The following is a 130,210-nucleotide window of genomic DNA, read 5'->3' as shown; positions in this document are numbered from 1 at the left end:
TTAATTCCATGAAGTTACTCCTACATCACACTGTTAGCTTTTAAAGAACTTTGCTGAATCTTAGCAGCAAGAACAAGTGGTTGAATAGGTGATTACTATCACTTAGAAAACTGAAGCAATCACTATGTTATTACTAACTCTTTGTGTCCAACAAAGTTTGGGTATGAACTTTGAAAATGTGTTCACCAAATATTTTTTAGCAATAATTCTTCAAATTGCATGTTTGCGTGCACGTTTTTTCAGCGCTGGAAATAACTTCTGTGACCTGCAAAAATATTTCCCAAGATATCTTATAAATGTCAATTGACAACATCAGCCAACTTGTGGTTTGAGAGCTTAACCCGATAGGAAAAGGATAGTCAAAAATATTGAAAAAGCTTGTGCTCAAGAGAGGGCACCTCAGCAGTACTGGGTGCCTAATTTTCATTAGGGATTTAGCCTTTATATGGTTTACATGGCAAAATTAGCTGGAAAATTATCCTTGGTGGCTAATTATAAAATGGAGATGGTTTAGTGGACCCATAAAGAAAGTGAGTAGAGCACCAGGTCTGTGGCCAGAGTGACATGCTGGCAGAGCTTGGCTTTGGGTCCTCTGCTGTGCAGTAACTACAAAGATAAATTGTGAAAATGAAATCAGCTTTGAAAGACAGGTGTCAAAGTGGAATTTTCTGTGCTTTCCTTTACTTCTCCCTTTAGTGAAGCCTGCTGAGTTATATAGAAAATGATACTTGGAAGACTCTTTCATACATTTAGATACCCTGTTTTTTTTCTGTGCACTCTCTCACACGTGTAATAGAAGCCATTAACTTTCACATTCACCCTTCCAGTGCTTTCATTGCAGTCATTACTAATGACTGCACTTTCTGGACATGATGGTGTTTGTATCCCTATTCTTTAATGTTTTATTACTTCTGTTTTGCGCTTCCCATATGTTTCCAGGGAGAATTCCCTTCTTTCTTTTACTTGTCTTGTTTCTGCTTGCTCTTTCTGTGTATGCCAATTAATAATGAAGGCTCTGCCTGTGTTTCCCCTCCCTATGGCTCAACGTGGTTTTCTCCAGCTCTCACTTTTTGTGAAAAGTAGGCCATCTACTGTTGCTTTCTAGTATGGATTACAGATTCCCCAGCAAATGGCCATGCCATGCATATAGCTCCAAACTGGACTATCTTCCTGTTTATTGGAACTTCTTATTTTGCAGGCAGATTGTGATGTAATACTTTCAATAGCAAACTGAAATCTTATTTCTTTTTTTCTTTCTTTTGAATAGTAACCAATATAATTGGTTCATGTTCATCTGCCATAAACCAAGTTTTTTATTTTGTAATCTAGATAGTATTCAGTGTTCTGGTTTGCTAATCTAAGACTTTTCCTCAAATGAACATTTTTCAGTTATACATCAAGCACCTTTCCTCTTTTCCATCTCCACTGAAGTTAGAGGGCAAGAGATAATCACCTATTGAATTAGGCAGCTATTAGTGACAGTTTTTGACAGTTTAGCACATCTTTGTTGTGGGAATTTTTTTTGTTTTCTTTTAGTTTGGGGTTTTTTTCTTTCTTTTTTTTTTTTTTTTTTTTTTTTTTTTTTTTTTTATTTCAGTGTGGTTTTGAACAGAAAAGTGACTTTAAAAATTGAATCTTGGTAGTACACATTCTCCATATGTCTTCTGAGTCATATCTGGATCTTACACTAATGAAAACAAACTCCAGTGCTGTCAGCACTGTAAAACACAAAGAGCCTTGAAAAGGGAGCTGGCCCATCATCTGCCTGTTGTACCACCAGGTCTGCATTTTGGTTCTGTATCTGATTCCTCTGCTATTTTTGGAGATACTACAAAAACTGAGCATTGACAGTGCTCAACTTTTTATCAAAGGTGAACTTGGTGTGGGGGCAATTGTCTGGACTTCATTTTGATGGGGATATTTTTGCTTGATTAGAATCACATGCAGCCAAATACTTTGGCCAAAGCCAAATACAGCTTTTCTGGTCTGTACTTTTAGTCAAAGTTGAGTATTTATTCCTTTCCTTTCTTCCTGTGAAAACTGACTGAGGGGCTTATCATACAACATCAATTTTGTAAAAAAACTTTCCTTTATTTAGTGACCTGTTAGTCTTAGTTCTGCAATAAAATATTTACTGCTTCGTTTATTAAGAATAAAGCATGAGTATAATAATTTTATCATGGTCAGTTAAATTTTTGTTCACTTGCAATTACATATTATTTCTCAGTGCCTTGTCTCTCTTTTCACATTAAACTGTCAATAATTTTTTTATTTCAGTTTTTGGTAAATTGCATTTCTCAGGGATGTTCCCTTTTCTCAATTAGAAATATAAGGGATTGCAGTTCCTCTGGGGAGTGATTTTTTTTTTAAATCGACCTACTTCACATAAGCAAAATTACAGAACCATTTCATCTTCTTGAGTATCTGACTCTTTAAACCGGTCAGAGAGGCAGCCTTCCACTGGGTGCAATTGCTGTGCAAAAGAAAAGGAAAAGTAAAGTTGGTAAAGGCACCTTTAGTAGCTCTGAGAATGATAAATTTAGATAGATCCTCAGTGCTTTGTGGGGAGAAATATAAGACAAGTGAAGACAGCTCACTATTCTGTAACAAGGCATTTAGAGAACCAGCTCAATTGCTGAGGGGTTCATATGAATAAATAAAGCATCTGTCCTTACTAATCTGTCACTTGTCAGATGTTGTTTTAATTTGATGAAGGGGCCAATATCTGCTTATGGCCCCTCTATCTGCTCAAATATAACTGGAGAGCAGGACTCAGCTCTTGCGGTGAGGCACTAGAAGTCAACAATGGCAACACACCAGCTAAGTGCCACCATGGAGCTGTGACAAATGACATTTTGACAGACACGTAGGAGCTATCTGGTTACACTGGAAGGGCCATTAAATTTAACCTCAGATGCCCTAAATCTCAGTGTGGTAAGCTAACACACAGGCACAAATTCTCTCCTCCCAGGAGCCAGTGCCTTCTAGAGGTTGAGAATGAAGTTGAAGGCATTTACTCTGGGATTGAGGAAATCTAAGTCCAGAGGAGTTTGGACAGAACTGAGAAACATTTTTAATATTTCCAATATAAATGGTTAAGTATTCAATGGCAATGCCTAAATGGTCCATCTCTAGTTTTCAGACTTAGTCAAATGAATGTCATGAGCTTATCAAAGGAGATGCTTCTTCAGACTACTTTGAACAGGGGCATAAATCCCATACCAGTTCATGCTGTTCAAATTAAACACATTTCACTGAAGCAAATATGTATTAAACCTATTTTTACTCTATCAGAGGTTGCTTTGGTGTCAAATCATGTGATTTTTTTTAACCTCAGATACCTCTTTGCAAGAAATACAGGCAATGTTGCTGTTTCTGTTAAATACACAGTTTCAGGTACACCTGATAATAACAGACTTCAGCATTTTCTGTAGAAAAGCACTCACATGATTTTGCTGAAACATACTGTTTTTTCTCCTCACATAAATTCTCATCTAAATGTTTCAGAAACAGCTGGGCATTGTCAACATGGTCTGTACAGCCTCTATCTTCTGTAAGTAGGTAGGGCAATATATAGAGTTTCTTCCAGTGTCAGTCACTGGGATGGCAAGGGCTTCTCTGTGAAGTCTGTTTTATTTAGCTGACAGAACAGGAGCTGATCTGTAGTAACTGTGCCAAGGAAGGATCATCTTGTCTGCACATTTCTTCTAGTCTCTGCCTTTGCTTCAGGACATTGAGGGCTGGTGATAATGCACTAGAAATTATATCTTGCCAAAAAAGCTTTGAAACCTTGCCCTATAAACCCTGGCCTTTTTTTTTTCTTTTCTTTTTTTTTTTTTTTTTTCTTTTCCAGTAATAGTTCCTCTGGAATTCCCCAGTAAGAAAACATACTCTTAACCTTCCTAGTGACATTTTAGTTGTACTTGACAATCACACAGTTCATAAGTGTTTTGGCTAATATTCTAGCCCAGCTGGCTATTTCTCTCCCTCTAGCGCACAAAGATTGATATCCACCCTGCTAGTCTCCCTCAGACAAAGCTGGCATTATCAGAAAATCATCTATTTTTTTTTACTGCCTTACTAAAGTGTCAGAATTCCGAGATTCTCATGCTTTTTTTACATGCTGTAGGCCACTCTAGAAATAGTGAGGTTTTCAGCAGTTTCCAAAGGCCTCAGGGCCATCCTGTCTTCTATTTTCAGCTTCCTCTCCAGGTTTTAGGGATTACCCTAAACCTACAAAAATATGCGGGTTTTTGGTTGTAGCTAGCAATTCACTACTGTTTGAAAAGGCAGTCATGACTATTTACTCTCTAAGGTACTGGTCAGGCAAATGTAATTCTGTTGGTTTTGACTTTCTGAAAGTTCCATGGCCTGTAGAATTCCCCGATCCTCTTGTGTCTGTGCTTTCTTCCACACCATAAATATGTTAACATTTTTGTTTCTGTAACTGAATGACAGGTTGGGATATTCACAGTTATCAAATATTTCTCCAGAATAGCTTTGGAGTAATTTACCCCAATGGAGTATTAATAGAATTTTTTGTTTAAGGAACAAGTCACAAAAGCTTCACATGATTTCAGGAAGGAAAGAAAGAAAAAAAAAGAAAGAGAAGATGACTATTTTATTTTTGCATGGATAAGACCAATACCATTCTTTGTGTTACAAGAAACATTTTCAGGCAATTTGCTACACTACACAATTTTTAAAATGGGTGCTGGAAAGGCCCCATCATTCTGTATTCCTTTCCTTTCTGATACAGATGAGCTGACTGTGCAGAATGACCTCAGGGTTACTGTAGTCAGCAGTGAAACTCACAAAAGATTCATTTGTAGAATAAGTGACTTCCACTGGTCTCATATCACACAACAGCACAAAGCCCACCAGCTACTTCCCTTTGCAGGAGGAAAATGCTCTCCACTTGCAGTTATCTTCTCCATGTTGAGAAATGAGATATGATCACTGCACCACTGCCGCATCACTCTCCAGTTTTTCATCCTTCTTGACACTTTCAGGAGATCCAGATTCTTCAGATGTTCCCTTTACTTTTGTATCAGCTGCATTGCTATGACACTACAGCTTAACAGACTGCAAACCTCTCTCTGTCCTGGTCTCAACCAACAGCCCCAGTGTGTTGTCTCCTCTGTAAACTACCCCCTCCCTTCCAGCTTTCCTGCTGAGCTTCTGAGGGCAACGCTGGCTCATTTTAGCTTGGGTTGGCAATGAAGACAATTGTATACTGGCTGTGACAGTAGAAATACCAAGCCTGTTTTAAAGCTCCTGTGCTTGCCATGAAGTAGGAAACTTGCTTTCCAGGGTTCCTCACACTTAGAGACACAATAATAGAGCCTGAGAAGAATGGCTCTGCATGCTCCTCCTGGGTGCGTTTTGTCAGCACACATCTTAAAAATTACCCTTCCTCTGTAATTTCCTACATTTTGCATTTCTAGCACATCTGTGATCAAGATAATTCTTTAAATACTGCCTGTTGTTTTGATCACGTGTGCTTGCTACACTTTTCTGCTTCCTTTCAGTAGCTGCAGACACTTTTGTAGTGTCTGTCTCAAATACCTTGTTAAATGGCCAGCTTCCTATTTCTCAGGATCATCTCAGTGGTGTTCCTTGAGTGCCAGTGGCATGTGACTAGAAAGCCATCCACCAATGCTTTTCAGAAATAACAATTATGAGGTTAGTCTAAAATTTAATTACTTTCACAGATACATCTTAGCAAGCACTTTGCACTTTCCTTTTTTTTTGTATTACCATCTCATAAAGCTTTATTTAGGTATCAAATCAAGCTATAGCTAAGTTTCTTGGTACTTTCAAGGCCTTCATATTTTCTTTTATTTTTTCCCCCTCCTTGATTAGGAAAGCTATGATTGGCAAACCAATATTCTCTTCCTACATTATTGCAAACTGATGGATCTTTCCTCTATATCTAACTCTCAGTATAAAAATTTGGTAGCTGCCTGTGAGAACTCCTTGTATTTTGACTATTCTGTAACTTCATCAGCATTTTAGTACTTCAGAGTACTAAGGCCAGACTCAGATTTTCATCTTTAGCAAAGTTAAGGTTGTTCATCTTGAAATCACACTGGAAAGCAAGTGAAAACAGGGTGAAATGTGGCAAAAAGCCTATTCTTTTTGTTCAGCCTGACTCATATTAATTTATCTCTAATTATCCATTTGGGATAAAATTTATATGAATGACACATTTCAACTATTTGTACTTCATCAGTTTAACTGAAAATGTTGTTTTTAAACTATATAGTTTTTCATACAGACAAACCTCACTTCTGATACACAAATAATACTATTGACTTTCATTTAAATTTCCTAGCTACATACACTTATTGATGCACTGAGTTAGTAAAACCTACAATCTGAAGCTCTTGGAAAAGTTACTAGGTAATTTTTAGAGATAATACATGGCTGACCTCAGGGTTTATTGATTAGCTGCTTCATTGCTGTATTGAGGTTTGGGCACACAAAGAACAGGTTTTGGCAAGCTCTCTTAGACTGGCAAAGATGGAAGGTGAGGGTAAGAAATCAGTGAGAGGAAGTAAAAGTGTAAAGTAGTGTAAGGTACAGGTTGTTAGATATTGATAGAAAAAGATGTGTACAAATATAAGTAAATTCATCAATTTAGACAGAATTCAGACTTGCTAAGATGCAGCACTGAATCTGGCTTTTGAACAGGCTCCTTGCATGTCATACTCCTGCTCCTGGAATATGAGTCAAAAGGATTTTTCTGTTCATGCACAAGAGAAAAGGACAAAGTCCAGAACACAACACATGAAGGTCAGTCCCAGACGTAATGACTGCAAGAGCAATGGCCAACAGAAATTCACACAGCTACAACTTCCTCAGGTGCTCAGGTGTAACCTTGTGGCTGCTGGGCTCACTTGCCAGAGCTTCAGAGAAAAGGACTGCATGCTGCAATTGATGTGCTGCATGGTCCAAAGCATATAATCTAAAGCAGGTCCAGCTTAAGGACTCTTACAAGGGTTAATAACACCTCTATTCTTTAGAGGACATTGCAAAAGTTAATAATTTGAAGTTCATAACAGTGACTGAAATGATTGTGATGTAAATCAAATGAAAAGTTACTGAAGCAAAAGAACTCTGAGTGATATCCCTCTTTTAAAACTGTTTTTTCTGCTCCACTACTTTTTTTCTTTTTTTTTTTTCCACTCAGTGGAAGTCAACAGAGACATTAATTTTTCTTATATTTACGGATTTTTATTACACAGTATTTGGGCAATTTTCTAAAAGGAAAGCAGTATTTATGTCTTTTTTTTAAGGTCTTCCACATCTCTGGCCTGCTACAGTTCAGTCTGGGCTCTTCTGTCAGATGCTAAGGTCTGTTTCATTCTGGAGCACAATGCAACGTGAAGGGTAATGGTACCACTGTCACCCATACAAGTGAGACCTGATTAAATGTGCTGGGGCTTCTTCTTTCATCTGGATCATTCCAAACTATTTTTTTCCTTTTAAAGCCTAATCACCACAAATGCCTGAACTATTTGTGAGAAAAACTTCCTTGTTGATTTTTAATATTCTAATCTTTCTGTTGAGGCTTGAGAGATTTCAAAACACGGGGAGGACCTCTAACAAGGGCACATCTGATATATAAAAACAGCAAAGAAAACAAAGCAAACAGAAATTTGCATGAAAATAATGTTCTTTTGAAGCAGCAGAGACAAACATGCAGTGCCATAGTTGTCTCCTACTCTTACAAAACATCAGAGCCTCCGTTAGAAATGATAATGGCAATATTAATGTGGCTCCTTATCTGAGACCTGCTGAAGTCAGTTGAAGGCCTTCCATTGATTGCAGGGAATATTAGATCAGGCCCTTTCAGGACATATTTTGGTCAACTCTTGTCCAACCGTTATTTCACATAGGAGAAACGGGGTTTATCTCTCTTCTGCACTCTGGGCTTCTATCAGCAGAGTGACATCCAAGTGAGGGATCCAAGCACCAGAAAAGTCCAGGCTGTCCCAGTGGTGAAGTACACAGGGTGTGGAAGTTTTTAAAGTCTCAGCATGATGGCACATAAGAGAGAAAGGGAGAGTGAAAATAAATCATAGAGCAAGACTGGAAGGTAAAGATGTAGAAAAATATAAAAGCAGTTTTTTCTTCAGTTTTTCTACCAAAAATAGTCCAGTCGTGTTAAGACGTGAACAGGTGGGAAAGTACAGCTTTGCAGCTTTAAAATTGTACATTGTTTTTCATCTGTAACACAAAAGGGAGTTTGAAAAAAGTGAAAAACGTTCCAGCAGGTTTTGGAGCAGGAAGGAAATCATGCCAAATTATTGCTGATGTTCAGTCCTTACAGGTGTGCTTTCTTCTTCACCTTGATGGGAAATCCCCTCTTTTAATCTCATACAATGTAGCAGAATGTCTGTAAGCAACTTCCTACCTGGTGTCCTTTTCTTCTGCTTTTCAAACCACAGTGAGGCAACAGGAATTGAGACCCTGCAGGTTATGGCAGATGGATGAAATCGTATCAGCTTGCACAGCATCTCTGGCAGTGGGGCTCTGCAGGGATGCTTGCAGCCCTGTGCAAGCAAACATTGGGCAGAGCAGGGGCCAGCTTCAGCTGTTTGCTCTGATTTGGTCTTCTTGCTCCCACATTTTCCAACAAAATTTGCTGTCCTCTTACAGGATGTTGCATTTCAGTAGGGAAGTGTTGGCTGTAGGTGTGATGAGCATTTATTTTATATTATTTCAAAATAAAGATGATGAATGGGGAAAAAGACCTTTGAAACCGAATCCTATCATATCTTGTCACCATTGTGCAAACAGAACTAGGTACTAATACCACTGTTGCACATTTTATTGTTCAAAAACCAAAATGACCAAAAACAAAAGGAAAGGACAAGGATGACCCAAATGTATAATTTCCTTAAGATCTTCATATTCTTTTAAAATGTTAAAAAATCAGAAGACACTGTTAAAATAAAAATATTTCACAAGATTTTATTTAATTTTTAAATAGTTTCAATCTTATGACCATTATCTGCTTCCATGTGTTATTTTTCTCATGATATTTAATTTAATTTAATTTTTATTGTTTAATTTAATTTTTTAAATTTAATTTTTGTTTTATTTAATTTTAAGTTTTTTTAAAACTTCTACATTGATGCTACTATGATGTCTGTATTCTGTTAAACATTAGAGAGAAAAATAACACTTTTTGCTTCTGACATCATGCAGCAGAACCATTTCAATGTATAGTCTTTTGATACAGTTGCTTTGATGTTTTTCCAGAAACCTTTTGGAAGTTTGGTTGATTTTGTTTGGTTTTTTTTTATGAAACATGTTGCAATATTTTGACACTTTGCCCTAAATTTGGAAATGCAGTTTCTTCTTACCTGGCACTAAGCTGATCATCAGCACCATTCTCTTCTCAGTTTTCATGGAGTGCATATGAAATCAGATATTCTTGTCCATGCTCATTCCCACCCTGACTGTAGAGCCATAAAACCAGCACTAATTCTCTTCCCTGTGCACTCATCCACTCACCTGGGACTACAGCTGAAACATTTTTCCCTTCCTGTAGCAGCACAGACTCTGGGACCCTGATAAATCTAGAGAGCTGGGAAAAATAAGGGGCCACATCTTATTCCACATTTCTTTTAGTAAGATACTGTCTTTTTTCTTTTTTTTTTCTTTTTGTGATTTATTAGTACAAAGGACAAGGACAGAATGGGAAATGAATACATCTCGTATTAATTTTGCAAACATACCACAAGAAAATGCATACCTCAGAATATTTGATAACAATTCACATGTACATTGTTACTTCTGTATGTGCAGTGAAAACATAAAGAATGGCACTGTAATTTAGAAAATGTGAATTGTTGAAGAGATTATTATAAATAGAGAGAAATATTCCATCAATTTCATTTGTAATCATTATTGGTTTTCACTCTTTTTTGCACTCAATAAAGTGTTATAAATTAAATATTTGACTAGAGCAAATTAAGCAACAAGTTAGAACAAGCCTTGAGAAAAGAAGCTTATTCATGACTTTTGATCAATTTCCATATCTTTAGATTTTTAGTGTGATGAGAGATATAATTAAACAATTTTCAGCAAAGGCCTCATCCAAAACTTCTGAAAGGTAATAGGTACCAGCACAATTTCATTAAAACTAATTGGCAAGTCTCCTTCATTAGAAGGAGCAAGACTTTGAGCATGGTAACTTGCCTGAGTTTTGAAAATTCAAGCTTTATGTTTTGAGATTAAAATTCCTGTTCATACAAGTACAGCCTGTAAAAAGTAATGAACAGAAAGTAGAATGGAAATCTTGAAGTGCTTTTTCAATCAAACAAGGAAAAAATAATGTGAATTACTGATTTTTGTAATACCTTGGCAAGAAATTGCAAAAATGGTTGATAATTTAATCTTCACATTCTGTATATTGATATACTAAACCGATGTTCAGATTAATTATTATAAAAATAATTTTTCACTGAAAGAGTGGTCAGGCCCAGGGAGATGGTGGAGTCACTATCTCTGCAAATGTTCAAGAGGCGTCTGGATGTGGCACTTGGGGATGTGGTGTTGGGGTGATTATTGTGGTACTGTGTTGATGGTTGAACTAGATGATCTTGAATGTCTCTTCCAACCTTGAGCATACAGTGACTCTGTAAACTGGCAGGGCATTCTGTACTTACTATTGCAGCTTTTTCTATAACAGTGTTAGCCAAAACCTTAAGGCCTAAAATAAGTCTTGTCACATACTGAAAGCAAAGTATATTTCAGAATATAATAGAATATTTCATTTTGAAAAAAAAAATCAAGTATTTACCTTGTTCTGCTGATCTGTGATGAAACAAAGTGTTGCTATCTCAGAGCTGCCCAGGGAGTGACACTGAGTTGCACACTGGTGGCTGCTTTCTGCAGTCACTTGCATGGCTCGCCAGTCCTTTGTCTCAAAGTTAGTAGAAATTTTGCCATTGACTAAATAGACTTTTATTTTCTTTGGGATAAATATCTTTCCCAGCATTTCTCTTCACCTCAACACCACCTTTTTCCTCTTGCATCCCCACAGCTATCTCTTATTTTATATGGCTGCAGCCATTTCATCTCTGACAGACCACTGTGGGCTCAGTCCAGCTGGTTATGTGCCACATGGACTTCTTGTGATCAAAGTGTCTCCATTTCAGGGAGAGCTGTCTAACTGCAATGCCTCTCACAGCCCCATCTCTCTGTGATCAAAATCATTGTGATTTCAAGCTGATTGTGACCAGCCAGGAGGAAGGAGAAAAGAGGAAGGACGTCGGTGCGGTTATGGTGTTAGCCAGAGCCTCTGGGGATGAAGGTGTATTTCCCTGTTCTGCCACAAATGGCTGTCGTGGCTTCAGGCAAATGACTTGAACTACTATACAGGTCCCTAAAATGTTGCTTAGGCAGCAGAATAATGCTTTAAAAGGTACAGTCCTGAAACCACAGATGGTCATGGCCTAAGCTTCTGCATCTCTCTGCCTGCGTGAGAAGTGCCTCAGTGAGAACACAACTGAACATTTCAGGGCCTGGCTCGTGTCTGAGCTTGCCTGGCCAAAGAGCTTTGGTGCTTCTCCACCGGCTCCTGCTGCTGGGACAGGGCCTGGCTGGTGGGTGTCCCTGCTCCCATCCCACCCGAGCGTGCCCCGGGCGAGGGCACACGCGGGGCTTTCACTGCACCTCACAGTCACACCTTCCAAGGGAATGCCCACCCACCTGCCCACATACCCGGGGAACGCAGAGGCTGGGTGCTCTCTGAGGTGGAAGCAAGATGGGGATGCCTGGCAGGAGCTTTCAGGAGCTGCTCACAAACTGAAACCTCATGTAACATCTGGCAGGAGGACATTGGGCCATCAACATCAACGTGCCATGCAGCACATCCATGCCTGTTGGGCTGCCCTGCTTGCTCATGTAGATGCAAGAGTGGGAATTAAGAGCAGAGATGCTCCATGGCATCCTTTTTGTACCTTACCTCCCAGTGCTCTGCAGCATAGATCTCCCCCCAGAAGGGAGGATTTCACACTCCCTTTAAGTTGGGTCTTATCTTGCTTGAGTAAAAATTTCATTAAAAAATACATAAATAAATTCTCTCTTGGAACAAAAAATATTAGGCCAAATCCTCTTCTTAGTCAAATACATATAATAACCAAAATCCTTGGAAATTTCTTCTCTATCTTTGTAGAAGAGTCAGAGAACCTCTTATTTTGCCCCAATTTCCTTTACTAAAAGGCAGACAAATATTGTCCTCTATTATTTTAACAAAACAGGTTGGGAAGGATGGGAGTTCAACAACCTGTTTTCAGTGTCTTACAGACTTTTACATTTCCCTATTTTTTCTTAAGTGAACTTTTCCCCACACCTACTTTCTCACAGGTGTGAGAAACTGATGTACATTTGACCTTCTTTCTCCCCTCTGTTTGCACTCCACCACTGTCAGGTGATTAGTCTAACTTCTCCAAAACTGTCTTTCTGTCTATCTTGTTAAAATCTTTTATTTTCATATCCTGACTCTCCTGGTGGTAACTTGAAAAAAAAATTAAAATACAGACATTCTTTCATTAAGTAAAAGGATGCATTTCAAGCCATGTTAATTAATCTTTGACAAAATCTTAAGGAAGACAAGACAACTGAAGTTTTTAAGCCCCATTAGCCAGTGAGGAGGAGTGAACAATTTTATGAGCTGGAAACACACACAAAAAAAGGCTAAAATATTCTGAGTTTTGAAATCTTGTGCAATCATTTTGTGAAGGAGATGAAAACTGGAGTAGAAATCTAGAATACTTCAATGGCTGGTATCCAAGGGACAATGACTTTTCAGAAAGTTTGAGAAAATTAAAAAAACTAGGTACAGTTTCAAGGTATTAGTCAAAATAACTACAGTATGTTCCTTGGGCACTCCTTGAGTAGATGAGAAAGATTAAAGATTGGGTTTTTTCCTTGGTTTCAGGATTGTATCATGATGTATTAGATCAGGAATGAAACAGATCAAAACCAACTCAGTTTGTTTTTCCCTTCTTCACTTTAGAGAAGACAAGGTCTGTATATGGAGCACATACCGGGTGCATACAAAAGCAATATATAGTTTCAGTATGAAAACTATCACCTCTGTGCTTCAGAATCCTGTAACACATGCATCACTTAATCTGGTGTATGCTGTGATTGCCACTCTCAGGAGCATGGCAGCACGAGAGTAATGCAAGCTCACTGTGTCCTTCAGTCAGTTTTGGGTTGGGCCCTGGGTTGTCCTTTCTGAATTGAGCACTGGCTCACTCCAAATCCTTGTACAAGCCACTTGGGGAAATCTTTTCTAAAAAGTCCCCCACATTTTGAGTTCTTCTTTTTTTTTTTTAATGTAGCCTAAATTAGACACCTGCTGGTAAGTCTTTAAAGCCAGACAACCGTAAACAGAGGCATGCAAAGTCAGTGAATACTTTTGAGTCCCTTCAGCCTTACCTCTGTATGGCTGAATAGTTTCTGGTGTGATTTGGGAGGCCCAGATGAGTTACATCAGGGCTAAATTGTGAAGTTTATGTTTATGTGTATAAAATTTTTTAAGTTTTTTTGTTGGGGTTTTTGGGGGATTTGTTTGGGTTGCTATTTGGTTTTTTTTTTCCCCAAAAGCTGATCAAGATCTTCATACTGTAAAGACTAATGGTAAGTCCTCAGTCTACTTGTATACCTGTCTATGCAATATGGCCTTCTTGATGAAATGTATCTCTCAACCAAAGATGAAAGCAATGTATATTCCTTAACTTTAGGGACTTAAGACTGAGCTGAACCTCTCACTCCAGTGTTATTGCCAACAAGAAGACATTGCAACTCAGTTCAAAAATGCAAAGGAAGGTATGAGGAGAAAGCACATCTGGTGGTTACCTTTTTACTGCTAAACTTATCTCTGTCACAAGGAATTAAAAGGATAATCAATAAACAAAACATTGAAAACTGAGAAATCCACAGTAAAAAAGAACATTACTCATGAAAGGCATGATCTTACTTTCCCTTATTGGTAAAAATGAATCACAGCTGTATGTGAGAGCTAAGTGAAAAGAAAATCAACTGTAAATACTGCTTTCTTTTTCCTATCTTTTATCCTGTTCTTGTACCTATGAAAAAGGTTGCTATAAAAAAGAAGTTACATTTTCTGAAGCAATATTCACAGAGGCAGAGTCTTCACAACACTCAGCCAGCCAACTTGGAAGTTAACCTAGGTTCACTCATTTTCTTCAGTTGCCCAAGCTTTTGGTCAAAGCGAATGAGACCACTTTTTAAGGTTCAGCTCATCTACCATTGGACTTAAAGCCACAATTTTTGCTTTTTTTGGGAAACTCCTGTACTCAGCTAAGATGGAGAGGTGCTGTTTTGTCTGAGCAGGCTTTTGAATCTTTGATTCTGAAACCTCGTGCTTGAAATTTTAGTTTGCAATGTTTGCATAATTTTTATGTTTGATCAAGCCTTCTTGTGTCTTAGTGCCTGTGAATAAGCTTGGCCTTTTTTATGGGCAGTTTGTGACTGAAAAATAAAGAGAAGAAGTAGGGATGATTTCACTTTGAAGTTAACAAAAAGTATAAGTATGACTCAGTAGATAAAAGAAGTCCTGCCCCTAAACTTGACCTTAGTGGTTATTGGCCTTTGATATAAAATCCTGCATGCATGATATATACCAATGTTCAGTAAAAACAAAAGTAAACCCAATTCTATTGAATGATTTATTTTTTTACAATAAAAGATGCCTTATAAACCAGAAATTTTTATATATATGTTTTTTTAAATTCTTATAATTCTCCCATAATACTCCCAGGTAAAATAGTCACACAACACAGATGGATATATTAATATTTGAACAGGTAGAGCCAGATCCATGATCTCTTATAAATCAGACAAACTTTTCCCAAGTAGTGCTGCAGCCAGTTTTCCCTCACTGAGGATCAGTGCAACTGTAAATGAATGGTGAAAGTGTGGAGCTACTTCCAGAAGACTACTGCCACTAAAGTAAAAACAATTGCAGTTGTGAGATTATCATTCAACCTGATCTTTAAATACTTCAATCATTCTTCTAGGGAAGTGAGTAAAGTCTTCCAGAATCTCTCCAAAAGGCTTTTATCACCCATCTGCATAACCACTACCACTTGTATTATCTGAAGTGGTCTTTGAGTCAGATCCATAGGTACATTTATCAACTTCACAATACCATATGCCTCTTCAAAACTACCCAGCCCAAGCAATATCTTTCCACCTCTGATTTCACAGGAGAACCAGAATGGATCCCAGGCTTAGCAAGAGGGTTTAGAAGTGGAATAAATCTAAAATGCAATATAGATGTGACTAGAATGCTTTTAGGGACCCATAGTGCTGAAGGGGGCCTATAGTGGTGAAGGGGCACAGGTGGTGAAGGCACCATCAGAAATGTCCCCAGCTCGGAATAAATCAGTATTTCCTTTTTTTCCCTAGCCATGTAATATGTCATCTCTCTGCTGCAGTGGGCAATTTCTACTGTACTGTCCTAATCACTATGGAAACATGAAATACAACTGGATTCAGTAAACCCAAGGCAGAATCACATCCACTTGAGATACTGTTTTTGTTTGGTGGGAAGTCACTGATAAGCAGATTTGAAACTAATTCAGCCAACTTATCTACCTGATGGTGACCACATCAAGATTCTGCTTCTCTCCAGGAACACCACACGGACAATGACAAACATTTACTGTGGTAGAGATACAACCTTCTGCTTCTTCCTTCTGTGCTTCTTATGTCTATTACCTGTCAAAGAAATTAATTAGTTTGGTGTGAAGTGAGCTGTGCTTGACACACCCATGTTGCTTTTTTTTTATCACTTTATTATCTTTAAGGCTGTTGACGTGGATTGTTCAGTAATTCATTACAGTACTTTTATAGACTGATTAGTTTATGATGCTTGGCATCTTCACATCTTCCCTTCTCCCTTTGCAAAGACTTCTGCCTTTTCTCATTTAATAGAGCTTTCCTTGTCTTTGTTCCCACATGCAATCACTAATATTTGGAAAAGTATCTTGGTTAGTTCCAAAATCAGCTAGTTTGGCAACATCAAACTTTTTCTCATTTTGTCTAGGGTAAATTTCATCTACCTCTGCAGGCTAAAACATTAATGTAAATTTGTTCTTTAACCTGCTTTTTCTGTATTCTGTCTGGTACATTCTGTCCTTCAAATATATTTTTTCCATGTGTCTGACTGCAATGTATCGTTTATGTTTGTGTGTATGTGAAGCCATGCTTGCTTGTTTGCTACATTACCTAATGGATTTATACATTGTTTTCCTCCTCCTTTTAATATATTAATAGCTACTTTTTTCCTTGCATTTTATGCCTCATGATAATTTAAATATATTTTCCATCTGAGATTTTTCTGATTTTTCCCCATTGATCAAACTTGGAAATAATGCTTATAAAATAATATGCCTTTCAAGAGTGCTTGTTGTAGACGCAGAAATCCTACTGTAAAGGCCAGGAAATTCAAGTTTAAGTTCTTAGCTTTCAAAATAAAGTTCCCAAAGAATGAGAATTAAAGCAACTGGGAAACAGGCAGCAGTTGTTGTACAAAAAGGAAATTACTTCTTCCTTTCACTCAAAGCTTAAAACAAGCAGCTGCATATTATATGACACTATGAACTAACTCAAATATATTGGATAAAATATTTGTAATATCAAGAAAATATGGAAAAACATGACTGATGTTATCGGGAAAATAGTGTCACGATTATATAAATATTCTATTTTTAACATAATAATCAATATAAAAATAATTTTTTTTCCTATAGATTATATTTTATGTTTGACGCACAGGTGCTGTAGCTGTATCATCAGATGTGTTGTGCTTATCATGTCCTAAAATCTTTGAAAAGTGTCATATGGACTTCTCAAATAGCTTCTGTGAATACACATTGCCCCTTGTATAGTCATGTATCTTTCTCTCTTCTGTTTAGAAGCCTAGGCTTTTATAAAGAGTCTGTGTTTTCTTTTAAGAGCTGCTGTGATATGCCTTTGAGCATGTTTCATTTGTTGTTTTGACTGGCTTGACTTTTCACTTCAACAATTCAGCTGAATTACAAGTCTTGCATTAATTTTAATTAATCCTTTTGATAACATTAATAACAAAGAAGTCAGTCTTATCAGGGGTAAGAATCAAGAAGGATTAAGAAGCTGAAGCATGAGGGACAGAATAGAACATGAATCAGGTCTGCCAGATGGAAAATGAAATGATGAAGAGAGAAGAGTAGGGGGTAGCTCATGGAATAGAGAAGAATGAAATTGGTGAGTTGGGAGCTCACAAATTATCAGACTTGCCTTCAGACATCCCAGCCTTTTCTGAGAGGCACAGTGAGTACAGGCACTGCAGTTCGGGTATAGATGACACAGAGAAAGGTGTCTGTCCATGTTCCTGTACTGTGTGAAACTGGGAGCAGGCCACAAGTGGTGGCTGTGGAGAGATCCCATGCCATGAGCCTGTGCTGGGCTGGAATGCCAAGTGTTCAGGGATGCCTACAGTGAAGGGAGAGGAGGTGCATGACCTAGCCCCAAGCCTTTCCCAACCATTCCATGGGGCAGTGGTGCTCCAGATGAAGGAAAAGATGCTTCACCTCCCACCTGTCACCACATCCTCTGCTTGTTCTCTGGAGAAACATGCTGACCTTCTTGCCTTGGCCACATGGAAATTTTTTTAAGTGGCCTGGAAGAAATAAAAGAGTTGGCTGAAGTAGATGGGTATCATACAACTGAGGGCAACGATTAGCTATGAATTTCTGGGTGCTGTTCTGGCCACATTAACTTGAAATAGAGACTGAGTTTTTAGTGTGCTATTATTCATAACAGAATTTTCAAAACACTGCAGGACAGTTTGTGACTAGTTCCCAGTGAACATCAGTGAGGACTAGATGCTCAACGCTCAGCTGCACCTCCCTTCTGCATCACTTACAGGGCTGGCAGAAGGCTAAGTCAGGGAAGAGGTGACTAAGGAGCACTGGGGACGTGAGTAGGAATAAGAAAGGGAGAACAGCAACAGCAGAACATACCCAGGTCTTTGGGTTAAAGCACTATTATATTGACAGGGATTGGCAATCAGCAATGGAAGTATGGATGCAGGAAAACACTTCCTGTGGTTCTGAGAATAGAAGTAATTTTTTAAACAAAATAGTATTTCATCTAATTGCAGGTTTCATGTGTTGAAATCAGTTGTTACTTCATTAGAGTGATTGCAGTGTGGCTGGTCAATTTGCAGATCTATAGGTATATAGCTGTATACATATACACAGGTATATACACTATCTATCTATCTATCTATCTATCTATCTATCTATCTATCTATCTATCTATCTATCTATCTATCTATCTATCTATCTCTCCTTGGGAATCCAAGAAGCTGCTTTTCTCTGACTTCTAGTGTTGTGTTTAAAATAGCATGATGGCTGTTACTATAATACAGCTTTATCATGTGCACTATTTAAGTCTGCCAAAATAAATGAGAATGTAAAGGAAAGAGAGGGATGGCGGCTGACTGAGTAATGTTCAAACTGTCAAATTTCTCATGAACAAATTAGCTGATCCTAATCTAGTTGACATTGGGAAACCATCCAGGATTTTTTTTATTATTTAGGGTTTTTGATATTACTTTTTATTGGAACTGAAACCACTGCTTCCTTGGCTCTGATTACATCCTTCCTCACCACAGAGTGCTCGGTCTCATTCCTGATGCCTGTGCATCAAGACAAAGGAGGAATAGGATAAGAGGAATAGGACAAGAAAAACTCTTTGCTGAAGGCAGCCTAGAGAAGAAAGCCTCTGGTAGGCCGATGCAGATGTGAAGATGCTCAAGCTTTGCAAGAAGCTTAGGCTAGAGCTGGGCCATTCCATCATATAAAAACAGTCACAATTTTGCAATGATCCTGCTGAAACTGGACCTTTCCTTTCTCATCTACTTGGAATAATTATGTATACTCTTATTTTGTCCTTGAACATCTTGGAATCAAAATCCCAAGAACAAATGCAGAGAAGATAAGTTCTGTTGTAAAAGACTTCTGTGAACTGGCACAACTCACCCATTTCTATGTGGGTGAGCTGTGCCAGTTTTAAATTGTCATGGGAAACCTCTGGATGTGCATATGATATGCCTAAATGTGGTGCTTGGGAGAGCTCTTCAGAAGTCTGTTCTTCAAGTTTTGTTCCTGTTCCAGTTCCAGCAGGCTGGTTCACCAGCTCGGCTTTCTGGTTGAAGAATGAACAATTTGTTACTTAAATACCTTTGGGTTACAGATTAAAAGTGAGGTTTGGCTAAGTATCAGTGTGTGGTTGCTGGATGCTGGGGAACTAAAAGACGACAACCAGAGGGAAAAGAAGGCATCTCATGTCTTCTGTTCAGAAACAAAGACAGAGAAAAAATAAAACCCTTAAAAGGGGAAAATTAAGAGTTACAGCAACCACATATTAGAGCTAATTGCCCGGACACTTTAAGAAATTTGATTTCAGTGTGGGGGAACTTAATTTGCTCTTGGCAACAGGGTAGAATGCCTAATTCAACTTAACAAAAATACGTTTTTTGAAAGAGGAAACAAGACTGACAGAATTTTGGCATGTCAACAAAAAGTAAGAATACAAAAAGAAAAGGATTAGTGAAAAGAAGATCAAGAAAGGATCAAAAATATATTGGCTAGAGTCCAGGAAACATTTGTTACATTTTATAAGCAAAGCTATTCTTCCAAAGTGTGTAGAACAGAGGAACTAGCTGATCTTTACCTAAAGCAATATTGGCCACCCTGTGTGCTAATGAGCAGATGTCCCCATAGGAATCAGAAAAACGTTGATCTCCCTACGGTAACTGAAATGGCATAAACTGCCAGGTCTACCTGCATCTTCCTAAATGGAAAATTCAGTAGGAGCTTGGACATTTAGATCTGTGAGTAAACAACACTGCCCATATATTTAATACAATACAAGTAAATTATTTTACCTTTAGTAAAAGATTTCTTGTTTTTTTACTTCTATTTCCTGCAACATAAGGACCTGAGCCACTCCATAAAATGGTCAGCCTAATAGAAGGAGAATATTTTTCCATGTGATGTTCAAGTGTACTGTGGCAAAACCAGTGCTGCAGGACAGCCAGAAAGTCAATATATAGATTAATAGTTAATATAGTTAAATCAACACAGTAGGTATTCATCAGGAGGTTTCAAATTGAGAGATCCCTCATTTGCTAGTGGCCAATGTAGGCCACTAGCAAATACTGAGCTAGATCAGTCTTAGGTCTAACCCAGGAGAAATATTTTTACAGTCTACTCTTGCACTCCTAAAACCTTTGTATTTGCCATTTTTCTAACAAAGTTGGGAAAAATTTACTTTTAGCTGCTATTTCCAGGTGAGGGTTGTTAACTAAATAAATAAGCATTCTGTTATGAAGTCAAACAGATTAGCTCAAGACAGGCTCAGATTGGTTCAGTTAGTAGTTAGCCTCTTCAGTATTACACTGAAAGGGACTAGGAGTGTTCACAGGGTACGCAATAATACAAGCAACAAATAATCCTAAACTTGATGGTTTTTTTCAGGTGGTTGCAATCACTGATGTATGCCTTGAAGTAGAATAAAAATTCAGAGCAGAATTACTGGAAGAATTATCTGACTGTTGGTGCTGCCCACCCAAAATTTTTATGTTACCTGTGCGTAATAAGATACAGGCTGAACAGAGTAAAAAAATTCTTCCTGCGGTATAAACTAGGAAGTGTATAATTTATTTTATTCAAATAATTTCTCTTCAATTCAGATTAGACTTGAATGACTTTCTAAAACTATTTGAAGCTATTTCAAGACTGTATTATGTCAATTTTCAAAAGTGTTGCCTGCAAAATTTGTCTGAATACCTTGATACTGCTAGGATACATTTTTACCTAAATTCAGATCAGCTGGGGAAAAAAACATTTAGGACAGAAGACTGTGGGAGCTGTCAAGAGGACTAGTAATTGTAGGCCAGAGTCTTTCACTGCTAAACTGTGTCCACATGGACACTGCTAAATGCATCAAATTACTTTGATTTAGCTAAACTCAAATGACCCACAACTGTCTCTTTCTGATATGGAAAAAGTTTTTTTTGTTTTCAGTTTGTACTACCTCATTTGGAAAGGGATTCATGCTTGACTGGGAAGAACCTTCTCATACCTGACAGAAAGTTCAAGCTATTTTTATCTGAGCAGCGATAGTGGTGTAAGCGACCGACTCAACCTTCTGTGTAAGTAAGGCAGGAATCACAACTCAAAGGCCATGGAAGTAACCAAGAGTCATAATCTGGTGGCATTCTGGTGATCTGCTAGCATGGGTTCTGTTCCCTTGGTCCAGTTCCTGGGAGATGACCATTACCACCAGAATTCCAAGTAATTTACTTGGATCAAGTAGAGAGTTTGAGATAGAGCAGTCAAGATCAACTCTCTGCACTAGAAATAGTCTTCCAAGATACTAGGAGCAAGTAATGTAAGCAATCTTACCCACTAGAGCCCACTGGTATGGCTGTTTAGAGGCTTAAAAAGAAGAAGAAAACTAAATCACAGGGTTTTGATATGAAAAGTTACTCAAACTATTTATTCACAAGAGAAAAAAAAAAGTTTTTGAAACAATTAGAGATTGTTATGATTGATATCAGAGTTTTTTAAATGGCAGTGAATCATCAGAAGTCACTTGCAGTGACTCACACTGTGGTCAAAACTTTCATATGTCAAACAGGTATTTTTCTCAAAGAATACCTTTTCATGTTTCTTTGTTTATATTCAGTTATTCAGGGTATGTCTTTGTCTTTAGTCTTCCCCATGAGTCCATACTGTGAGCCAGTCTGCCAGACTAGCTAATTGTGCAACAATATGTTCTGCACCTCTTCTGGTTCAGCCATGGTGAGCTCCACTCGCCTTTGGACTACAGTGTGTAGGTACACAAGAGGAGCTCTCTTGCTGATTGCTGTGGGATGGGTTGTGTGGGCTTCTGCCCAAGTGCTGAGAGCAGATTCTCTGCCTCCTGCAATCTGGCCCTACATCCAGTGCCCACTGAAGCCCACTCATGTTAGACTTCACGGAGCTCTGCACCTGGATACCCCTTCAGAATGTAGCAGCCATATTGTCATTTGACAGCGCTCTCAGTAACATCATCAGGATGATTTGAGTTGTCTGGAGTGATGCTAAGACACTTTTAGGTAGAAGGACACAGTTGTGCTCCAGGCTTCCTGCCCTTTCTAATCACCTGTGCAATGGCAGCTCTTAGAGGTTCCACAGCAACTAGGTGGGTAGGATTTCATTTTCATGTAATACACTATTTACCATGCTACCATGCTACCTTCAGGACATACACCTAAAACCACTTCACCCCATTTTCAGTAACACCTGTTAATTATTCAGTACAATTTTTTATTTTGACTCTACTCAGTCTTCGGGGAAGAGTTTTGCTGCTGATTTTAAACATAACTTTCCATTGGGGTTGAGTTTTAGTATTCTTTTCTGTACATGCCTGTCTTTGGAATTTTTCATTATTTTTACTATTAGTGAAGAATTGTACCAAATAAATATGATGTATCAATGTTATTCCTTACAGACACATTTGGAAGATGTGATCATGTATAATGAAAGGACCAGAGTTTCTCTGAATACTTCCTTAGAAATTAAAACCTTTTAAAAAAGCAATTTTTAAAGTTTTTGTATATATTTTTAAAGAAATTCATTACTGGTTAATTTTAATGGTGATCATAATATGGACTCATGGAGAAGACTAAGAACAAAGAAATATCGTGAATAACTGAATATAAACAAAGAAACACCAGAAGGTATTCTTTGAGAAAAATACCTGTTAACGTATGAAAACTCTGACCACAAGTAATAACTTCTTTAGAGGAATTTATTGCTGGTTTGGTGATTTGGGGAGGCATATTCCTTACCAGTACAATACAATCTTTTACATAGGAGACCTGATCCTTTATAAAGGTTCAATTTAAAATCAAAAAAGTTAAAGCTGTAATGCAGTTTTGCTAGGAGTTGCCCTCACATCCCTCCCTCCTGGCATTTTTGGAGAAATCAAGGATTTGCCAGAGGTGGAGTAAGCGTGTCTTGGAAACGGTTCCTGGGGCACCCCAGGGTTCCAGCAGGGCAGAGGAGTCAGGAGCACTCGCTAATCTACAGCAGTGACCAGGCTGACTCCCATGGCCCTTGCTAATGCTGGCTTCATTTACAGCTCTTTGTTCAACTCCCCAAAGCTTGCATAGAGCAGCACTTCAAGGAATGGCTGGACTTGAGGAAGTAGTGAGTGGAATCTTTGAGACTCCTCTTCTGGTATGGTAGGAAAAAAAACTGTGGAGGCCTGTAACAGTGTGGTCTATGGATGTGTTATCTCTGCTCTGGTGTTTGACAGGCTTTTGATGCTGTGATGACTCATAAAAAAAAAGAGTTGGCAGAGAAGCCACGATGGGCCATGTGCCCCACTGGTGATAGCAATGAAAAAACAATGTCTTGGACTAAAAGTTTGTCTCAGCCTTTGTTTCAGAAGATACCTTTTGTTATCACTCTTTGCTTTGAAACATATATTCGTACAATTCATTATGCTCAATTTTGGTCTTGTACTAATATATTAAAATACTTCTGTGACAGTTATTATTTTTTAATTGGTCTTGAGATTTTTGTCAGTAGTCTAGAAAAAATTAATAATGCTAATCAAACTGAAATGAGAATCAAATTTTCTGTGTGCCTGTATTACAAGTGATGTAATTGTACATTGTATTTGTTTATGCAAGTAAACATTTGAATGTTTAGAAATTATGCATATACATATCAACATATTCCTTAGCTATTTTGTACACCTACTTAATTGCATTTAAAGATGCATTTGGGGTATTTATTCATGCATATGCTTATTGAATAGCTTACTGCATGCTGAATATTTCTGATTGCAGGGAGGTTTTGTATGTGTAATTAATAGGTTGTTCCATAAGCAAAGGAATTGATGGCTTCCTACAGATTTGAATCTTTTGTACCTTAGCAATTTCAACCTGTCTCAACAATAATATTTTCATGGCTGACCTGACAGGATTAATGTGCTCTGTGGTCAGCCAGTATGTGTAGGTTCATTGGACAAGGCAAATATTTATTGGAACTGCTGAGTTCTTCTTCCTTTTGCTCTTCTGCAGTATTAATGTATGATGGTATTCCACTAAGGAGTTCAATTCCAAGAAGGACTTAGGATCATAATTATCCTTAAGATACTTGCCACATTTTGAAATATCTAGAAACTGGCTAGTGAAGTCAGAAGGTATGGGGCAGGAGACATGCAAAGGAAGAGATAGACCTCTGGACACAATCAAATGCTTATCACCTTAGGAATTCAAGTTGAAAAGAGTAAAATTCATGACATTTCACTTACAGTATCTACTGTAACTTTTCAGCAGCTCCAGGACAGAGTTTGCCCCAGATCTATGGTTACCCTGGAATCCATGGCCTGAAACTAGGTTCAACTGAAAAAGCAACAACTAAAACAACAAAGTGTTGTATGGTTTTATTGTTGCAAACAAAGCCTTCCAAATAAAGAGCAGTAAATCAAAGATTTTTTTCCTTCTTGGCCCTAGAGACAGCCTGATGTAACATAGCAGGTAAATCTTACAGTCACATGATGACATGGGCTATAAATACATGACTCTCACACAGTCGTTCCTCTGATATAGCCAGAATGACCTGTAACTCTCTTTGTTTGCGTTGTTTTTACCTTAAAAAGTTTTTCAAAATTTCTGGTACTTTTGTATCTCCTTGGCCTAACTTTAGTCTTTTTTTCACTTTTTTCTTGTTTCTAGTATTCATGGTCTCTTAGCACCTGTTGACTGTCTCATTTCCCACAGTTTGTGTTATCATGTGATAACACCAGCTGAAGGGTGCTTCTGAAACAACAACCACAAAGGCAGACTGTGGTTTTGAGAAAGGCACATTTTGCAGAGGGTGACATCCAACACTTATCATGATGCCACCTGCATCTATATTTGAAGTAGTCTCAAAAGTAAAATGAATCATGTCTGACTTTGTGTAAGTGTCAGAAGTCCAGTGTAGAAATTTGAAAAGAAAATTAGCTGCTTTTATAAAGAAGGTGAAGCACTGAAGTCAATTACCTTCACTTGGATAATTTGAGGCCCTAACCATATCATCACATACCATGACTCCTGCTCTTTAGCTCTTTCCTAAATAAAACATCCCCAAACTCAAACACATTCCCATCCTACCTTGTGATCCCAGTAGCAGCTGTACCCACAGAAGGTCTTTTTGCTTGAAGTTGCCCCTTATTCGAGTAGAGTGAACATCTTCTTTCCTAAGACTTCATTCCCTGCCTTCAGAGATATTGAGTGAAGCAGGAAGTGACACCTGCTACCTACCTGAGAAGGAAACTCACCACCCTTAGGGAAGACTTATGATTGGGCAGCAACAGTCAAAACTCCCTCTTTCCTCCCCATACAGCCAGACAAAACTAGGATGGTATCAGTAGGTGTCTTTCAATGTTCAAATACTTCAGCTAGAAGGGCTGGGTCTTTCACATCACTGCTTTTTCCTAGAGGATATGATACCTTTTGAAATAAAGGTACTGCCAGAAAGGCCCCCAAGCCATGAGAAATACTAAAAAACCAAACCCAACCAAAAGATGCATGATGACTATTTAAAAAATACTTTCTATTATCCCCTCGCATTAATGGGAACAATGAATGGCTTCCTCTGCCTACCTGAACCTGTGAAGAAATTCAATGCCATAAAAATTAACACTATACTTGAATCTATACTGAACAGGCACCTACATAGTAGGCTTTGATATGCCACCCTCCCACCTCAGAAACTAGTTCAGAAACAAGTTTGATTCTAAGACAGCTTCAGAAAACAACTGTATAGAGTTGTGACCAGAATAATTCAGATCAGAATAAGTCATTCTCCTGTAAATGCTCAGGATTTTCAATTCTCAAAATGCTGTTTTGTCTCTACAATTACAGTGATCCCATGCTCAATTGCACCAGTTGTGAATGTTTCCTCAAATGTTACTTTCCCTGGGACGGACAACACCTGTCCTTTTCCTCAGCAAGGACACTCAGCCCAGCTAGCTGCTAGCCTGCTTTTAAGGACAGCTACCACACCCCATATTCACTTGGGAGAATAAACAGGAAACAAAATACACGAGAACTGGGATGCAGGTCGAAAACATGAGAATACACATCTTGGAGATCCTGAGGCTGTGGTATATGTGCTATGTTTATTAGATACTCAGTAGTCAAGACAAATAGATGGGAGGAGTGGAGTATGTGGAGAGGGGGTGTTGCACACGTGGCAGAGAAGCAAACTGTAGATGAAGAACCTAAGAGTGTGGCTGCAAGCTTAGATAAAGGTCACAGAGTTTTTCTTACACATGCAAGTCAAACAAGGTCAGAGCTCAAACTCATGCATCTTTCTGCAGCTTCTGGTACTTCTACAGTTTTAGCACACTTTGATCCTTGACAACCAGCCCTACTATCCCAGAAAATGTGTGGGTATCACTAAGTGGACAGCATGTTAAAAAAACCTTTCCCATTAATTCTGGATAAAATAAATCTGGTTGGGATGGGGCGGTAGGGATTTTTGGATCTCGATTCAAGCCATGTCATGTGTTTTCCAGGTCAATGCACAGTTTCCAGTCTGGTTTACCTAAATAAATGTAGTCCAAAAGACCTGCTGTAGAAAGGGAACCAGAACAGAGTGGTCAGGGGCTGTTGGCTGCATGCTTTGACCTCTTTTTCTGTCTTTCAAGCATTTACTCAAGAGATATAGGTAAAACAGTACATCTAAAAGCCATGAATCAATTAAAACAAGAACTTCTTCAGATAGTTTATGTAGGAAGCCAGGTTATGTGGTAACATTAGACATTTCTTGATTTATAATCTTTAAAACTATCTGTATTCCTGGACAAGACAGAAAATAATGTTTGTCAGAAAGGAACAACAAACTCACATAGAAACCAGGTAAATAATTTGTGTGAAGATGAAACCTGTCTCAAGGTTAAAGGTAGTTAGTTCCATTATTACTGAATGCTGGAACTAAGTTGTAAATCAACAGAAACTTGTGTGTGGGTAATAAATGAACATAAAGTATTGTCTTCCAGCTCTCACTGCTGATACCAGGAAAAGCCTTACAGTCTTCTCTGGCTGGTGAAAGAAGCATAATGAAGTGCAGTATTTCTAATTAAACAAATCACATGGTTTTTTTGGTAATTACTTGCTGTCTTTTGCAGACAGGCCAGAGGTTTCATTCACCTTCTTGTATATGTTTTCTTGTCTTTGCAGAGATCAGTGTTTAATTTTGGGATTTTTTAAGGGGAGACATTTTGATTTTTCAGAACCAGGTGGGATTTTGAGAGCAGAGATCGATATACTGAAATGAACTCATTTTTGTTTCTTAGTGGGAGGCCCACAGGAAAGAGAAAAACAAGTTTCCTCAGCCCAGACAAGTTTAGCAAGATAGTGTGAGCTGAGAGCTCAGACACAGACACTGATCATCTGCAGGCCATGTATTTGAAGAGCATAGAGCCCTTATTGTTGATGGCGTACAAATCCCCCCAGGAATTGTCACACTAATATTGCATAACCAACCACTTTGTGCTCAGTAGAAAAAATTTACACTGATGAACAGGGGCACTCTTTGAGAAATATCCTCATGTGAATTCTCATGTCCATGAATCAAACAATGAAGAAAAATTATTGCATATAGCTATAAAAAATACAAAAAGTTTATTTACTGATGGTGGCTTAGCTATAATCCTTTATCAGAAGGGACTGTCCTAAGCCATGATTGCACTGTTAAGGTGATGGTGTTACACAGCTGCCTGCAGATCACCCACATTTGTGTGTGTGTCCCTGACAAACAGATCCCTGAAGGCCACACGTGCTTCTTCCCGTGATCCCATCTGCCTCTCGTGTCACTGAGTCATGTCAACACTGTTCTACCTCCAACCACTTTGCCACTTGAAAGGTTAAGTTTGGGCTTCACTTCTTGCTTTTCCGGGCTAAGTTTAGTTCATGAGAGGCTGCTGAAGTACAAACAGGTACCATGGAACTGGAGCTCACTGCAGTTGTTAAGGGTGAAGCCAAGGTCACTGACAAACAGCAGGAAATCGACAGCTGAAGTCACAAACACCATTAATGGAAGAGCTTTGCAACATATCGGAATGAACCTGTTATACTCACAGAGGATGGATGGATGGATGGATGGATGGATGGATGGATGGATGGATGGATGGATGGATGGATGGATGGATGGATGGATGGACAACATAATCCCCAGAGTAAGCATGGCAGTACAGCTTCCCTTGATGCTCATGCCTTCCCAGCTCACGCCTTCCCCAACTCCTACCATCAGAAAGCCTAATAAAAACTAGTTATAATCTACAATTTGCACACTCTGGCAACTGAGATCTACATTTTTAAGCACAAGCATACTTTTCTTCACTCATCTGCTGACCTGTGGTTATACAAGTCTCTCCATACTTTGTTTTTCATTAGACATTTATCCCTCAAGTAAAGAAGAGAAACAGAGTAAGGAACTATGTCTGTGCTGCATAGAACTGGTAGAAATGATTGATTTTTAAAGTAATGATTTAATCAATTTGTTTTTAAAAGGTTTTTAAAGATTTGGATTCTATATTATTACAATTGCCCCTTTTCCTTGAAGATCTGGTTGTGGAGAAAATGTGTATAGAAGAATCCATTATTCCCTTCTTGCCTGGGGCTGCAATTATAATGCTAGGCCAGATAGTACCTATTACCTGCCTGCTTCCTGTTATTTTTGGAATGATCTTAAACAAGGTGAAAGTGCTTATTCAGGGTGCAGGAATAGGAAGGTTTTATTTCACTTATCCAAATATAAACGCTGTATTTAGTCAGTATTTTACATGACAAGCTAAGGACCAAAATCAATTCATCTTTATGTGAATCTTACAATAATGTCAAATAAATTGGATGAGACCCTGAAATAACAAGAATTACACATCCTGTGGGAATCTGCAGATGTTGCACTGTCGTTCTCAGCTGTACACCATGTGGCAGTTCTTTTTTCACTTTCTAACCCTCACAAAGTATTTACTGTTCACAGTCAAGTGTGTTATGTCTGTATTAGGCTCAGACTATAAATAGTCACACTGCTTATAACTAGAACAGATTGTTTGAGCATACTTGTGAAATAAAACTTTTTACATAAAAGCATTCACCTTTTCACCAGCTAAAACTTTCTCATCAATACTGCTGATGCAGAGGTCATATTTAAACTGTATTGATGGTCTGTCTGTGTTTTGCTTTTTGTTGCTGGTGCAAAGTACAATAAGAGACAAATTTAGCTTCCAGAGACAGGATAGCATAAAGATTAGCAATCTGTTTGGGTAAAACTGAATGTAGACCTAGTTTTACAGATTCTGCCCATACTGAAAGAATTATATGCAATCATTTTGACTTTCCTCAATTATTATTTTCTTTTCTTTGTGTAAATATCTTTATTATGGCTAAATTTTTGTCCTCCATTCTCAATTGATTAATTTCTCCCTTGCTATTTACAATAGGGAAACATCTCAACAAGATTTCAATCGCTCACTTTGTGCCTTGGAAGCTTGGAACCAGTGTGACTAACCATGGGTTCTTTAATTTACATTGGTAAGTAATACAGTTTTCTACTATTTCACACATAGCTTAGGATTCTTTTCAGAATGAGAGCATGACATAAAAGACAGAAAAATCAGTTCCTCTGGGTCTATACCTGAACAGAATTTTTTTAGAAATATATGATAGTTGCATACCGGTTATAAAGTGAAAGTTTTAAATCCTGTAAACTTAATGTGTAATCACATTAAAAGTGTCAGTGGAGTAAAGCAATGATGCTCATTTGTACAACATTAATTTATTTCAGGAGCCTACAGAAGTCATGTAATGTGTACAAATGCAACTCTGCTATAAGACTTACAAAGGGACTTCCAATACCTTGACAGTATTTTGACTGGTCATAAATACATGTGTGTGTGTTTATTTTCATCTTTGAGATACCAATGTTTTACTGCTATTGCTCTGGTGTGTCATTTCTGGAGAAGAATCATGCTGTTTTCAGTAGGGTAAAAATACAGGAAAAAATACAGATAATCATTTTTCCAAACAGCCTACAGCCTGAGACAAACATGTTTTTTCGTTGAATAATGACTTTTCAATAAACAAGTTTTCTTAAAATTTTCAAACCAATTGATTGCAAAATACCTCTTTTTTCCTCTTTGTTTTGAGAAGTGATATGTTTTCTTGATGTGCACTCAAATATATGTCAAGTCTGCTTTAAAATACTGGAAATGGTCATGTCTTTATTGCAAGGTGAAGTGCTCATACAAGCACATAGTAGTTGCTAAGTGCCTGTAATTTTTGTAAACTGGCAGGTTTCCTCACCTACCTAGGAAAAAAACCCAGTACCATGCCCAGGCCTCTTTAATGCCCTTCCCTCAGGAAGAGTACATTAACTGAAATGCAAACCCGACCAAGCAGCAAAACACAAGATATTTCCCCTGACTAAGGCCCCTACAATCAGGAGCCCATGGACCCAGCTGAGTTTCTTGGTCCTTAGCAGAACTCACTTGATGCTTTCTCCTTTGGTCAAATAAAGGCACAGGACTGGCTGGTTCCAGTGCTCCTCTCCCACCTCCTCAGGCTCAAAGGGGCCCTTGGTTATTTGCCTCCTCTTTGCTATATTTCACTTTCTTTTAATCTTGTATTTCCACAGATAACATCCATTGACATTTTCTCACTGCCTGAGAACATAGATAAGAAATTTGCTATACCTATTATTAGTATCTTTTGTTGCTCAGCTCATGGTTTCTCTAGCAGTAATTGGGTATCTAATACAATTTACTCCACTGGAACCCAATGTAAAATTTTGTGCTTTTGTTCAATCAAAATTCCCTTATTTGTATAGTTTGTTGGCCTGGTTAGGGTCAATTTGATTCATGAAAGTAAACCCAATTATCTCTATTGACTTTCTGAAGGTTTGGACCAGGCCCCAAATGAATTTTTATAAAAAGATGACCAGTGTCTTGTAGTTAGGCAGTATTAGTAGCATTCTGCTGTAGCTTTTATTGGGAATGAAATGTGGATTTCCTCAGGACCACAGATGAACTGAAGTAGGAACATTTTTCCGTTACTATTGCAAAGGCTGCCCTTACTCATCGTGATAATAACATTTCCAATCATTCTAAACTTTCCTTTAACAGAATTATGTGATCAATACAGGGGGCTGGCATTGCTTCATAGCTGTAAATTATAACCTCACATTTTTGAAATCCAGCAAATTACTGACGCATCTATCTAATGCTTCACCAGAATAAGGATTCTGAGTGGCAAGCAGACATTTTGTTACTAAATTTATTGTTACAGGATTACAATGTATTCTTGATTACATTTCACTTAGATAGCCTTTGACGATTTCTATTAAATACTTCAGACTGCAGGAATAGTTTATGTCAAATAAAAGAGCTATTCCACAAGCTTTGAAGGGATGAAATGTGGATTCTTTTGCACTGTATCTGTTGTCCCCTAACTAATCTTCACAGCTGTAACCAGAATGGTCTCTATATCTCTGACCCATCACTGGGCCCACACTATGGCTAATGTGAAACTCTGCGTACACACAGAGCATGTAACATTAACTTTTTTACATGTTTTTTCATCTGAGGGAGCACTAATTTGAGTCCCCCTCTTGCATCTTGCCGCTGAATTTATGAGGATTAAATATATGAAAATTATTTTTTCATAAACTTTGCTTTCATAAAGTTTGCAAACCTCTTCCCCCAAAAAAGCCTCCACAAAAATTACTAATGTAGAAGGGAAATTAAGTTTCAACTTTTTTCCATGAGCGCAGGGCAAAGAGAGACTCTGTTGCTGCAGGGATCTCCTCCATTCCAAGATGATGTAGTTGATATTGTAAGAGGTGTTAGCCTCTGGTGTTAGACAGGTATTGTCTGCAGGAATGATTGCTACAAGGTACCAGGATGAAGTATTGTGGGAAAATATTTTATTCATAGCAGAGAGACAGAAAGAACCATTGTGTCCTTGCATGGTTTGGGGAAAAAAAAATTAATGATAACTGAATTTGGCTTACACTGCAATGCTATTGTGTCTTTCAGGGAATTCATTCAGTGGATACAAACATAAAACACATGGGATTCAATACAAAGATGAAGTCCATCATATCTGCAATCAGCAACAAAATAATATCAAACAATTATAATTTTGAGCACACTAAGCAAACATTTATATAGTTAGCCTGTCCTCAGAGCTTAGAAACTGAGACAGTATTCATTTCTGATGAGTTTTTTGGAAGTAGCATGATGTTTAATTAGAACAGCCACCACAGTTCAGCTTTGGACACCACTATTAAAATATTGATTCATAAGATCTAAGCCATGTTTGCTTTTATAAAGCACAGATACGAAAACTGGGGAGATGAGTAAGGTATCTCCAGTTACACTGAAATCATGCTGTCACCCACGAGGTAGCTGCTGCAGCTCCCTAAGACCAAAAGCTTACATACTGCTGATCATAAGATATGGAGTACAAACTTGGAAACTTTGAACTGGTAATTTTATTTTTTAATTGGCACTTCTCCTTTACACTTTATGGCTAATGTTTTCCTATTATCGAGGTCTTGCATATTTTAAGCACCCACCCAATTCTGTGGTATTATGTTTTTTTTTAAGGTCTGAGTGACAAGTACATTGATATAAGTGAATCATCATTTTGCAGGCATAATTTTTTATCAGATCGGTTTTCTCATAGATTTATACATTTAAGACAGGGCATCTGCCATTAAAGATTAGCTCCTGGAAGATAGGACGTTGTCCTAGTAGCAAATGATAGAATTTCATACTTTAAACATGTGAAACAAACTAGATAGTAAATGAGCATCTTGTTAAGTAGTTTCTGGTTATCAGATAAGAAAAAATGGAACTAAAAGGATATTATTGTCCAAGATTTCTGCTAGAGTCACTGCTTTGTGCTGCAGGACTGCATTTGATTCTAGGATACAACAAATATGATGGTAAAGCCAAAAAAAAGCAATAAAAAAATCATCTGAAGTGCATTATATCCTGTGATTGCAAGATAAATTAGCAATACCTTCTATGGGATTCTTCAGTGTGCAGTACATGAGAATCATTTGAGAGATAAAGAGGGACTTGATAATTTCTTGAAGAATCACCCTTTGAAAGTGACATTTTTGGGGGGAGGGGAAACAAAAGACTTTAGTCAAAGACTGACATATAGAATCAGTCTGAATGAAGCCATGTTTCTTATTCATCAAATTATGCTCCCTGACACACTTAATAACACCACATAAATCTCTTCAACCCGAAGCATCCCACTTTTACAGATTCAATAGTGAGTCTCATGTGGAAAGAAATGGGACTCAGAATAACCATGGAGGTAGTGGATTTCTGAGAGAGGCAAGTACAGGGAGTTTCCTTGACTCAGTGGCCCAAAATATACAGCTGGGTTTGTCAAAGGCAAGTCCCAAAAATGTAAAGTGCAGAACACAGAAAACAAAATCAGAGTAATTCCAACGTAATTCTTAGACTTTAACAAGCTGTCTTCCCAACAAGCTAAGTATTACTGTGCCTCCCAGAAGCACACACATGTCAGCATTTGATTTTATTTAAAGTGTATAAGAAGAGATCAGTAGTGAAATGTCCCAGTCAGATTTGCGGCATGAATTACTCTATACAGGAAAGCTATGGATTTCTCAAACTGTATTTACCCTGCTTTGATTTGCAGAATTGTGCAATCTCTCTCAACAGGCATTTTACAGGATCTAAGTTCACTTTGGTGTTTTTTTTCCTACAGATGCAGTAGAAAAAGGTCTCACTGCTGTTACTGAAAGCTTGATTGCGTCTCTATGTCCAGTCATTACAGACAAATTGATGAAGTCACAGTTTATGGTAGTAGCCAGGATCCATGACAAACTTTTTAAAGTGCTTGATAAATTGATGTATATAATTACACACAACAGAATGCTGCCTATATGCACTATAAATATGTGTATGTGTCATTATAAATTGCATTAGTGTGGACACGTGCATCATATACAACCAAGTCATAATGACAGCTTTCTGTTTTGCCTCTTCCTTAGGTCTGCAGTTCCCTTAATTTATCCTGTCACTTGTAACAAGAAAGATGGAATCTCTAACATGAAAATTTTAATACCTCGCAGAATTATATATAGACTTTAAATATTTACTGTGATTGTGTTTAAGTATTCTTGTCATCTACACAAGGATGTAAACTGTTTGAATCTTGCCAATTTTTTTAACCATGATCATTTATCTTGCTCATGAACTTTGTAGTCTATTTCTGTGCTGAATGAAAATTCTCTACTTTTATCAGTTTAAAATTTGCCTTCTTTCAATTTCAAGGAAATTGAGAAAAGCTGTTGCTATGACAAAAAACCCCTGATGGTTTTTTCTGAGCCACTCCTAGTATAAACTTTGGTGATGTTCCATTTTATACATCTTCTCTGTAACACAAACTCTTAATCCTTTTCATCTTTCTTCATGTAAGATATTTCCCATACCCCCAATGATTTTCATCACTTATCTCTCTCTGTACAAACTTCACACAAAATGCCATTCTGTTGTAATAAAATATTTGTTTTATTCAGAAGTAGAACCAATAGATAATAGGCTTTCATTGAGTGCTTCACAGCGGCTTTAGCTACCACGCTCTTGGCAACCATGCTCGAATTTGAGCTCCTTCTGCCCCAGCTGTGTGGTTCAAGGCAGTTCCCCTCCTTGCAGAGACGGAACTTCCTTTTCTGGCCCCGTATTTGGGTCACTGCAGATGTGAAGCAGTCTGAGAGCCAGCAGGGAGGCAGCAGGGTGATAAGGGTATTGGGGATTGAAACCAAAGTGTTACAGAAAGTACAGATTCATCTAAAGCCACTGAAATATTTTATTTGTTACTGTAACAGGAAGTTTACATACTTGTGAGGAACACAAATGTGGTCGACTTGGCAGTGTTAGGTTTATGGTTGGATTGGACTCAATAACTGTAAAGGTCTTTTCAAGTTTTAATGATTCTATGTTAAACGATACAAATAGGTCAGTTTTAAAGACTGAATTGCCAATGCATTACCATTTGCCATCAGCTGCCATCTAACTTAGCTGTTAATAGATCCTGTTGAAACTGTGTAAGGTCTTGACTTAACATAAATCACTCATATGTGAAACTTGTTGTTCTGCACTGATCCATTCCCAAAGAAATAATAAATATATTTAACAAGCTCATTCATACTGTGGAAAATTGGAGACACTTGCTATTTACCATATGTACAAAATGATAATTTATTAATACTCTTTGTTTCTAACTTTTAAATCAGCTTCTGACTACATGGCATCATTTTAGACAAAAACAGACATGTATTTACTGGCTGCAGTTCTTTTGCAGAACTAGTCAGATCATTTAGCAGCTGGAAATGTGTTTACTGACCTCGATAATCTATGTTTTAGAACTTAACAGCCACACCTGGCCACGTGGTATAATATCTGGAATTATGCTCTTTTTTTCTTGGACCAGGCCTTGCTTGACTTTGGTTTAAAAGGTCAATACAATATTGAAATAGACTGAATGTTTTGTAACTAAAACTACTAAACTACTAAAAAGCTTGGCTTCACTTTAAGAAGAAATATGAAAGACTTTCTACTTAGCTAAAATGAAATTAGTAAGCATTTTATTAACTGATTCTTACAGTTACAAAAAAAAAAAAAATTCATAGTGTTGGGGCTGGGAGTGCCCAGCAGATTGCTGAAAAAAAGAGAATTACCAGAAATGCTGCCACCTGGATTGAGACCAGTGATCTTAGTTCACTTCTTAAGGCACACACCTTTAAGTAATATATAATCTCAGTGGGCAGGAAGGAAATGAATGCCAGAAGTGACCTGGTTAGTCATTCCTCAGTCAGAGCTTCTGGAGCCAGACTGACAAGGTTCTCTGATGGTGCTTTAATTGCTGCTGAAGGAATAATGTTTAGTTATAGAAGACTGCTTTGCTATCAGATGAATACTTTTCATGAACCTTGCATTCAGGCACAAGTAGCACTGACTGAGGTATAGCTAGGGCTTGAGAACAAAAGCTTATTATTTCTTGGATATCTTTCCCTAAAACATTTACATATGTCTCAGAATTAAGAAAAGGCAAGGAATAATCACAGTGTATCTATGACTCTTTGAAGATACTATGTATGAAATATGAAATAACATGAAGAAATTGTGCTCCTGTAAGAAATTGTTGGTTTTGGGTTCTTTTTTCCTTCCGTCTTGTATGATATAATCTATTACACTTTAAATTAAGAAAAATAGCAACATTTCAAGTTCACTATTAATGCCATGGAAAGACTACATAGTATATCATCTCCTCCATTTGGCTTACACTTACAGTCACCTTTATATTTTACAACTGTTATTTATTTTCCTGTTTTGAACTAATTTTGAAATCTTGAAAACAATGTTACATTTGACTATCAAGAAAATGAGAAGAGCATCGTATCTGTGGAGGTCACAGATACGATGCTCATTCACTGAAAATCAAGAGAAGTAATGAAAAAATTCAAACATGAAAAAATTATTATTTGATAAGCAGCTGGTGATTTCTGTAAAAAGCATCAAAAAGAAGGATAAAAGAAATATCTTTGCAACACAATGGTCAGGTATGAGAAACGGGAACTGTCTCTACCTGAAAGGAAAAAAAAAAGCTAAATGTACATGATTAATATTTACTGGAGTTTTTAACATTTGAAGAATGAGATTGAAGTAATTTCAGAGGCTGGAAAGTGTGTCTTTTCCAAAGTAAAGCTGTTGGAGGCAGACTGGCAGGATGCTCTATAGTTGTAGTGATATAGTGTCTCAAGTTACTGAAGGCTCAGAAAGCAGATGCTGGAATCAGGTTTTGAATTTAGAAATGTGCTACCCTGGCTGTAGTAATAATGGATGATAGCAAGTCTCCACTTTTGTGTCTTTGACTTGTGTCAAGAGATTAGGACAGATAAGGATTAGCACAACTACTGTGAAACCTCTGCTGCAGAGAACTTGGAACCACTAAAGGTCAACAGGACACCAGTATTAACCAGAAATCTTTGTTTCCAATTCTGTTTTAATCCTAGCACCATACAGAAGTCATTATATAGAGCCTAAACCTGCTCAGCCACATGTGCTTCTCTGTAGAAATTAGTTAGAAATATGCAAATAATATAAGGAAACAATCTGCAACTTTGCATACTATTTGTATATGAACACAAACTTTTGGCTTATGGTTAATACTCCCTGCCCCTGGCAGTGACCAGGAAGGATGTGGAGTGGCAGATAGTGACAATCTTGGCATGTGGGCAAGGACAAGACAATAGTTAGGTGGCAGGTACAGAAGCAGGGCATGTGTATTCGTAGGGATGTGTGGCTGTGTGCTGGGGTGTCAGAGGACACCTGGAGCATGCAGGTGGCTGGAGGGGGACTCGATTTCTGGTATTCTCAAGACTGGGTGAAAAGATGGTAAATAAATTATTGAAGGTCTTAAAGATGAAGACACCTGATTTTAGAAATATTAATGGCGTCATCTGCCTAGCAGCTCCTGAGCCCACAGAAGAATGCAGGTATCTGGGAAACAACTGGGCTGGCAGATACAGATTCTGTCAGAGCTGGAGCTCATGAACTGGGATTTCTATCCCAATTCCCTTTCTCACTAGAGCTTAAGGTTTTGTCTGCTTGTCCTTCCCTGTCTGCCCCAGCAAGAGGAGCAGCTGTAGGGACATTCCTTGGTTATCCAAACCCTTGGCAGTGCAATGCCCTTGCAAGCTGAAACTCGGCATTAGGAGGTGTCACAGCAATGTGCCAGTGTAGTCAGACCCCATCGAGGCTCCATGGGGCCTAACGCTTTGACATTTTGCTTCTTAACACTGCCAACAGCAATGCTAATTATTACAGCTTGCGTTTACCCACAGCAGCTCATTTAAGCCTGGCCACTAGTCAGTGCCTGGATTGTAATGGCTGCTCGTCACCAAAAAGCCAGGTCACCTGGAGCTGTTTCAGATCCAGGACTGAGAAAGGCCTTGTACTTAAAACCTTGCTCCTGTGGGGCTACACAGATCACAGACACTTACTTCAAGTGTGTCTAAACAAGTGAATTTAGGTCTATACAGAAGGCTCTCTTTTCATCAATGATGCATCTGTTTTTGAATAAACTTTAAAACACTTGATACATGAGCGCATGTAAAACTTCCCATTTTTGTCTTGAATCAGACACTGACGGAAAATGGGCCATCTCCTATCTAGATTTTCCTTGTAACTCGCATTACTAAACAGACAGCTACTACAGACAGACTCAATGCTTCTAGACCCTGCAGAATCACAGCAACCTTTATTCAGGCCGGAAGAGGCACCAAACTGGAGCAGTTCTCCCGCAGGGCAGCCCCCCCTCAGCCCCAGCCGTCACTCGCGGCTGCCCCGCCAGGCCCGGCACCCCCCGCTCCCCCGGCAACGCCTCAGCCGGGCCCGCCGCGAGGGCGGGGCGCGAGCGCCTCCGGGAGCCGCCCCCAGGCCCGCGCGGCCCGAGCCAGGCGGGCCGGGCAGTGCGCACGCGCAGCAGCGCACGAGGGCGGAAGCGGCGCCCCGCGCGCCTGCGCAAGAGGGGATTCCGCCAGGCGCCGCCGTACTTCAACATGGCGACCTAGGCCGGCCGCGCCAGCGTCACCGCGGGCGGGCGAGCGAGGCCGCCGCCGCTGTCGCCGTCATGTCCCGGCACAGGAACGTCCGAGGATATAACTACGACGAAGGTAGCGGTTATGGCGAGCAGGTGCTGGTGGCAGAGCTGCGGAGCCCGCCGCAGCTGCCGGTCCTTCCGCGCTCCCCGGCCCGTGCCCCTGCCACGGGCCGGCCGGTGGCCGCGGGCAGGAGGGTGTGGCGGGGCTCGCCCGGCGGTAGGGGAGGGCCCGGGGGGCTGTCAGCGGCGGTGGGAGGGGAAAACCGCCCCCTCACCTCCCCTCGGCGGGGGTTGGACGGGGCTCCGGGCGAGGCTCTCCCCGCCCCGTTCCCGGCCCGTTTCCCGCCCGGGTGGGGAGCGTCGGGCACACGTGGCCGCTCTGCCGGGCAGGACCTCCCGCTGCTGCTGCCCGGGGCTCCCGGGAGCTTCCGCACGGGGAGAGCGTGCCCTTGGAACGGGGTTCAGGCCACAGCTGCACTGCCTTGAGCTGCCCAAATTGACTCCGCTTTTCAGTAGCGGCGCTGACTTGGAAAAAGGCTCCGTATGGTTGAATTCATCCATCTTTAGTCTTGAAAAACTTAAAAATTTGTATTCACGGCCCAACTCTAGCAAAGTGTTGCTGATGTTAATACGTAGGAGTTAACAGCTGTTACTTGAGGAAGAAATGTAATTCTTAACGATGGAGTTGTGCATTTAGGGATTTATCTCTTTCAGGCACCTGTCTCATTTTACTTACACTTCTTGAGTGGAATGAAGGAGTTCTTCCATAAGAACTTGGCTTGTGCCTGCAGTACTGCAGCTTTCTTTGTGCCCTGGGCCTATTAACTTACACAAACCATAAATCAGAGTAATTTTTTTTTTCCTGTTTTTTCCTTCTTTGTTTTTGTTGGCTTGGGTTGTGGAGAAATGGACACACTTCCCATTCATATTAAAGAGCCCTTTTATGAGAGCAGCAATTTTGTTGCTTCACTTTGTCAGATTATTAAAAAAGTGCAAGAAATGCTTCAGCCTGTCCCTGGTCTTCTGTTGAGTGAACAGACTACACGGTTTTTATGCATTATAGTACCACAAATTGGGTCTTGCACTCTGATACTGGAATTTTTTGGAAGTTGTAATTTCATGTGAGCTGTGCTGGCTGTGTGTTCCCACCTTGAAGTTTCTGCTAGTGTAAATTTACCTAATACAGTCAAAATCCAGAACTAGACTGGGAATTTTACTGCTTGATTTTTTTCATCCTCTAGAGACCATTTTTCATCACAGATTGGTTGAAATGTTGATTTCAGCTGAGTCGCTGGCTTTTGAGAAGTTGAGTGTGCACTGCATAGTTAATTTCAGTGTTGATACACTCATCAGACTTCTGTAATGAGTTTGCTGAGATACTCAGTAATTTGCTGTAGCTATTAAGTTCCTTTTTGCCATTGGAAACATGACTGTGAGGTTACGTGTCAGGTCTTTACCCTTGTACCACATGTTCCTTCTGTAGTCACACAGAATCATTTATGGCCCAAATAAAATAGACTTTGTGTCTTCTTCTCTATTAAATGCAGTATGGTTTTTTTAATGCTGCATGTGGTTCTGTAATGCCCAAATATGAGTTGCATTTCTAAGTTAAATATTTAGCTTAGTATTTTTTGGTTTCTTTTCATTGGCAGACTTCTGAGGCTTTAGGTCTTCTGGTCTTTATTTGACCATGCTCCATTTTTCCCCCCCTCTCCTTTCTGAGATATTGTGATCATGACCAAATGTGATATTCCATCTGCAAATGTCTTGACAATACAGCTGGAATGCTTCTAGAGAGTAGCTTCTACTCTGTTGTCTGTAATTTATGTACATTTTAAATTCTAATTTTTATGGTCAGTGCATGCTGTGATCTGCCTTTTACAGCAATAAAGAATAGATGTTACTTGTGAAGCTGCCAAGTGCAGTAGTGTCTTTAGTAATAGCTTGTTACTTTTTTCATGTATTTCATTATTACTTAGTGAAAATTACACTATTTTTTAAGATTGGCATAATACTGGGATTCATTTTTGGAGACAAAGGTGCATAACTTACTCTTTGTATTTCTTGATGCCTTTTTTTTTCTGAGGAAAGAATATTTTTGTCTTTAAGTAACTGTTTAAGATACTTGTGTTTTACCTGGAACAATTTTGCATATTCAAAGGGAATTGTGAATTTTTTTTTTTTTACTTTGCTGAACTTGATTTGAAAGGTGGATGGGTGTGAGCATAAAATAGAGAAGAAAGATGAGAAATGCATAGGAATGGAGTAGAAATGCTGATCTTGAGTTGTTGAAGTAGAAATTGCAATTGAACTGCCTGTCTGGGGTGAAGACTGAGAGGTCAAGCAAAAATATCAAGAGAAGTGCCATGGGCAAAGATTTGTGGAATGTAGGAAGTTGGACTTAGTCTGTGAGGGCCAAGGAGCTGCTGAAGGAGGAGGTGTGAAGTATGGTAGATCTTGGAAATTTTCAGCCTAATGAATAGACTATTAAATGTTAAATTGTATTATGGTCAGAAAATTCTGTTATTGGGACTTGGAAGGTTATTTCTCTCCTAGGTAAGTAAACAGAACCTCACTCAAATACAGGAAATGCATTATTTCTGGAATACAGGAAATGCATCATTTCATAAAACCTTGTGCAAAATGTATGCTTTGAATTGTAGTATTATTTAGAAATTGTGCAGATTAATCTTGCTGTTTTTGCTTCATAGACTTTGAAGATGATGATGTGTATGGCCAATCAGTAGAAGATGATTATTGCATTTCTCCTTCAACAGGTTAGTTCAAATAATTATCAAGTATTGTTCATTGATACCTGTTCTGATATTTATTTCTGAATGAAAACAAAGTTTAAAAGCTAGTGACACTTTTGAAAAGTGCCTAGTGGCCATAATCCTGTTACAGTCAGTTATGTAGTGTTAGGCATTGGAATTTGAAAGTCTCATTAGACAACTGGCCACATCTTGAGTCCTACATATGTGTTATCCTAGATGGTTGTAATGTAATTGTCAATGTAAAAATCTGCTCCGTGGGAGTGTGTTGATCATCTTGAAACATTTGGTGTCTTTTCCTGTGGTTAGTAGGATCTACCTGGGCTTAACATTGTTATTGTGCTCCTGGTAGTTGTGTCTTCTGCACACCTTTGAGTACATGAGGGACAGGGAGTCTCATTGTGGGTTGCAGTGCTGTTCCTCTCATGCAAGAACGCGTGGAGCTAATCAGCCTTCCAGCATTTGCAGTGTTGAGGGTAGGTTTAAATACAGCAACGGCTGTGTGCTCAGGTAAGGCATAATTGGAGTGGCTCAGCCCCGCTGAATTCAGCCTGGCTGTAGAACCATCAAGTTGTGTTCTCCAGTCAAGTCTCTGGCAAGATTATCAGTTCAGGGTTTCCCCAGATTTGGTGGCAGTGCTTCTAGAGCTGAATGGCCCCTGGAAATAGTACAGCTGGTGTTGACATGAAGCTGTGCTACTGCAGGTGACTGGTTTGGGTCTAATCCACCATGACTGTGATGTAGTGTGTGACCTCTGGCCACAGGAACTTGAGATAATTCGGTCTTCTTGAGATGAACTCTGGTCCTCTCCCATGCTGTTGATTTCAGTGATGAAAATGTGCAATGTGTACCTTTTGCTCAAGTAGAGACTGATAAATGGCAGAATCGATTCCTGGCTGTGCACAGTAATTTTCCTAAGAACTCTTTGTGTGGAAGCTTCAATTATAAAATAATCTGATGTAGATTGTACAGCAGTCTTAATAGTTGCTTCAGTTGTGGCAATTGAATATGAAGTGGTATGTATGCATTTGGGAAACAGCTGCTAGAAGTTGCTACTTCTGGATATACACCTGCTTTCTGTGTGGATTTCAGAGCTGGGGAGAATATTACATGGCTTAAGGCAATTTGTTTACATTATGATTTGCACATTTCTGAGAAAATATAATGACTGGTGCTCTTGTTCAGCAAGGCGTTTTAGCTATATATCGCTTAATGTTGCTAAATCAGAGTGAAACCATGCACTTGTTTAAAGTTTTTTGTGAATATGTGTTTTTACTCATGGGCTGTATTTCTAATGAAATTCCAAGAAAGAAAGGATGTGTTCAACTCCATTCAATTCTTATCAGTAATTTAACAGTCACATATTATAGTCACATACTTTAAAAGCCATGCTCATTTCATGCTAACTTTTTAAAATTCCAACTGGAAGTGGTTGAAAATTGAAATTCAAAAATGGTGTAAGGTTCTGAAGACATTAGGCCATAGATTTGTATAGAAAATACTGTTTCTCAAACTTGGAGTATAATCTTTTTTGTAATGCTGAACTTTGCAGAATTACTTCATTCCATTCATACAAGGATATTGCCCAGCCTGTAGTTTCACTGTGATGGCAACTTGTTTATATTCTGGCATGAGCTGTTGTATGCTCTGTGCAGTCCTCAGTTAGTAGTTATTACCCAGTGGTGTCTCACCACCCCCTTGAAACTACTGCAAGTCCAACATCCTAACTTATTTTACCTTTAGTTTTGTTTTGCTTTTAAAGGAGGAAAAAAATTAACTTCTATTTTTATTACTTTGTTTTTTACCTAATGCAGCAGCTCAGTTTATTTACTCCAGACGAGACAAACCAGCCACATTTGCTGAGCCATTAGATGAAGAATATGGCTATGAAGGTACTGATGCTGCTGCTGATGGTTTTACACCCACTCATCAGTTGACTGAAGTTGATAGAGGTAATTATAGAAAACAACTATCAGAATAATCTCTTACAAGAGTTAAAGATTTACTAGAATAGCCTTAAATTAATGTTTCTTACTTGACTGACATTGCTCAAAATTTTGGAATCTTGTTATAAAACAATTCCCTCCAGGGAGCTACCTTCAGTGATCATTCTTCAAGTTCATAACTACCTTTTGTGTACTACTTGTAACTTGGTTGCATACACTGAAATGTGTTCTTAGTTTCTTACTAGAAATAATGAGATTTTATGTGGAGACGTTAGAACAGCTGTACTGACAGCTCAAATCTTCACTCTTGAATATTGTAAACTGAGTATTAATATTAAAATGATTTCTTTTTGCTTTGTATTCCAAATTATAGAGATTAGCAGTATTTAAGGGGTTTTCGAAGTCTTTAATTTCCTTGAAAGAGTAGCCAGTATTCTGTACAATCTTTTCTTACCCTTCCCTTTTGAGTTCGTGAGACTTTTGTTTCCATTCAGTCTTGGAGCCATGAGTTCCATGTTAGAAGCTGAGTTCTGAACTGAGTGGCTGGGTGGCTTTTGTTTTTTAAACTTGCTGCCTAATTGCCTAATTACTTGCTTTATGAAAAAGATTCACAAGTCTCTTTCCTAAGTATTAATAGTTAGTACAGTTTTTAATGTTTTGAAAATAATCAGGATTGTTTTTGAAATGTTGAAAAGATCAGACTAAAAAAAGTTGCAGAAAATTCAGAACAGTGAATTAGAATTTGGATTTCATGTCAAGTAAATTGATAAAAGTTAAGCTAATGCTTAGAGATATGGTTAAATATAATACATTGAGAAATAATATACTTGTTTTTACAGCAGGAAATAAAGCTGTGGAGGGCAGTTTGAAAGGATGAGCCAGTGTAATGGTACATGTGATCTAGACAATGCAGTCCTCTGGCTTTGCAGAATGCTTTTGACAGACTCAGTCAGTTAAGATCTGGTATCGGAGCAGGAAGGAAAGTAACATTTTGGACTAAAAAAAGAGAGAAAAGAAACCTCAAAATATCCACTTCTACTGTGAAAACAGCAGTGGTCTCACTAGACCTATTGTGTTTGATGCAGTATGTAGTGTTGGCCATTAATACAACATTATTGATGTAGCCAGAGTGGCTGCAAAGAGTTTCACAAGGTTGTTCTTGTTGGATATTAGATAGTAGAATGGCAACCAGCACATTGTGCAGGGCTCTACCCACATTTGTTTTGCAGGGCAAATGTCTGGGGAAGATTCACTTGTTATTTGAATTACAGGTAAAGGGTGATAATATAAGTAACCTCATGGAGGTAGGAGTTCTGCAGGGTTGAATTCCCAAACTTTTTTAAACATCTTCCAGGAAGTGTTCAAATAAAAATATGTGGCTGCCTTCCTGTTCTTCAGTTCCTGTTTTCTAAAATCTGAACTGGCAGAAACCAGGATTTCAGGAAGATTTTCTTCTGCTCCTTAGTGTTTGTATGGCTTCCAGTGAGTGGCAGCCTGGTGAATTGTCAGTCTCTTATTGTGCAGCAAGTATCTTAGTAAAGGCTTGTAGTGGTTGCAGAAATATACTCCAAAGAAAATTGATTTTATCAGCCAAAAAATATATTACAGTTTCAGGAAAGGTAAAGATTACAGGTGGTTTGAAACCTGGTGTGTTGATCCAGGTTTTCAGTTGTTAAGGCCTGAGGACCCTGAAAATGCTGTTTTACTTTTGGGTGTTAATTGTAGCATCTGTAAGCACTTAAAATGTGCTGTTCAGTGGGATTATATGTTGGTTTACTGTATTGCTTTGGATGATTTTAAGGTGATTATTTGTATTTCTTCCCTGCAATGAAGATAGTTATTTTACAACATCAACATATTTTAGTACTGAGACTTCCTAGATTAATAAATAGTCAGTAATATAGTATTTATTAAAATATCTGAAGTAGGTCAAATATTCTGCAGGGAGGGTGTGGGAACAAAGTCTGTCAGGGCAGTAAATGAGATTGAAATTAATTTCTAAATATTTTAACCCTTATTGTAATATTTTTCCTTCTGTTTGCTAATCAGAGGTGTGGTGCTAGTGGTTAGGTCATTGAAGACATATTTTTGGGCAGTTTATAACAGTAATGTGTTTCTTTCAGCCCGTCTTAATTCATGCCTTGATCAAATGAGAGAAGTTTTGGCAGAGTCCATACCAGAACAAACAATGGTGCAAGCAGTCCTGGATGCTAAATTTGATGTACAAAAGGCTTTGGATCTTGTGCTTTCACAAGGCAGTAAGCAAAATGTGAAGACCAAGAATAAGGATGCTGTGATTTTAGCAAAGACTACAAAAGGTATACTTATATTTAATTGCTTATATTTGAGGTGATTCATTTCTATCTACAGTTTAATTTGGGCTTTACAAACTGTGAAGACACTTACCATTGCAATAGTAATTTCTTGGAAAATGAAAGAAGACTGATTTACTATATGTGTGTTCTAAAACATTTCAAGGAAAGAGCTTTTCTTGAGCGAGAAGTCAAAATAACACTTCAGTGTCAGTTTAAATTCAAGCTGGGACCATCTGCAGTTCAGGATAGATTTCTCATTTATAATATATGATTTAACTGAATTAATGCATGGCTTTAGATTTAGAAAGCATCTTTAAATTTTTAGTGCTTCTGTTATTTATTCGGTAAACTGACATCTCCCATCCCTAGTATCTCCCTTTTTGGGTAGTGTCTATTAAGTAGCTTTTTTATTCTGATTTGTGCTTAAATATTTGTAGTCTTTACTGACATTCTCTGCTGATTCTTGAAGTTCTTTATGTATTTCAGTAGATAGCTGTGATTTACATGTAGAGCATTCTTTACCTTTGGATGACACTTAGTAATTAAATGCCTTTTCATGTTTCTTGATTTATTTTTTTTTTGTTGCTGCTGTCAACTTTAAAAAAATGGGATATTTCCTTGTGACTGGACTTCCATCTGAAAATTATTGGCTATTGTAAGGTAAGGAGACTTACATTGTTGTCCAGAAATGTGTGTTGATACAGACAGTTTCTCTTGTGCCGTAGACAGTTTTGCTGACAACACCAACAAACCTGGGTTTGGAAACTTGACAGACAAAAGTGATTCGGCTCTTTATTCTTTAACTACAAATTTTGAAAAATCCAATATACCTTCATGTGGAAGGAAAGGATTGCAATCCTCTTCACCTGTTCTGTCATCTGTTTTCAGTGATGATTTGTGTAAAGGATCATTTTGTGCCCCTGTGAATAAACAAGCAGAAAAGCAACTACCAGAAACTGCTAATGCAGTAAGTTTGGTTCCTGACAGTCAAGATGTTTACTCTAGGATAGGAAATAACCCATTGAAGTACAAGGAAACACAGGACTTGAAATCCTTGCTGATGCAGAATGTGGTTTGTGATTCTCTGAGTCCTGAACACAGCATTCCTTTTTTTTCCTCAAAAACTTCTGATTGTAACAGTAGTGCAAGTTTTTATAGTCCTCCGTGTTTAGGAAGTGCTTTAGGAAACTTGACTCTTGATAATGAAGTCAGTCATACTATAAATAAAAAGAATGAACTTGAAAATTTTTCTTCACTTGCACAAAGTAGAAAGCAAGAAAGCCTCTCTTCAGACATGGCTGCTTTGCCAGTGTTAAGATCTGGAAGTACATCATTGGCTGACTTGCTTCAGGAGCACCAGGAAAGCAGTGCTAGCCACTGTTACTCTTTGGCTGATCTTTTCACCCAGTCAACAGCAAGTCTTACTGATAGGAAGTTGGGAACCTCATCATTATCACAACTAGTAAGTCAACCCCAAACTTCAGGTGGGATGCCAGAGCTAACAGGATCTTTGTCTTCTCTAGCCCTTTCTGAAGTTTGTCCAGTAAAGGAGGTTGAGAATTTATCACTCTCGGATTTAATAGCCGAGACTATTGAAATAGATAAAACTCAGCAAAGGATGGACTTGTCCATGCACAATGTAATTGAGTCAAGGCCCTCCCAAGGAACCAACATTGATTTAAGTGTCCTTGTAAAAAGTGCAGGTGTATCTACAGAGAAAAGTGTGGCAGGGCAGTCAAATACCTTAAGTCCTGAAATGAAACTTGTAAAAGAAAAACAAGGAAAAGGTTCTGGTTTTGCCAAAGCAAACAGAAAACCCAAGAAAGGGCATGGTGGTCTTAAGAGGCAGGATTTGTCCCTTTCATGGATCAAGGCGCTGCGTGCAAGACCTTCAGCTTTTGCTTTAACCTTGTGCCTCCGTTATCCTCCCAAAGGGTATAAGCGGCGCACAGTTGGGCTGCACAAAACTTTCCTATACAGTAGACAAGTACAAGATGTAAAACCCAAGGAAACTGGTCCTACAGTAGCCATAACACCGTTCGACTTCAAAACAGCATCTCCTGATGATATTGTGAAAGCTAACCAAAGAAAAGCTTTTACAAGACAGTAATGAGAAAAAAAGGCATCAGTGTTGTTATTGAATTGTATTTAAAGAATCGATATAGGACCTATTTGTGATCCAGAGCTGATTTTTTGTATTATTTTTTTAATTGACATATTACAGTTCTTGCTGATAGGTAGAAATTTATATGTGAACTTTTAAAGTGCTGCACTGAATATCCTAATTTTTGCATAATTTTCACTGACAGTTTAACATTTTTAACTTCTGGAGAGTCTTGAACTCTATTATACAGATGCATGTACAAAATTCTGTAAACACCTTTAGTCTTCTTGAAATACCACTTTAAGTATTGAAGATACAGTTCATTGGGAAGAACAGTGAATTATTATTTTGTAAAGTAATTTGCTATATGGTGTACAGTTTGGGGAGCAGGAACCTCAGTTTATATTACTACTGTTTTATTAAATGTTCTTAAGGTTAGATTTTCTGATAAAGGTATGTTATTAAACTGCCAGTCTTGTAATGGATGTTTCCAGTCAATGTCATTATTTTATCTTTATACTGATCACACTATTACAACAGAAATGCCTTTAGTTTTTAAAAGCCTCAAGGACCTCAGGTTTTGACAGTTCTGGTTGTGGTAGTACATGTGTAGTTTTTGATAGGACCAAACTTGTAGGGGAGCAAGCAATTAAATTGTTGCACCCCGTGACTCCAGTTAGCTATCAAAATGTGATATCCAGCATTTTAAACCAGCAATTTTATAGATATGTACATGCTGCATGTATTTCATAAGAAGGTTCCCTAGGATTCTATTGTTTATTCTCAAGCCTTTCAGAGAAGTGCTGAAGTTTCAGTACTTTCAACTGTAGCATGAGAGTCTTTGCTTAATGGAAAAAAAAAATAAGGCAAAGCCTAAGTGCTGTTTGTGTCTGCCTCTTGTCTTTTTTGATGAAAACTTCCTTCAGAAATGGAAATGCATTCTCTTCTGCTGTTTGTACACATTGCTGTTACTTTGAATCTTTAGATGAAAGATCCAAATCAGAACATTCTGGAATTGCTGTGGTGCCCTAGTATTCAAATTAGTAGCTGCATGTATGTTTTAACTTTGCTTTTAGCACACATTATGACATCTAATATATTTCCAGTGTCATTGCCAGTATTTTAAATTCAGAACAGCAATAAGTTCAGTGGAGATATTGCTGCAACTCGAAAAATGTATGTTCATAAACTTACGCTAAACTTGGCAGCTAGTATGAAACAGTAGATATGACTTTCATCTAGTTTTAACCTAATTTTTTTGAGCATGTTCGGTCAAAAAAAAGGACAAAACTCTAAGGTTTATTCCTGACTTCAGATTGCACTATGATTTTGTTTCTAAATAAAATAAAACAAAACATGTTCCAGTTCTCTCAGGTACAAATTTAATGGTCTGTATATTTTGCTTGTTTGTCTAGTTGATACATCTGTCATTTAGGACTAAGACCAGTGTGATCTTTGACCTTGTGAATGAAATTAATGTTTCTTAACCTAATTAATAAAAGTTTTATATAATGACAGTGCTGCAGTGTTTATGTTCCAATTGATGTGTTAATCTATCCGAACCTATTTGGAGTTCCTTTAAAGGATTAAATAATACAATCCAGTGTATATACTATGATCTGATAAGTTCATTAGCAGGAGCATAATTGATTTCCTGAGAAGACTTTCTATAGAATCTGGTGGACACTGATTGTACTACTGATTGTTTTCTTGATTAGTCATAATAGCAAATTCTACTGTGTCAAAAATATGAAGTGCTTTTCAGTGAGCTCTTTCTCTGCAGTTAATCCAAGCTTTAACTTCCCCATGCTTAAAAATCCAAGTCTGTTTTTCCTACTGGCCAAAGGGTCCTGTTAGCAGAGTTTGTAGGTAAAGCTCACTTTTCCCAAAATTGTGTGTATTTTTCTAGCAGAGTAATTCTAAGTTTTTGACATAAAATATGAGTGCAAAGTTTGGCATTGTCATGCCTGTTATATTTGTAGGTGGTTTTACTTTCCTGTGTTTCAAATACTCCAGAAGACTTCATTAATGTCAGTAGAGATTTCTAATATGTGTGGGTCTTTTAAAATTGAACAGCTTTGCTTTCCCTTTTAAATATTTTCTTATTTTCTCTGTCTACCTTTGGTGCTGGTCTGTTTTCTCATTCCCCTGGCTGCCCTTATTTGCATAAAACTCCTTAGCATTTGTTATCATTTTAGAGCATGAACTGGACATAGAACTGAATGTAAGTTCTGTGGATACCATTGGAACAAGTGGTGGGGGGGACAAAAAGAACATCAGCATTGTATCTTTATCATGGATCTTACTGTGGGATTGTTACCTTAGTAAACAACTTTGGATCTTGTTAGGCAGCTAGATTTTCACATATAATTACTTTTTCATTGGCATTTGACTCTGGTGTTAGTGGTCATGAAGTAGCAGTATATGCTATTCAGTGTGTAAACAGTAGGGGAGGGATTTTTCCTCAGTTTGCAATCCTGAATCCTGAAGTGAGCCTTGAATTGATACAGACCTGCAGGCTAAACATTGGAGAAGGTACCTAAGTGGTGGATTAACCTGAATTCCAATTCATTTTCAGCAGAGATTTATTTTCATGCCTAGACAATTTTATAGTTTTGTTTTTCTAAGCAAAAAGTATTGTGTCACTATATTTATTTTTTAAATTTAACAGATATTTTAATAATTTCCTTAATTATTCCTTTAATTATTTACTGAGAATGAGGATATGGTATCAAGGACAAGTTTGTGTTGGAATACTGCATGATATGGTATGGGGCATTTTTGTGTAACAGCTGTGTTTGGCCTTTGCACTGAAGGGTTTGTGCCTAATGAGTATTAGAATCCTAGTAAAGTAATTCTGCTGTTTTATGCTTGACATGGTGGGTTTATTTTCATAATTTATGTATATAATTCCCCTCCCAGATTTTGCAGCTACTGTCTTGGCTAATATGGGTTAATTGTGTTACTTGTTTTGGAATTCATATATTAACATTGCGAAATACTTTTCTGTGTTTGCATATAAACAGAAAAAGGTAATATTAAACTGCACAGAGGTACTACTGTGTACTCCTAAGGCATTTAGTACATCAAATCTATTTTGTGCATAATTTTTAAATGGCTACTGACTATTTTTAATACAAAATTGACTTATGGATGTTGCTTTATGTATGTAAATAAAATGCATATTATTAAAGGACTGAGATAATTACGATTTCTTGTTAAGTTACCTGATAGAAATAGAGTTGAATGTTCTGTAATGTTTATGTCTATTGTGGAAACAGGCTCTAGTTCTTCTCCAGGTTTGCATGCACATTCTTTGCACAGAAGATTCCTTTGGAGAAAGTAAGGCAAAATCTATTTGGACAGTTCTCAAGATTTTAAGTTTCATGTGCAGCAAACTGCTTGAATTTCTAGAACTGCTGAACAACAGTATTTCAAGATGTTATTTCTAAGACACTAATTGGTGCAGGGGTGTAGTCTTTGCAGTCTTGTGTTTTGCCCTGTTTCCTTACTGTGCCATTCAGAAACATTTTTCTGTAAACAACAGTTTCTGAAAATCTGCACTTAGGCAAACTAGTACTGCAAAAATGACTATCTGGACAAAAGATCTGTATGAATATTGGATACAGCTTGTCTTTTTATGAAGCATATGTACTTTATTACAGTGCCATTGTAAGGGCAGTAGTTCATTCACGAGCTAGGGTTATACAGACACTCAGTCACATATTTTTCAAATCCAAAGTACCCGACTTCTCAGATTTTTAAAATGTTTTTGTATTAGGTTTGATTATGGATCAATATTTCAAGAAAATATTTCATCCCATTGTAATTCATGTAGTAAACTTCCTAAAGTGCTGAAAAGGGATGAATTGAGTTTGTATGGTTATCTTACTTTTTTTTTTGTTTTATTTTGTTGAAATGTAGACAGCTAATGAACTTAGATTTTATGTTCAATTTACTGCATCCAGACTTTTAATTGGATGATAGAAATGACATTAGTCCGAGTCACCTATCTGCACTGGAGAACAATGTGAGGAAACAAAAAGCCAATGGTGATTTATTTATTTATTTATAATCACACTTGTCTTCCCAAATTGCTCTTTCAATGCAGTTCAATGGGAATGAGTCTCTATTTTATTACTGCTGTATTATGCAGCAGTTGCTCCTTTGTGTGGTCTGTTCAAGTACACCATATTACCAAAAAGTAAAAGCTAGTTGCAGTTGGTGATTTTAGGTAATTCTTAAGGTGAACCATCTGTATGAAGCTGCTCATCAGCTTCTAGTGTCATCATGGAAGGGTTCTTTATCTGGTTTGTGGATTTATTATGTTGCATGCTTAAAAATGACCCATTAGAAACAATTGTGAGTGACTTCTGAGGTATGTCAGTAGTTTGTAGTTTGCTCAAATAATTGATTAGTATGCTTAGTGTTGGTAGGATTCCTTTAGAAAATAACCCATTGCCCTAAGTTTTTGGTACTAATAAGACCAGAAGATGACTATAACCTGTAAAATGGTTGTAGTCTGTAGAGATTAAAGTGATATTTGAAATAGGATCTTTCAACCATTTCTTAAGAATTAGACTTATGAAAACAATGAAAATTATTTTACTCTTTTGTAAAGGAGATAGTGGAGATTTTAGAGAAGAGTTGCTCATGAAATATTGACTCATCATCAGTGAGGTCCCAGCTGACTGGAAGCTGGTGACCATTGTCCTGATTTTCAAGATAGGTATTAAGGAAGACTCCAGAAACTACAGACCCATCAATCTCAATTCCGTGTCTGATAAAGTTGTGGAAAAGATTTTTCTGGGAGATACTGAAAAACGTCTGAAAGACAGCACAGTCAGTGATCACAGCCAGTGTGGCTTTATGATAGTCCTGTCTGATTTTGTTTTATTATAAGGTAGCCTGCCTAGTTAGCCAAGGGAATCCAGTTGATACAATCTTTCTGGATTTCAGTAAAGCTTTAGAGACTGTCTCACAGGATCCTTCTGGACAAAAAGTCCAGCATGCAGCTAGATAAACACATTGTGAGATGGGTGAGCAGCTGGCTGATGGATCAGGCACAAAGGTTTATAGTGAGTGAGGTGACATCAGACATCTCTAGTGAGGCTCCATCCTTGGCCCTGTGCTCTTCAACATCTTTGTAAATGTCTTGGACACAGGACTGGAAGGGATAAGGAGCAAGTTCACAGATGATAGAAAACTGGGAGGAGCTGCAGACTCCCTTGAGGGCAGGGAGGCCCTGCAGAGACCTCAATAAATTGGAGAGTTGGGCAGTCAGCAACCAAGTGAAGGTCAACAAGGGCAGGTGTCAGATTCTGCCCTGGGGGTAGTACGTACAGACTGGGGAATGAGAGGCTGGAAAGCAGAGCCATGTAAAGGGGCCTGGGGGTCCTGGTCCATGGCGAGTTGAACATGAGTCAGCAGTGCCCGGGCAGCCAGGAGGGCCAACCCTGTCCTGAGGGGCATCAGGCACAGCATGGCCAGCCAGGCAAGGGAGGGGATTGTCCTGCTCTGCTCTGAGCTGGGGCAGCCTCACCTCCAGTGCTGGGGGCAGCTCTGGGTGCCACAACGTAACAACGTTAAACCACTAGAGAGCATGCAAAGGAGGCCATGGGGATGGTGAAGGGCCAAGAGGAGAAGCTGCAGGAGGAGCAGCTGAGGTCACTTGGTCAGTTCAGCTTGGAGGAGACTGAGGGAAGACCTCATCCCAGTCTCCAGCTTCCTCATGAGGGGAAGAGGAGGGGCAGACACTGATCTCTGTGATGACCAGTGACAGGACCTGAGTGAAGGGCCTGAAGTGTTAAGGGAGGTTTAAGCTGGATATAAGAAAAAGGTTCTTCACCCATAGGGTGGTTGGGCACTGGAACAGGCTGCCCAGGGAAGTGGTCAGAGCAGCAGCCTGACAGAGCTCAGGAGGTGTTTAGACGATGCTCTAGGGCGCATGGTGTGACTCTTGGGGTTGGTGCTCTGCAGGGGCAGGAGCTGGACTTGGTCCTCGTGGTTCCCTTCCAACTTAGAATACTCTGTCATTTTGTGATTTTTGGCAATGTGTGGACATAATAGCTGATGAAGATGGATATTATTTTGATAATTTGAGTCTTTATCCATAACATGAAAAATATACAGATTTCCCTTTTTTGACTGGTGACATATGTTCTTGATGTGTGTAGCATTTCTCAGGTGTCCTTTGTTCTGGTATTAGATATTCAGAGACTTCAATTTGAAACACAGTCTTGTAGTAAATTGTTCTCGCTATAGTCAAGAAAAGCAAAGATTTTTGTTTCAGGAAATGTAGCTGGTATGTATGGGTTCTCTGAAAAATCATTCTTAAAATTCAAATTTCTGACAAGTACTTTTGTGAAAATTGTTCCCTCAGTGAATAACATCTACATTTTCGTTTAATTTCTGCATGTTTTTTTTTCTAGCTAAACTACATTTTCATTTCTTTTTGCTTGTGTTAGCGTTACAGAACAGATACTGGTGATTGAGCAAGGTTCTATTCCCTTTTAGGCACCATTAACGGAATTGTTAACCACTTTATGACATTAAGATTTTTGATTTTAGTGATGCTTGATCAAGAAAGAGGTCAGGTGTCTGTAAATGTGCAGTCCTTGCAGGAAATAAGCTCTGCGAACTGATTCTGTTTGGTTTGGTTGTTGTTGGGGCAGCAAGGAATCTAGAGTTGAGCTGTCTTTGTGGTGGCACTGGCTATTTTGTTTTATGGTAATTTCTCAAGAATAGCACCAAGAACAGGTCTATTTTTTATAAATATTTAATAAGAAATAAACTTCACAGTAGAGTCAAAGTTGAAAGTAAGGCACAGGAAACTGAAAAGCCTTACTCATGACATGCCAGATAATCTAGGAATAGAGCACGTCTCAAGTCTAGGTTTGTAGATACTGGGCTTTCCTACTTTCTTTTGCTTACAGAGAAGCAGTTAATAGATATTAATAGAGAAACAGATATTTCTTCACTGAAATTATCTTTGGTTTATGCTTTTATTAATTCTGAATTTATTCATAATTTTAACATAACTGGTAATACAGTGCGGGCAGTTTCAAAAAAAGAACAAATAAAATTGGCAGGTGCTTACCTTGCATTTTGTTAATTTTTCTTTTAATTTTCTAATTTTTTTTTCCTCTCCTGTATAAGTATCTTCCTTTATTTTTGCTTTACATCAGTAGCAGTTAAAAATGAAAAAATCACACCAACACAATCACAATGTGACTTGATGTAATTAGCTCTTTCTTTTTACTCAGTTGAATGCAGAAAGCTTTGGTTTTGGTTCAGAATGATACATGTTTCTCTTTCCATGGACAAATACTTTTTTGTTTTCTGTCTTTTTTATGTTGTGATAGTGGTTACTTCTTAGTGCAGAGTGTCAGAATGCAATTATTGTGCTTTAACAGATAACATTTATCACTTCTGGTTGTGGTTAATGGACAAATGAGGTTGGGAGCCTTCAATGACTAAAACAACCCAAGCAAAACCAGACAAGCTGATACTTTTGGATTTTATTTATAGGGAGAATTCCAAAGAGGAGCAAACTTTCTGAAGTTTAACGGTGATGTACAATATATTTTCATTAGCTTTATATTTCCTCATGTTTTACTGCCATTTATCACATGAGGCTCTGATGCTTTGATTTTGCTCAATTGAAAATCCATTGTTTATACATTGGTAGCTGAGAAGAAATTTTTATTCCCATCTTCAGTTGGATGTGGTAACTTTTCTCTACCATTACAATTCTCAAATGCCTGCTATGGAGATGAGGACCTGTTGTACTTAATTATACTCAGATATGCTATGCATTCTGCCTGTGACAAAGAAAATGCTTTCTTTTCTCAATGGAAATGTTTGAAATCTGACATAATATATCTTAAATCATGGAAAGTAAATGCGAATTTAAGACTTCCGTGTTTTGGGTAAGAAAAATATATACACAGACTTTGCGAGGTTACTGAATCTTGACACAGAGGTACTGTGTGGGTTTTAGAAAGGAAGTGGCTTATTTCAGGGAAAAATGTGTCACCAGCAATGAAAAGCTTTTTAAAATCCTTTGAAATACATTTTTGAGATTCTCCTCATACATACTGTACCACCTACACTGGAAAAAGTGACACTCCAGGCTTTTTCTGAGTTTTCCTTCATGGTCCTGTAACACTAGTTTGGTTTACTTTTGTTAGGATGAAGTGTAAACCAATACAAAGTAATTTCCATAGTTGACTGTATCATGTATAAAAATTGGGTGTTTTGCTTTGAAGCTAAGAGAACTTGGATGAAACTAAAAATGATTGTGTCCTTTTTAGAACTTTGGGATTCCAGAAGAACCAGAGATCCTGGGGAAACCGTAGCTCCACTTGTTCTTACAGTGTCCTGTCTCAGTCCATTTAGGTCACAGTAAAGATCAACTAGCAACCAAGAAAACTTGGTTTTCTCAGTGTCTTTAGAAGGTAAAGTGAAGAATTTACTAAATTCTCAGATGGGATTGCTGGAGTGTTGGGAATGTATGATTGGAGTCAGATTTTTTTAAAAATCCTGTTTTAAGGATGAATGAATCACTGCTGCTGTAGTGGTATCATGTATCAATTTAAAGATTGTAAATCCTGTCTGAAGCTGTACTTCAGGTTGTACCAGATGAGTACTCAAAGCGAGGGAATGCCATTGGGAATGCTGACATGGGAATGTTTCGCAGTTGAAAACTAGTGTATTTCAGTTCTAGAAACTAGAAAGACATCTAAACATTAGAAGTGGCATATCCAGTCCAAAATAGTGGGAGCAAAAGAAGCAGACTAAAATACATTACCTACTGGTAGAAAGGAGCTTGAGTGCTAGCAGGAAACCTGGGAAAATTCAGAAAATAAGTTAAAAAGTAAAAGCCAGGATGGTGTAAAACTGCAGGCTTTAAACACAAAATTACTTCACAATGTCTGTCTATGCTAAGGGTCTTTCACTACAAATACTGTTCCTTCCCTAGAAAATTTGTGTCAACAATGCAAACTTCATCTCTGTACAGTCTTCTGGATGTGTTTCTTCAGTTTTGTGGATGATTCAGAATTGTTACAAAGCACATTGGTTCCATAGTCGAGTGTATTAGGGTACATATATATCAGACATAACAGAAATGCCACCACTTGTGTGCCTCTATTTACACCTGAACTGTTTTCTTCTTGGGTGACAAGATATCACCCATTTTTCATCACCTCAGCTTCTACGTTCACAGCCTTTCAGTCTTCAGCAAGGACACTTAAAAATATGTGAAGTGTCAGTTTCCTCCCTTCTGTTATACTTGTGATGGTTAAAATGGCCATTAAAATTAAAACTCATGAGTCCACTGTCAGAAACTAATGCTTAAAATACCAAAAGCTTGGAAAACTAGCTGACTTTATTGTGGAAAATACTTGTGTCTGCAGAAGTTGTAATGGTATGTTGTCAAAGACATGCAAGAGCTTTGACTGGTTGTTGTTTCAGTTATTTTTCTATGTTTTTTACTGCCTATACAAGCTCACCCTAAGTGGAAATTTTGTATCTAATTAATTCCAAAATATGAGTTGAAGTTATTTTGGGTACTCCTTTTTGGAGTCCCTGCTGCAACTTTTTGTGGTTTTACAATCACATTTTCCTATTTTTAATGTTTTCCTCTTCCCTATTGCTGACCCACATAAACAGGAAAATGACTAACTTTGCTTGTCCACTAGGCAAGATAATGTAACTGTGGTTGAGTTGAAAAAAAAAAGGAAAAAAGTGCTACCCAAAGGTCTTTGATAAGCACTTTTCAAGGCAGAAATGTGCTTTAAATTTTATGCTTTTGGTGCTATTTTTATGATAATATGTATGCAGACAAACTATTGCAAGATTGTAGGTGCTAAGTGTGTGCTTACAGGTGCTACTGTAAATGTGAAGTGTAGAGAAAAACATGAAGCAATGAAGTTGAGTCCATGCAAGTTCGCTTCTAAAGTCATGACAGAGTGGAATGCACTGCATCAGGCTGGCAAATGAAATTTTTCTCGTGTTGATCTGCGTCTGATAAGTCTTCCAAAGCTTGTTTAAAACTATAGGCTGTACTTTATTCAATTTTGCTTCTAAACTCAGATAGGCAGCTTTTTATAAATCAGTTTGTGTCTCTGAACTATTTTGGCAATGGAGAATAGAGCCTCCAGTGTTCTGTTTCACATTACATCTATATATAGGTTATTTTCTAAATATGGATGTCTCTTTTTCATATTATAGTAATATTAGATTTTAATTTTTTCTAGTCTTGATTAAACAAGTTCATCTTTGATGGTGCTGGAAATCAGATAAGTTTGGCTGACACCATGTGAGTTCATAGGAAAATGTGGAATAAATAAATTTTCAGAGTAAAAATATATATAAGTATTCCAAGTAGAGATAAGTAATGCAGATAATGTAAAACATGCTGCAGTTAAAAAGAGAAAAACGTTTCTTCTGCTGAAGTGTGGTGCAATTTTTATGATTTTTTCCTAAATTTTAACACAGAACAGGTAGGGCTTTTAAAGTTGTTTTTCGTGTTTCTCAAATGTGTGCTGCTGTGCATGTCAAGTAGCTTTTTTGTACCTTGTTCACTCCAGTTTGGCCAGAATCTGTGCTCTTCCTTGCAGTGGTTTCCCTGATAAATACAGGTAGAGCTTAATTCTGGAATTTTGTATGAGTTAGCCACTCAAAGGCCTACTGTCAACTAAATCACCAAATTAATGGTAGGTTCTCTAAATCCTTAGCAATGTTCAGTGTTGCATATATGATATATTCCTCAGGGAAATATGTCTTTCTGGTATATAATCTGTTGTAACTAGGTGTTTGTACAAACTGCACAGCAATGGTCCAGGAAAACTTCCTGGCCTTTCAGATAGCTTAAGATTAATCTCTAAATTTGTAGTAGTAGTTGTGTGAACTTTTTTCAGTTATATGTTTTCTGCTAGTATGTTGGTTTTGATACTGTGGAGGTTCTTTACTGCAGATAAATTAAGTACCTTTGATCAGCCTACTGCATTGATGCAACTTAAGTTTGTCTTGCAAGTTAAATTCAGAGATCTTTAACAGCTTCACACCTAGCATTCCAATATTCTTTGGATTACCAGTAAGATATTTAAATAGGAAAGAATGCTGAAGTTGTTTGGGTTTTTTTTTTGGTTGGGTTTTTGTTTTTTCTTTGTATTTTTATTAGCCATTGCTTCCTTTTCATTTCTGTCCTTCCTCAAATATACTCTATTTATGAACAGGACAAGATGACAGTGTGGTGAGCTATTTATGTTCATTTAGGGAATGAGTAGGGTGCTTTCCATTAGAATTAAAGGAAGCAGCAAAAGTAGCTGTTGAATGAAGCCTGTTGATTTTACAGTGAAGACATAAAGAAAATTTCACAAAAACGAACTAGAAGAAAATGACGTGATAGTAAAGTATGACTTAGTAGTATCCAACTTCTTTATCTGAGGGTTTCTAACTCAAGCTTTGGGAATGTGGTCATCCTCTCCTGCAGACATATTTGGTTGTTACTTGTCTTTTGTTAAAGATAGCTGCTGTTGAGTAGGCTTGGGTGTGTGATAATTGAACTTTCATCTGTGTAGCACTGAGGACAAAACTGAGATTGCACTCTTTCTTTCCAAAAGGCTGGAGTTGCTCGAGTTTAGGAGGTATGTGCAAAAAAATAAAGTGTCCTTTACAGCACAGGAACATCTGCCAAGTCTACCAACAAGAGATACTAGTGGTGGTATAGCTAGTTAGATGAGAAAAGCTGAGCTTTGAGTGCCAGTACTAAGATAGAATAAAATACTGGTTCACCAGCATTGTTATGGGTAGTCATGGTCTCTTCCAGCTGTAAGCAGTCACATATGAAATAGCACAACTTCACATACCCCATTATGTTGTGGACAAATTACCAAGAACTAGCAGATATGAGTGTGACTGGACTTGAAGCCTCATTTCCCTTTGTTTCTCTTCTGATGTTCCACCATGAGTGGCAGATAGTATTGAGAGGGGAAGATGTTTAAAGTGATATCTGATAAAAAAATAACGGAAGCATTCTGCTAAATAATAGCACGTTGTGAAATGTAATCTCTAGTAGTAAATTGTAGATTTTGGCATATTGTAACATACTGATAGTGCACCTACAACCTTTGGTTTCATGATGTAAAAACACTGAAAATAAAATTAGCTGGAAGGAGGAAATCCTAAGTTTTTTCTCCTGGTATTATGTTTTTAAAATTGAATGCTTCTAGAGTACTTAAGCTGTCCCATCTACATATAAATAATTTTTAAATCTAATATTAAAAAAATGATTTTAGGCTGAATCTGATATAAGAAAAAGTGTTAAACTTTACTTTGCTTTTCTGAAATTTCTAGGGAAGAATTGTGATCCTGCAGTTATTTTTTAAACCCCCCCCCACTTAATATGTTGATGTTGAGTAATAATGCAAAATTGAACCAATAGCATGACACCTCATCCCTTAATTGGAAATCTTGGAACAGTTAAGGTGGGGAAGAGTAGGTTGATCAATATTAGTCTTATTTGGAGAAAAAATGCAAAGGAGAAACAGCACCTTGTTAATTATTTTTCTTGGTTCTCTTAAGTGTTTTTGCTTCATTATTTTACATTTAATCCTATTACAAGAAGCTCTATCGAAGGGTATATGTTCACTCAGAATGTTTCCTTTGAACAGATTGTGTGAAATGTTTAACTTGACCTAATTTGCATGTGCGAAGATCAATGTATTTTAGTTCCTTTTGTGTCTGATTTGTTCTTTCTTAACATTTACTCTTTCTGAATGGTATAAATTTGAACATTTTACAATTTTAGCTTCAGAGTGATTATTCAAGTGGCTTTTAGATGTATGCATTTAACTGAGATTCAAGGTTAGAGAGATTAACTGAGATTAAAGATTCAATTTTTAAAAATAAACTCAGTTAATCTATTATTTAACTTTTTACAAGGTTATACATTTTCAGTAGCTGCCTAAATTTTGGATATTAACAGATTAGTTGGAATAAGAGATTTTGGGTAAGAAATTAGTTGCAATAGCAAAAGAGGTAGGATTTTCAAGTTACAGTACCTTTGAGCTATTCTGTTTTGTAAAACTGTAAATAGCATCTCTCCTACTCTGTTGTGTTTGATGACATCTCTGGTGATTAGGAGCCTATCACCTTCTAGGTCTGGGAGTTGTATGTTGGCACCTGTCACCAATCAGAGGCACCTTTTCCACCATTCATGTGTATCATTAGTTAATGTAAGCTATTTATAGTACTTAGATATTTACCTTATGTAGATTTCCATTGAAATTGAAAATTCCATTCATTGAAAATGAAAATTCCAATTTTCTTGGGGACATAAGGGCAGGCCCTGTTCTGCTAGATTGCTTTAAAAGTAAGAGCAAATATTAGGTGTAAGATCTTGGCTCCTATTTCACTTCTTATTGTTGGGTTCACTGAGCTAACTGCCTTGCATAGAACACAGCTGCTTCTGAAGATGAGCTTAGAATGTCAGTCTTGTGTTTTACTGGGTTTATCTTCACTGGAGCCTGCCTTCCAGCATCATTACTTCCATTCTGGTTAATACTGGTTTTTCCTTGTCAGTTTCCTCAATTTATTAAAATTGCTCCTGATCAAGAAACCCAAACACTGAACATTGTCTTTTGGCAGTTTGGAAAATTACTGTGTCTAATTTACTTGGTCAAAGTAATACCTTTAATGATTTTTATTTCGAGATTTAAAATAACACACTTGTTTTCACTGTAATAGATAGAGGTATTTTGTTGATCATGATTTCTTTTTTGTGTTATGTATCTAATTGTAGTTTTTAATATAGAGAACCATAATACTCTTTTCTACGTAGTCATAATATAAAAAAATGTACTATATTATTTATGTTTTGCAAGAAAAAAAGTTCTGGAACTTTATTAATCTTTGCTCCTTCGTATCTCTTTCTACTCTAGCAGTTTTCTCTCTTAGTGAAAGCAGCACAATGCCCTGAAGCATTCTTCTTGAGATCGGATCTCCACTATGGCTATGGACTGTGCAATTCAGTAGGCATTTAAGTATTTGTTGCAAAAATGCAACTTAGGTTTGCTTTGAGTTCTGGATATGAACAAATACTGAACACAAAGATGATTTTGAACTGAGGCTCACACCCAAAGCTGGTTAGTAGTTATAGTGAGATGCTTTTTAGTGGGAAGGTTGTCTCTTGCTTAAGTAGAAGAAGAAAGCCCCCCAAAACATCAAGAGTCTGAACATTTACTGTGGTGTGGGTGATACCCATACCATCCACAGTTTCTGTCAGGTATAGTAAAGACTTTGTACTTAGTTTTGCCACATCCCTGAAAAGTACCCTAACTGCTGGCTTGGGAAGATGTCTCCATCTATGTTAACTAGGAGGTGGTGGGCATGAAAAGCATGATCAAGAAGTCAGTTTCATCAAACCAAAGCAAAACCCCTTGAAATACAAACTGCTCCATATAATGTCCTTCCATCTATTCAGTTCCATTTCTGCTGGCAATCCTCTACCTCCGCTCCTACTCTCTACCTGTAATGAAATTCTAGTAAGTACTATTTTTCCCTTTATCTTCATTATAGGTAAAGCGTTCAAAATGGGAGTATTTGGCTGACATTTTGACATTTTGTAAAATATGTAAGTAGAATATGTCTATGTCTTTTTGTCTTTTTAAGAGGAAAAAACTCACAAACTGAAAGGGGACATTTCTGCGGATTTGCTGTTTGATTGCCATAATCTTGCAAGCAGAAATGCAAAAGTCGTTGTCAGTCAGTGAGTTTCTCCCTTGTACTCATGAACAACTCCTAGTTTTTTTGATTAAATACATTTGTATTTGAATTTACAGTAGGGGATGGGTGTTTGTGTGCACACAGTATTATGAGTAATTGCTGTACTGCTGGGTCTTGTTTTTTTTTTTTTTTTTCTTTTAAAAGACTTATACTCACTCAACCTGTTGAACACTTGCTTCTTTAAAATCACATGTTACATAAAAAGCCCCTGAATTGTTTTTTTCATTATCAAAAATTTTTGATATGTGATTAGGCTTTTGGTCTTCTGAAGCCACCCCCTCTGAAATGTGCCTTGTGCTGTGGCATTGCCTTATGCTGTATGCATTGCCAGCCCCAAAGTCATGGAGAGGATCTGGTGTGATTGTAATGTCACCAGCAGAGTGAGAGGGTTGAGAATTCACAGAACCTAAATTTAAATAAGGTTTTAGCTACTCCTGCCTACAAGTTCTCACCACACAAAATTTTTGCATTTTTCTGGACCTTAAAACTGCTAGAAATATTTACAGCTTAAACAATTGTGTAGGGCTAGTAAATACATTTTCTTCTGCAACTTTAAAAGGCTATCTCATTAAGTTTCTGGAGAAAATTTGCAGAATGGTTGTGGAAAAGTTGAACAAATGTAAGATGATTTTACTCTTTAAATACTGTCAGATTGCTTCTATGTTTTTTGTGTTCACTGTTCTTAAATTTCTGTTTCATACTGAAGTAGTTTTAGTGCATAAATAAAAGTTGTGGATCAGGAAAGCTTTCTTTTTGTAAAATGCCTTGCACTCCTTCCATACAATCAATAGGAATGCACTTGCATAAATAATGTCAGCATGTAAAGGGTATGATGCTTCTGAATTGTCTGAATGATGTGCAGATAGCACCATCCTCTGGCATTATAACATTAGTTATGAATTAAACCTGAAATTGCTATTTGTTATTTTTGGAAATTTGATATAATTGTAATAGAATGTACATACTGTACTTTCAGTTTTACATACTCATTTTGGGCCAAGGTTTAACAGAAATTCTGGTAATTTGCATGGACTCTGTGTTCTGTTCAATTAAGTGACTGGCTAAAGGGGATATCTTTTTAGGGTTATCCTGCCCATAGTGCTGACTCTGCTCTTTACATGACCATTTATGGCAGGAAGTTGCACTTCAGAAATATCAGACTGAGCTTTTTGTAAATCTCACTGAAAGACAGTTCACAGTCATTTAAGAAAAATTCGTTGAGTTAGAAAGCACCACCAACGACTTATGGTTGTGCATTTGGGGGAGAGTAAAGGTGCTGTTACCGAACAACTGTAAATATCTAATAAATTATTTTTGCAGGAGATCGTAGCTTCAGTTACGGATTGAGAATGGGTATCGTTGGCATTGCTAGAATGCAGAGCAATACACCTCCCACAAATTGGGTTTCAGTAGTTACAGGATGAGTTGTGCTGAGTTACGGTCATGTGAAGGACTGAATTTTAGTCCATTGAACTATAAGCAGTAGGTATGAGAAATATCACAGGGACATCCTTTTGAAAAACTTGGTGGATGAGAAAGTTGCTGTTTTGATAGTTGAGTTCCTATTGGACCTTTACATGTCGGAAACATCAAAAGGAGACAGCTGATGTTTGGGTTCTCTCAAAAGGAAAACACGCACCACCCCCCAGTCTGCCCTTCTGCGCAGGAGAGCTCCGTTCTTTTACAGGGGAGGTGTTGGCTTAGTGAAACTGGAAATCTTTAGAGTTTTGCTATAGCATCAGTGCCTGTCTTTCTCCTAACAGATGAACCATGAATGCAAACCAGACTAATTATCCATATTTCTGGAAAGACTGCACCAATGGTCTACGTATAGAACTGGTCTGTGCATTTCTTTGCCATCATGTGTTGCTTAAACATAATTTCATAAAAATTGGAATGTTGATTTAAGTGTCCAAATATTAAGACATACAAGTTTAAGTTGTGAAAGTGCTGAAAGCTCCTAGTAGTAATAGACATGAGTGAAATCTTTTATATAAAAATATACACTGTTCTCTGAGGTGTGTTTCTGGCAACATTAGATATTCTAAATTACATGTACAGCATTTGATGGAATAATTGCAGTAAAGAGTCATTTGGAAAAAATAGTTTTAATAGGTAACATTAATTTTGTGCTGCTTGCAGGCTTGAATGTGTGTAAGTTAAGTAAGTCCTGATGGCCAGAAAATTCTCACAGGGAGATGTTTCAGGTGAGAAGAGCAAGAGAAGGCAGCTGTAATTGACTGGTGGATTCTCTATCATCTGGCTTCATTTGGGGAGGTAGTATTGATGGCAAGAGACGTGGTGAAACTCCAGAAATTTTGGCTATGTTTCAAACAGGAAAGAAAATATGTTGTTGCCACTTCAACCTGATCTAACATACATCTGTGTCCTTCTAATCCTCCAACTTATTCAGTTGTGTTCAGTTTTTTTTGTTGAATTTGTCTTTATGCCCTAAACACAGTATTTTATTTATTTCCTAATGTCATTCCACATTTTTTATTGCAGTTCCATTTTTTTCTACTTCATAATTTCAATCTCCTTATCTAGCAGTTCCCAGTTTCCTACCTATTTTTCCAAATTTTGGCCATTATTTTCCATGTTTGCTGTTTTCTGGACATGCTTTGCATTTGCTTTTAGTTCTGCTCAATTTCTGCTTCCTTTGTTCATGTTTAGCTTTGCATGTAACTTATCACTGCGTATATGGCCTCTTACTTTCTCCTTATACACAGTTTTTACTCAAGGAAGGTTGTTCACTAATACTGTCATTTTGCTTTTTTCATGCTCACTCTATCACTCTATTTCATCTTCTCTGCTTGACTGATTTTCATTCTTCTAGTCTTCATCTGTTCTTGATAATCTGTGTGTTTTACTGCTTGCCAGTTCTCACTACATGGTTTTCTTCTCTTGCCCGCCAGTTTTGTTTGTTTTTATGATGTATCCAGGACAGATTTATGCCTCCAGTTTATTGTCGTGGTAGGAAACTATGGAGACCACAGGAGAGGTAGAATTTGAATTCAGGTGACACTGTTGTGTCCTGCCTGGACAAAAACAGTTTTAGCAGCTACATACTGAATGTTGATGAAGTGTTTCAAGAATTTAGTTTTTAAAACTTAAGCCGTAAGAGCATGTGCAAACTGTTTGCTAAGGCAAAATCAAGTGGATTTTCAGAATGTGGAAAGATCACTTGGTGGATTTGCAAATAATACCTTCCTTAGGTGCCATTTTTAAAAAAACCTTCTGTTCTATCTTTTATCTTCCAGTTTGTTCTCCCTGTTTGGAAGTTAAAAAAAAAAAAAAAAAAGGTCAGCTCCAGGCAGGAGCCTCACTTGAACAAATTAATTTTTGGACTACTGATGTCAACTTGCTGAAAACTGCAAACATTGAAAGTAAAGCCAGAGAGGTGAGGAGTGCCAGCTGGCTGTAGCAAGCTGCCAGCCCTTCTGACTGTGGCTGCTGCACCCAGAGTTATTGCAGCTGCATGTAGTGAAGCAAACTTTTCTGGAACTTCAGTCTTGGGATAGCAAGTTGTGGATCCCAGAAAACTGGTCCATGATGGACAGACTCAGGAATATCACCACTCAAGAACCTTCTCTTCCCTCTTCTTGTATCAAACCTTAAGAACAAACAAAAAAAATTCTTGTAATTAGGTGCAAGTGAACATTTTTATTTTCAACATTTTTCAGAGAAAATGAGTTACATGAAAAAAAATTCATATTCACCCTCTGAAATTTTGCAGAGAAGGTAATAGTTATAACAATGAGACCAAGTTACCTGGAAAGCCCCTGACTGTGGTTTCTATTAGGAAATAACCTTTCTTTTAAAAAGAAAAAGTTCAGGGTTCTTGTTTGGAGAATTGTTTTCAGTAATATCTTTAGAATGGCTGTGTCTCATCACTGGGTGGTGACTTAGCAAGTTGTATTTTCTATTATTTTGGACTGTTCCATTGTTTTTGGAAGTACTGTGGATGTTCAGTAGCATCCACTTGTATGTTGTAGTTTATGGTAGCATGTCATATGGTTTTCTAAAAGTGGCTGTTTTGAACCGGTTTAATTTAAGTACTAAAGTTTGCATATGGAAGGAATTCTGTAAGTTGAGGTTCTCACATCATGTAGACTTTTTTATGTACTGGTGGTACATTGTTAAGAGTCGTGGACTTCTGACAATGTTCTCAGAGTGGTGATATGTTGGTAATACTAATACACAGTACGAGTGCCACTGGTGGTAGTGTACTGCATCCCAGTGTGAACTTACTTAACTGCAAGTTACCACTGTAACCTACAGCATTTTGTAGAGTTCATGAGTGTCAAATAATTCACTTTAATTATGAAACCAAAACAAATTATTTTCAGTAGCATATCTCTAATTTGACAAGTTTTGATATTTCTTTGTTATTTTTTCTATGTGCTTTGACATTTGAAGAGATAAAAAATAAAATTCTACTGTTTTTAAGGCAAATTTAAAAAAAACCATGTCTTAAAACTCATGAGGTTTGTGACAAAAATAGAAAAATGTGAACAATTTGAAGTTTTTCAGATGGGTTGTGTGACAGGATGAATTTATTAGATATTAATATAAACCCAGATATATGTGGTCAAACAGGTGATACATGGTTCTGAGCATTAAATATTGTGTGATTGTGTGGGTGTCTACATCTGGTTGACTCACTCATGTGTAGTCTATATTTGAAATATTTTCACAATTACAGGGTCTTAAAATTAGTTTAAAATCATAGCAGAGCATATAGGAAAGGAAGTGTGTTATCTTGAGAGGAGCCTTGGTTATTAATTCTGCTTTTCAGACAGAACTGTTTCTCATGACATGTGCACCAAGCTCATGACATGGTGCACAAAACCGGTGCCCTGTTTTCTTTTATGTAATTGGTGGCTATTGCTGTACAATGAGCAGACAGAGGTGTAAGTGACTTGTTTGTGGTTATATAGAAAGTCTGTAGCAGAGGAAAGGATGCAAACCGTATCTTGTAGATTAGAAAGCATGGTGTTGCATGTGTGTTTTTTCTCATGGCAGTGCTGGTTTAGACAGCATTAGGAGGACCTGCTTAAGTAACTTTATTCTGTCTGTGAAGTGTCAGTTAAATGTAAGATTCTCATCCCCATTCAAGATTGAAATAGTATGCAGCTGCCTTCAAGTGCACATTCAATTTTGAAAAGAGAAGAATCAGTATAGCCATTAAAAATGTCAAAAGCATGCAAGTGAACAACAAACAGCAAGCTGCCTACAGTTAATTGGAACATAATTCCCTTGAAAGTGTGATCCGTTGCCAGTGCTTATATACCACTAGTAGTTGGTTTGTGAGTAGACAAGGATTTATTTAAATGGAATTGCCATCTGAAAAAGCATAAGCTCAAGACATGCCTGTCTTGACATTTGTTTTTCAAGCTGAATTCAGGCACTTGAAATGTTATGGTTCATTGTATCAGAAACAGGCTTCTCTATGCAGTGGGCTAGTTGAGTGTAGAGTTTTAGTGCCAATTTACTGTTGGGTAAGAAAGACTGCTTGGGAGGAGAAGCTTCTGTGTATAGGAATTGAGAGCAGTGGCGTTTTGTTAGAGCTATTGGAAAGATATGGTCACCTAGACAAAGTGTGGATTTAAATACCCAGTGCTAGTGTGTGTTTCTCTAAATATGCCAATATCCATTTGGTATCAATGTGTCTTGAGAGAGTGGCTGTTTAACAGATTCCTCTTTTCATTCACCTCTAAACTACCTGGGAGCAGACTACACTGTCAATCAACTCTTCCATTTACTGAAACCTTCCATACCTCCAACAGAATTAGAGAAAATATTAATTTTTATCTTCCTGTTATTTTCAGTGTTAAATATCAAAATTGATAAAAGGACTTATCAAGCCTGTTATGTTTGATAATGTAGCCAGAGTAATCTTTTGATTTGTTTGTACAGATCTTCTACAGGTACTGCTTACAACTCGTTTTAGAAAAGGAATCCAGAGAGAGTTGCTCACAGTAAAGGGAGGTGGTTGACTAAATCTATGTACTTCTGCTATTTCATCTTGAACATCTAGAGAGACTGTGTTAATTTTTAAAAACTATCCCAATGTTTTACTTCCATCTCACATATGTATTTGTCTATGTCATCATCATATTTATCAGCCTGCAGGTAATTTATTGTGCCGTCAGATTTTGGGGTTGTATTGCTAATGATTTTGAAGTTATATCAGGTGTCATTAGTAATACTTTTTGAGTAAGTCTTTCAAGACTTTTGAGTTAAGTCAGAAGACCAACTGGCAGTCACAGGAAAGTAAAAACACAGCCAAGAATAATAGATGAGGATTTTGTCAGGGTGTCATACATTCCAGTTGTATTGGAGTAATGGCAGTACAGTCTGTCTGTTCCCTTTGGAGTTAGGCTGATCCCAGTTTAATACTGAGACAAGGTTGATCAGTACACTTTGAGTTTTGTAGTAGTGTTTGACTTGTAGCTACAGTGTGCTTTAGCCTTGCTACTCTGATGTCAGTGCAGTCTAAGTACCAAATACCTCTCTGGAAGCTACTTTGCTTAAAATAGGCAAGAAGTTTGGGGTTCTGAACATTCTGAATTGTGAGAACTATCATGCTGATGAGCTTTTAAGATTTTACTTTTTTATTTTCAGTTTTAATTTTTATGATTTGTAAATGTATACTATGTGTTTCTGTGGAAGGAAAATTTTAAAATTTTCCTCGTGTTATGTCAATCAGTGCATTTACTTTTAGGGATACACTTAGATTTATTTCTTGCAATGCTTATAACAGTTGAATGTAATGAAGTATTGGGACTTCTTTTGGAGTTTGTGAAAGATATATCTGTTTTTATTTTATCTGTACTCTTGATTTAGGAAATGTATTGCCATTGAATTATCTAGGTATGTGTTTGAGAATGTCCAAGTGGCAGTAGGTATGAAGAACTTTATGAAGGCCTTCTTGGTAAAAATCTCTATATCCTTGTAATCCTTTCCCTTCAAAGTTGATTTTCCACAGCTGCTCTTGTCCTAATCAGATTGGGATTACTGTTTCTATGTTTTTTCTGGGTTTGTAGTACACTTCAGCTGCCATAGGGTACCCTGCTTGTAGATTAAGAAGTGTTTTAAGAATTGTGTCAGCTTTGTGCATTGACTTCCTTTTAGTTCCAAGGTGCAATTTAAGGATTTGCATGCAATCTGTTAAGTGCCGAATAGCTTTTGCTTTGCCTGCTAGAGCAGATAAGAATTTATCATGCAGTTTTCTCCGGTTCCCTATAGATTAGATAGTGAAGTATACTCCTTTCCCAGCCTTCTGTCCTTTGTAATGAAGCCATAATTATTAATCTTTAATGGCACCTGCAATGCATAAAAGACAGACTTGGTCCTTATCTCAAATGTTCTGCTTGATTTTATTGTACGTGGTTATAAAAACATTGAAGGCTGAAAATTGTATTTGATGCTTGTATCAGTAGTGTTACTAATAATTCTTGCCTTGCCTTTTCATCTGTATGAATGTCGCCATTCTTGGATTATTTCTATGGTTTGATTTGTCTTTATATGATCCCAGTCTGCTTCCTTGCTCCACCTCTGCTTCAGTATTTATTTATTTATGTAATTATTTATTATTGTTATTGTTAGTTATAAAACTAAAGTTTATATATAAATAAAGAACTACCCAAACTGTCAGCTTTAATGGACTATTATTTTACTTTCTCTTGTTCTTTGTGATTTTAGTTTTGTATCTTCTTTTAACTTGTAATGTTTCCTAAGTTCTAGTTTTAAGGTTTTTTCTTCTGTCTCAAATAATCCATTTGTTGAATATGCTAAGTCTCCTTGTACAATTTAACTTTGAGTCTGTGTCAAACACTACAGCATTTTTTGTACAGAGTAAAGCTTAATTTTGGAATTGATTAGAGAAGATGTGTTTTGTAAGACCTTTGACTTTTGGACTAATAGTTTGCAAGTTATTTTCAAGTTTTATAATACTAATGATTGTCTTTTCTTTCAACTAGTCTCATTTCAATTTAATTGTGTTATTTGTAATTATTAGTTCCTTGTAGCCAGATTTCAAACATGGTATTTTCTGAGAATTATTTCTCCTAATTTAGTTTCTTATTTGTATCCAACTATTCATGAACCACATACTTCTTGCAGAGAGATCTGCAGGTAGCATATAAATAAATTAGTATCAGCGGGTAAGACAAATGAGGGAGATGAAGACTAAGTCATCAGATAAATAAGAATGTTTCCATCTGTATTGTGATTGTTTGCTTTTTTGGTTTGCTGTTGTAGACGTGTCTGTGGTATTCTGCTTCCTTGCCTGAAATCTTCAGCAGCCTTGACCGCAGCCATTTATGTAACCTACAAACCAATTTGATCTTGTGGTTTGAAGGTGTAGCCGTTGTGCTTTAGAAGCAAGTGCAGCATTAACATAAATGAGTAAGGCCAAATGGCTCCAATAGTTCATCCTAATGTAGTGTATCTAAAATACTTGGAAGAGTAACTTGGTATTCACTTGACTAGTGATTGTCCAAATTGGTCCAATACCGAAAGAGTAGTGGCGTTTTTCTAGTTCTCAGATACACTTGTAGGTAAAGCGTGTTTAGAAATTGCAGCTTAATTCTGAATTTGGATTATTTTTTTGCTTTGTCATGTGTGTAACATCCTTCAGAACACAATGTGCAGCAGCTGTCACAAATGCTGTAATACAGGAAGTATTTTTCCTTGAAGGAAGAAGGGATCCTAAAATAATAAGGGAACTGTGCAAATAAAATGTCTAATTTACTTCTTTTATATAAACCCCTCCTCTACAGAGTAAATAATTTATCTTTTTTTTACAGCTTGATAAGAAACTAATAGTGCTATTAGTTATGCAACTAGTTTCACAAAACTAAGAATGAACTTTAATTGTGTTTTCATTTAAGTTATGGTAAAAGTTAATACCTGTAAGTAATTAAGTTACTCAATTCTGGTAATTGCTTCTAAATAACCTTGAAATTAGCTAGCTTTGGAGTATTGCTTGGCTTCTTGAGTGTAATTCAGTACGAGACAACTCTGCTTTCAAGTTTCGGGGAAGGCCTTGCAGCCCACACATAGCTGGTGCTGCTGCTAGCATTCTCTGAGTTGGGCATATTTTTTTTCTTTACAGTGTTAGCAATATTAAGGTAAAAGAAAAACTCTAAAGAAGAATTAATCCAATCATCTACTGAGCAGCTGCAAACTCTTTCTTTATCTCGTGTTGCATGAAATGCTTCTGGCACCCTGCAGAGCTGCTTCTAGTAAAGCTCTTGCGTAGTGTAGGTGTCATGTGAATGCTTGGAGATAGAGGTGAGATTTTCACAATAGATCTAACTGTAGATAATATGATTAATTATGTAATATGTGCACATAAGACACTGAAATGTGAGTGTTGGTCACAAAGGACTGGTATTGTTGGGTTGGAGAGAAGTAATGGAACTTGTTGAACTTTAATACCTGTTAGTCACAACCTTAAGTTCAAACTTACTTTTTGTCTATTACTAGGAAAAACAAGGGATTCCCAGTCACCCAGAATGGAATCTGAAATTGTGCCAAAAATTGCCAAAATGACAGTGTCTGGAAAGAAACAATCTATGGGATTTGAAGTTCCATGGTAAGCCAAGCCCTCATACATCAAGGTACATCAGCAGCTCTTCTTTCAGACTGATGCACCTGTAGCAAGTTTTCTTATTTTTTTTTCTATTTTTCACAGCAGTTTTAGTGTCACTCTTCAGAACTAACCATCTCAGCTTCTTGTTTGACTCAGAATTACTTTCAGAAGATGGTACCTCACGTTTTGAGTTTAACAAATCCTTTCACTATGAATAGTGCATAGAGATATCAGGTAGTCAGATTATTTAAACATCCGCTTCATAGAATACTGAACTTTCTTGGTGTTCGTTTATTTTAAATTTAGTTCTCTAAGTGGAATTATGAAATCAATAAATCTTAACTGTAATTGCTTGTTCTTCAAAGGAAGTAATGTATTTAAGAATAGTTGATGGGGAAAACAATCACTTATGGCTAAACCATGCCTTCCTCTGCAGCTTTTATTAACTTTAACAGGTGTCCAGGGTACAACTGTTGTAGAGTTTGGTCCTACTTGTGCTATAGCTAAATTGGTGCTTCTAATTTTATCCTGACTTGGAACTGTTAAGGGGGCTGTCTCATGAGAGCAAGAAGACAGACATCTGAATCAGAGTCTACCTACAGTAATAGCCAGCAGTGAATAGTTAAAGAAATATACAAGTACAGGGCATGTATGTTGGGAATATGGTGCATGACATATCATGGTGTAGTGTTCTGTGGTTCCCCGCAATTTTTACTTTTATTTGGTTTTGTCTATTTCTATTAAGAACAGTTAATGTATTTTTCTTACTTAAGTACCCTTATTCTGTTTTGAGCCCATCTTACAATAGCTATCTAATCTGTGGCAAGAAATGCCACAGTTCATCCTGAGGTCAAAAAATTCTCAAATGTAAGTGTCAACATCACAACCTCATCCTGCAGTGTTTGTAATTCTGATCTGGAAAGCATTCTTGGAAGTAAGAGGGCAGCATAGTCTTTATCTTACAGCATCTTGTGCATGTTTGATAACGGAGTGGAAAGCAAGCAATTTCATCTGCTTAAGCACATTTAATACAAGGTGTGAACCTGATGTCATTATTTGTTTATGCTACCAAATATCATTGCTAAAAGACATCACCTTCATTTAATCTCCTTAGATGCAATAAGCTCCAAATGAAAAATTTCTGGGACTTTCAAAATATTTTGTCTGTACTGTTTGAGAATTGCAATATATAAAGGAAGCATAATTTTTTTTCACTTGCTGTCTACTAATCAGTGGCTCTGGGTTTGACAACTGGACTCATGAAGTTCCAGGTACCTTCATCTCTTTTGCTCTTATTAAATTTCTTAGAAGTTGAAGTTTTTCATGGGGACTTCTATGTAGTAATTTAATTTGGATAGAAGTTTAGAAAAATAAAGGAATATTAAGTGAGTGAAGAAGTTCTGCTAGCTAATTCTATGCAGTTGTGATTGATTATTTTTTTCTTTTAATCTCTAATAATGGTTGTTAAAATGTTTCTTTCTAAAAAAGAGCAAGTACAGAATTCTGTATCTCTGATACTTAACATCTATGCCTGTTCCACAGGGAAGGAGGAGATAAGAAGAATGCTTCCTCATCTGAGACTTAAGTAATCCTTGGATAGGCTAGTGATGACTCAGTCTCTGATGAAAGGTGGTTGTCTCCAGCATGGTTCTCAGCCATTCTGCTTCTTTTCAGGGCCACTGACATAGTTTGTATCATGCTTCCTTACAGTTCAGTGGCAGAAAAAAGATTAAGCTTTCAGGACTTGTGGGTAAATCCTCTAGAAGCATCTTTAATAATGCCCTTGTGAGACCCCATCTGGAGTGCTGCATTCAGTTCTGGGGTTTTCAGCACAGGAAAGACATGGACCTGTTGGAGTGTGCCCTGAGGAGGCCACCAAGATTATTAGAGGGATGAAGCACCTCTCCTGTGAAGACAGCCTGAGAAAGCTGGGGTTGTTCATCCTGAAGAGGGGAATGCTTTGGAGTGACCTCAGTGCAGCTTTCCAGTAGCTAAAGGAGGTGTATAAGAAAGATGGGGACAGACACTTCAGGAGGGCTTGTTCTGTCAGGGCAAAGGATATAATGGTTCTAGACTGCAAGAGAGTCTAGATCATATGTAAGGAAGTTTTTTACAGTGAGGATGTTAAAACACTGAAACAGATTTCCCAAAGAGGTGGTGGATGCTCCACTATGGAAACTTTCAAAATCACACTGGACCATGCTCTGAGCAACCTGATCTAGTTGAAGATGTCCCTGCTCATTGCAGGGGGGTTGAACTAGATAACCTTAAAAGGCCCATTCTAACCTAAACTATTCTGTCATTCTGTGATTGTGAAGATGGTTTTTAATTCATCTCAGTGGTACTGCTGAAATACTAATTGAAAACAAACTTCTATTTACTGTTGAGATTGGATATACTTAAGGTGTTTAGCTTTAAGTGGGAGGAATAGGTAAGAAGTGGAATGATTTGTAAAAGAGCAAGAGATTTGGAGCACAGCCAATCAATGAATATGGAAGAAGATACAATTTAAATGGTAAAGTTGCCTGCATGTCCTAAAGACCCCTTCTTCAAGGAGTCTGATGAGGGCCTCCTTTCTTCTTTTGTCTAACAGACTGCTGTGGAGGCACTGCCAAGGCTATGACATTGACTTTATAGAAGCAGAGAATCATCTATTTCTAAACATGAAAACCAAAACATGAACTTCCACCTCAATGTATTAGGGTTAGTCTTTTTCTTCTGCAGTTACCTTCTGGATTAATGGCAGGATAGGGATAACCTGTTGAGGAACAGAAAGAGTCTGTGTTTATTAACACCTAAGAAAGACTTGTTCCTTTGACCCTTTTTATAAATTCTTTATGTTCTTGTCTCATTGTTAATTTACTGCAGAGTGTTTATAATAATACAGCTTTTTAAAAGTATATAGTTTGTCACTGACCAAAAGCACCAGTATGAATTATTCAAAGCATTCTAAATGGATCCTGAAACATCTGTAACTCTGCCCCCTACTTTTACTCCAAAATATTTGTATGGTGCTGGTGCAGATACCATTAGAAGGAAATTGTATTGTACATATGAACAAGTTTTTGTTGTTACCTATATGGGATCTTAAAGGTAATTTTGGGACCATGTTTTTAAAAGCAGCAGCCTTGCATTAGCAAAAAAACCCCATTCTTTGACTAACTATTCAGACTATGATTCAGTCTTGAGGTATAACCTCATATTGATCAGTTAATCTTATTTGGAATGGATGGGTTGTTAGATGCCATTCACTGCTTTGAGCATTGATTGCCTTTGTTGCTGGACATTCTTAGTGGAATTGTCTGCAGAAAATGGAGTTTGCTGGTAAACTGATGCTCTAGCAAAGCTGTTTACTGGGCTTTTTCTTTCTGTTAAGTAATAAAGGAAGCCAGAAGAAGTTGTGACCAAAAAAGGGTGGATCATTTTAACTAGTCTGACCAATATTTTGTAATTAATAATTTTGAAAGGGGAAATAAATGTAGACATTTCTGTAATGACTGTAAGTACTCCAAAAGAGTCGGTTGTGTAAAAATAATTCACCCAGCATCGAGACTAGAAGATGAAAATAATGTTTAAAAGCTAAATTCTGAGGAGTTAATATTGAGCAGATGAGCTTTCAAGTTCCTCTTTGAATGTGTGGTGGTGTGAACCTTTCAATACTTGTGGGAGATTGAATGCCTTCTAACATGTCTTATAACAACATATGTTGTATTTATTAATATTCCCCAGAAAACAGTAATGTAACCATAACATTTTATTCAGTTTACTGTTACAATGCTTGTTGGCAAGACAGCATAGGAAATTTCTGGCCTGGCAGTTTTAATTTTGACTAAATGTTGGTCCCTGCCACCTTTGGTTTCTCTGCTGATTTCCAAAAGAGCTGTGATAGGCTGTTTTGAGATTTATTCCTGAATTGCTGATGGTCAAGCTTTCTTGAGTACATCATCTCAGTGCATATGCAAGCTTCATAATAGTTCTGTCCTTTCAAAGAAGTTGAGTTACATAATCAGTCAATGTCTCCATGTTACCAGATAGCAGTGGTTGGCAAACTGAGACAGCTTTGGACACTTCCATCAACTCCTCAAACAGCGAAGTGAGCAATGGTTTAGGAAGTGGTCTTCCTCCAATATAAATTTTTTTTCATATGGTAGATTGTCATGGCTCAGACCAAGCTTGAACTTTACTACCAAAGATGCTTTCTAGTGCAGTTGACTTGGTTATATTCTTGACTGCCTGCACTGGTGACACACTAGTACTGCCTTCTGACAGGAGTTTTCAGTTCAGTAATTTTGTAAAACCTTGTGGGAAGAGGCTAGCTGATGAGCATTTCCAATGTCATTAATTTTTGTTTATTGACTGTCAGAAGTGGAGCTCCTTAGCATTTTTCTGAGCCCTTATCAGGCTTTCAATAAACTACTCATCTGGTTGCCATGAAGCATAAGTAACTGTCAGAGTCTTACTATTGCATTTCTCCTCATGTACTTCCATGGGACTGGAATTTAACCTGCCTGCTTTCCTGCTTAGGTACCTAGCAATAAACTTGCTCTCCCTTTCCCTGAAACTGGTCAGCAAAAAGCTGAATTGTGTTATTAGGGATATTCTGTAAGTAGATCATATGCTCTCTCCATTCTGATGTTTCTTCTCTGAAATGGCAAGTCTAGTTTATTGTGGCACAAATTATTTCCAGGTTTCCAAAACATAATATCTGAAACTTTTAAACTATAGCAGTGTACTGACTCTTCAAATACTGTACCCTTGAAAAAGTAGCAAGGCCTAATGATGGCTGGAGCTTTGTTTCACTAATTTCATTTGTATCTAGCACTTTTTCTTTGCACCACCCAAAATAAAAGCTACTTGACATCCTTCAGCAGGGGTGGTTGCAATAAAAGCTACATAGAAATGAGAAAGTACTTGGTCTCTGACAATAACCATGGTTCTTTCAGATGGTGTAATTAGTTTGAATTCTACCACACAAAATCCATCTTTTTTTGGGGAATCCTTACTGACATATGCTTTGGCCTGCAGGAAGATCTTAGCATCTGGGATTAGAAAAAGAATCATTACCTAGTTTATTGAAATAAAATTTATAGGCTTGCAAATAACCTCTTTATGAAAATACATTCTTGTCTTTTAATAGGCTGATCTGACAATGCTTGAATATATTTCGAAAAGCTATAGAAAAATATGAGAGTTATGTTTGTGGGTCACACTACCTTCAGCTTCATCTAAATAACTGCCTTTTAATTTTTTTTTCACTTTTGAGAATTTGGTTTGGGAAGAAATGCATACACTGAGAAGGAGAGAAAACTATTTCCAGCTGTAAAGGCTGTTTTGATATGACTTCTTATACAAATAGTTTTCTCCAGAACTTCAAATAGTAGACTTTCAAGGAAGAAAACTTGATACCAATGTAAAATATCATATTTGCATTTCTGTGTGACCTTTGCATATTGGCACTAGTCCTGGTACTTCAATGTGAACATGCTAGGTATTATGCTGCTAGATATTATGCTGAGACTAAAGTTTGCCTGAAGAAAAGGAAAAAGATGAAAGAATCTTAATCTTGATGAAGATTTTCTAATGCAAATTAATTGTAAATATATGAGGCTCTCTTAAATGATGGAGACAAAAATTATTTGTTATACTTTACATAATTCAGATGATTTTTAATACCTTACTACAATATGTAGAAAACTTAGTTATCACAATTCTCTGTATATTTACCCTATATCAACTTGATTGTTTCCAGTCTGTTTTCATGAAGTAAAATTTCCCTGCAGAGACATTGGAATGGCAAAACAATTATTTTCTCCAAAGTATGTTTTCAGCTAAATCTTAATGTACTATTTAAGGAATTTTAAAGGCAGAGTCTGCTGTTCAGCCTTACAGAAATGCACTTCCCTTTTCCAGTAAAAAAAAGCTTAAATAGTTGTAGTGACTTTTTTCCCTGTGGAATAATTTGTGTGTAATCAACTTTCTTCATTGCTACATGTAAAGCAATGATGACCAACTATTGTTTTTGTTTAGAAAATCAAATGTTATCAAGGTTATTCAGTTTGTCAAGCTGCAATACTCTCTGTAACATGGTGATAGTTGGCGATACAGAACAGTTGGCTTTGTAGTGTGAATTCTAAAATGTCAAAAGATTGTGTGACCCAAGGTGGTAGTTTGATAAAAACTTGTCCTTCTCCTATAAGTGGTTTGCAATATTCTGATAGAGTAACTTCTTTTTGGAACAGACTTTAGTACAAAAATATAAATAGACTTTGTACATCTATATTTTATTTAATATCAAATAGATTTTCTACAGAATTGTTTATCTATTATGCAGAAGTACAGTTACCGTCTGTACCCCTGCAGCCATCATGGCTGGCATAGAACAGGTTGTTTGCTTAGCTAATTTGGGAAGCATGCCTGGGTATCCAGCCTTGAGGCAAGAACTGACCTTGGGTTTTAGAAAAACAACCTGGATATTTAGCCTTGAGACAGGAACCTGACCTTGGGTTGTGTAGCCAAAAAATGAGTGTTGGAATTTTTTCTTTGGTCTCACAATCAAGAGAAAAACTTGGCTTTGGGCCTTATGAAAAGGTGTCAAAATCAATCAGTTGGCTGCAGTACTGATAACACAGGTGGGTTCTGAAACTGTGGGGAAGAAGAGGGAGCTGTAAAATGTCCTATGGTACTTATTGCTGTAATGAGAGGCTAAGTTTGCATTTGATCTGAACATTTATAATGTTTAATTTTTTAGATAATAACTCTTCAACAGCTTCTTTAGTAGACTAACATGTTGAGGCTGTATTGTTCCATGAGATCTATGTAATGGAAAGGGACTAACACAATGCAAATACTCCTATGCAGACAGAAAATGAGAAGTAATGTCAAATAAAAGCTGACATGTCACAATGTGGGATTCTAAAGTACCAAAATAAATAGTTTTGTTTGTAGAAGTTGAAAAGATTAAAACAGGGTAGTTTATTGTGGCATGCAAGCAGAAAGCGAAGAGTGAAAATTTCTTTGTGGATGTGGAAACATTTGACTGAGAGCCTGAAACCGTTCCAGAGAAAGCAGTCTGCAGTATGATGGCACAGAACTTGAAAGGATTTCCAGTTTTCCAGGGAAAGAAGGTTCTTCTCCTTGGATAAAATTTTGAGAATAGTGTGTTGTTGGGATTTTCATTTTCTGTATAATCAGTGGTTTGTATGTTGACAATTGCTGTGACAGAATGTTGGCAGACCTGTAATAACTGCCTCTGTTCCAGTCTTGTTCCTACATTAATGCCTCACCATGCAACTCTATCAGGCAGTAAGAAAGCTTTTGCTGTCTTTAAAAGTTTACTTAGTGTTTGTTTTTAGTGATCATCTTTGCTATGACAGATAAAGAATAATATTGTATGTTCTCAGAAAGCTTTTGTCAATCAGGAAAATATGTTTATTTATAAAATGGAGATAAAAAGAGACCGTGTAAGAAAATATATTTGAGATTATTTACCATTAGGATTAGTATGGTGATTTGTAGGAGAACAGGGTGTTATAAAAATGGACTTTGAGAATCCAAATCTCTTTAGTCCTGAGTGTCTTGTTTGATGCTTGAAGCAATTTTTTTTCAACATTGATAAATCTTAACTCATCTGTTACAGTTCTGTATAAGCATTGCACTTTAAATTGCAGCTTACATGTGCTTAATATCAACTCTTTGTTATATTGCTGTTCTCTGAATAAAATATTACTATGATGAACTGTAGTAATGGTACTGTATGTGGAAACTGTTTCAGGATCTGTGCTTCAAAGTTGACTTAGGCTCTTAGTTCAGAGGAAACCTGCTCTGTGGTTGTTCTGCATAATTATCCTTTCCCTTCCTGTTAAAGGAAGGGTCTATGGAAAGCTTGTTTATCCTTGTTTATCTGTTTGATATATTTTACAAGATTTCATCTTATCTTGCTTTTGTAAACAGTGCTGCTTTTCAGACAAGATGTTCAGAGATGGTATCTGTGTGGTTTTTATCCAGCTGCTTATCAGTTCCACCTTAATGGGCTTATCACACACTCCTTGGGGCTTACATGATAGTGAATGGAAAACTCAATTTCTCTCCCTTTTTTCTATGTTTTCTTTGCCATTTGCATTCTTTGTGTTTTCTTTTTCCCCCTAGTGCGATTGCTGAGGAAAATGGCCACACTAATACACCTCAGAAAGGACTGTTAGCTGAAGATGCCAGTGTAGCTTCTGGAGTGCTTGAGGCTGTCTCAAAATCTACGCCTTCACCCCAAGTAGTGCAGGTTTCAGAAGAGCAGAATATGGTGCCTACTCCAGGAAAAAAGTCAAGCAAGGCAAAACCACAAATAGATGTGAAAGCAGAGTTGGAGAAGAGACAAGGAGGAAAGCAGCTGCTGAATTTGGTGGTAATAGGTAATACTGTTAAATTATATTTCTGACAAACATAAAGTTTAAAAACTGTGTTGGTTGAATCTTGAAGTAACATGGAAGCAATTCCCTTCCCTCACTCCAGGGAAGGGAATCTCATACTGTTTTCAGTTGCATCTGCATTTTTTGGAAGGAGTACATTCACATGTCTTTGACTTGGACAGTGAGGTTGATTTAGAGTCCCTTTGAGCATACAGAACATGTTTGGTTTGGTTTCATTGTTGCAGCGTGTTCTTTTTAGCATGAATTTGGAGGTACTCTATGGCTGTCATGCTAACTGGCTGTTGTTATAACTTGTCTTCTTCCTGTGTCTCTGTCTCACAGGATTATGAAGTTCTATAGATTACAGAAGAATTATCAGTGCATGTGATGTTTATATGTTTAGTATATTTCTTGTGCTATACCTAAATTGCATGAATAAAATTGCTGTAATATTTATTTTCTTCCACAGGACATGTTGATGCAGGCAAAAGTACCTTAATGGGTCATTTGCTCTACCTTTTGGGAAATGTGAACAAAAGAACTATGCACAAATATGAACAGGAATCTAAAAAGGCTGGTAAAGCTTCATTTGCCTATGCATGGGTCTTGGATGAAACTGGTGAAGAAAGAGAAAGGTAGAAACACTTCCTTGATGGGAGTTACCTTTTTTTCTGTTAAAGAACAGCTTTGTCAGAAAATATTAGTCTGATAAACTAAGCATTGAAATGTCAGTTCATCTCATGTGACTTACATTACTTTTAAAATGCAATCTACAAATTAATAAAATTAACAATATTTGTATGCTTTATAAAAGGCCTTTATTAATTTGAACTATGAAATTTAAAATTGCATTTTTATATTGAAGAAGTGGGTTTTCTGAATTGGTATTTTTGATTGATTGATTTTTGATGATATTTTCTCTTTGCTCTGAGGTTTTTATTTAAAAAAAAATTCTGGAGTCATCTGTAAATGTTTGGGATTTTGGGGGTCTTATTTTGTTGTTGGGATTTTTTGGTGATTGGGAGCAGCATACTAAAAGTATCTTCTACTACAAGATGTTTTGTCCCTTGAAAGTTCCTGTCTGTCTTGATTGTCTGTAAAGGGAGATGCAGGTGACTATTCCAGATGCAGACATGTGCATGGTAGGTGTTTGCATTTGATGAGATGGATCCTATCCTGTGTGTCATGCAGAACATGTAGAGGCTAGGGAGATCTGGAACTGAGTCCAAGTGTGTTGTGATCCTTCCTTGGTAATCAGGAGTTCTGCCTGTGCATCTTTGCAAATGTGTAACTGTATCTCTATTGTCCTATACCACCTATTTTTAAATTTTTTTTTTAGCTCAGCTATGTTTCTCTTACATTTTTCTGAGGAACTAAATATCTAAAGTATAATTAGTAGTGACTTAAACATGCAGTTCAATTTTCATATTTTCGCTGTGCTTGTTGGGACACAGTCTAAGGGTACATGGGAGCACTGGGAATTCTGGGTGTTTTTCTTCACACCTGGATTTACTAAAAGGCAGCTCTAGAGGTCTGCTCTTCCAATACACAGGTATCCCTATGGTGAAGGCTAAATCAGTGAAAGATGTGAAGGGTATAATTTCATAGTTGTGTTTTTAACAGCTTACTTTATTTCTCTGTTAAGTTTTAAAGCAGTTTTAGTGGTGCATTGCATGTATGCTTTATTTAAGGGGAGTGACGATGGATGTGGGTATGACCAAATTTGAGACACCAACTAAAGTAATTACATTGATGGATGCTCCAGGCCACAAGGACTTCATTCCAAATATGATCACAGGAGCTGCACAGGTAAAGATGGTCTAAAAGGCTTTTTCCAGTATCAGTATTATTTGTAACTTCTTCTTAAATTGTTTTTTTTTTCTTTTAAAAACTAAGGTGGAATGGAATGGAATCATTCACGGTGTTAACCTGTCTTTGCATTTTCTAAACTTAAAAAAGAATGTGTTTGTTAAACATTAAAGGTAGTTGCTTTTTATTGATGCTAATGTTTGGGAAGAAGATTTTATTATGCAAGTAATTTAATAGTAAGTTGCAGTTTGATAAAACCACACTTGAGCTTTGAAAGCTATTCAGATGTGATATATGGCTACTCAGTGAGTAGTTCTGTGAAAGTCACATTGTAGGGGAAGATTTTAAGTGATTTTGAGCTTAAAGAAAAAGGATTTATAGATCAAGCAAAACACATTTTTCTGTTTTACAGTGTATTTTGTAGGGGTTGGGAAAACAGATAACAAAGTTTATACACCATGCATTTGTCTTGTCAAGAAGATATTTGCAGAGACTGCATGACACTTGTTTTAGGAGCAGTAGGTGAAGTCAATAGCATTGGACACTACCCATTGAAATCAGTATGGCACTTACCAGTTTCCTGTAGATTATTATTTGTGGAAATAATACCTCAGATATAGGGGAAAAAACACATGATTACATTATATAAAAGGAGTAATTTTTTTTTTTCACTTAAAGGTACCCTTTTTTAAATAATAAAATTGATTCTCCAGAGTAGAGATTTCATTTTTTTCCCCTAAAGCTAAGCTGCGTATAGGTTTTTGCTTTGCCTGTGCCAGAACTGTCTGAAATGTGGGTTGTATCTGAAGATCTTTGTTGAGTACTTGGATGAGTACTGCTAGTATGATCTTAGATAGAGAACTGCACTGTAGGAAGACTGGTTTGTCCCAAGTTCTGCTTTAGCTCTGAAGCAGAGCCTGGGTGAGAATTCAGACCTTGTGACCCTTGTGTGCTTAGGCTGCAGAGTAGTCAGAAGTTTGCAAATTATAGTGTATTTCTTATAAAACCATCTATATGGCAGAGTATGTGTTGTAGCAATTTTATGAGTTTGAAAATTAGAAGTGAATCTTTGGTTTCAGAGCAGTGGAAAATACTGACTCAGATGTGCTATTTTTTACAATTGTTGTTTAAATTTTTTTTTTTTTTCTTTTTGGGAAAAATAACACAGGCAGAAGTATTAAGAGAAGAGCTACAATTCCCCAGCAATTGTATCAGTTCAGCAGAAGACAGGTCTGACTGAATAAAGCTTGGTATCTCAGGGTGATGAGGGGCTGGTCTTTTCTGGAGCCTGTTAAGGAATCACTGAAACTGTGCAACTTTCTGTTGCCTGTTAGAGTAGGCTTAGTGCTGAAGCAATGGCTGAAAATGGCTTTAGTGTCTTTTTATTGTGGAGAATGCTTTTAGGAGGTGAACCCCCAACTACTCTTATGCAAAATGCAAAACCAGCATCTGGCCTTTGATACACATTCAATAAGTCTTTGAGGTACTGTTTTTATAATTTAGAGAATGCAGAATGTCTTTTTTTTTTTTTTTTTTTTTTTTTTTTTTTTTTTTTTTTTTGAGGAGAAGTTCACTGCAATGCACTTCTGAGGCTGGGAGCTCTGAGAAAGTTCATCAGTTATCCTTTTCCTGTTCTCACACTCCTGCTGTCTCTGAGCTCTGGGGATTTCATGCCTAGGATGAGGCCAGGGAAGTTCAGAATCAGGATTCTTTCTTTTCCTGGAATTCTGAAGCGTAAACATTCAAGGAAAGGGAAAATGTAACACTTTCTCTTCTCTCTTTCCATTATGTCCATTTCCTCAGTCATCTGACATTTTCTTACACCTGCCTGTTGACACCAGTACCTTTGTTGTTCACATCTGTTGCTGTTGCTTAGTACATGATGATGATCTGACTGGCAATTACTTACCAAAGCAGGAAAAGTACAAGAAATATTAGCAGCATTTAAGGCTAACAGGAAGATCTGTGTCTTTCCCAGTGCTTACATGCTGACTTTTGTGCAGTACTGTAGACTGTTTGCTCTTAATGCTTTGGCAGAGGGTTTGTCTAGGTGATAAAATAGGCTACTTCATTTTTGCCACCTTGTGATTTTGCCATGCTCCAGTGTGTTGAGTGGACTCTGAAGCATTCACATCCAGCATACAGTCAACAGTACAGTACAACTGGTTGTCCCAGTTGTATAATGTGATGATTTGTTTGTAATTTTTGCAGCTTCTCACTAAGACGACAGTGCACAGACTGAGGCAGAGAGAATTGGACATAGTGCTCATACATTGTTCAAATGCTTCTGAGCATAGGCTGCTTTTGTTCAGATCTGTGCAGCATCCACAGTGGGTAGATTGAAGGGGACAGGTTCCCCAAACCAGCAATTGTCCTGTGTTTAATCAGGAGGTGATGGTTTGTGACATAAGATGACATAATGCCATAATATCTCACCGAAGTGGGTATGATACAGATAGGACTGAGCAGTTTTGATTACATTTGGAGCACATCAGAATTTCATCTGTGTAAAGTACATATTGTGTGAAATGTTACTGATTTATGTATTTACCCAGATTATTTCCACCTCTTAACCACTTTTTTTTTTTTTTTTTTTTTCCTTTCTTTATAATGTAGGCTGATGTGGCAATTTTGGTTGTGGATGCCGGCAGAGGAGAGTTTGAGGCCGGGTTTGAGACAGGTGGACAAACTCGAGAGCATGGATTATTAGTGCGCTCTCTTGGAGTGACACAGTTGGCTGTTGCAGTCAATAAAATGGACCAGGTACATGCTTAGTTTCTTCATTTAAGTGAAGGACATCTGTCTAGATTTGTAGATATTAAGTTTAAGAATCAGTATTGTGAAACTCATAATAAAGCATTGTTTCTTTGCTTTCTAGCTCTGTCCCTTATGTTTAGACTTCACAATGCCATTCTTTTTATTTATCGGTGTATTTTCAAAGTACACAGAAGATTAAGTTTGGTGCTAAAATGAGCAAGGGTCCCTTTTGTACTTGTGGAAAACTCACAACAGTTAATCTTCAGTGGAAACTGTAAGATCATCGTGGTGGTCATTTAGGTCAAGACTGCAATAGTTTTATTTAAATGTGTAAAGTATGTTAAATATTACTATTTACATTTTAAGTTACTCCTGTAATGAATATATCTTACTGAACCTGAATTTTGTGTAAATGTAAAAAAAAGTTACTGTTGAAATTAAAAGGGCTTGCAATTTTAGTGGTGTTTGTGATCAGTAATTGCTAATGTGTATGCTCTTATATATTCAAGTATGAATGCACCTGGAAATCTCATGTTTATAAATACACATCTGTTTCTACTACGGAATTGATGACATGCAGCTGTATGTTCAAGTCATGGTTAAAAATCTATAATTTTATTATCATATCATAATCTGTGCTTTATTTTAGGTCAATTGGCAACAGGAAAGATTTCAGGAAATTACAAGTAAGCTTGGCCAATTTCTTAAGCAAGCTGGCTTTAAGGTAATATATTTGTGAGGCCTTTGTTGCTTTGTTCAAGCATTTGGGTGGGATGAACTTTTCCTACAGTCAGGTTATTTTGTGTCACTTTCCTGCTACTGCTAGGTGCACATAATGTAGCAGATGCCTTTAATTCCTGGAAGAGTGATACTGAGTCCTGCATAAGGGTAGTCAGTTCTTTAATACTCTTTGTGTCATCTTTGTTTAGGTCTATTGAATCTTTGGGGTACTCAGATCACTTGTAGTTTCTTGGGATTGTTGGCTACAAAGCAGAAGAGACCAAGAATTGTCTATCTTAATGTTCAGGATTACATGAATGACAGTAGAGAATTTTATACTGGAGCAGGTATCATTGTGGATTATGAGCTCATGAGAACCGTCCTGTCATGTTTTCTGGGTTCCAACTACTATTCATTTGGACTGGCTGGTTTTCCTGCAATCCCTATGCATAAAGCAGCAATACAAACCTAAGTTTTCCTGTCAAACATGGAGGAGTTTATTACCTGAACTCAGTTTCTAGTTGTCAGCATTGATACCATCATATTTAATTATCTCCAACTCTTTGTTGGAGCAGAGTGATCAGGCAAGAGGTAACCAAAAAGGAAATGGATCCATGAGTAACCTGCCTTCTCCAGGGGAAATACAAATGTGACAACTATTCTTTTTAAAGTTTAGATGCATAACATTGAAAAAATGCACCCCTCACTTCTGCTAGGAGATCCTGTTGTTAATGTATGGTTCACATCTGTTTGTTTTCTTTATTAGGAATCAGATGTGGCTTATATCCCAACAAGTGGCCTTGGTGGAGAAAATCTAGTCACAAGGGGTCAGTCAAGTGACCTCACACAATGGTATAAAGGAAAGTGTTTGTTGGAGCAAATTGGTAAGTGCAATTTTCCTCATTTAAAATAATACCTCTTAGTCCTGTGTGTGTTAAAACTTGTATTTTGGGTAAAATGTGAGACAAACTCAATGAAATGCAACATAATAAATTTCTCTAATGGAGAAGTTGCTGAGAGAGTTATTACATACTGACATTCTAAAAGATCTTATCAATTTATTTGCAGATTCTTTCAAGCCACCACAGAGATCAGTGGAAAAACCATTTAGACTGTGTGTTGCTGATGTTTTTAAAGGTTGGTTGTTTTTATAGTGTTTTTACGATCATTTTCCCAATATTTAACACAAGTGTTAAAAATGCTGTCAAAATAAGACTTAAATTTGGAACTTCATGTGTAGTCCTAGACCAGAGTAGGACATTTTCAAGTTCTAGTCTTTGCCAAATTTTAAATAGTACTACTGAAGGTGAAACACCCTGGAAATGAAATTAAGAAAGCTAATCTGTATGACCAATAATTTGTCTGTGTAATGAGTTCATGGTTCTGTGGGACAGAATGTGGGACTTTCCCAAACTGGTTCTGCTGGACTAAATCAATATTTCTTGAACTTTTTTGGAATGTGGCTTTGGGCTCTTTTGCTTTCCAGTCCTAGATTTTAAACAAGTTTGTCTTGTTCCTTTTCCATTCATTGATGTAGTTGTGAATAATGATATATTCCTTAATCTTTGTATAAAAATTTGGGCAGGTGAGGTGGAAGAAAATGGTGATGGTGGTGAGACTGTTACAACCAGCCAAGGATTTAAGGCAGTGAGCTATTCCTTAGCATTAATAAAGATAGGAACAGAAGAACTATAACCAGTTCTTACTTTAATTGTCTGGTGGAAATAAAGTGTCTTGAGCCTGTAAGGTTTTCATGGTAAACTTGATTTTTTTTTTCCATTTAGTCGTTTACAATTGCAGATAACTTAGAAGAAATAAGGCTTCTAGACTCAGCCCATTTGAAACATTCTGTAGGTCCCTTGAGAAATGTTGCAAACCAAATGGCATGATTTGAACTGTTGTAAATATTTTAATCAAATATTATTATTGAAATTAATATTTTAAGAAATTTTGCTTTCTATTTAGGATGTTTATAGGGGAAGTACAAAAAAATCAGATTGGAATACTGATTGTAAGTAGTACAAACCTGGAAATACCAGGTTTGTGCAATTTTCATGTGGGCCTTTGAGAAAACACTAGATATTGTGCATGCCCTTAGTTAGCTGATTTAACTGAAGCCATAATGCTAAATAAGAGTTGCATGGGAAATTACCCTAGTGTGAAATCACTGGTTTTGTCATCTATGCCATCTCTCTGTTTATTTTTTCCTATTTAATTTCATGAGCTATGGGAAAGTGTGTTAGGATTATTGATTGAGATCTTTCAAAATAATAAATCACAACTTTTCAGCTGCAATAATCATTTTTGGATTGAGAAAAGTTTTCCAAAATGAGCAATTTTGACTACATCTATTTTGCTAAAGTATGCAAAAAATATGACTTTGGAAGGGACACAATTTACATATAGAGGGCTTATCACTAAATGTGGCTTTTTAGGTGTTTTTTTGGCTATTTTTTTTACGTTATGATCTCAAAACTTAATCAGCTTTGATGCCACCAGAGGAAGTAGCTGCAGTACAAGTACATGAAGCAGCAGTTGTTCTCAGCTCAGTTCCAGTACCAGTGTGTGCTCAGGAGGAGCTGTCCATAGAAGTGTGTAAAAAGTGAGAGTGCTGAGTGTACTCCTACATAGTTTGGAAAACCCCTTTCTCTGTTAAGGCTGCTCACGTGTTTCACCTGCCTCAGCCAGCTTTTAGATGTTATCCTCCACAATCCTCCTAATATTCATTCTCTCCTGGCTAGCTATCTCTTGATTTGAGAGATCCCTGAGTGAATAAATCTCTTTGGTGCTGCATCAGTCCCCACTTACCATATTATAACTCTGTCTAGGGTATGACTGATCTGACCCTAAAATGCCTTGTCTACCAACCAAATCCTGAGTACAAAAAGCATGTCCTGGCAGAACTCCAATACCATGATGCACAGAAATTGGGCCATTTTTTATGCCCTGGTTCTGTCTCCCACTGTCCATTTTGCACTTGCACTGATTTCAGGGGGAACTGAAGGAACTTGACACTTTTCAGGAAGCAATCAGCATGGGAGTTGGTGAAGCTTCAAAGACCACATTGGTTTACCAAGGCAAACCTGGTGATGATGTGAACAAAAGATAAATGGTTCTCAATTGTGCTTGGAAGTGGTGGAGAACCTGGAATCAGGTCATGTTTCTGGTTGCCACAAGTGCTTGCAAAGCCAGCTTCAGGTTGTTTTGTGTCCTGTACTGAGATGGTGTCTGTAACGTGACTTGGGTATTCTTTTTCTAGCCAATATCAGCTTTGACAGTTTTCTGTTTGACATTTGATGTCATCTGTTAATTGTCCGTGTTTCATCTCATTTGCTGGAATGAATAGAGGAAAACCAGCGTGCAGGCATACTGGCAATATCTTTTCCGGATAGAAAGATGGAAGCATTCACTAAACAGAAGCATTCATCAGTATCTGTGGTGAATGCAAAGAGCAAGTTACTACTAAGTGACCTCAAGACTGGAGATCAACTTGTTCTTTTAAATTCAGCTCTAAGTTCAACTTTTAATTTAATGTGAGACACAAAATACTAAGATGCTTGCTTACATCACTGAATTCTGATGTTCAGCAAAAGATTATTTGTTGTTTGTGTGGATACTTAAAATGTCATTGTAGAATCAGTTCAGAGAGTTGTTTTTTAAACACACCTGCAAACACATGCTAAGAAGACGAGGCATTTGTTAAGGTGTATGTGGATAAATGTCCATGTGTAGCATATCTTTGGAAAGTAACTGGCATATAATTCAAATGATGAACAGGCTCTTAGGACATTGAAGATGAAAACTTTGCAGATCTTTTATTCACAAGTACTTAATCATCTCCAGTTATAATAGTTTCTCATATTAAATAGTACTGAATCATTCTTTCACTTTTCCAGGAGTAAAAGTAATATGCAGACAGAGTATGTAGGATTCTGACTCAGTTAAACAGTAAAGTGGCATAGGAATTTGCACCTGTATGCATGATAATTATTATGAGAGGTCTGTCATATTCCTTTTATCTGTAATTATAGTGAGAAAGTGCTGAATTAAATAATATTGCTAGAAATTAAGGGACTTAGTCTAATACTGAAAAAACTAAAAAATATTTCTTTATGTACCTACATTTGCTTAAAGAAGAATATTTCTTCCTTAGTTCTGAAAAACATAAGATCTAGAGGTTTTGAATTTAATGTTTCATTTTCATTATGATGCACAACTGGCTAACTTGCAAGTACTGAACACTGCTGAGAAGGGAAAAAATCTTCATTATATTAAAAACTTGTCTATGCATTGGTGAAGGACTAATTTCTGATGGGAAACTGACTGTATTATGAAGTTTTTTGAAATTGTTACTGTGTTTATTACAGACCAAGGTTCAGGATTTTGTGTGACTGGTAAAATAGAAGCAGGCTATATTCAGGTTGGAGAGCGACTTCTGGCAATGCCTCCCAATGAAACTTGCACTGCAAAAGGTACAGTCTTCAGAAGTGTGTTTACTTTCAGGTCAATACTGGGCTAGAAACAGTTACTGAAATGGTAACAGACTGTCAAACTGATACTAACTGTCAAACATAAATTGTGAAAGCATAAAACGAATTTCTTTAGATGTGACTGTGTCTGTATAAATATGTCTGTGAACAGTATGTGAAATCTTGCTTTTTTTTTTTTTTACTGTATCAGATAATCCAAATGTTGTAGCCCTGTGGCTTTTGACATGGTTTTATGAAGAGCCTGTAAAAGCATTTGAGTTCCAGCAATGTCTGTAAAGATATTCAGTACAGGAATCATTAGTATTCTGCTTTACTGTGGAGTGTTTCTTCTGTTAGGAAGTGTGAGGATGTTGAACAACCTTTAGAAATTAATCTTATGAACTGGTTGTGAAAAAGCTTGAGAATAAAGTCATCCCTCCTGTTTGATGTTGTAAGATTTGTCACTGATCCTTTCATAGTATCAAATTTTCAGGATATAGTTGTCTTGAACAACTAGAAAATAGAAGAAGATTGGATTTAAATTTCAATGTATTTGATTTCTGGAAAGAAATAGCTAGACATTAAGTGCTTAGCTGTTTCCTGATAAAGCTTGCTGTCTTTGTACTGCAGAGTTGGTTTTGCTTCATATGCAAATAGAAGGATAAAATTATGATTTTCCTACATTGGCCAGTGAATAAAAAATTGAGTCCTTGAGATATGAATAGGTTTATGTATCTAAGTATTTAGCCTGAATACAGCAATGTGTTGGTTTAGTTGTCTGTCAAACCCAGCTTGTTCAGTGCTAATTTGGGAAGCTCTTCAGTCTATCAACTTACACAGTTCTATGCACATTAGTCACATGCACAGGAATGTTACAATAATGTGGATGAATTTGGGTAGCAGACCACTGTAGTCACTCCTCTGTGTGGGGAGTGGAGGAAGTACCATGGAAACAGATGTATTTTGTCTGAGTATCTCCTGCAGCACGATTCTATGGTTTTTCTTTTGTGCTGCCTCTCCTATGACTGAAATGCAAATGAAGGTTGGGCATATAAGTTCATTAAGTATTTACTATTTATATTCAATGTAAAGAAGTAATAATTTAATTTAGCATACAGTATTTACTTACGGCAATGTGCGCATTAGGATTCAAGTTGTTCATTTCAAGAGGCTGAATTTCTTTCATTCTGTGGTGATGACAGATATATCAATAATTATCAGCACTGCTTAAAAATGGTACTTAACATGATTATAGTTGAATCATGCTTTTTGGCATCTTTTTGGCAAGTGGTTTTGGGAACAAATCTGCAAGTCAAGAGGTACAATCTGCAGCAAAATATAACTAGATCCTATAAATATATGCAGTATTTCTAAAAATCCAGGTTTTTTCTTTCTCTCTTGGTGCCCACCAGAAACCTCAGGATGTTCAGTCAGAGCTAATTAGTCTTGCCCTCACCCATCAGGCAGGTTGTCTTTTAAAAACATTAAAATACATAAAAACCAGAATCAAATTGCTTGTAAAGGTGCTTTCTAACAGACACGATGTCGCGAACGGAAGGCTTCAGTTACACTTTTTTATGAAAGAGTCAGCAAACCCACTCAAGGTAAATGAAAGTTGACACAGTACCATTAAAGTATATGAAAGATGCGGTCTAGGGTGTGCGTGTGCCTCAAAGGATGGGTGGGGCAGATATGGAGATATTAGTAGTGCAGCATTTTCAGGATTGCGTCATCTGTGCTGCTGACAAGGGCCAGGTCCCCTCCTCTGGCTCGAATAAGGCCATGTTATTGTGCAGGGTGCGGTGAGAGAGAATAGTGAATCCTCACCAAGGGGAAGGAAAGGCTTCCTCAGGCTTCTCAGTTAAAAAGCTTTTACTCTCAACCCATTCATACTGAAAATTGATGAGTAATGGTTGATGAAGCACAAATGGCCCAAACAGAGCTGTTTGTTTGTAGCTCAGAACCTAGGTACTTCACTGTGAGGTTCTGTTCTTACTCATTTCCAGGAATCACACTGCACGATGAACCAGTTGATTGGGCTGCAGCAGGAGATCACGTTAGTCTCACTTTGACCGGCATGGATATCATCAAAATCAAGTGAGCAAAGCTGGGTTTCAGTCTAAGTAACGGTTTGTTTTTAATGAAAAGCTGTATAACTATTACACTGGGCTATAGTACAGCGGTTTACTTGAAGAATGATGTGGCTACCAGGATATTTAAAACCAAAGTGATGCATATCACCTGGCTTGCATGTACAAACGTTGGAAACATCTGCTGCATGTGCAACGGCAGCCTCAGAAGGATACTGTCAGTTTTCATCCTTTGCCCTAGTGCTGACACCAGTAATCTTCTGAGCCCCTTTCTTTTAGACTACCCCCTGGACATTTTAATTGCCAGATAAATTCAACCGGTGTTGCTAAATAAACCAGAAAATTTTTCAAGAACTTCTCAAATTATCAATCATTCTAACAGGACACATGCAAACTGTCATTTTGTACTAATAAGTAAATCTGTACAAGTGGAATTGATGGAACCTGTTTATTCAACACATTTAGCTACTTGTAAGATTTATTTTCCTAAATGTTTTGCTAAGGGGTGGTCTAATAATGATGTGCAGCAAATCTCTTTGTGTCTTCTCCAGTCTGTAGGATTCATGCTAGGCATTAACCTCAAGCTTTTAAGTGTCAGTTGTTGTTCAGGCCAGGTAATTGGATCTACAATTTGTTCACCTTTTTTACATTTCAGTTGGACTTCAGACAGCAAACTTTCAAGCTACTCTTGGAAAATCTCCTTCCATTGGTAGTTTTTCAAATCTAACCTCTGATTAAAGGGAAAAGTACAGGTATTCTGTCTTGCCATTTCATAGTGGGTTGGGATTCTCAGTGGTGAAAGGCTGAGGGAAGTCTTGTTCTAGTTGTTGAATGAAGTCTTGAATCAATTTGTTACGTTGATGTCTTCATCTTTTGGAGATATGTTAGGGTTGTAAAAAAAAAGCTATGAATTTTTGAGTCCTCTTGATATTAATGAAATTTGATGTCTATGTTTAATCATGCTGTTTTTCTCTTTCGTCATGTTTTCCTGTGTGGGATTAATTTTCCTTTCATTTCAGATGGCTAAAACTAGGCCCTGTGAAAAAGCTGTGTCTAGGCTACTTACCGTCTTGTAACAAGCAGCAGCTTTCTTGTGACTCCAAGTAAAAGTTTTTGGAAATGGGTGTTTCTGAAAGCTCAGGTTTTGAATCCTGATCATGCTGTCCCCTTATTATCCAGAAAATACTTGAGCCACAGGCAGCAGTACTGCAATTTTGGGCACCCTGCAGTATTTTATTCTGTTGAACGGAAACCCTGAATCTCTGAATGAAAGTCTAATTCTTAAAAATATCTACGCACAGGAAACAATGACATTTTCAGAAACTGATTAGCACTGGAGGTAATTGTTCACTGAACTAGACAGAGCCCTTCATGCATACACACAAGATAAGGTAGACATTGTCTAGGAACGCATTTTGTTACAGCTTTCGATACAGTGTTCCTGGAGGTCCACACACCTACACCCCCCCACCACCCTGCTTGTATTAAAGTGTTGCTGCTTTTCCTTTGCTTGTCTTAATCACTGCCCTGGAAAAGGATAATTATTTAACACTTCTATGTCAAGAGATATCTGTTTGTTTGATTTTTTGTTTTTTGTTCTCTCTTCTAGTGTGGGCTGTGTATTTTGTGATCCCAAGGAGCCCATTAAAGTTTGCACTCGGTTCAGAGCTCGGGTTCTCATCTTCAATATTGAGGTTCCAATCACTAAAGGATTTCCTGTAAGTCTCTTTGAAAACTGTGTTCATGGCAGGTTGTTCAGGGCTTTTCCTCTCTCTGTTTGACCTCCTGAATACGAGATACAGTCAGAGTCTAGAAGTGGTTCTGTGTCTCCAGAGGAAACAGATTCGTCTGTAATTTGACATGGATAGAAGGGGCCACTGTGGCTGTTTATGCATATTCTTACTAGCTTTTAATGCATAGCTGAGCCATTTCAGAGAATGTGAGTTCCACCACAGCTAGGCTTTAGAAGCTCACATCTTGTGGAAATACAGTGATGCACTTAAGTGTAAGATAGCTTTTAATTTTAAAGAAATAAAACACCAGCTCATGCTACAGAACTGCACTGAGGTGGCAAAAGCAAAACACTAAAGGATGAAAAATGTATTATGATGACATAAATTATGGCCTTTGTGTCATATCGGTTGTGATCGCAAAGTTTAGGAGCTAGGAACAGTTACTGGATGTGAGGCACACATCCAGTGTGCCTCTGTGCCCCCAGTGTTCTCTCCTGTGAGAGAAGTTTTATAAGTATTTCTTTAAAAAATATCAGTCTTAAAGCAAGCTGCTGTTTTCAGCTATTAACACCTAGGATCACTGATTATTGTAGGATGTTTATTAACTGCAAAAAATATTTTCAGGTGCTTTTACACTATCAAACAGTAAGTGAACCTGCTACTATTACAAGACTGTTGAGTGTCCTGCACAAAAGTACTGGTGAAGTGACAAAGAAAAAACCTAAGTAAGTGTTATGAATAGTTAATAATTACTCAAGAAATGGGTTGATGTTTAATACACAGTACATCAAACAGGTTCTTCTCTGAATCAATTATATGTTATAAGAATATGCTTTTATTGTTTTAGTTGGTTTCATGTTTGGATTTCATTGAGCTTTGCAAACTGCAAAACCTCCTGCCCTCTTGATAACTGCAGGGCACCTGAGAAGTGCAGTGATTTAGGCCTAAGGTCACTTGCATAACTGGGAATGAATCCTAGATCAGCAGGCTTAACTTAAAGGAATTTTTTTTCTCCCTCTCTCTTTTTTTTTTTTTAACAGTATTTCTTCTTTTACTGTTAAAGCCTTTTATAATTCTGCAGATGGCTAACTGCCTAAAACATGCTTGACTAGACAAGGTGTCAGTGCAAAAGAAATTTAGGGAATCTTCCCATACAACTACAGTAACAGGCTTCTAGTTATTTAAAATAAGATTTTAAAAATAATATAGAAATGCTTTTTGAGACATACAACATTTTCCGAATAATCCTTTTCCAGAAATTTTATGGCTGAAACTGTTGCAAACTTCTACAAAGTAATGAATAAGCTCTTTAGCTGTGGGGTTGAAACAAGACTTGATTTCCACTTGACATGAAAATACAGGTGTTAATGGGATAATTAGCTTCAAAACAATTTGTTAAATGCTGTGGTGAGTGCCAAGAGGTTTTTGAAGAAAACTTAGTTGCCTTATTAAAATGTGTACTCCAGGCAAATGAGTTTTCAGTCTCATGGCTTGGGTTATAATTGTAATCGAGTTTGATAATTGTACTCTGGGCTTTCTAAAATGATTTTTCCTGTTTATTCAATGTTCTTTTCTTCATTTATCTGTGCATACATTTCTAATAGAATTTTCTGCTTTTTTACCTGCAGGTTCTTGGCTAAAGGCCAGAATGCTCTAATTGAACTACAGACTCAAAGACCTGTTGCTCTAGAGTTGTACAAAGATTTTAAAGAGCTGGGGAGGTTTATGTTACGCTACAGTGGTTCCACTATTGCTGCAGGAGTTGTTACAGAGGTATGGCATTTTTGTAATAGACTTTCTGTACTGCAGAGGAATGGTGTTATGGGTTAAGACCTGTTTTACACCCTCTAGCCCAAAGAGTGAATATTTTTCTGCTAAAAAAGAGACAATGCTTCAGCAAGATGTGAGGAAAACTTGTCATGATTCTGTCTAATTTATTAGAAGTAAAATTTACTGTGTTTAGAATTTCCCCTCTTTTTTCCTTGAGTTGAAATACATCAGTCTTTTTGACATCTGCCTGTATGAATATTCTGGAAACAGTTTGTAAATAAGAAGTGTTGGCCATTTTAACTGTGTCTAGGTAGGGTCCATTGTCTTTTTCTGTTAAAATTAAAGACAATTGTACATTTGATTCTTATTGATGCCAAAAAACATTTTCTGATTCGATGCGAGAGGAAGCAAAGACTGTAGGGCTAAACATTAATGCTTTATCTTCTACTAAAAGCAAAAAATGTGAATTTCTTTCTATCTGTCCCTTTAAAAATCTTGCACATTAACCAAGTTCTGGTACTGAGAACTTAAGGCTGAGTCACTTAATGTTAAAACTTAGAATTAGAGCATGAGCTTTTCTGGTTTCTCCATGCATAGGAATGATGTGCTAGGTCAGTCAGAGGCCTTATGGATGTATAATACTCCTAAAAATCTGTCTGGTCTTAAATAATATCCAGAAGTAGGATGGATTGAACCCATTTTTTCATTAAATTTAAGTTGAGGCAAGTGGTATTCTATTTAGATATGCAATGTTTAGAGCTAGATTAATGTTTGTAAAATTGGGACTAAAAAACCTCTTTGATATGTTATTTGGGAATTGCTATTTTAGTACTTGTTTTCTTGTTCCGAGAATTTAAGTGGAAAAGGAATTATTTTTTCCACAACTGTATAATACTGAAAAACACTGAGATCATTTTGCACTTAGTACTTAATTTTTCACCATAGGGTTTTTTCCGTTTGCTTATATTTTTAGATTAAAGAATGACAGTGGTGACAGAATTTCCACCGTCCAAGCAAAACTCAATCAGATATCCAAACTTCTGTGTAAGAATCCAGTTATTTCAGTTGAAGGAACAAGTGCAATTAACTGGGGAGAAGATGGTGGTGACAAAAGTCAAATTGTGTGAGACATCTGGGGATCCCTTCATCAGTCTCTCCTGCTGCAGAACAAGATGCCAACTGACAAGGAACTGCAAGTGTTGCACTTCTTGATCTCAAGAATCTTATGAATTTCTCCATGTGGAACTTAGCCCTTAGAGAAGTTGATGGAAAAATATTAGAAAGCTGAATTAGAGAAAAAGATGATGAATTATCATGAAACAAACTTCTTACTTCCAGACATAAATTGTTTACATATTTTCTTTGATTGCTTTTTTGCTGCACATTAATTCAGTAAAGTAACTTTATTGGTCTAAAATATTTTTAGGGTTGAGTTGAATGCATATTCAGGGCAAAAAAAACCTATTTACCTTGTTTTCAAGAGAATGGCATGTAATATTATCATGGGATTGTTTTCCCTGTCCCAAAATTTATTTAAGAAAAAAGAAAGAAATTTTCTTTTGCTGTGTAGTGGAAGCTGTGCCAACTTTGGCTAATTTTATTTTTTAAACAGTGAGAATAATAAAATGAATTTGTCTGAGCATTTTTGTCTCCCTCATTTTTTGTTATTTAAACACTCCTAAATTGTGTTAAATCATTCTTTACTTACCATAACTGAGAAGTTTCAGAGTAAACTTATGAGTTAAAATGCGAAACTGGCATCCAATTTGGCTTTCTGAAGAAATAATTTCAGTTTTTCTCATGTTACTCAGTGCAGCCACTGTGCATACACATCTCTTTCATCCAGACTTAGTGCTCTTTTGAACAAAGGCTGACAGTTTAATCTTGTGGTGTCTGCTAAAGCCAAATTGTGCTGACTTACGCCTGTAGCTCCTTCCTGCTTTTCAGTAATGGGGCTGATGAAACCTTCCAGCTGAAAGGAGGGTCCTTCTGCCACCTCCAGCTCAGGACAGGCACACTTTACTATAACTTGCAAGGTATGTTGGTGGGAATTTTGAGAGGACCTCAGGTATTTCAGGACCTGTATGTGAGTGCAGAGTGGAGACAATTCGCTTTGCCCAGAGTTAGTAGTGGGAGGCAGGAGCTGAAGCACTCCCTCCAGAGCAATGGTCCAGGGGTTAACTGAAGTAAAGCTCTGTTCAGAGTAGTAAAGAACACAAAAATGCTATAGCTGTTATTTTGTTCACAGTCCTGTATGGTCTGTACCTACTCTTCCCACATTAGTTTTTTGGAAGGTAATTTTTTTGTACTTAGGTGCTTTAGCCCCCATTCAGCAGCTACCTGCTCTTGACCACATTGATGAATTGTACTGTTGACTGCATAGATATTTGCAGAGTATCAGCAATTCTTTGTATGGGAATTACTTTTGTAAAAGCTTATGAATCTGAAATACCTGAAAATTGTTACTGCCAAGTTTATGAATTACCACTATTTGTTATGTCTTTTTATAGACCAAAAATTACACTTAAATATTTACCAGTTTCAACATGCAACTGTGAAGGTTTAGGTGCCCTTGTTGGATTCCAGAGATTTATACTGCTAAGCTCCTACATTGAACCGGTTCCACTTGAGCTTGCCTTCAAACTTTGAAATGTTTAGGTTGCCCTTAAGTCAGGGGGCAGTTACAGTCTTCAGTTCTAAGACTTGCATAAGTTCCTTATTGTTTATGGACAAGGAAGTGCAATACAGGGTGAACCTCTGATAATTCTTCTCACATATGTTTGCATTAAATTTTGAGGCTCACTTTTCTGTGCTGACTGAAAAGCTACTGCAAGCTTTCCCAGTTTGCTTCTTGGGAGAAGCAAAGGTATTACATAACTCAGTTTCAACGTGACTGCACTACCTTTCGACACAGACTTGAACTCTGCCCAGAGGTGCCACTTGGTTGAAGCATAAATGATCTGTTGTTGTGCAATAGAATCACATCACCTTTGTTCAATCAAAATATGATTGCATGTTGATGCATGTGAAACTTGATGGCTTGCCAGTTGTCTAGGATGCAAAACCTTCCTAAACTCCTGACTGAGATATTCACAATCTCCTGGTGAGACCAATACTGCTCTCTGGGTGTAGTGTTTTGAATATCTGTGGAGAACATGGAGGTGGCATGCAATCTTAAAACAATTTGATAATCCTCAGCATTGTCTTGGAGAAAATGTCTTTTACACAGCACTTACTGGGCAGTTTAGGTTCTTGGGAAGTTAATTATAAAAAAATGGAAAAAACTATGTGTAAAAGGCTTCTCTGTAGTAAGGTGGCTTCCACTGGAATACCTATGGAAGGGAAAGCATGACAGTCAGCGTCCTGTTTTCCTTGGGAGAAAAAACCTAGTGAATTTCTGACAACATAATAAGAGTGTACCAGGTAGGATTGTGCTTCTCAACTGTTTGAATTGAGGGGTCACTCAGCTGTTTGTATTGTTTGGTGATATTGGTGGGAAAGAGTTTCTTAGTGCTTAAAATCTTTTGGTTTGATAGGTGCATTGGTTTTGGGGATACAAGGAAAAGTATTGATAGAACAGTGAACATGAGCTGCAGACATGCTGGTCTGAAGTGTCTTTTGTCTGCTGACACTTAGAAGCAGGTTCATGGCTAGATGTTTGAGTGTTGAATTATTTTGTTTAGTTGTTGCAAAATGTCTTCAAACTGTAACTTCAAAAACTGTAACAGGTAGAAATTCCCTATCAAACCATTCTTTTTCTCTCTTTTTTTCAGTCCTTCACTTCCTACAGACAAGAGAAAAGCTGGTTGCCAGCAAGTGTGCTGTTCTTCCCTCCTTGCTTCAACTCCTAGAAAAGAACCAAGTGTCACAGTAATACTAATTTTTTCCCCTTTGTTCTTTCCTGCTGTTGTTGCCAGGGTTTGTTCCCACTTGTAAACAAGTGGTGCAGGGAGCACGGAGGGGTGGGGGAGGAGTTTGGACTCACTGTGCAAATACATACAGACATACTAATCTAAATTGATGCCTCGTTGAAAAAAATCACAGGTGAAGCAAACAGCCAACAATGGCTCACTCAAAGGCTCTCTTAGTGCTGGAAAACTTCATAGGTGGCAAATTTGTTCCTTGTTCCTCCTACATAGACTCCTATAATCCGTCCACTGGAGATGTCTATTGCAGGGTTCCAGACAGTGGCAAAGAAGAGGTGAGTACTATCCACATGGACAAAAACGGGACAAATGTTAAATGCATGTAACAATAACCTTTTGAGTGAGAGAGGCTGGAGGTGACAGAACAGAAAAATGATTACTTCTATGCTTAAACAAGTAAATTCTTGGTTATATTGTAGTATTGCATAATCCACTGCTGTGGCAGCAACTGCTGTCTTTTCTTTTTACATTTTGCTATTAGAAAGTTATGGTCTGGATTCTAAGCTGGTGTGAATCAACAATGCTTCAGTAACTTGAATGGAGCTGCTTCAGCTCACATGGTGGGAGATGCCTTGTGCATAAGTTCACAGTAACACCCAGACAGACTGTAAATATAAACAATCTGTGAGAACAGTGTTTATTTATCTCTTCTGTAAATAAATTTAGAGGCACCATATGCAACTGTGTTCTCCCTTAGTGTCTTGATGATTTGCAGTTTCCATTTTAAAGTGTTTTTGGCTTGCTGTCTCTTCTCTGAAAATGGTAAAAAGCTTTCAGAGCTCTCTGGTTTTGATATTAGCAGTTGGATATTCAGTGCCTGTGATGAGTGTGTTTCCTTATAACACACCCTGTCCTCTGCATCCATAGGGTTTCCAGGTCTTGTGCTCTCTACCGGGGAGAATGTTTCCTGGAACACTGTACTTATGGTGGATGGGGTGTATGGATCAGGTGTGGATGGACAATGATGTTCATCAGGGGAGCTGCAGTTTCATCGATGCTGCTTTATAAGGGGCCTACAAGTCCAAAATAGTGTTTCAGACTTACTGAAGAGGAAAGTGACTGCACAAGCTTGGATGGCACAGAGGGCTTGTCCATTATATTGTCAAATATGGACAGCATTTTGAAAATGTTTTTTAAAACAGACTACTACAGTGTGTAGGTGTTCCCTTTGCTTGCATTTCAGCCTTATTGACAGCTTCTCTCAGCAGAAACCTTTGCACTGTAGTTTCAACTGGGTAAATATTTGTTAGATGCTGATGACCAAGGGTTAAAGAGTAACAGGTTGAGTTTGTTGGAATATATCTGTGTAAGTTCATTCCATTCCTAAATATGCCTGAGAAGTTTACTCTTCAATGTGCAGATGCAAATCTTCCTGTCCATTCATTTGCAAAATCATTAAAACCAGAGAGATCTGAGAATGCCAGAGGCTGCTGGTCACTCTAGAGATATAGTTCAAGCATCCTAAGAGCAATGCTTTTCTCTTTCAGCTTTCTGAGTCAGTGTTTGTGTGTAGCAATGGGAACCCAGTTTAAAGACCTGTAAATTTGGTGAGTGCTTTAGTCCTGCCTTTAGACAGCTGTACAAGAAGGTTGTGCTCTGCAGAGCTGGCATCCCCTGGGGACTGAAGAAAATGCAATCACACACTACTTGAGCTTATCTAGAGATACCAAATAAGCATCTAGACCAGAGTTCAGCAAAGGACTCAGGGTGCTGGTTTCTAGCAAGGCTCAATGTCCAGTTGCATATTATCTTGGTAAATTTTTCTGGAAAGTTAGGTGAAACAAGGAGAGACAGTGAATTTGTTGCTGACACTGGAGTTTAACACCAGGTCAGCTACTATGGCCATTTTAGCCACTTTCTGCCAAAAACATTGAATGTATTTTTTTTCTAGAGGTTAGTTTGTTCCCCAGCTAGATACCTTAAATTCTACATAGCAGTACCACAGCAAGACTAGTAGGTGCCCTGTAAATCCAAAACACAGGCTGATGGAGACTAATTAGTGTTGGCAAATATCTACTTTAAAAACACTTCTCTTTAAAGAACCTGGCTCCTCCACATCATCTCTTGCAAAAGCAGAATCTTGTCCTGAGGGCAGTTCAGCATTGGGTATTTTGATAGCAACCTTTGGAATGTGTGTTGTTTCTCTGTGTCTGTCTCATGCAGAAGAGGAAAGCAGAAGGAAGTGTTTCAGACACCCGAGTTCATAGTTGAATTCTTATGTGTGCTTTCTTTGTGGCTTTACTTTCTTTGCTGGTTTTTGCTAGTCAAACTAAGTAATTGTTTAACCTTTGTATGCTTAGTTCTTCTCTACAAATCTCCCTTTTTCCTCTTATATTTTCTTAGATGAATCTACTGCCACTTAATTCCTTCCTTCGCTAGTTTTCTCCTCTGCTGTTTGTGAAAAAGCAGTACTTTTGTCCTTCTTCTAAACCCACTGAAGGGTTAAAAATGCAGACAGTATTGACTGTCTCCTCTCCTGGCAGCACCTGGTGGAAAAGGCCACATAGGAGAGGACAGATGAGCAGCACAGGATGGGAGGGTGGAAGAACAAGTTAATTAGTGAAGGTGCTATGGTTTCACAGAGGGTGAACGTTTTCAGGCTAGCATGGCATCTGCACTGGACTCACTCAGGAAGCTGCAGTTCCCCTTTCCCAGGCCTGGTTTGGTCCTGCTTCAGCTGTTCAGTGGCTGACAGCCTGCTGCCATGGGCACTTGAGCAGGAGGTTGTTGAACTACAGTTGAAAGAGAAGAGTCTGGGTTTCTGAGCTTGGCCAGTGATCCATGCGACTCTCTGCACATTGGTTTAATTTCCCACCTTCCCCCCTGCACTGGTGGTGTTCTGGCTTTCAAACTCTGGGTGTTATTTTTACAGGGCCCATAAATTCTGATGTGTGTTGGAGGGGGAAGGAGAAGGGGTAGAGTTTATTTTTTTGTTTGTGTGAAATTTTGTCCCCTCATTAGTAAAAAGTCTTTGGAGTATCTGTAAATTATTTTGTGATGGTTTTTATAAGACCTGTCACAATCTGAAGGAACAAATTCAGAACTCATTTTTGTGGAATTGGTGGAAAGGAGCTTTCACTGACTTCATGGGAACTAGCAGTATGGCAACATTCAGAGAAGTGATAATGGTCTAATCAGTATTGCCTCAGCATCCTCCTAGTTATTGATTTTGGCAGATTTCCAAAACTGAAGAAATTGTATGAGCAAAATTTTAGGAACACAGCTTTGACTAAACCACCACTGATGCATATATTGGATTTTGGGGGTATGGCATAAGTGTTACACAGGAAGCAAAAGCTGGGAAATTGGGCAGTTAATGAAAATATGGAAAGATATTGATGACCATCTTTAGTTAGTGTGAAACTGATAAACATGAAGAAGGAACTGCTTATAAATCAACAGATGAATGATGCAGGTAACTTCTATTTAAGAGTCCAGAGGAAATGACTGATGGGACAGAAAGCCTTCTGCTGAATTTTAATCCTTTGAGGATGGGTCTGCTTCAGAAAAGTGCTGGTAATCTACCACTGCTCAGAAATGTCAGGCTGAAGGACTGTGCAGCTGTCATGTACATCTCAAGCAAAATACTGATAGGAGTGGTGTGTATCTGTATAAATGCATATAATGATTCTTACCTCTAGGCTTTGTTAGGTGTCTGGGAAGAGAACAGACTAAAACAGTGTTGAAAAAGGAATTTTATTTTTTTCTGTGAGGGCATTAATGACTTTCTGGCTCTGAACAGGTAAGATAAAATTTTCCTCTGAGTGTCCATTCCTTAAATATATTCTTAGTCCTTACTTGAACCAAATGGTGGAAATCAAGAGCTAGCAGAGCAGTGTTTCATCATTGCCTGCTGTGGCTGAGGTCTTGTGTTGCAAGGGTTGTACATGTTTAGACTGAAGCTGCGTTTGCTCTGGGGAGATTCTTGTTCTTTCCTCCGTGAGGAAAAAGGTTCTTTTTGTTTTGGCCAGTGGCACCTGCTGGTGCCAGTTGACCATTCCAGCATTTCTTCCAGGCCTAGAGGGTGGCCCACAAGTTGCTGTAATTTGGATAAAATCAAGAATTCCAGTGGAAGTCTCTTTTCTAGATATTCTGTCACTTCTTGAGTTATGAGGTAGTGTCTTGTAAACAATGGAGAAGCTCTAAGGAATTGTCATCTCCCTAGCAATATGGTCTGAATTATTAGTCTCTGAAATATGAATTTATCTGCTGAGTGTTTCATATTTTCTTAAGCCTTTCTTTAGCATTCACGATTGCTCTTTTGCTTTTTTAGGTGGAAGCTGCTGTCAAAGCTGCTAAAGATGCCTTCCCAATTTGGTCCTCAAAAAGTCCATTGGAAAGATCTCAGATCCTGAACAAATTGGCAGATCTGATTGAACATGACCTGGAAGCATTTGCACAAGCAGAGTCAAAGGATCAGGGTAAGAATTGGAACTGTTGATCTCAAATAAGTGTGCCTTGCTGAATATCGAAATGGAGGATTTGGATGACATTTTTTTTATGGTATGAACTGTTGGAGCAAATTGCAGTAGATGTGCATGAATCTTGAGGATGTTTTGGTTTTGGGATTCCTGGGTGATTCTTGCTTTTTTCAATTACCGACTTTGACTTCATTTGTCAGATATTTGGAATTACTAGAGGGGAGCTGTAGTCGTTGACTATGTTTGTACTGTGATGGTGGTTACTTGGGCACAGAACAAAAGACATTCCCCAAAAGACACACAAATCAACTTTGAGAGACTATAAAGCAATTTATAGTTAACTTTAAAAAGTTTCTGTCCATGATGACAGTAGCATGTTTGTTTTTGTTTCAGGAAAAACTATTACATTTGCCAGAACAGTGGACATCCCTCGGGCTGTGCACAACTTCCGATTCTTCGCCTCTTCCATCCTTCATCACGTCACAGAGTGCACCGAAATGCCAGCCATGGGCTGTGTGCACTACACCTCCAGGGCACCTGTGGGAGTTGGTATGATGATCCTCACGTGCTGAAAAGCTTGGCAGAATGTCAGGCTCCGTAGGGGCTCAGCGAAGAGTAGGGGCTCAGCGAAGAGATTTTTGAAAGCATTTATTATTATCTCTGAGTCATGTGCTAAACATGGCTTGTCTGCTAAAGCATCAGCAACTCCATGTAAAATCAGTTACGTGACTTCATGGCAAAAAAAAGAAAAAAAGACTGCATACTTAAAAAGCTTCATCTACTGCTCTCACCTTCACAATCTCGCTTGTGTTTTGTTCATGTGTGTCTGTGGGTGAGCATTACAGCTGTGGGTCAGTGTGATGTGCAGAGCATTGAGCTCCTGCTCTAGCGGGGAGAGTGGGATCACCCTCTCCTTTGGGAAAGCTGTAGTAGTCTGTGACCTGAGTGCACTTGGGTGAAGAAACTACTCTAGCTGGGGAATTGCTGAACTCAGCCACTAGTTGCTGCTGCTGCTTCAGGAAATTAAGTGGTTGACTTAGCTGAAAAGTAACAGTGTTGTAATGATTTCATTATTAGGTTATGTTATACATATAGTACAAATAACATTTAGCATTAAATATATGTGAGTTCTCCACATTACACTTGAAGTACGTAAAATGTAAAATTGGCTAATTTAGAAGACCCTGTTAAAACTTTTCTTGAGCAGTGGAGAATGTGACTTTTTCTGGTAAAATTATTCTCATAAGGAAAGTCTTTCACTCAATCTACTCCATCGAACAGAAAGAAATCCCGTGACTTTTGTAAGGAGTCGCACGTGACAACTACTGATTTTTTTCATAATTTCTTATTGATATGTAAAGTGAAAATATTCCTAAAGGCAATTACTGAAAATAATTCTGGTCATTCAGCAATTCATGGGAACAACAGTTTATGTAGTGATAAATGTTGGCACTCATAAATTAGACTAAAAGTTCTCTGGAAAATGTGTACTGTATGTTATACAGAGTTTGGTTAATATTAAAATTGAAAAATAAAATACAGCTTTAAAGAGCAGGAGAAAGCAGGAATATGATCTGAGCTGGCACATTCAGCCTGGAGAAGAGAAAGCTCTTGGGAGACCTGCAAGAGAGCTTAAGAGAGAGGGACTTTTTACAAGGACATGTAGTGATAGGACAAGGGGCTTCAAACTGAATGAGTGTCGGTTTAGATGTTAGGAGGAAATTCTTTACTGTGAGGGTGATGAGGCAGTGGTGCAGGTTGCCTGAAGAAATGGACAATGGCCCAACCCTGGCAGTGCTCAAGGCCAGGTTGGATGGGGCTTCAGGCAATATGGTCTAGTGAAAGATGTCTCAGGGGGATTGGAACCAGATCATCTTTAAGGACCCTCTCAACCCAAACCATTCTATAATTACTTTCACTTGCTCTTTGCTAACACAAAGTATTGCCTACAAACAAGTTGTTGCAAACTATTGGTATGGCTAACCTTGCATTAATGTTCCTGAAAAATACTAAAAAACTTCCTGAAAATATAAGATTCTGCCCTGAAGAAGCAGCAAAACTAATTCAGAGAGTTCAGCTGATCACTTTTAGAATCATTTGCACAGGTCTTTTAAGAAATCATCTCCCTCTCAGAAATGCTGCAAATTTATTGTACATATTGCCTGGAAATAAAAGCTATGGCCAAATTCCCTTCATAGGTCTGAATTGGTGTATATAATTCTTGAGTGCAGAGAAATGAGTTTTGTATCCCAGCAGACTGACCTCCTGTCTTTGTGGTTTTGTTTTGTAGCTGGTTTAATCAGTCCTTGGAATTTGCCACTGTATTTGTTGACTTGGAAAATAGCTCCTGCCATTGCATGTGGAAATACTGTGGTTGCCAAGCCAAGTGAGATGACATCTGTCACAGCCTGGATGATGTGCAAACTCCTGGAGAAAGCGGGTAAGTCCTGTAACATGCTAAGGAACAGGATTAGAATGGAAGTGCTTGTCTGTGCACCAGGTTTTTTTTAGTTGCAGAAATCAGAAGGTGTTTAAAGGCTCTGGGAAAGACTGCTGTAGCTGAATGTTGCACTGGAGAACAAAAGGCTTTTTCTGTCCTCATACTATCCTGTCTCCCCAATCCCGCTGTCGCTCATTTTTTTTCCACTGTCTTTTGATGGAAAGTTTTGCCCCTCCTGCACTCCATTTACAGATGTCCTAAGTCTGTGGTGCAAGCAAAGGAGCCATGAGAGAATAAAGGAGAGTGAGAATCAGCTCTTGGTGAGCTCTTTACTTATTAGTGTCACTCTGTTATGGCTGTATTGGGTGCGTTATTAATTAAAACTGGGAGAACAATTCCTTGTTCCCTGAATGACCAAACACTGCATCTCTGATGATCCATGTCAGACAAGCTGGATTAGTGGGAACTGCTTTTGTCATTTAACCCGTGAGCCATAGAGCTGTCTAACACATGCATTTCAGCTACTATTGAAGTTAAGGGTTAGTGTTTTTACCCCTGAGCTGCTGATGACTTTCTAACTTCAGGGACAAAACAAAGTGAGGTGACACCCTCAGAGGGACAGGAGGGTACAATGGCCGTGTGTCACTTTGGTTTTTTTAAGATTTTCTGAGACTTCTGATGTTTACATTCTTGTAGTGAGCTTTCTCACGCACTTTCTGTAAATAACTCATTGTTTTGCGTTCCTTTATGGAGGAGGAGAAAGTTGATAGACTGTTGGTTTGTCCAGTGTCATTGGAGAGGTGGCACTGTCACCCCTCCAATCCACTGTCACTTTTAGAAAGCTATAAATGTTAGAGTCAGAAAATAAACTTCCCTTTTTCCTCGCCTCAAGAACAGCGGTGTGTGCTTGTGTTCTTTCGTGTCCTATTGCAACAACTGTGCACCTTTGTTCCCATCAGGGGTGCCTCCTGGCGTGGTGAACGTCGTGTTTGGGACAGGGCCCAGGGCAGGAGAGGCCCTGGTGTGCCACCCCGACGTGCCCCTGATCTCCTTCACGGGCAGCACGCGGACGGCGCAGCGGATCACGGAGAGAAGCGCCCCGCACTGCAAGCGGCTCTCGCTGGAGCTGGGAGGCAAGAACCCCGCCATCATCTTCGACGATGCCGACTTGAGCCAGTGCATCCCCGCCACCGTCAGGTCCAGCTTTGCCAACCAGGTGCCTCCCGCCCCTGTAGCACACAAACCCCGCTGGCAGCAGGAGGGGTGCGTGTCTGAGGGCTTGTGTGCATGCTGCACCCACCTTTGGGTCTGAATCTCAAATTGTCACAGTCTATTTCAAGATCGTGTTGGAGAAAATCCTAAGTAGAAAAATGTGAAAAGGGTTTCATTATTCCGCAAGGAAGGACACAGAGTAATAAAAGGCTCTTCTTTGTGCTCTCCATCAGAAGATAACAAGGTGTTATTACTCCTCTCAAAGTACATACATTTCTTATCTCCCAGGGAAGCAGCTGCTTTAAGTTTCACTGTGTAAGAAAGTGGGAAGCTTGTTGATTTGTTAGAATTAAATTAGGGGACTTCCCCAGAATTTTACCAACATTATTCTTCCCTCATCACCACCTTCAGGAGAGAGCACCAAAGCCAGGATATTGTATCTGGGCAAATGTTAGAAAAATAGCTTGGTATCAGAGATTATCAGGAAATGGAGAGCGATCATTCCGAGTTGGAAATCATGTTACCTATAGAAAATGTTGGAGAAGAAAACATGTAATTTATAAAATTAAATTTACTTATGGTAGTGATTGCATGATACTGATACAGTTTTGCCTTTTCCTTCTCCTTTTTTTTTTTAATCTGGAAAAAAATTCCCATTTTGCAGTGCTGGTTAATGTAGTTTGCACTCCTGAGGATGCAGGGACACAAGTGAACTGGCTAGTAATTCCTAATACGTAGACATTATGTAATTCCTAATACATAGGAATTATGTCAATAGTACAATGTAATATGAACCAATATTGTTGATTTCTGGTTTGTTTCTTTCTTTTTGATAGGGTGAGATCTGTCTCTGCACCTCCAGGATCTTTGTTCAGAGGGGAATATACAGTGAGTTTTTGAAGAGGTTTGTGGCAGAGGCCAAGAAGTGGAAGACTGGGAATCCCTCAGATCCTACAATCGATGTGGGAGCACTAATAAGTAAAGAGCATCTAGAAAAGGTGATGCTACATGGAGTTTATTCGATTTCATCTCATCTTTTAGAGGGCTAAAAGGTAGTTTCAGGACTATGTGGGAAAGGATCTTGTCCTCTCCAAGATCAGCTCTGAGGGTTGATAACTCAAAGCCATTATAAGGTATCTTTTTAATAAGGTTTCTGTTGCCTGTGGCTTGGGATCATGTGATTACATTGAAAAAAAATCAAACTCCCTGGGGAAAATAATTTAAAGTGGCAAAAGAATATTTACTACTGTTTGAGTGGGATAATTATAATGTCTTCTAAGTCCTGAATTTATATTCACAAATCTTGGAGTTCAACAACATTTTCTTGGATTTTAATAGTACATTTGCTAATAAGTTAGTTAACAAGGTAAAAATTTTATTTTTATATCGCTCTGGCAAATTCTGGCTTGTACAGAACAGTTTCCCAGAACTGTTTGCAGTAATTTGTAATGGTCTGTGTGTGGAGAGCAGCTGAGATGGTGCACAGTTAAACACAGTTTGCTTTAGTGGCTTATATGAAATGAAAGGTGTCAGAGTTCAGGGAGAGCAGATGCTTATATCCCAGAAATCTCTGACGCAAGAAGCAGACCAAAAAACCACAGAGTGAGAGAAAGCCAGACCTTTGATATGCTTCCCTGATGCCTCAGAAGGTTCTCCAGGTTCTCTTGTTCTGAAGAAGACACCACTTCCTGAGGTCTTTGTAGCACCACAGAGAACTTCCAAGGTTTACCTACCAAGGTGCCTAAAAGAAGAAAAAGATAAGGAAGTCCTGTGGTATCTCTGTGGTCTTTCTGTAAGGAGGGAAGCCAGGCAATGACTGCAGAACAGCAGAAGCAGATCAACAGTACAAGAACATGTGTTCAGGGTAGCAAGCTTATGGTAGCAGCAGCCACAGAAACATCTTTAATAATTTATTGATGAGATTTTCCGTAGCATTCATGACTTCATCATCCTAGTAGCGTGTAAATATTCAAAAGCCCTGCCTTGAGGCAGGAAAATACCACTGATTCCTTGGAGTAAATGAGTGAACCATGGCATGGGGTACATGGCAAACTGCTCCTGAGGGAAGGGAGGGAGGCTCTGGAACCACTTGTATTTTCTCCAAGGGTCCTGCCCTTTTGACAATACTTAGTGGCAAGGGCCAGCAGTGTTGTCTTCTAGGCTAGTAAGTGTTAGGAAAGAGCAAACAATTGCTTTTTTTCAGCAAGAATTACGCAGCTTTGCATGCAAAGAAGCATAACAACAAAATTGAGGGAATGCTGCCCTCTATTGTAAGAGGGCAGCATGTTCCAGCTGGAGTTGTTTAGGGGCTCCTGCTGATGTGTGAACCCTTGGAATTTGGTGTCCTTTAGCAGTGATGTTTTTCTGCTGCTTCCCCAGGTAAGGACCTATGTGAAGAAAGCCCAGGCCGAAGGAGCCAGAGTCCTCTGCGGAGAGGGAGTGGATCCTTTGGCCCTCCCACCTGGCAACCAGAAAGGCTATTTCATGTTGCCCACAGTTATTGCTGAAGTCAAGGACGAATCTTGTTGCATGCAAGAAGAGATCTTTGGTCCTGTGACATGTGTGGTACCATTTGATACAGAAGAGGAGGTGATCAGAAGAGCCAACGGTGTCAAGTACGGCTTGGCAGCCACGGTGTGGTCCAGCAACGTGGGCCGCGTTCACAGGGTGGCACACAGGCTGCAGTCTGGACTGGTGTGGACCAACTGCTGGCTTGTGAGAGACCTGAACTTGCCATTTGGTGGGATGAAAGCCTCAGGCATAGGCAGGGAGGGAGCAAAGGATTCCTACGAGTTCTTCACTGAGGTCAAAACCATCACGATAAAGCACTGACATATGTCAACAGAAGTATTTTAGAGTGAAATAAATGACAGCAATTTGAGTTACCAAAAATGGCTCCTTAGAATACAGGCTGCTATTGTGGCCATTCCTTTCTTGAACTTTGGTCAAGTAATATCAATGACAGCTGAAAATTATCATCCCAAATGCTAATGTTAAAGTCAGTTTTTCATGTTGAATGAGAAGGTCAGTGTGCACTCCACAATCAACCCATCCCAAGCCAGATGACTTGCCTGTCTTACAGATCCGAAATCTTTTTGATATTTTTTATATTCCTGCCTCAAAAATCTATCCCTTTAAGGCAAATTGGAGAAAGAGCATATGACAGTCACTCTGGTTTCTAAATTACCTTGAGGGACAAAGTAGCAAGCATGTGGTAAGACTGAAATTGTAAAGGGGAATCAGCTCATTTTCACTCTAAACAGTGAGGTCCACACATCCACCCATGTTGCTTTTCACTGATATCAGACATGGATTGATACTACACTACACTAAAAGCCTGAGGAACTACCTTTAACCAAGTGGCTTTAAACCGTGGGGTCATGGCATTCTCTTGATATTCATGGAAACAATAAATGTTTTAATTATAACCTTCTTTATGGTAGGGAGCTGAATCATTCTAATACCTGTTCTCTGTTTTGAAATTAAAGCCTTTTTCACTTCAAGACCTCAGTGATGGTGGTCTTTACATCCCAGTACAAAAATATGCTGCATCACAAACAGCATCCCTCTTCATTAAGAGAACCCAGAATTTACTTCTGAGAGAATGAACTGTTGGAAATGTTTATCACCAAAATATAAAACCACTTCCAACTCTTCCTCATTTGTTTGCAGAAATTTTTTTAATCAGATATCTCACAAACTTGTTTGCTTTCAACAAAAAGAGAGACTTGGATACACCTCCAGATCTCTGGATGCCACCTGGTAGCAGGGCAGCCCTACCAGCCAGGTTGGAACTGTGGGCATTTGATGGATTTGGTACAAGAACCCCCAGTTGAAGGCATGTTAAGGAAATATGTAAAAATTATAGGCTTATTGAATTGATGTATTCTGAAGAAGCATAAACATTTTATTTTGAATATGCCTAGGTCTATTCATGACCATGTGGTGGCAGCAGAACACCTGCTTTGGTGTTTTTAATCCCCAGTCACTCAGCTGGGAGGGGAATAAACTGCTATATCAGTGCATATTTCATTCTGCTGATTTCTTTTCTATTTACACATCCTGTTTGGAAAAGCACAAGAACCAAAAGCTCTGGAACAGTTCATTATTTGGGGGGTGACGGGGGCATGTGGGGGGCAAACATTTTCAGCAACAGCAGATGGGATATTGCACAATTAGTAGAGATGGATGAATACCTTCCCCCATCTGGATGTGGTCTAGGTTCAGGTTTAATGAGATTAATTTGCTTTCACAGGTTGATTTTATCTTTGCAACAAATATGATGGGAGTTTTCCAGATGTATTTTGCATGCTGGGGACAAAGGTCTGTGTGTCATCTATGTGATTCTGGCCCAAGACATCAGAGGTGGAGTAGTGGGTGGGGTGGGGACAGAGCTCTGGTGGACCCCCAGGTGTGGGGTATGGAGGTGGTGGCCCTCTGTCCAGCATGGCTGTGAAGATTTCTCAGAGGTGAACTTCTGGGAAGCCCCATTCCTTCATCCCTGTGTCCAGCACCTCAGAGAGGTAAAGGAAGTCTGCTGGTGCTAATGATGCTGCTGACTTTTGGGCAGGAGGGAGAGCTCATGTGAAGATAGAAAATATTGTCCCTTTCTGTATTTTCCATCTCTAACTTCCTTCTACAGGTAATGTGCAAGTACCTTGCTTATTCTGCTATTTCTTGCCCTTTTGGATTACTATGCATTTGCACATGTACATATGTGAGGGTGTTACCCAGTGGGGACATTTCCTGCCAGCAGTAATGGGTGATTGTTGCCTTACCCAAGCTACCTCCAGGAGGCCCCAGCCCCAAAGGGAGCTGCTGCTGGTTGTGGCAGTGAAGCAGGTGCCACGGGACAGGTTACCTGCTTGTGCCAGGAGCTCTCTGTGGGCACACAGAATTTTCCTATATACCAAGAGCTATAAGCTTTCCCATGTCTTTTATTCAGGCCAACTTCCAGTGTAGCAACATGTATGGATAACTGTCTCACCTTACAGATGAAGCAGTCCAGGGACTTCTTCCTACAGCTAATGAAGGTGTCTATTACAGCTGCTTTGTTTCAGAGTTTTCTGCTCTCACTCTAAGTGGACTGTGAAGAGGATATCCTCTTCACAGGAGGATGAGCCAGGCTGATCCAAGTTTTGAGGCTGACAGCTCTTGCAGAGTTCTTCAGCCTTCATTCCTCCGCATTATGGAATTTTCCAACATGACCATAAAGCTTATTTTTTCTGTAGACTGCCCTGGCTTGAGCATGAAATCATGTGGCCATTGTGAGGATTTGTTTAATTACTGTTATGTAATTCTCAGAGAGTTGCTCCATCTGTTAATTCTTACTGATGGAGAGAGTACAGTTCAGTTTAACGCCAGAAGATTATCTCACTGGTGTGAGATGATTACTTTACATGGGAGGTATTAATATATTTGCCGTCCTTTACAGCTCTCAATTAGCATAGAGTTATTTCTCTTCAATTTCAGATCCTTTCTCAGCCTATTTATGTCTGTGCCCAGTTATTGTATAATGCCTGAAAGCAGTTTTGCTAAGGGAGACTCTGCATGTAGTTTGGAGAGGGGACACATTAGCTCTAATGTTTATTTTCAAATCAAGCTATATCCATGTTCCCACAGTGTTTCTAACTTAGGCAAAGCAAGACATTTTAAAACTCTCAGGGATGAAAACAGACTTGACTTTTTGGGTCAGAGAAAGTTTCATGTGTAACTTAAATGTGCAGAACAAGAATGTAAACCAGTCCAGTAAGCTAGACTGGTTTTAAAACCCAAGCTTTGAATTTCTGAACTTCAGAAAGGCTGTACCTTAAGATTCACCTTCACAGGTAGAGTCAGATACTTAAGACTTTCCTCTTACGAATATCAACAAATAAAGGAAAAAGGTGGGGGAAAAGACAGTGGGATTGTGAGGGAGCAATGAGGAGTTTCTTTCCAGGCTTGTCTTCAGGGCTTAGGTTTAAGTTTTTGCTCAGACTTGAAGCTTGAGCTCAACACCTGTCTCAGCTCAAGAAAGAACACTGGCTGAAGTGTCCAAGTACTTGTCCTCAAACTTCTTATTAAATTAGAGGATTTTCTGTGTGGTGGGAAAGTGAAAAATGAAAATGGAATGAAATTTTCTTAGTGTTAGAGTAAGACTAGGGTCTCACTTTCCATCCTAGATGGTAATTAAATATGCTATAGAAAGCCAAATATAATGAATAAAGGAAACCAACAACAGTTGCAGGAAATTCTGGGACATTTTCTTCATTGAATTCTGTTCCCCTCCTTTCCAAGCATTTGTTTTTGCACTTGGAGGGTGATGTTTGTACTTAAAGGAACAACAATGCACAAGGTTTTTTCTAGAATACATCAAACCTCTGTTGTAATTTAGGTGAAGATTGGGGTATAATGAGAAAAAGAGGGAAGCCCTGCAATATTATAACTGGTTAAGCAGGATGCATTTTAATGCAGCTGATGGCTGGTTATGCAGCCAAAACCCATGTGTATGGTGTTGCCTCCTGAAAAGGAGCAGCTGAAATGGATTTGGAGATTATGAGGGAAAGTGCAATCAGCGTGAGAATACCAGTTCAGCCAAAGCAGCCCGACAGTGTAGAACTCAGCCTGAGCTCTGCCACATCATTGCAATTAACAGGAGAGCCAGCATGGTGCTGGAGAGAATAAGCAGAACTGTGCTAAATCTGCAAATAATCTTTACCTTTGTATATAATCTTACTGTCATGTTGTGCATCATTTCTGTTCTCTTTAGCAAATAGATTTGGAGGGCGGAAAATTACTCCAAATTCTGAAAAAAAGTCCTTCTAGTGTGGGATCTGGATGATGTATTGCAACACGTTTTGGCTTCACAAACACCTGTTTTACCAAGACAACTGGTGTATGTGTTCATATGCAAGGAAGAAATTGCAGGGGTCAATGATGAGTCTAGAGGGGCAGATGCACACTCCTGGGCTTCTGTGTTGAATAGCAAGTTTTCTCTCTTAAAACACAGGAGGTGGTGGAGCACACCTGACTGGTGTGTTCTCTGCTGGCTGACGAGTTCAGCACTGCACAGCCTGCCTTGGCATTTCTCTCTGGCCCCAGCTGTCCTTAACAACATCCTAGAAAATGCAGATGCTCCCACAGAAGGGAGCACGAGGGTCCTGGATGGGCAGCTGTTTAAGGTGGAAAGAGGAAGATGGAAGTTGTCACCTGTCAGTAGATCAGGCCATGGTTTCTCCCCTGGATGCTACCACTGTGTTTTTGTCCTGTGCTTTGGGAAGGTGTGCTGGACCTTGCAGCTTGGCAAGGAGTGCCTGGTCCAAGGAGCCCACTGGGACATGAGGAGGCGACAGACAGATGCTGGGCTGCAGTGGAGGCTGAGGCAAAACCACTTGTGCAGCTTCCCCATAGGCATGTGGGGCCTTTGTGCAGTTACATGAAAGGTGAAATAAGAACTTTTCTCTGTGTGTAAGAGCTTCTGTGGGGTGCCCAGATGTGATAATGATGGAGTTTGTAATATTACTCAAACCCACAAAAGGCTTCTTCCAGGGTATTGCTAATGAGAGCTATCTCCTGGTTTCAGAGAAAGGGAAGTAATTACAGACTATTTATTGTGAAATGAGGACACACATTCATTCACAGGGTGCTAAACTTGTCCAATTAACTCTGAGCTCCTGAAATAATAATGAGAAGATTATGCTACCATTTTAGTAATTGGATTTTCTCTTCCTTTGGGAGCAGTGCCTATTAAAGTAGCAGTATATCCTTGGTTACAGAGAGATTTCATGTTTTTCTTCAAGTTTGGCTGACCCAACAAAAAAAGTCAGGCAAAGTCACATTTTCTGCAGCTGTAATATGGCATTTTCAAAGGTTGACTTATTAAAAAAAAATAAAAAAGGAAAAAAAAAAAGGAACATTTCCTAATGTTGCCTTAATTTTTTTAAACTGATTTGTTTACACTTGGCTGCAGTGAATTGACTGTGTTTCAGTGATGAAAATGTGAGCTCTTGTCCTCAGGTTGAATGCCAAAATCTTTGTTGGTGGAAACAGCAGAATGTCTGTCTGGGATTCTCTTTGGGACTCTTTGGTGAAATATCCATGTTTTCACAGGACTACTTATTAGCTGAAAGTAGGTAATTTCAGTCCTGCTGAATGGCTATATTTCAGTCACTCTTTTCCAAGGAGACACTGGAGCCAGTTTTCCAAGTAGAGGACATTGAGTAGGTTTGATAAGATAACCTTAGAAGTTTGATCAGGAAATTACCTCCTTCCTGTGCTGGTTTGCTTCCAGAACTGCACAAAGCTTTTTGAGGATGGAAGGGCTGCTTTTGTAACCCATAATTATATTCCTACAGTTAATAATTTTTTCCTGATTTGTCAGTTTTGCGTATTCAAACGCGTAGTGTGGAGAGGTTTTTTGGATGTATCCAAATGTATCTCTGACTTTTGTGGCTTTGAGTCATATGGGACAGGGGTGAAAACCAAGATGCACCAAGATGCACCAGAGTTTGCTGATGATTCAGAGAGAAATTTGCTGTTACAGCACTGTGAGATTCTTCTAATCAGTTGACCCCTGCGAGGAGCTTCAGGCTGCTTCCTCTGTTGGTGATATATTTTGAAACCTTTGCTTTATGTTTAAAAAATAAGTATGTGTATGTGCACAACTGTTTAGATATGCAGTTTCCACAGCGTGGTGCTTCAGTTAGAAGGGCAAGCTGAGGTATTGATCCAAGTGCTTCCAAAGAAACTCTCACTCTGGTCTGAGACCTTACTTCCCTTACTTCAGTTTCTTTCCATGAGCAGCCCGAAAGAAAACAAGTATTTTAGATTCCTGAGCTCTCTATAGCACAACATGGTATGTATTTGTTTTACTTAACACCATCCACTCATCTAAATAATTAAACTACCTTATTTTGAGAACAAGGGTTCAGGGGAGGTCACATTCCTCTCAGCTGATACAAATCAATGTCTACCTTTAAAAGTCAGTTGGTTGTTTGGTTCTGGTTTTGCTGCCCTCCTGCCTAAGACTCACTTTTCCTCCCAGGGTCTGACTAATACTTCTTTTTTCTACAGTGGAATTAGAGCATTGTTTACCAAAGCAAATTGTGCTTCTTTGCCTGAGAGATGTAACTGTTCACCACTGGGGAGGAAAGTAATTCCTCCCATTATTCTTCCTGAATTTTGGCAAAGTTATTGCAGTTCATGCAGTTTGGATGTAAGGATGATAATATTCTGTCTAAGGACAAAATACAGCAAGAGGTACATTTCAGTTGGATTTTTAAATACTCTCATTCTTTCCTTCCTAATTAATATTTAGAAATGTGCTGCCATGTACTCAGATTCACTTGTTGTTTTGCTACTACATACCACTTCTCACCAGTCTTAGTCAGTGATATGAATTATTTAATGGGCACACTGTGCAACAGAAACATCATTTTTAGCTGGGCTGTTATATATTTGGACAGAAACAGAAAAAATTACTTTTTGAGGGAGCTGTCAGAAATCTGCTTTTTAAAACTATGACCCCTGAATGCTGAAGAAAATGTTGTAATGTTCCAGTCATATTGACTCCAATGTCCCATTTGGGTTACCTGTCAAAAGTAGGTAGTGAAATCAGAGCTCTGACTGAGATACAGCTGGGAAACATCAGTTTCTAAGAAAGCCCTTAGGCTCTAAGTAAAACTTAGATTAATAATCCTACTATTGGACAATTTCTCTGTTGTACACATTCTATGAAGCATTGATCTGCTTTTTATGAGGTTGGAAAAGATGGATTCTGGTTATCTGCTCTTAACACGTCCTTTGAAGGTCTTTCCACCTTCAAAGCAGGATATGAACTTTAGTTAATTAACCTTCTTTGCACATTTTACATCTGGAAATGTGAACCATTTTTCTTCTTGCTGCTGAGGCTATTTAAGGACAGACTATACTGTAATGCCTGCAAGACATTTCTTCAAAGTGAGTTGAGGGTAGTGTTTTCCCTCGTGCAGTCATGTTCTGAATGGTTTGACTAAGCTCAGCAGAGAAGAAAGTTGCTTTGTATGGAAGAGGCAGAATAATCCTGGCTGAAATGTTCTTGCTTATTCCTTTCTTTGGTGATAATATGATTTATGTTGTCTTCGGGCATCCTGGCAAACTAACTGCTGGAACTCCAGGAAAAAGGTGTCAGCTGGTGTGTACTCTGGCTGCAGGGTGTCTGATAGGGATGAGTTAGAGCAGAGCTGAGGCAGAAAGAGTGAAAGATTTCAGTGTGCATCAATGGGAGGGCAGACACTAATTCAGGAAGGCTGGTTAGTTCTTGTTTCACTGTATAAATCAATTTATATACCTCTAAATAATAAAGATACTTGAAGTAGCAGCAGATGTAAAGAAGCAGAATAAGTGAGGACTGGACTCAGATGAAGCTCAGAAAAGAAAAAAATTAAATAACTTTTATAGGGGGGTATTGGCTTTTGCCTTTGAGATCATTCAAATCATGTAGAGAGAGAAAAAGCAACTGCTGACACTCATCTGTGCACAGGAACATAATAAATCTATGGCAACATTCTGAACAATACAAAATTTTCTTTTGGATTTCACTGCCATGAAATAATATAAGAGCTTAACTTATTTTGGTTTTAGGAAACAGCTGTCAAGGGCTGGAGTTGTACTCCATGGAGTTGTCACTGGGATGCTGTGAGATTTTGAGTGCTCTTGAAAGAGCTCTGTTCCTTGCAGCTAAGTCAGGTAATTTTTATGATTAATTCACAGCATTCTCTCTTTCCACATGTGGCTACTTATCTATCCTCTGAGTTAAATTTAAGAAATGTGAACACTCAAAGTAATGATGGTGCATGGACTAAGCCCTGCATGATCAGAGCAGCAGGTGCATTAGGTGTGCCAAATTAGAGTTGTTTAGTTCTTAACTAAGCTGGAAGTTTCCTGGGGTTTCACAAATGAAATTCATGTGAATTTTGGTCTGGTTTTATTCTATGAGGCCCTGAACAATTTATCATGCTTTGAATAGAAATGATTTGTGGTCCTGTAGTTCTCCATGCAGAACACTTGGTATCTGAAACATCAGAATGGTAATAACTCTTATTTCTCTGTAGGGGAGACTGATACATTGTTGATGGAAAAATGTGAATGAGGAAAGCGCTCTCTGGTACTAGGAAAGAAGCTGAATGCAGCATTTGTTCTTCCAGCAGCAGTGGATTCCTTTTTCCCATCAGGAACAGTTTTGCTCTGGATGGTACGTGTGGGGGTGAGCTCAGACCAGCCCTGCAGCGCTGGGAGGATTCAGCCCATTCTCAATACTTGGCTTCTGGTCATCACAGTAGGAAGTTTGGCCAAGCACAGCTCCAGCTCTTAACTTTCCACTTAGAGCAGCAATTCTCCCTGGAGTGGGAGGGAGCAACTGTAAAGAGATGGTCAGACTGTGTGACCAAAGTATTGTTTAAAGGTGACTGTATATCTGAGATGAAGGGCAGTGTCCTTTCCCCCCTTTCCCTCCAGAAGGTTGATACAGCTCATGGTCTCAGGCAGGAGTCATGCAGAGTGGCACTGCACCCTTTCCTCAGGATGCATCCCGTGCAATCCAATCTTTGTAAAGACCATATCCTGAACTGAGAGGTGAGGGTCATGTTGCCACACCTGGAAATGAGAAACCTTTTCTTACAGTTCTTGTAAACGTCAAGACTAAGTGATGAGCCCTGGGAAAAGGTGAGGGGAATCTCCCCACCCTATCCATGGACCTTTTGGCACGGCATTGTGCATTGTGAAGCCCTGGGTGATAAAAGGAGTGCTGCTATTTCTGTCCTTTGCCACTGCTGGCTCCCCGCTGCAGGTTCGCAGTGATAAACTGGCTGTGAGCTGCTTCTGTGGAATAGTTATGGTGGTGGCTGTGCTTTGTCCCCTGGTGGCAAGGCAGAGCTTGCCATGTGGGAATGAGGAGCGGCTGGGGTTGGTAACAGTGATTTGTGACACATCCCCACCTATTTGGGAGGATGAATATGGGCAGGGTCACACAGTCTTTCCTCAACATCCTCCTTACCTTGAAATGACACTTTCCAAAGGGGCATTGCTCTTGCCCTGTGTAATTTAAAATGATGGCTCTGTGCCATTTTTAGGGTGGTGCATTTTCTACTGTAAAGTGTTTGCATTGTGGTTATTTAGAGTTGTTTCCTCCACCACCCCTAATTCTGAGAAAACCATAAGTAAAAATATGGAGAAATGCTGGTAGAATTTACAGTCCAAGGGACCAACATTCACTCCTCCCCAAATGGAGGCAGACCAAGCAATGTCTTCTGCAGTAGTGCCTCAGCTGCACTCTGCTGGGACTAAGATAAATTCTGTGTGCCCAGAAACAACCAGCAGAGGTGCAGGCAGCTGTATTAATGCCAAGGCTGGGATCAAACCCATTCACTTTGTGCTGCTCCTTAGAGAGGCACTGGGCTCCACAGGCTTTGAGCTACAGCACCAACTTGGATCAGGACTGCAGTGATAGCCCAGCTAACAAAAAGCTCTGCAATTTATAGCTGCTCTAGGGTCCCTGGGAACATTCAAGGCCAGGTTGAAAGGGGTTCTGAGCAACTCTGATCTAATGCAGGTATTCCTGCCCATGACTGGGGTGGGGGTGGATTAGATGACCTTTAAAGGTCCTTTCCAATCAAAACTGCTCCATGATTCTTTGATTCTGTTATCTGGGAAAGTGAATAAAAATATTATTGTTGCGAGCAGAAGGAGATGTGTGTGCACACTCACCACCCTTCTCCTTGTCCTGCACAGCAGGATTGCACCAGGGTCTTGTAGTTTTCCTTCTAATTATGAATCTGTTTTAACCCTTTAAGTGGCTGCATGTCTTGTGCTCGATACAGTGGTTAACTGCTGAGGGATGTGCATAAACCTGTTTACTCTTCCATAAATCCCATTATGTGGCAATTCTTCACAGTAGCTAGGGCCTCATTTCATGCTGCTTTTGCTCCTATTAGAGGTCAGAGAGAGTGACTGAGCATGTAAATAAACTTCCCAACAGTTTTACACCCTGCTGTGGACCACCCTGAGAGCACAAGCCTGCCATTCGAGCCCCCTTTTCTTGTAAGGCAGCTGGAAAGCAGTAAAAATCCCAGTTCCCTCCCTAGAAGCCCATCACATTTTTTTAGTCCTCTGTCCCTACACACCTCCAGTCATGAGTCTGCAAGTTGTCATGAAGCTGAGTAGACTGACAGAGCCAGCTTTGGATGGTCAAGACAAGACATTGAGTGATTTCCATTGCAATTTCCCAGGCCTCTGCTTAGCCAACATACAAACTTGCCATCCTCTCTGCATTTAGCATCCGAATGTTCCAGGCTTCTCAATCCTTTCCTTTGAGTGTCTTAGAAGCATTGTGACTCCTGCCTAATGCCAACCTCACTTGCAGCTGGCAGGGAGGGGGCATGGAAGTCCCTAGAATGATTTATTTTTCATACATTCCCTAAAAGTAAACTGTCTTACAGCTGGAGAGCTAGGTGCACAAAACTCCTGTTTTCTTGCTCTCAGGACAGCATGTCAAACTTATTTAATGAAACATAAAGCCAGTTTTTAATAGAAATGCCTGTAGTTGGTGGAGTAATAACCCAGAATGGCTCTTCCCTGAAGCTGTTGGTCACATTCACCTTCTTTGGCCTAATATCTACACCCAGCACTATGGATTTTCTCTGGCATCTAAACATTTTGAGTTGTTATGTCTAGATTGCATGGAGGTTGCGAGTTTTCACGTGGCTTCTTGAATGTATTTAAAAGGTTAAACCTTTTTAGGGTTAAAGCTTTTAAAGGGAGAAAATGGTGTGATTACGGAGGGAAAGGAAGGTCACACTTTTCCTATCACTCTGTATCTGATTGCCTGCTCTCTCCTTCCTCTGCCCTTGCCAGACTCTGAATGGGAGCTCGGGGGTGTTTCCTGCAGGCCAGCTGCGGTATCGCTGCTGGAAAGGCTCGGCTACAAGGGAAGAGCACGGGCTGGATGAGAAGCGATGATGAGTTACTGGTGACTGATCTCAGCTGATGGGGGAAAAAATGACTCCTCGGTGAACTGGGCTTGTTCCCAAAAAAAGAAATCCATCACTTAGAGGAAGGGATTGATGGAATGCATCCAGCAGCTCTGCTGGCCCTGGACAGCGGCTTGCACTGAAGGCACCGGACGAGGCGTTCCGTTGTGTCATCGAGCGGTTATTTATATCTTCCCTTGACTAGCACATTTGTTTCCCCAAAGCAGAGTGGGTGTTTGATTTTCTATTTTTTATCTTTTATTAATTTCTAAATATAAACCAGCCCTGAAGGGTGTGTAGAGCTGTCCTGCTGATTGATTTGGATGGGATGGGAGGAGGCTGAGGAACTACCCCTGCCCGCAGAGGTCTTCTCTCCTTCTCAGCATTCACAAACTTCTGAGCCAAGAAAGGAATTTTCCTTTTTGCCTGATGGCTCTTTACTGGAGGAATGGTTTGGCTTAGTCTGCAGGATTAAGATGGTTTTATATCTCTTACCTTAAGCAAAACAAAAATTTTATGAAAATAGTAATTTGCAGGGAGTGGTGGTGCTGTATGTGTTTTCGTGATTTTTTGCTTGAGCAAGACTAAATTCTGACTAAATTCTATGTATTACAACATAGCAAGGAGGACTAAGTTAGGGGGCATTTTAATAGCGATGAACTGCAAATGAAATATTCTTGAAGTAAATTTGTTGCTAGCTGTAGAAAACTTATCGATCTGATATTAGGAAAGTATTCTCAGTACTTTCCCTTCTGCTTTTTTTTATGGTTTTTTTTTCAAGTATTGTATGAAGCTACATTTCAAGTTTGTAGCAATTTAAATTTTAGAAGTGCAAAGTGGTTTTTTATGTATTTACAAATCTAGTATTTATATAAATTGAAAAGAGAATGAATGAAACTCCTCTGCTATTTCTGCAAAAACTGACTAATGTTTAAACAAAAGGAACCCCAAGTTCTCGTACTGGGTCACATATACTCATTTCAAACTGTGGAAGGTGTATGGCTGGAGGGCCTCCCTACTTTTGAGTTTGTGAAGAACATTTTCACAAGGCTTTCCAATGTGCCTGTCACAGATGATTTCCCAGCTAGTAGTTCTCAGGCATTTCTCTGGACAAGGAGAAGATATTGGTTTCCATCTCAAAGCTTATTTGTCTTTATCACTGGGGTCAGTGTCCAGTGTTAGAGGCAGTGAAAGTCTTCAGAAATATTTTAAAATCATAAGTAAGATTTTTTTAAAATAGTTACTGAAGCTCACTAACTTCTAAAAATTGAATTTTATTCTGATTATTAAAAACCACCTCTGTTCTCATCTTTTTATAGTTTTTCTTGTCTGCTTTACCTTTGCCTCTGCAAGTTTAAAGTACAAAACAGCAAAAAGACAAAGCAGTAAAAAGGTAGCAGGAAAGTTTTTCTTGTGAGGAACCTGTGTACCTAAGGCTTCAGGTTCAGGTACTAGACCAGATCCAGATGTGATATACTTTGAAATAACAAATCTTTGGATATTTGCCTGAAATTAATGTCAACATATGCCTGTGAAAAGGTCCAACTTTCACAATCTGCCACTTCTCATGGCAGATTCTGTTGGGGTTTTTTTCAGCTTCCACTTTCTATGCAGAGAATTTGAGCTAGTGTAGTGTGTAAATGGAAGGGTGTTGGACATTTACAGTTGTGTAAGACCTGACTCTAACATTATGAAATGGACCATAGACTTTATGAAACAGAGTTTAACTGAGGTAAGGCAAGCTCAGTTACTGTGTATGAAAAATCTTAACAGTAGGAAAGTATATAGGAGAAAGCAACAAGCATTTTATCAGCTGAAAACTGGAAAAATCTAGGTGATATGTTTTTGACAAGTCCAAAAACAGGTAGCAGAAGCAAAAAAATTTTCCCCTGGTGAGTTCCCATTTCAGAGCCAGCTGAGTTAGGAGAGATAAAGTGACTTTTCGGATCCACTGTGAAGTAGCTCTTACTAACACTGTTCTTTTTACTTATTTACTTTCCTGTATTAGCATGTGACCATTCTTTAATATGAAAACTGTGAGAATAAATACAGATTCCCTAGGAATATGCTATGGAAAGTACCTACCTCTTTTTTTTCCCAGCTATAAACTAAAAGGCTTCATGTGTGTTTCTTGCTATCAGAGAAGCATTTGCATTGAATTTCAGGGATGTTGTGTGTGATTAACTTTTGAAAAAGAGCATCAGAGCCTGCTTAATCCCAGGACACCCCTGGGACCTCACTGTTTGTGGGGATGTTGTCTTTTGTAGAAGCTTGTATTCAGACTGCATATAAAGGCCATGAGCCTTTCTGGCAGGTGGTAGCAAGACACTGGGACCTTAATTATCCTACAGTGACCTCAAGGAAGGACATCTGACTTTTTTGTACTGGGCATGGTCACTGAAAGGATGGAGGAAATATCTGAAAGCTGCAGAAGTCCAACTGTGCTTCAACTGAGTCAAGAGGACACTGCTGGGGAACTGAATTTTCCTCCTAAAATTCCCAAGAAGTTGCTCAGGGCCAGCCTTGAGAGCACCTTATAAAAGCAGGTAGTTTAGGAGGTCTCAGGTTTTTCAGCATAGCAAATAGTTTCTGAAATTGTTATGAACTTGCCTGTACCTTGAGGCTAAACAGAAACTTCTGTCTTGCCATTCTGTCTGCTTTGATACTTTTCCATTTATTCTTTCCCACATATCTATTTTTCTGTCTGACTAGCTGGGAATGTTTTTCTGTTCTTGGTGAACACATTGGTACTATATTTGTTCTTTGCTCTGTAAAACTGATAAAAATGGAATACATATGTGCACACACAAGAAGACTACAGACCTGTGATCAGGGATTGGATATCCCTTCTTACAACTGCTTTGATGGTGATTAGTGTTTGCGTAATAGAATCCATCAGGTGTTCTTTATAGAGGAAATGAATTAAAACCTTTCCTTACCAAGGAAAAGGAAGTTTCTTTGTAGATTAAACACCTGTAGTATCATCTTTGGGGTGTTTGTTTGTGCAGGGAGTGAATGCCTGGTTAATTCCTCAGTGCTCAGTGGCCCTCAGAGCAAGCTGGACAATCATTGTCTTGGTGCTGCTTGTCAGAGCCAATAAAGACTCTCTGCAGTCTGTTGAGCCAGCAGGAGGAACAGCAGCAGCTAGTAAAAGAATTGAATTCTGAAGGTGTGAATCTTCACATGACAATCAAAACATTCTGCCTTTCACCACAAGCGCTCTGCTTCTGATTATTGCCATAGCAACTGTGCTGGATTGAGGAAACAAAGTCTTTAGTATTTATTTTTAAACAGAATTCTGACTGACGTCAGAGGACAACTTGCATGCTTAAATTTAAATATATGTTTAAATACTTATTAGAGCTGAGCAGCTCCCAGAGATATTATTATGCCTGAAGACAAAATTTTGCATTTAGCTGGGTGGAGATGCCTCTTTAATAGTCTGTTGTGGCAATAAATAATGGAAATCATAATCTGGCATTCAAAGTTGATAACTCAAAGTTAAGGCTTCATTTTTTTCAGAATTATATTTTGAAACAGTAGAAACTAAGGAGCTTTGCTGCAGCAGATCCATAGGACACAATTATCAAATAATGTGAGAAATAGCAAAGGTATTGCAGTGCTCAAGCAAAAGCATTGCTGCAGCATTCAGTGGAAGCTGTCCTTGCTTGGTATCCTCTCTGCTATGGGGAAGTGAACACCCATGACAAATAAAGCTGTCTGGGATCAACGGCATCAAGAGTTGAAAGTGAGGACACTTTGTCCCAGATACTCTTGGCAAGGTAGTGGCCATTGCCTCACTCTTCCAAATACCTGTTTCCAGGTTTGCAGGCTACTCCTTTGTGGTCAAATGCTTTAAGGTGATTTGTTCACGCCTGCAACCTCAGCTTTGATATCCACAGCTTCAGGTGTGTCTTGCTTTGTCTTTGTGCTAAGTCTGATAAACTCTGCTTTATCAGCTCCTGGCACATGAGTGTCTTCTTCCTGCTTAGTTTACTCACACTCAGAAGTGGATTAAATATGAAAATGCCCTTGTTACTTCTAGGATAAGAGTGTCCACACATGGGCAGTTAAATATTATCACAACTACAAGGAATGATGCTCTACATGCAGCCAGGCAGAATGTGCATCCCCTTTACCCCAAAGAGAACTTATTTCCACCCTGCAATAGGTGATATTAAGCTGATCCTTGTCAATGAGTAAATTACCTCAAAACCAAAGTTGTACTGACTGCTTGCCCTCCATGCTAAATAGAAAGGATATTTAAATACTTCTCTGTGAAATAAAAGCTGTCTATCCATGTACAAAGGGGCAGATCAGCTTTTCGGGAGGTGCTAGTGAGGGAGATCCACTGGGAGAGGATGCAAAGGCAGAAGTAGAGGTACTTCTTGTAGGGTGCTCATTGTGTGGGCAAGGTGTCAGGCTTCCTGTAGAAAAAATGGGGAAATTATGAGCTGATCCCATTCCCACTGGGGCTGCTGAGAGATTTATTTGCTGTGCTCAGCATGGGCAGTCACGCTGGCTGACTGTATAGCTTGGAAGAAAAACCACAGATCTTCCAGTAATTTTCTGCCTTCTGTCAAAAGTCCAGTAAAGGGAAACTAATTCCTAATGTAGTGTTTGGATTATCTGCTGTGATCTATTTTAATAACTTGGGAATGTGCAAACCACCCTACAAATCTTAATGAATCATACAGCAGATGTCTGGGGTGAGGAAACTATGATCTCTCTGTTGCAAATGAGCAACTGGGGCACAGAGAAAATCAAAGATTTAGCTAAGCCCTTTGGTTTACTTTTTAATTAACATTTTTCCTGTACTAAATTAGCCAGTTCAAAAAAAGGAGATGTGAAACCCTTAGCCACAGAAGGCAGAGAAACTGGGTTACTAAGTAGAGTTTAATAAAAAGAATGTATTCATCCCCATTCTTCTATTGGTGGATTTAAAATATGGTGCAGGGGCATCAAATCAACTTATCTTTCTCCTGGCTAATATTTTTTCCACCTGTTACATTTCTTAGATACCAGGGCAATGAGGTGATCATATCAGTACTGCTATAAAACCCAGAATAGAGCATAACAAAGATACTAGAATAGGTAGAAAAAATATCTGGAAATTGCCTTTTGTTACAGTAAAACCCACTAGCTTAATGATCTTAAAGGCCATCTTTTTGGGCTTTATAGCAGTGTAATTCCACTGCCCCTCATTTGGTACCTCCTGATTTACACCAGTATGTGTGAAATCAGGCTGGTTTTGCATTTTGGCCCTGCATTAGTGGTTGGAAGGAGGCTCATTTTTCCCTAGGCTAGAATTTTAACATCAGAGGTTCATGGAGCAAGGAGGGTTTGAAGAACTTCATGAACTTGTTTCAGGCTTTGCTTCTAGCCAGAGTAATCGTTCCTGTATTTCTATTAAATTTGTTAGTAAGGACCTCTGGTTGAAGGGCACCCAATTCCCCTATTTCTATCTCTGCTGCTGAAGTGTTTTTTGCTAGCATGCAACCTGAATTCTCCTAACTGTGAATGAAGGTCATTACATCTTTCTCCTATCCTTGATGGACGGAAAATTTTATTACTTCTCTTTTCAGTAGCTTTTAAAGATATTTTAAGGTGATATTGTCTCATGCAAGTCTTCCTTGCATGCCATGCTTTCCAGATCTCTCATTGTTCACTGCTTTCCACTGGATCTCTTCACACACATTGTGAAGGTGGCACCAAATCCTGGGTGTGGTATCCAAGTGAGAGCTGTCCAGCACAGGACAAGGCAAAAGGACTACTTCCTACATGCCATGTAAATTGAAAATTATGTGTTAGTGGTGGATATAGATCAGCTTTGAACTACTAAAACTCTCAGGATCTGCTCTTTACTATTCTAGAGCCTTGCTCACCATTGTTCTTAATACACCGTCTCAGACTCTGTATGTTCATGGTGTTGTTATGGCCCAATATGCAAACAATAGTTTTCAAAAAAGTGTTTCAAGTTAAAGAAAAAAAAATGTTATCTTTAGGAAAAGGTAAATGCTGCAGAAGTGCACAAAAACTTGTTCAATCAAAAATGTGCAAAGGTTTCTCTTTAGTTTTGCTTTAGGAATTGCTCTTTCTCACTGAAAGAATCTGGAAAAAACCCATCTGTGGGAAGCCGTGAGGTGTATTTGGCACTTCTAAATCCCAGGCTTGTTGTCTGGTCTTCCTCTCACTCATCTTCCTCTCAGTTAGGAATAAAGAAGATAAAACATAGATTTGCTGGTGAGGGATAGCAGTCCCATGTAGCACTGCTGGTGCAGTGGACACACATGGTGATCAGCTATCAAAGCCAGGACCATGCAGCTGCATCCCACTCCCCACCTTTTTGTGCAGCCTGCAGCTGTCTCCTGGCCAAGGGCAGCTACACAGCAATACAAAGGGATGGGTATCTTCAGGCCAAATGGGAGCAGAAATGAAATATGTGGAATTTCCCGGCACGTAGCCCAGCACTTAGCTCATGGGAATGTGTGGCTTCTGGAAGGCACCTGCACCTGAACCTCAACTCACAGGATGGGGATAAATCAGATTTAGAGTAACTGCCAGCATCCAAACATCACTGTATGTCAAGAAGTTTTCTGTGATGAGAAATTCTGGGTTAATTTTCTTTTAAAAAAACAGTTTCCTTCCCATTTTTGTGGTTTTTCACATCTGCGAAATAAATATTTTGGCTTTAGCTGTAGTTAACTATGGGTAGTTGAGACAGGTAAGCTGCAGTGCTGCAAAGCTCATAGTAAGAATCAGGACAGCTGTCATTTGATGCTGCAGCCACTGATTACACCTGCCCTACCACGAGGGGTAATTTAGCCTGTTTGGTTTTTTTTTCCCTTTTTTCCCTTTTTTTCCTTAAAGAAAGGAATCAGCAGATGGCACTGCGTTACCGCAGGACAAGCCGCCTCCATCTGTTCTAAGATGGATGAAAGATATTTCCTACCTCTGAGTTTTCAGTTGTCTGCTTTAATCTTTACCAGGAAACAAAATGAAAAAAAATGCCAAACCCCAACCCTCACAAACTGACAGCCTGTGTCTGTGTCACTCAAATGTGCTTTAGCTCAATTACCCCTCCTCCATCTTCAGGGTTGCTGGCCCTGAATCATTTCCCTCTGGGACACTGTGGTTAGAATAAATTATATGCCTTGATTTTTTTACTCTGTTCTTTTAACTTGTTTGTCTCTCCCTGCTATCACAAATGTAAAATAACCAGAAGGCTCAGTGAAAAAAAAGTGGGATCAGATCTCTAGTATAAGACTGAGCTCCTCCAAATGGAGGATGATGTTTGGGAATGCTGATCCCCAGCTAGGCTTCTAAGTTCTTTAAACAAATGAAAGTAAAAACTAATGAATGTGCCTGCACATGGATATAAATGGCTAATCAAGGGCCATGTACTGACATGTGAGGGTAGATAGCATTGGTCTCTGAGCCATAGTTTCAACAAATTATTGCTGTTAAGTGCTGCAAATATCCTTTAATGGAGGCTTGACCAAAATTATCTTCAGCCACCAAGCTTGCAAAATTAAGCTGTCTAATGATTGCAGAGTTGCTTGCAATAGCTTAACATTTTTATACATCCTTGAAATTCATAAATTCACAGTTTAGCAGAAAAAGAGAATAAACTAATGAAAAAATCATTAAGATATAAAATGTTTACTGAAGCCTAAATGAAACATTTTTGGTCATTTCTTATCAACTCAACAACCCTTTACATAGTAGTGTTTCTATCTTTAAGAAACCTTGCTGAGTAGTAGCACTTGGAAGGAACTTTTCTTTGCGATCTCAGAGAATCAGTCTCACTGTGCTGTTCTCTTTAGAGCTGCTGTAGCTGCAACACAATTACAGAGGGAAGAAATCTAATTGTTAGGAGGGGGACCAACCTATTCATGGAATTTGCAAGAAATTATACTGCACATAAAAATCTGATTTCTGGCTTAATGCTGCTTTAATCCATTTTTGTGTTACAAGACCATTAAAATGCAAAGTATTTGAGTTTTGAATGTGAAAGTCTTGAAAGGAATGGTGCCACCACTGTGCCCAATTTCCTCTCTTTTCTCGTGAAGAGGTTTGATTCAGGTAGAGCTGCAGCTTGCTGATAACAAAGGATGACCGATTAGCTTTGTCAAATAATGCATGTTTG

At 38.3% G+C, this 130,210-nt stretch overlaps 2 protein-coding genes across 5 annotated transcripts; both read left to right on the top strand.

Moving 5' to 3' along the window:
• Positions 1 to 38,742: 38,742 nt before the first annotated feature.
• Positions 38,743 to 97,722, top strand: HBS1L (HBS1 like translational GTPase). Of its 3 annotated transcripts, XM_063151234.1 has the most exons (18): positions 38,765 to 38,876; positions 41,515 to 41,580; positions 43,389 to 43,526; positions 45,644 to 45,838; positions 72,228 to 72,336; positions 80,479 to 80,735; positions 81,202 to 81,367; positions 82,424 to 82,541; positions 85,158 to 85,304; positions 85,948 to 86,022; positions 86,785 to 86,902; positions 87,087 to 87,155; positions 90,386 to 90,490; positions 92,494 to 92,584; positions 94,187 to 94,295; positions 94,935 to 95,035; positions 95,939 to 96,083; positions 97,054 to 97,722. In XM_063151234.1, the coding sequence occupies exons 1-18, from the start codon at positions 38,834 to 38,836 to the stop codon at positions 97,063 to 97,065; spliced, it is 2,064 nt and encodes a 687-aa protein (XP_063007304.1). In that variant the 5' UTR covers positions 38,765 to 38,833; the 3' UTR covers positions 97,066 to 97,722. The 3 variants fall into 3 exon arrangements, with proteins under 3 accessions (XP_063007305.1, XP_063007304.1, XP_063007306.1); XM_063151236.1 differs by lacking the exons at positions 38,765 to 38,876; positions 41,515 to 41,580; positions 43,389 to 43,526; positions 45,644 to 45,838 and adding an exon at positions 62,559 to 62,580; XM_063151235.1 differs by lacking the exons at positions 72,228 to 72,336; positions 80,479 to 80,735; positions 81,202 to 81,367; ... (9 more) ...; positions 95,939 to 96,083; positions 97,054 to 97,722 and adding an exon at positions 46,501 to 49,456 and having other exon boundaries at positions 38,743 to 38,876.
• A 1,459-nt stretch (positions 97,723 to 99,181) lies between these two features.
• Positions 99,182 to 111,582, top strand: ALDH8A1 (aldehyde dehydrogenase 8 family member A1). Of its 2 annotated transcripts, XM_063151233.1 has the most exons (9): positions 99,182 to 99,503; positions 99,854 to 99,950; positions 100,125 to 100,281; positions 104,280 to 104,427; positions 104,821 to 104,976; positions 106,718 to 106,867; positions 107,827 to 108,083; positions 108,916 to 109,077; positions 110,459 to 111,582. In XM_063151233.1, exons 3-9 carry the CDS (start codon positions 100,144 to 100,146, stop codon positions 110,909 to 110,911), a joined length of 1,464 nt encoding a protein of 487 aa, XP_063007303.1. In that variant the 5' UTR covers positions 99,182 to 99,503; positions 99,854 to 99,950; positions 100,125 to 100,143; the 3' UTR covers positions 110,912 to 111,582. The 2 variants fall into 2 exon arrangements, with proteins under 2 accessions (XP_063007303.1, XP_063007302.1); XM_063151232.1 differs by lacking the exons at positions 99,182 to 99,503; positions 99,854 to 99,950 and having other exon boundaries at positions 100,047 to 100,281.
• The last annotated feature ends 18,628 nt before the right edge of the window (positions 111,583 to 130,210 follow it).

The sequence above is a fragment of the Melospiza melodia genome, chromosome 3 (genome assembly GCF_035770615.1).
Source record: "Melospiza melodia melodia isolate bMelMel2 chromosome 3, bMelMel2.pri, whole genome shotgun sequence".
Taxonomy (NCBI): Eukaryota; Metazoa; Chordata; class Aves; order Passeriformes; family Passerellidae; genus Melospiza; species Melospiza melodia.
Note: the sequence above shows the minus strand (reverse complement) of the source record. Positions and strands in the feature narration are given on the sequence as shown.

What these genes read in the sequence shown, in the direction of transcription:
- ALDH8A1 (XM_063151233.1), top strand. Translation starts at nt 100,144, where the DNA reads ATGGCTCACTCAAAGGCTCTCTTAGTGCTGGAAAACTTCATAGGTGGC. An exon ending in CAGACAGTGGCAAAGAAGAG is followed by an intron (nt 100,282 to 104,279) that starts GTGAGTACTATC and finishes TTGCTTTTTTAG; the next exon opens with GTGGAAGCTGCTGTCAAAGC. An exon ending in CAGGGCACCTGTGGGAGTTG is followed by an intron (nt 104,977 to 106,717) that starts GTATGATGATCC and finishes TTTGTTTTGTAG; the next exon opens with CTGGTTTAATCAGTCCTTGG.
- HBS1L (XM_063151234.1), top strand. Translation starts at nt 38,834, where the DNA reads ATGTCCCGGCACAGGAACGTCCGAGGATATAACTACGACGAAG. An exon ending in GTTGACTGAAGTTGATAGAG is followed by an intron (nt 43,527 to 45,643) that starts GTAATTATAGAA and finishes TGTTTCTTTCAG; the next exon opens with CCCGTCTTAATTCATGCCTT. An exon ending in GTGACAAAGAAAAAACCTAA is followed by an intron (nt 95,036 to 95,938) that starts GTAAGTGTTATG and finishes TTTTACCTGCAG; the next exon opens with GTTCTTGGCTAAAGGCCAGA.